This window comes from Chelonia mydas, chromosome 2 (genome assembly GCF_015237465.2).
Source record: "Chelonia mydas isolate rCheMyd1 chromosome 2, rCheMyd1.pri.v2, whole genome shotgun sequence".
Classification (NCBI taxonomy): Eukaryota; Metazoa; Chordata; order Testudines; family Cheloniidae; genus Chelonia; species Chelonia mydas.
Genome location: NC_057850.1, coordinates 52,335,146 through 52,479,324, shown reverse-complemented (window position 1 = coordinate 52,479,324; position 144,179 = coordinate 52,335,146). Strand labels below are relative to the sequence as shown.

General features: G+C 41.8%; 1 protein-coding gene across 1 annotated transcript; it reads left to right on the top strand.

Moving 5' to 3' along the window:
• Positions 1-73,019: 73,019 nt before the first annotated feature.
• PKIA (cAMP-dependent protein kinase inhibitor alpha) lies at positions 73,020-142,265 on the top strand. The gene is made up of 3 exons (XM_037892400.2): positions 73,020-73,347; positions 133,479-133,656; positions 140,463-142,265. Exons 2-3 carry the CDS (start codon positions 133,506-133,508, stop codon positions 140,540-140,542), a joined length of 231 nt encoding a protein of 76 aa, XP_037748328.1. The 5' UTR covers positions 73,020-73,347; positions 133,479-133,505; the 3' UTR covers positions 140,543-142,265.
• The last annotated feature ends 1,914 nt before the right edge of the window (positions 142,266-144,179 follow it).

Below are 144,179 nucleotides of genomic sequence, written 5' to 3'. Positions count from 1 at the left end.
GGTGATAGAGACTCCACCACATCTCTAGTTAAGTTGTTCCAATGATTGGTTACTCTCACTGTTAAAAAATTGCATCTGATTTCTAGTTCAAATTTGTCAAACTTCAGCTTCTAACTATTAGATCTCATTATGTTTTTTTCCTGCTAGATTAAAGAGATAACTATTCTCAGAAATTGCTTTCCCATGTAGGTACTTGATTAAGTCACTTCTTAACATCCCTTTGATAAACTAAATACCTTTTTAATTTTCTCACTATGAGGTATGTTTTCCTGTTCTCAAATTTTTGTTGTAGCTCTTTCCAATTTTTCAACATCCTTTTTGAAATGTGGACACCAGAACTGGACACAATATTCCAGGAATGATCTCGCTGATGTCATATACAGAGATAATACCATCCTCCCACCTCCTACTTGAGATCCCCTGGCTTATGCATCCAAAGATTGTGTTTACTCTCTTCGCTACACCATCACACTGGGAGCTCATGTTCAATTCCTTATCTACAATAACACCTAAGTCCTGTTCAGTGTCACTGCGTTCCAAGTTATAGTCCCTCATCTTATAAGTGTAACCTAAATTCTTTGTTCCTACATGTATGGCCTTGCATTTGGTTGTATTAAAATTAATTATGTCAAATGAATCCACCTTATCAAGAGATCCAGATTGGTCTATATAACAGACCTGTCTCCATCATGATTTATCACTCCATCAACTTTTGCATTACCTGCAAATTTCACCAGCAATGATTAAATATTTTCATCCAGATCACTGATCAAGATTTTGACAGTGTGGGAGTATGTCTGGGTCATACTATGAACTCCATTTTGTATTGTAACCATCACTTTGGATTAGGATATCCATCTTGTATTGAGAGCTGAACACATGTCTAACCCTGTCCTGGCCAGGTTATTCTATGTATTTCAGTCGGCTGTCCTACCCAGGATAGCTGCTTCACATCTCATAGAAGGACTATCCCTGGGGAGCCATTAAGACAACAATCAGAGCCACTGACTCCAAATTATGTTTCAACCACTGGCCTATCCCCATGCATTCAGGGACTGTACACAGAAACCTGACTGAGAGAAGGTTTCTAAAAGGGACTGAGACTGTTACTTTAAAAGTGCTTCTCTGTGAGCGGTGGCCATCCATTGCCACAGGCAAGAAGACTGGGCTAGAGAGAAGGCAGGAGGTACTCTGCCTAGCCTGAAACTCTGACAGGACCTTGGACTCACAGAACGGGTGAGATCAGACTTGGGACAGGGTAGTATCTACAGACTTTTGTTATTCCTCAAAATCTATAACTGTCTAGTACTTTTTAAGAGTAAAGTGACTGTGGCTCAAAAATTCCTTGGCTAAGGCTTTCCTGTCACATTGTCCCCAAAGGGGTTAAACTAGAAGCCAGAATACCCATAGCTAAGTAGAACTCTAAGGGAACATGTGAAAGCAAACAGGGGCTCAGGAGGTCTGAGCCACTGATTTCAGGGTCTAGGGAGGCTGGACTGTAGAGTCTTCCTTCCCAAGAAACGGTTCAGACAAAGGGTCTGAGCCTGAGTGTGTGTCTTACAGACCCAAAGCTAGGAACAGTGACCAGACTAAGTCACCCAAGTCTCAGCTGAGAAGCACGTGGGCATGAGAGCTGGAGAGTGGGTCCACTTACAATAGGCTGGTGACTGTTCAGAGGGGAACTGGACCAGACTGTAACAAAGATATTGAATACCCTTGGGCTAAAAACAGATCCCTGAAGGACCCACAAGATACACCTCCACAGGAAGATTATTCCCCACTTACAAATACTTTGAGATCTGTCAGTTAACTAGTTTTTAATCCATATTGAGACCAGGAGCTAGTGGAAACTGGCCAGTATGCTCTGGCTGCTTTGCGTTATTCCAAATTGGGGTGAAGCAGCCAGAGTGTACTGGAGAATCTAACGCTAAAGTTAAAATTAAAAAAATAAAAATAAAATTAAGACTGATGCACCTATCTTCAGAACATTAGGAATATCAGAGTAACATTCTTTTGGGGTTTCTTGTTTAGTATTCATGTAGGAAATTTGTAAATCCAACAACAAGGAAATTCCCACATGAAAGTTAGGTTAAAATGGAGTTATGGTTAAGAGTATATCAGAAATTCAGCATAAATGCGCTACAGAGATACTATAATTATCCCCAAAATACATATTATGGAGCCAAGAAATGTTGAGTTAAGGTAGGTTAGCTTTAAAAGAAATCCAGAGGTAGGAAAATACAGAATACACCACAACAACCTTAGTGATACTAGGCGGGGGCAGGGAAACAATGCATCCGATGAAGTGAGCTGTAGCTCACGAAAGCTTATGCTCAAATAAATTTGTTAGTCTCTAAGGTGCCACAAGTACTCCTTTTCTTTTTAATCAAACTCTAATGTGTTTTAACAATCCATTTAATCTAAAGTGGCACCTCAGTCTCTATTATACACTATCATAATTCTCTCGCTATTTCATGGTATTCCTATAGGGTGGAGTCAGTATTGTGTGAGTGCACTCACTGTGTATTTCCATGTTTGGATTTCATTTAATGTTAACCTTAGCTCAGAATTTCCTGGGCTTATAACGCTTGTTTTCAGGATGAAATCCCCACTGCCACCACCCAAGTTGAAATACTATTAAATACTATTAAATACACAGCTCTGGCTGCGCTAACTGAAAAACACATGTATTAAAACATTGTTTTGTCTGTTTAAAAAAAAAAAAAAGGGTCTGCTATGGAGGAGTAGCAAGCCATTGCTTAGATGTAATTGCAAATGCTGGAGCTGACCCATAAAACATTAAGGGAGGGAACATTATTTAAACCACTTTGTTAATAATCATTCACAAAAATATTTGAAGAAAAATAATACCTCTCTAATGACAGTGCTTTCTATTTACCCTAATAATAATGGAATATGAGATTTCACAGAGCTGGGTATCAGAGGAAAACTAAAAGAGCTTTCAGTGGTAATGCTGCATATGTGTGAGGTCAAAAGTTTTTCAAAAGGCTACCGAAATACTCTCTGTACAGAGGCAGAGTGGAAATGTGATCCCTCCTCTATGGGTGGTAAATAGGAGGTACAGGAAATTCTGGGGTGGGGGTGGGGGGGATATTTCTGTTTAGGCCCCAGCACAGCTTTCAGCAGCCAGAAGTCCAGAGCATACACTGAACACATATTGAAATTACTGTATGCACCCTCTATTTTTAATGACAAGGATGATATCAGTTACTTTGGTCTGAATAATGTTGATGGAAGAAATCCTGTCCTCGTTGAAGTCAGTGCGAGTTTTGCCATTCACTGCAATGGGACCAGTATATTACCCCATATTGATAAGGTGGAGTATTTTTTCCATTTAATAGGATATTAACATCTAGTAATAGTGGTGTACATCACAGATGGATAAATTATACTACAAAACATAGATAGACGTTCATAGAACTTGAAAACTACATTCACTTTTGTCCTGGACAATTTAAATTATTGACATTAACCCTTTGGTGTCACCTCAAATTGCTATGGCATAACTCCTGTATACCACCAGCATTTATTCCTTATGGCTTGTTCCTTCCTGTCTCTCTCTCCCCATTACATTTAAATTTTCTCTTCTAATTTTTTGTCTATACCAGTAATAAGTGCCACCTCCAATGATGGAGTTCTGGTTGAACCACACAAAAGGAATAAAAGGGACTTGTTTTGCCCAGACTGACTCCCAAATTTGTCTCAACCCTGAGCTGGAGAAATCACCTGTAACACTGAAAGGATGTCACATTCTCCATGCCATTTTGTGTGATGCAGACACATGTCCACTATGAAATGGCTCAAGACATCAGTTCTTCTCCTATGGATCCCCAAAAATTTCAGTCACTACAGATCTGCCCTATGGGTGCTCAGCATATTTGAAAATCAAGCCACTTTTATTTTAAGTTAACCTAAATATGAAATTAGGTTTCTAACTTATATTTAGGGATGGCAGCATGGTCCAGTGGCTAGCACCCTGGACTGGTAGGCAACTAGGGTTCTAATCCTAGTTCTACAACTCACTCATTGTTATACTTTGGACAAACATCCTCACTTCACCTCTCTATACCAATTTCCCCTCCCATGCTTTGTCTTGTCCATTTAGACTAGTGATTCTCAACCTGCAGCCCGTGGGCTGCTTGCCATTCAGTCAGCACACAGCTGCGGCCCATGTGACATCAGTATATCTATTGTATAGATGCGGCCCACAGAACACAGAGAGCTGCATATGTGCCCCACAATGGTAAATAGGTTGAGAACCACTGATTTAGACAAAGCTCTTCAGGGCAGGGCCTATCTCTCAGTGCGTGTTTGTACAGAGCCTAGCACAAGGTAGCCACAACAGGGCATCCCTATAGTACAAAGAACATCTTTATGCATCAACATTTGAAAATGTTACCCTAGTTTAAGAGATTTTGTACCGATTTTTCTAGAATAGTTTAATACTTTTGTATTGCCGCGATTCTTTTATAGTTTTCAAATCCAATTTCTTCTGTGAATGTTTTGATAAGGATTTTGAACAAGTATTTTTCCAAGAGCATTTCACACCACACACCACTGGAGGGCAGTGAAGCTTAAACAAACTTCTATTGCAGACCAGCTACAAAGTTACTGTAGACAACAGAATCATTTTAAAAGAGGATGCAACCTTTTGCAAAAAATTCTGAAACAAATTCCAGTGGTCAATTTCTATGACAAGGGTAAAAGAATTATATAGATAGGGCTACACCATGTAGCTGCTTACAAATCAGGCACTGCACAATCCACTAGCTGCTGAAAGACTGCAGTAACAATAGGGTTTTTTAGGATTCAGTGGACACGGAACCATTATCAACAGAATTTGTTTAATCTTTCCTGTATGCTAAGTATATGTGCAGAGAAATAAGGAAACATTAAAAAAAAAAAGGATTTTGTCCGAATGCAAAACCCACAAAATAGATGTTTCTGAACCAAACTGTGTCCAGAAAGAGTTTAAAAAGTACGATCAGCTCCATTTACAATGGAGGCAGCATTCGAAACTCAGAATGCCTGATTCCCTATTCCGTCTCTTTATATTATGCTGGGATTTGATGCCAGCATTGTAACCACACCGGTGCTGCCATTCCAGCAGAAAGTACGTCATTACAAAAGGAGGATGCTGTTTATTATAATCCCTTCAAGTAACGTTAAAATAGCACAGGTTATAGTTCTTAACCAGAATGCTACCCCAAGGAAGCAATATGAAGACGGGAGGCTTTCTTAGCAAATGCCTTCAAGCAAGCCAGTCAAAACAGAGGTGTGATGGCTGTATAACTGGCCTAAATGAAAGCTAGCTGGTACTTGTTTGGGTTAAATGGTCAACTCTCTTTTGTTTCTGTTTTGTTTCTGCTGTCTCAGCTTAAAGAAATATTTGAAATCTAAAACCAAGAAGCTCTACTATGGCTTTGAGGAACACAAAACCTTTTTATGCAAAATATTTCAAACAGCTTAACTGCAACATACCGCTGGGATAGCATAGGTTTCAGAGTAACAGCCATGTTAGTCTGTATTTGCAAAAAGAGAAGGAGTACTTGTGGCACCTTAGAGACTAACCAATTTATTTGAGCATAAGCTTTCGTGAGCTACATCCAATGAAGTGAGCTGTAGCTCACGAAAGCTTATGCTCAAATAAATTGGTTAGTCTCTAAGGTGCCACAAGTCCTCCTTTTCTTTTTGGGATAGCATAGTGATTAGCACCAGGGAGTGGGACATCACCAGAAGTCTGTTTGTGGCTCTTCACTGAAACATGCATGACATTGAGCAAATCACTAGCCCAAACATCATCCAATGTGGAGTCTAAAGTTAAACATACCAATCTATATTTAGATACCTACATTAAAAAAAATATATATGGGCCAAGATTTTCAAGTGACTACTGATTTTGCATGCCTCAATTTGTGTGCACTCAACAAACACAACTTAAAAAGGAGTCTGATTTTCAGAAACTGCTGAGCATTCTTCCTACTCTAGTTATTCTATTTACTTTAATCTATTTAAGTATTTTCATAAAGCTCCCACAGTGTGTCATCTGGGCAATACTCCAACAGTTAAAACAACATAAATGTGCTGTTGACATGACCTTACAGTTGAATACATGTCAGGCACATACTCTTTCTGCTGCTCCAGCTGGCATGAAAGTTCTGAGTTATTCATCTTTCAAGTGAATCATGTATAATAGATTCTGGCTGAATAGATCTAAAACCTGGTTCAATAATTGAGCTTTTTATACACATAATAGACATGATATCTTTGTAATCATATGATGGTTGATAGACTTGTGAGGGGGGGGAAATCTATAAACAAACACCAACAAGGTAGAGAAATATTGGTGGGTGTCAAAAGGGGGCTATAACTAATAGTGAAGTATAACCTGGTGTAGCAACCCTTTAAGGCTGGTGAGGGAAGCCTCTGTGGCTATCACTATCCCATTTGGTGGGTTTTACTTGGGGAACATAGCTGTGGGATATGGGACATGGCAGCTGAAAGAGAGGCAGATGTCTCAATGTGATAAATTGTGATTAGGGAGGAATCCAGACAACTACTCTGATTAGGGCCAGACACTAGAGTTCCAGGTATAGGGTAGAAATACGGAGGGATTTCTGCGGAATGTAGTTTGCTGTCAGCCAGCTGTAGACTTGGGTTAGAGCAAGGCATGTTAGTACACGAGGCTACATAAATCTGCCTTCTCCCAGAAGAGAGAACGAGACTAGGAAACAGCCTGAAGGGCTGAGAAGTCTCTCTTCAAAGAAACAGCAAGTAACTCACTGTTTTGTTTGATTTTTGCTCATTTGGATGCATGGAGGCTCATGGATTACTCTGGTAGGTAGAGTTTTATGGCCAGGTATTTCTGGAGCAGTGAGTTCTAATGCAGAAATACCAGCACACAGAGCATTGGTGAGGAAGATGGCTCTTGCCTGAGGAGAAAAGACATTAGCATCCATCAGTTAATTAGATAAGCCTGTTACACCATGGGCTTGACTTGAAGCCGGAGAGGTTAGGTATAGCTATTCATCGGGAAGGTGCCTTGGTGCCAAGTATAGTCAGAAAAAATTTAAAAGAGAAACAGATAATGGGCTGCCAGCAAAGCAGATGACTATTGATTTCCCTTAGCATAGGGACAATTCTTTTCAGTTTGATGCAATGAAAGGTGCTATAGAGTTTACTCTTGCTGCCATGGATGGTAATAGGGGAAAGAAGAGGTGGTGGAGGCTGCTCTGCCCTGTGGGGTCTAGGGTGGTGGAGGCATGAGGCCATGAAGGGCACAGGCCTGGCCCCAATGGACACTGTTGGTACAAAAGATTCTGTTGGAACACATATGATGCACAAGCCCACATATAGAACTGACATGGACAAAGACTTGAAGAACTGGTAGTTCACAGAGTCTATTTAGTACAGGTTATGTCAGTCACCAACTGGAGAAAAAAAGATATGTCCTACTTATTGTCATTGGTCTATTGGATGTATGATAATGTTGTACATTTTCTGACAAATTTATAAATGGGTAATGGTGAGAGCTCCTCGATTTCAGTATAGTCTTATAGTAGTCATGGCCTAAACTCCATTGATGTAGACTTTTAAAACTGGATAGGACAAAGCAGCAGATCGCATAGTGTAGGCAACAATCCTGTGTTGGCAGAGGAGTGGATCAGAATACTTAGAAAGGCTTTTTTATCTTTAAATTTGTAACTACAAAAACCTTTCTGAATTTACCTTCCACTCAAAAATAATTCCTCACAGCCTGGGATCTAAATGATCAAGTTAGCTAACACATAGACCATGATCCAGTAATGGACATAAAGCACGTGTAATTTTCAGCAAGTGACTCAATGGGGCTACTTGCATACTTTACATTTCACTCTTTTTTATGTGCTTTGCTGGATTGGGGCCTCTTAAACTTACTACATCAGAGACTAGAACAAACTACTTCAAAGCTATTGAAGGAGCAAAATAACTTCCAGTGGAAAAGGTCAAAACCTAGGCAACAGCAGCTAGGAAGCTAGCCATTATTATCATTAACACTGCTGGAAAAACTCATTCCAGACTGGTATCTGGATTTTTACTTACATGGGGAAAATGATCACATTAAATTGTTTCCTAATATTTTAGTCTTTGTCTAAATGAAATGCAATGTTAAAATGTCACCTATATGAAAAAAAATGTGTAAGTGTATGTTAGGGGAACACATTGACAGAATGATATTTCCTGTCTGAAATCCCATGGGAATTCTATTATAACTGAAAGAAAATAAATAGGCAATTGTATGTTGGAAAAAAGTCTTCAGTGTTTTTATTATTTTTTGTTGAGCTGTTTTAATGGATAAAAGCTTGTTAAAGGCTTTGATTGGCACAGAAAAGTGAGTCATTAGCTTATGTATAAGGTTGTTTCTAGATTAAGAAACAACCAACACTTAACACACATTCTGTACACACTGTATTTATTTGTTTAAGAATTTGAGTGGTTTTAGGAAGGTTAAAAAAATGGGGGTGCTCACCATGAAGTAATCTCCATTTTCCCATTGGGATTGGATGGTTTCCTTTGGATGCCCAGAGAAAAATTCCTAGCTCTGCCTACTACCAAAACTAGTTCTGCCTCACTTCCCAAGGTAAATTAAGTTCTCTACAATATGTCCATATAAAACAGATTGAGTCTACATAGCTTCTAGACCCCTCTAGTGCCAGCAGTCCTGCTTCCTGTGTTGTTCCCAGTCAGCAAATTCTGCCAAATTCTCCCCTGGGACAACTCCACTGACATTAATGAGATGAGTCACCAGAGATTAATTTGGCTCATTGCTCCTACAATCTATGTGCTGCTGGCAGTGAATAAATTGGTAGCAGAGTAAGGAAAGCCGACACAAGGCCAACTGGGAGTCGGAAAGGTTATAACTGCTGGAGTCTAGGGATGATGTGGTTCATGCCAGTGGAACACTGCCTAGTTCTATTTGTGTATGAAGTAGTGCCAAGTCATCTTGATGGTATAATAAGGTATTGCTGCCATTAACAGAATCTGCAGGTACTCCCAGCTCTAAAAGGCAGCAAACAGAACATGCTATTGTGAAACAAGTGCTTTTGACCAGAAATCTATGGCAGGCTTTTCAGGAAAGTTTGCTAAAGAGTTTGAATGGGCCACAGCTGAAATATAAGGCTGCTTTAGCTTCTGGGAGTTGGTGAGAGCTCCCCAGGGGTGAGGATGAGGAGCCCGGGTGGGAAAGACACAAGATTGGGAACAAGTTGAAGGGAACAGAGAAAGGTATGTGTCCAGTAGGGCATACTCCCCTCTAGAGCCTGAAATGGAACCCAAGATTCCCAAGTTTCACCATTTCTTCTTCTGCTGCCAGAAGATACCTGTGAAACCTACTGGCAAATTAACTTATCCCCCTCTAGTGCTGTCCACATACTGTCTGCTGCTCTTAGTTACTCCATTAGCTCAAATGGCAGATGTCTATGTGGTAGATCTGAAGGTTCCAACCCTGCTGATGACTCACAGGGGTTTCAATATAATGCCACATGATGGAATTTCTACTTTTTCAGCTTGCTTGTAAAAAGCCTAAGAAATTACACATAAAATAACTGCATTAAAAGAACTGGGTTGGACCTATTCTGGGGATGAATCAGGGTTGTGTAGTGAAGGAGGCTGTTGTCTTTAGCATCCCTGCCCCATTTACTAGAGAAGTTGGAAGGTATGTCATCAATGAGGCAGGGAATTGTAGGATGAGAAAGGAGGGTCTCATGGTTACGGTAGTTGAATGCTGCCCAGGAGAACTGGAATCTACCCTGCCTCAGCCACACAATCCTATGTGATGCTGGACAATTAATTTAACCCAAACTTTTCAAAGTGGTCACTATTTGCATGTTCATCATTTTCTGGGTGCCTAAATTGAGACTCTGGGATCTGATTTGCAGAAGTGGTGAGCACTGAACTGCAACTGAAAGTCAATGAGAGCTCAATCTCTTTGTCTCAGTTCCCCTTCTGTAGAATGGGGATAATACCCATTCATCTCACAGAGGTATTTTAAAATAAATTAATTAATTTTTATGAAACACCAAGTGTTACAGAGATGATCACCATAGAAAAGCCCATGAGGAAATTAATAATTCTGTATTCACAGCAGCGTTTGAATGCTGAGCAGACATTAAGGCATGGGGCTGCAGGCTGAACAATGAGAAGACAAAATACCAAATAACTGCTTGTTAAGTGAGCACTGTGGGAAAAATAGCATGAGATCATGTAATTATTGGTTGTTTAATAATAAATACACACAAAGCAGTGGAAGGGGGGGACAGAATCAAGTTTGCACAGGCAAACTTAATTCTGTTTTTTTCTAAATTTTGAGTGCTTGACTTTGCTACTGTAATGTTCTTTTCATGTAGTTTTTTCTGTGTGTAATATTATATATATATTATATAGGTTCACGAAGTGATAACAAAGGTGCGGAAACAATCAACAATCTACAAATAGTTGAAGGATGTTATCAGGAAGTGGGAACGGGAACAATCTATTGTAATACCTGGGGTGTAATGAGACTTAATGGAACAAAATAAAGAAAAAGAAAATTAGACTAAAGCTCTGCAGAACACCCTGAAATTGAAAATAGTCTCTTGAAGGATGTGGTAGAAATCATGTTGCTTGAGACTTTAAAAACTTAGTTGGATCAAATCACTAGAAAATATCATCTAAGTTCCTAAATCCCTACTGAAAATTAGATATAGGCTCCTAAATCAGTTAGGGACTGTAATGCTGAACACAGCAATGCCTACATACCTTTACCAATCTGAGCCTAGTAAATGCAAAGATAAAAGAGAATCAGTGTTGTACATAGCTCTCCACAAAGAAATGCAGAAAATTAAACACGTCCTAGTGAGACAACTGTTAAGATCTGCGGAAAGGTCTGAAGACTTTTCCCAGTTTTTAAACAGGATAAAAACAAAAGTCACCACTGTTACAAGAGTAGAAAGGTTTGTCTGAAAACATTCACACACCTAGGTAAGTTGTTTCCAGATCTCACTAGAAACCCAAAACTAACAGTGATCATATTTCCTGATGTGTGTCCAGAAGTTAGCTCAGAGAAGACCTCTCCTTTCTTAAAGGAACATTTAATTGTTTAGCAAGTAATCCACTGCAAGGTCATAGTCTTTTAAAAAAATAAATAAATAAATAAAAACCTTTTGCTTTTTTCCCCAATTAAAAGGAAAAAAGTTCAATGCAACTAAAGTGGTTGTTACAAGATCCCATTTCACACACACATCCTGGTAAGCAAAATATGTACATAAAAAAACCTAAACCACTACCCACCAGTACATAAACATACAACAGCTCTGATCTCCAGACATTAACAATCCATGCTGCCAAATGTATAGATGATATTGTCATTACATATAACCATGACCACCTAGTCCAGTTTGGAAAGTGATTAATGTGCATACCTCATCATACTCCCTCCCCCCATCCAAATTAGGGTGTTCAATTCTGTATTATTTCTTCTGCCCCATCACAGTTTGATTTTTTTTTAATAATGGCGGTGGGTGGGGTGAGCAGGAGGGGAGAAGAGATGAAAGAGCAGGTAGAAAAAAAATTAAGCCTGCAAGACAGTTTCTCTTTTAACATCTGGCTCTGTGGTTGTCCTTGAGAGGTGTCACTTCAGGATTCAATATGGAGCCAAGTGGCTCCAAGGCTCAGAGTTTCAGGGATCTCCAGTGCTTAATTTGTGCTTGGGCTGAGCCCTGGCACCTCTAGGCTTGGCATTCATAGCCCCAGCACCTCTGGGCTCCTGGCCAGTAGCAATGCTGATGCTGGAGGTGGCATTGACATCAGAGCTGGGTGGCTGGAGAGCAGTGACTCCTGGCTGGGCGTCCTGCTCTGAAGGCAGCAGCACAAAAGCAAGGGTGTCACCTTGCACATACAGCGTGTGAGTGGTCACGCTGTGTGAGCCCCGGCACTCTTTCTTTACAAATTAAGCACTGAGGATTTCTAAGAAGGCGGCATAAACATATTAGATGGTATCCCAGCCAGTTTGCTTGTGGGCAAGTAAGATAATATTGTGGATACCTGCAACCTCTCAGTCAAGTTGGATTTCAGGCCTGGCTTTTTTTTTTTTTTTTTCCAAACACTAAAAAACGTGATTTGTAGGGAACAAACATCTAAGTTCTCCTCTCATTTACATTTTTTGAGCCAATGTCCTTACACTGGTGTAAATCTGCCCCCGGCACTTAAAACTGAGGTTTCAAGCTTCGGTAGCTGTGCGATAAACTTAAAATATTGCAAATATGTTACTGCAGAAACAGAAAGTGATGCCTGTCTTTGGATCAATTGCTATTTTTGGATTTTAACCAAGCAAGATCCTTCATTTTGGAATTTAAATTACTAGAGAAAAGAAAAAAAACCCAAAACTTTCCTTATATACACTGGGCTTAATTCTGTGTCATTTTCACCCATGCAACTTGTGTTGAAGTCAGTGGGGTTGAATAGGTATCAGTCAGCAGAAGTTGGCCCTGAGGGCTAATTAGCAGGCTAGCTAGTTTAAAAGAACATCAGTTTTCTTTATTTCCACCTTCAGTCCTCAAAACTGGAAGCAATGAGGGGCTGGTTGGCACCATCCCAGAGTACATTATGATTGGTTTCCTCAATATGGAAATGTGTGGCTAACTTTGCATTTTGTTTTTGCTTTTCAACATTGTCTTATTGTTCTCTCCCCTTACACTGAAGCACATTTTGTTCAAACAAAATACATACCGTTTCCCTGAAGAAATAAACCTAAGCACACTCATGAAGAGAGCTATTCATAGTATAGGCTTAGAAGTAATCAAAAAAACGTCCATATGTGTAACAGCAATGACCCCTGAGTCATGAAATTACTGAAGGCTGATACTCCTTTCTTAAAGAATTTTACAGCACCATGGTTTAGACAATTAATTTCCCCCTTAAATATTGACATGGATTCGATTAAGGGAGCGCCAAGACAATCCACCGGGTTACTCTCAGCTGATAAAAGAGGTCCGAAAGGAGGAAGAGAGGCAGGCAGCTGGTGAGGTTTGGGAGGTTCAGCCACACCAGGCAACTGCCACAACATCCATACGAACTCCCAAGGCGCTGATGGTGAATCCTCAAGAGGAACTTACCCAACGAGTGCAGGTCCTGACACAGAAAGTGGCTGAACTAGAGAATACCATCGATTCAGCAAAGACTTCAGGGTACAAGGAACCCCCTGTTACCACGATCCAGAAGACTACATTTAGAACCTCTGCCCCACCCTGGCAACACAAGAAAGGGCAATCCTTCTTCTGCTACCGGTGTGGCCAGGATGGGCACATTGCTGCCAGGTGTCAGAATGCAGAGAATCCCCCGTTAGTATACCAAAAGCTGAGGACCAGCTGGGGAAAGTCGGGAAACGGCCCCAGGGCCTGGGAAGGGAGCCGCCTAGGCCTGCAGGGTTTGGAGGCTCCCCTGCGAAGAACCATGCCTCCCGAATCCCACCAGGATTGATAGGACCTCGAGCAGAGGTCACTGTAAAGGTTGAAGGGACAGAATGTAGAGCAGTGCTTGACATGGGATCCCCAGTGACTATCATATTCCAGTCTTTCTACCAGCAGATGCTTACGCATCTGCCTATACAGCCCTTGACAGGGCTTGGCCTGTGTGGTCTCAGCATGGATGAATACCCATATCAGGGGTATGTCATTGTACACCTGGAATTCCCAGAAGAGATCGCTGGGGTAAGACAGGAGGTGGACACTGCAGCTTTAATATGCCCTGACCCTAAAGGTGTCTCTGATGTGTCCGTGCTAATAGGGACCAACTCCAGCCTCTTTAAGGTACTTGCAGATTACTGCAGACAGCGAGCAGGGGACCAATACCTGAATACCTTGGTGATACACACACATTGTGCCTCAGCCTACAGAAAAATTGAGGACACAAAAAGAGTGATGCCTGATTTGCCAGTGGGAGCATTGAGGTACGCAGGCCCGGTCCCCTTAGTGGTGACAGAAAAGGAGGTGATTGTCATGAGTACCTGCCTGAAAGGCAGTAAGAGAACATTAGCAGTGGTAGAGCAGCCGACCGAGGGAGGGCTCCCTGAAGGGGTGCTGGTTCTTAGTGGAGTCATAACGCTACCTGCTGAAGCCCAGGCAGAGGTGACTATACTGATTGCTAATGAAACGAGTCGTGATATTTTTGTGAAGCAAGGACAAAAGATAGCAGACCTCTTTGAGCCCGAGTCAATTGTAACACCCCAGTGTGAAACTCAAGTTCCGACAATAGACCCAGCAAAGTTTGACTTTGGAGATTCACCAGTGTCCGAGGAATGGAAAGATCGCCTGAGGAAGAAACTTTGTGAAAGATCCAAGGTGTTCTTACTGCATGAGTGGGATGTGGGATGTGCAAAAGGAGTAGAACACAATATCAGACTACATGACTCTCGACCTTTCCGGGAGAGATCTAGGAAGATTGCTCTCTGAGATGGAAGATGTGCGACATCATCTTCAGGAGCTGGCTGCGAATGGCATCATTACAGAGTCCCGCAGCCCATACACCTCACCCATTGTGGTAGTCCGTAAAAAGAATGGGAAAATCCGGATGTGTATTGACTACCGCACCCTAAACAGCTGTACTGTGGTCGACCAGTACACTATGGCTCGAGTGCAAGATGCCTTAGACTGTTTGCTGGGAAGCCAGTGGTTCTGTTTTGGATCTTCGAAGTGGATACTACCAGATCCCTCTGGGAGAAGAAGATATGGAGAAGACAGCCTTCATCTGCCCATTAGGGTTTTATCAGTTCGAACGCATGCCCCAAGGGATTTCTGGAGCACCTGCCACCTTTCAGCGTCTCATGGAGAAAGTTGTGGGAGACATGAATTTACTGCAAGTGTTAGTTTATTTGGATGACCTGATTGTGTTTGGAAGAACCTTAGAGGAGCATGAAGAAAGACTTCTTAAAGTGCTTGATAGGTTGGAGGATTATGATCTGAAGCTTTCAATTGACAAATGCCAGTTCTGCAGAACCTCAGTGAAGTATGTGGGTCACATCGTGTCCCAAGAGGGTGTGAGTACTGATCCTGATAAAACAGAAGCACTGACTACATGGCCACGTCCAAGTAACTACAGAGAACTCAAGACCTTTCTTGGATTTAGTGGCTATTACCGCAGGTTTGTGAAAAACTATGCTACGACTGTAAAGCCTCTGAATGATCTTACCAGGGGACATCAGTCCAGCAAGAACAAATCTAAGACCAAGAATAAGGGGAGGTCCCCAAAGCCTCCTGTGAGGAGACACTATGGCCCCTTTGAACCATTTGGGCCACGGTGGGATGAGAGATGTGAAAGGGCTTTTCGAGAAATCATTACTTGCCTAATTCATGCTCCAGTCCTAGTTTTTGCTGACCCAAGCAAACCATTTATCCTGCATACTGATGCCAGTTTGGAGGGTCTGGGAGCAGTCCTGTACCGGGAAGTGGAAGGCAAACATAAACCTGTAGCCTTTGCCAGCCGAGGATTGTCCGATAGTGAAACTCGCTATCCCACTCACAAGCTGGAATTCTTGGCCTTGAAATGGGCCATCACTGAGAAATTTCGAGACTACTTGTATGGTGCTCAGTTCCAGGTGTGGACAGACAACAATCCACTGACTTATGTGTTAACAAGTGCTAAGCTCGATGCTACAGGGCAGAGATGGGTGGCCGTCTTGGCTAGCTATGAGTTCAGCATTCAGTACTGATCAGGGAGAAGCAATGTAGATGCAGATGCATTGTCCAGGCGTCCGCAGGCTCCAGAAGTTGCTGTGATACCCACAGATGGAGTGAGAGCTATTTGCAGTGTGAGTCGCCGAGAGCCAGAGGCCCATGAGAGCCTTCAGGGATGTGTTGCAGAAGCTTTGGGCCTGCCCCCTGAATGCATGCCTTCTGTTTCAGTGAACTATATTGCATTGGACCAATCTCCTTTGCCCATGCTCAATGCGGCTGACTGGCAAGAAGCCCAGCGGCAAGATATTGACATTTGTGATACACTACTTGCCAAAAGGGAGGGGCGAAGCCCAGCTGCGGTTGTCCCACCTAACCCGGAGGGTAAACTACTATTGAGAGAATGGACCAAACTAAAACTGATTCAGGGAGTGCTACACCGAATGACCACCGACTCTTTACAAAAACAACGAGCACAACTAGTACTGCCAAAAAAATACAGAGCCCTGGCCATGAGGGCCCTGCATGATGACTTTGGGCATTTAGGGATGGAGAGGACCCTGGAACTTATTCGTAGTAGGTTCTATTGGCCCCGAATGGCTGAAGATGTTCGCAGGAAATGTGAGACTTGCGCTCGATGCGTTCAAAGAAAAACTCTGCCCACGAGGGCTGCATATCTCAAGAACATCACCAGCAACAAACCTTTGGAATTGGTATGCATTGATTTCTTGTCTGTAGAGGTAGACAAGAGGAATGTTGGGAACATTCTAGTAGTGACTGACCATTTTACACGGTATGCATAGGCATATCCCACATGTGATCAGAGGGCCACCACCGTCGCTCAAGTATTGTGGGACAAATATTTCTCAGTCTATGGATTCCCGGCTCGGATACACTCTGATCAGGGGCGGGATTTTGAGAGTCACCTTCTAAAGGAGGTGCTGAAGATAGCAGGAATTAAAAAGTCTAGGACAACGCCTTATCACCCCAAGGTGATCCTCAGCCAGAGAGGTTCAACCGAACCCTATTAGATATGTTGGGAACTTTGCGACCAGAGCAGAAGGCAACCTGGAGCCAGCATGTCGCATTTCTGGTGCATGCCTACAATGCCACAAAGAACGATGCTACGGGAGTCACCCCATATCTCTTGATGTTTGGGCGAGAACCAAGATTACCCATAGACTTGTGCTTTGGTGTATCAGAGGATGGAGATAGCTATGAAACTCATCAGCAATATGTATCCCGACTAAGAGAAAAGCTGCGGGATGCTTATCACTTAGCTACCGCTGCGGCTCGGAAGAACGCAGACCGCAACAAACATCGATATGATGCTAGAGTGCGTTCGCAGGAGCTCCAGCCGGGGGACAGAGTCCTGCTGTGAAATTTGGGTATTGCTGGCAAACACAAGATAGCTGACAGAGGAAGGCAATACCTTACCTCGTGATGGAAAAGCTGGGAGATCTGCCGGTCTACAAAATCAAACCTGAAGACGGTCCAGGACAAATAAAGACGGTGCACAGAAACTTTTGCTCCCTGTGGGGGAATTGGTAAGCACCCCTTATGAGATGGGCCATGACAGGGCAGCCGGGCAGAACAGAAGTGCTAGACCAAAGCCGCCATCCAACACAGACAGTGGGCCCCCTGCAGCTAACTTACCCCTATTCTGCACATCTGAGAGTGAGTATGAGGAGGAAGACACAACCCTGTTGATGGAGACAAGATTTCAGTCTTGATCAGCTAAGCCAAATGAGAGTTCTCCCTCTTCCGCCCTAAACCCCATGGCGGAATTATTTAGGCCCATTTCTGACACCCGTGTGCTGCTGATGAGACCCCCATGTGATGACACACACAGGTTATTGGACAGTGGAGACACACAGGTAGAGGATGTCCTGGGCACCTTGGACCCTCCCGCATTAGAACTAGGAGTGCAGGGGCCTACGCCAGTAGCCAAGGGACCCTCAAAGGAAGCCTCTCCATCCGTCAATCAAGAGGATGTTCCCCCTACCTCGGCAACAGAGATTCTCAATAGACGAGACAGGGTGATAAGACCAGTAAAACGGTTAACTTATGATGCACCTGGGGTGACTAGTGAGGAGCCAATACATTTAGTACACAGGATTGTGGAAGCTAAAGTGGGCTTTCTGAGGCCCTTTGGAGGAAACCAATGAGTTGGTATAAAGGGAGTATGATTTGTCGGGACGCCAAATTCTCGGCTGGGGGGAGGATGTAAGCAGAGTCAGGATGAGCTCCACCCTGACATCTGGTGGTGAGGTGTGGCAAGTTGTGGAAAAGAACTTCAGGGGCTGATCTCATTTGCATAGGCACACCCACCCCGCCTAGAATGAGGCCATAACTGCCCAAATGGTCACTTTGGCTGTTGTGGGATCCCCAGTGTCTCTGTTATTGGGGCGGGAAGAATACATTGTTATTACCCTGATTATGGGAACTGTGCTTGGAACTGTACTTGGCCTTTTGTTATGATGGAGGGACTCACCATCAACTAAGTAGCACTCGCTAGGCAAGGGACATGGGTTCCAAAACTCTGAATTGAGAGAGGCTTGAGACAGGTATTAGTACCTGGTGGTGTGGGCCTGAAACACCAATTGCACCTCTGTCTCTCTCCACTGTGGAATGTCAGAGCTAGTTTTGGGTCTCTTAAGAGTCTTGCTACAGGTACTGTGCTGAATTCACTTTGGCCTTATGGTGCACCAGCACTAAGGCTCCCACTACTATGAGCTGGAATCACTGAGCAGTGTGTCAAGTAGTGGGGAGCCGGAAGATCTAGAGTGCAGGGGTGCTATTCATGGATAGGCTGGTGGAGTGTTTGTGAGATGGCGAGGCAAGCTGTGCAGAGCAGAGCCGTTTGTGAAACGGCGGAGCAGAGCGGAGCCCTGTGGGGCAGTCAGCTTCAGGACACGTAAGGTGCCCCTTACCTCTTTCCCCCACACACAGGCACATTTTAGCCAGACTGGGGAGTAACACTATGCAGATGAATTTTTGAACTCTGGGGCTGGACTTTTTGGACTTTGGGTGATTTGTGCATTGCTGGACTCAAGAGACGTTTGGGTTCTGGGACTCAAGAACCCGAGGGAAAGGATGTGGCCCAATTTGCTGGGGTGGGTCTTTGCTCATGGTTTGGTTAATGAACACTAGTTGTGGTGTTTCCCCAATTTAATGCTGATGTCGTTTACCTCATGTTATTAAAGATTCTCTGCTACACCGAGACTCTGTGCTTGCGAGAGGGGAAGTATTGCCTCTTTGAGGCACCCAGGGGGTGTGTAAGATTTTCCCAGGTCACTGGGTGGGGGCTCGAGCCAGTTTTGCATTTGCTTTGATGAGAGGGAACCCCTGTGTACTGAACCCGGCCCTTGCTGCTATCAACTTGGCCTGGCAGAAGGGTTACATTGGTGAGGAACTTAAAACAAAAAATATCTGACTTATCTAAAACCTCAGACTGGGTTGTCTGACACCCCCCACCCCCCCAAAATGGGGCAACTATATATTTCAGTCAAATAATTAGCCCTGTGTACAATTCCCAAACTGATTTCTCCTAATGGCTGAATGTAGGCTATGGAGCCAAAGAAGGCATTTATCTAAATAGCAGTCAAGGCATACGATCTATTCATTTCTGCTGCCATATAGGGGCAGTTCTCATTTTCAACCACAGTTCAGACATTCTGGTCAAAAGGATTTTTAAAGGGGAAGTCATCAGCTTGTTGCAGGGGGTAACAAGTAATTCAAGTTTACCCTTCTGGACTGGATTTGATTGTGTGAGGCTTCCAAACAAAAGTATATTTCTGCCCAGATATCATTTCCAGCTGGCCACCCCATATGATTAAAGTAGCATGGCACTTGATAAAGAGGGCACATTTAGAAGAACTGATGCAAAGATCACAATAATATGGCCAAAAATGTGCCAGAACAGCAGGTGGGTAGTGCAGAATGAAGTGTGAGATGGTAACAGCAGCTACGCAGCATGAGATCATTCAAACACATGCTGTGAAAGTGTGGAATTTGTGTTGGGCCGGATATCAGTGTTGAATTGAGAGACATCTGCAATAACCTCCTTAAGAAATTTAGAAGCTCATTCTCAGACACTGATAAAGCCCAGGTAGTATCATTCTGAAAAAGCGGCTCAAGGAGATCTCAGAAATCTGAAAAATCACGACTCAATCACCTGAAACCAACATGCCTCACTAGTGGGAGATACAGCAGATTCCAGAGTCACTCGCTCCACACTTAGCTGTGGGCGTACTTTGCCCTGCAGCTAGAAATGTACTTCGGTTTTGCCAGAAACAATTGTATGATGGAATTAGTTCCAAAAATTGCTACTACAGCTGCATGAAGAACAGTGACATTTTTCCATGAAATATATACATTTATAAATAGTGCTGAGGCATTATGGTGATGGGCAATATCCTAGATCATTATACAGACATATTCCAAATTTCAGGGAAACATGTTCATGAATAATTGGCATTTTGTGTGCATGAATGTTCAGGAACAAATATGACAAGCAATCTGAAATTCATTTCAGGTTAAACAAAATTATCTTTGGAATGAAAGCAGAATCCCACCAGAGTGCAAGTGATAGCAATCATATTATACAGTGATGGAATAATGAAAAAGTGAAACAACCAAAAGACTAAAAAATTTTGATTAGTTTCATAATTTTTTCTGGAAAACTTATGAAACTAACCTCTCCCCCCCAATCACAAACAGAATATTTTTCATGAACAGAAAAAGAGGTATTCTGAAAATTCTCCAAATCCTGATAGTTTAACTCCAGCTTAATCTACTGAGCTGTGTTTGATTTTCTCTTTCTCCAAGTGGCTGTGGCAGAGAGAAAAGGATTTGGTGGTGGTACTAATAAGAGACCAGAAGTAAGAATGTGGACTAAATTCACCTCCATTATCTTCAGTGGAATTACACAAGAAATGAATTTGACCTTAGTATGTTTTCAATCAGTGTGTACCAACAACAAATTTCTCAGCTGGAAAACATCAACTGACTAGTGAGAAGTGTTTGGGGTTTTTTTTGTCTTTCAGACTACTGGGAAGAGTAAAATTGGTTGGTTTTCTTTGAGAAAAAGTAGGATACTAAAATAATGCAGGTAGAATTTCTTTAATTATTTTCTATATGATGTATTAAATGGGGCATCTTCGGCTGCTGTAGCAACAACTAGCATAGCTTTAAAAAAAAAAAAAAAGATGATCAGACAAGTATTTACAGGAAACACTCTTTCAAGGTGCAGGCATTTACTCAAAAAAATGAATCAGTCTAGACAGGTTTCTGTGCCTCCTTCCACCAATAGGTTGGATTCCAGTGCCTCTTTTCTACAGCAAGAATGAATCTAAGACAACAAATTTCTATAGTTTTCTTTTGAACTGAATGTGTGGGGAAATAGCGCATATGGACAAAAGTCTAAGATTAAAGCATGAATCTCATTCCACTTCAGTTGTGACTACGAGCAGGGGCTGAAATGAGCTGAAGTCTCTAGACCACAGTGCCTTAATGCAATCATCCATATAGCAAATTACCTGGAATGATTAGATTGCTGAAGTGTACCCATGGGTCCCAACCATTATGCATGGAGTCTCTGTTTCAGATCAGGATGAAAAGAGGAGTTAAAATTAGATAGAATATTACTATTGTGAAGAAAGCACCATGAACACTGCAGTATCTAATCCGTGCTCTGCAGTTCCTCTATTCCTTTTTTTTTTTTTTTAAGTGCTATGTGTCTGAAAGCCTTTTACTCATTCCTTGCACTGAAAGTAAACACAGCTGTAAGATTTTTTATGGCCTAGAGATAAGTGCACATTTTTGTTGTTTTGGTATCACAGACTGTTGACTGAATTTCAAAGAGAGCAACAACAGCAAAACAATGAGCAATTGTTCTGACGCAGGATGTATACTAATACCCAGACCATTTTAATATGTTGCCAGTATGTTTGCTAAAGGGTACAATCTTCTGATAATAAATTTATCACAATTATTTTTAACTGTCTATATACCACACATTCCTGTAGGCAGATGGCAATACCTAAAATAAATGACCAAGGGCATAGGCACAGATTATACACATGCTTCGGGCCTTGAATATCTATTTACCAAATCAGATGTTGCAGCCAGGTATAAAATGATTAGAGTAGCAATAGCCTCCGTTAAAGCTATATAAATTAATGTAATCATGACATACTTATGCATGTGATTTTAGAGAGCACACACTATGTACTTGGCATTAATAGTATGCTGTGTGTTGTAGAATGTTAACAATAGAAGGATAGAGAGACCAGGTAGAGTTTGGACCTATGCAACCAAACTATTGAAGAGATGGTCATGTTGGTCCAGCTGCAGTACTTCTCTGCCATTGGTCATCAGCTATGTATAAAATGCAGGTCTAATTTCTGCACCGAATTACTGACAAGTTGTACATAGAACTGGGGAATTGTTCCTAGGATATATTTGTGTGCATAATTACTGGCTTAAGTGAGCTCAAAGTAGATGCACAGTTGTCCAGGCATTTCATACCAGTAATTGCACAACTAACTTGTTTGAAATTCAGGCCCATATAACAAATAAAAGTTTAACACATCAAACCAGAAAGGAAAAAGAGAACAGTTTGAACATATGAACACACCTTCCTGGGTCTGGGATTTAGTACAACCAAGCCTAGAATATTTTGTTAAGGAATACTGTAAATCTCTCACCATGGATATTATTTGGCTCACACTCCCTATGATATGTTTACGAAAAAGGTTAAAAAAACCTGAAGACTCAAATTTATATTCCAACCTATTTTTAAACAAATAGTTCACAATTCACCTTTATACTACAAATATCTAACAAATTAGAGTTCCTTCAAAACTAAATCCTTAAATTTTGGGCTTTATCATTCTCAAAAGATTAGCACGTAGCAATTCATTGTTCTGTGAAATTGAAAAGCCTGAATCAGCCTTAATTATGCTTTTACAACTGCGCCTCCATAATACAGAGGCCAATCCACCCAGAATAAACTGAAACAAGTCAGCTCTTGGTTGTGGTCTCTGTTTCTGCAGCCCTAGTTCAGATCTTCAGGTCCAGGCAGCTGCACTTACACGAAAACTTCTCTTTGATGACTGAGCCATTGTCTTGACATACTTTTCCCTCCAAAAGCTACCTCAAAGTTCTTTGAAACGAAAAATTCATTATTCAAATTAGTTGAATTGGATCAAATGAATGTAACTGTTTTCTTAATAGGTAATATTCAGACATTGTGTAATTCCATATACACAAATAATGCATTTCCAGTGTGATTCTTGATATGGATTTTAGCATTAGCCCCAGACAGGAGATTGTACATACAACAGAAATGAGATATGTCTGACTAGTAACTTAAACATGCCAAAACTTTGAGGGAATTTGGATCTACATCCAACCTAAGTATCTGGTCCCTGTCTCCATACTGGGCTCAGCCAAACCCTGACCTGACCATATCCTGAACTTTGGGGAAGTTCAGAACTGTGTCTGAAAGCCTCAGCTGTGGTCTCTCTCTAGATTAATCCATTTCCTTCCCATTGAAATGTAACATGGTGGTTGATAATTCACTGAATTTCAGGCCCAGCCAACATTGACTTTAGTGGGAATTATGTAGATGAAAAGTCTGCTGTCTCAGTCCAAGTCCATAGCCAGGAATACTACCTATCCTAGAGAAATGATTCCTGCGAGTTAATTTGTCTGAAGAAAATTAGAAAAACCAGATGCATTGACATCAATGCACAAACCACCTGAACGACAGCTAGAGAGACTAATAATAATCATGAGCATTTCCTTTGAAAACCCCTTCCATAACATCAAGAGGAAGTAATTAGTTAATACAGTTGTAATTTCCTATGAACAATTTGAATAAACCCCTTTTTGTTTTCCATGTTTAGAGTAACTAGAATCTGTTCTGAAGCATTTTTATGGATCTATAGAAGATTTTATAAAAAAGATTATTATACATTATAAGATTCTCATTCAAATATTAACGTGCACAGAATCTAGCTGAGTCCTATCTTACTTAGCAACTCTCCTACTGGAGGGGCAAACATAATAATAGCAATTCAAGTGGGCAAACAGCAGGAACACTGAGCACACCAATCTGATTACAATAGAATTCCTGCTGGCAGGACAAAAGGAACACAACAAACAAGGCAGCAAAAATAATGAGCTTTTAAATTATAAACAGACTGACAACGTTCTTCTTTAACCAGTGTAGAAAGGTGGATTTAGAAATTCAGTTATATAAAATCTGAAAAAAAGCTATGAATAAAAACACCTTAGACAAGTTATTATAAAATGAGAGCTGTTTGCTGCACGGTTGTCAATGAAAATGTATTGCTCTTATATTTTTTCCAAAATTAAAATGCTGCATCTGGGGACAGCTGTTGACTGATAAGGAGGGACTGCATAGATTTCAGTAACATTATTTCCTTGTAACAGCATGTAGAAATTAATTTGGTTAAAAGGAAAGACATCAACACAAAATGGAAATAGAATGAATTAAAAGATGTTTCTTCCAAAAACACAGGTTTTTCCATTGTTTTTTATCCTTTATTTCCCTGCAGTTTCTGAGGCTGAAATGTATATTTTTTAGACAATTCCCTCCTGTTGCAAATTCAGATAAATCAGATGTAATGACAGTCGGAGGCATTAGGAGAAATATTCTATATGCGTTTTGATAGAACATTTCACATTCTGCATCCTATCTTTAAAGGGTTTATACAAGTTGAGTGAATATCAGCCAATACCAGATTTGTCTGGCAATGGACCAATAGCCACACCTTTGCTGTCATTTGTGCACAATGCCTAGGGATTTAATGGAATGGAATACCTGCTGTATATAAAAATCTCATTTTACAACAAAATGAGATTTGGCTATTTTTGGTCACCTGGAATCAGAAAGCAAATCATAAACAAAACAATTTCCCTTATGTTACATCTGAGACAGCTCCTCAAATCTAGATTTGTTTTTTTCTGGGAAGAGTGTGTAGTTTTGTTTTGCTTTGCTTTAACTCACTGAAACTCAATAGCATTTATTTGAAATATTCTCCTCATTAAACATTGCCTAAAATTCTGTGAGAACAGGGATTCATTCCCACCATTCCCAGATGATATCATAATTATATGTTGCCATGACAAGTTGAACTATTAAGACACTCATCACTTTATAATTCTACAACTTTCTGACTTCAGTTATACTGAATATAAAAAGCTTTGAGATTTAGCAAAGATCTGAAAAAAATATCAGGCATTTAATAATTAACAAAAACACAATACGTTTCTTTCCCATTCATGAAGAGATCCCCAATTGTGATGGCTTTGATGAATTGTTACATTTGAGACTATCATACTCTAACTTGATCCAATTTCTAGACCTATGAAATGGCATTTATTATTAATTATAATTATTTTATCTATAAAGCTCACCCCTCCCCCCCCATGCATCAAAGGGCTCGGGGTCTACCCAAACTATTTCAAATGAGATTGTAACAATAAATAGGAGTTAAAACATTATGCAATCTTTCACAGAAAAACTACATTAAAAGGAACATTAAGGTAGAAAACTAAAGCATTCACAAAGAATGACTGGAAATGACAAAGTTACGACATGCCCATGCTACTGTGCTACACTTTAGGGCACTAGGTCTCTGAGACCTAGCTGGAACATGTCTACTTGAGCTGGGAATCAAAACCCTCAGCTTCAAGTGTAGACATAACCTAAGTGTGTATTTCAGTTTTGTTTTGTGTTTTTAAAGAAAAAAACACTAATGCTACCACATTTATGTGCTTTATGTGATGGTGCATAAAAGAGGTAGGATGGGTCCTGCCTTCTTATCTATTGTCATGTACACACGTATGTGCAGTTTCAGTAAAATGTTGCCAAATTGTGTAACTGTACAACAAAAACCAGTATGTGTGCGCGTGTGTTTTAAACCACTAACTCAGACAAATCAAAATAGATTTTCATCAGACCACTAAAAAACCCACATCTATGATGTAAAACGTAGGCCCAAATTTCAATAAAATCTCGTCTAAGAAGTTGCAAAAAAATTTATTTCAGCAAAAAAAGACATTTTTCCCTCTCTTTTTGCAGCTGAAAGCAACTTAACCATTTTTGGTAAAGCTTTCAGAATAAAACTGGCTCTCCAACCGACAGCAATCATGCCAAAACTCTGAGAAAGTTATAAGCAAGTGAAAGTGACACATTAGAAAGGAAAAGTGAAAAAGCTTGAGCAATCTGAACTAGAACATAAGAACGGCCATTCTGGCTCAGACCAATGGTCCATGTAGCCGAGTATCCTGTCTTTGACAGTGGTCAATGCCAGGTGCTTCAAAGGGAATGAACAGAACAAGGCAATCATCAAGTGATCCATCCCCTGTCATTCAGTCCTTGCATGTGGCAGTCAGAGGTTTAGGGACACCCAGATCCTGGTGTTGCATCCCTGACCATCTTGGCTAATAGACATTGATGGACATATCCTCCATGAATTTATCTAATTTTTTTTTAATCCAGTTACAGTTTTGGCCTTCACAACATCCCCTGGCAATGAGTTCCACAGGTTGACTGTGCATTGTGTAAAGAAGTACTTCCTTTTGTTTGTTTTAACCCCGCTGCCTATTAATTTAACTGGGTGACCCCTGGTTCTTGTGTTTCATGAAAGAGTAAATAATACTTCTTTATTCACGTTCTCCACACCATTCATGATTTTATACACCTCTATCATATTCCCCCCCTTAGTCACCTCTTTTCCAAGCTGAATAGTCCCAGTCTTTTAAATCTCTCCTCATATGGAAGCTTTTTCCATATCCTTAATAATTTTTGTTGCCCTTCTCTGTACTTTTTCAATTTCTAATATATCTCTTTTGAGATGGGCAACCAGAATGCACATGGTATTCAAGATGTGGGTGTACTATGGATTTATATAGTGGCATTATATTTCCTGTTTTATTACTTATCCCTTTCCTAATGGTTCTTAACATTCAGTTTGAACCCCGCTGACGTGGAGTGGATGTTTTTAGAGAATTATTCACAAATGATGCCAAGATCTTTCTTGAGTGGTAACTAATTTAGATCCAGTCATTTTGTATGTACAGTTGGGATTACGTATTCCAATATACATTACTTTGCATTTATCAACATTGAATTTCATCTGCCATTTTGTTGCCCAATCACTTAGTTTTGTGAGATCCCTTTGTAACTCTTCACAGTCAGATTTGGACTTAATATATTAATTATTTTAGTATTGTCTGCAAACTTTGCCACCTCATTGTTCACCCCCCTTTTCCAGATCATTTATGAATATGTTGAACAAGACTGGTCCTAGTACAGATCCCTGGGGAACACCACTATTTACTTCTCTTCATTGTGAAAACTGACCATATATTCCTATCCTTTGTTTCCTTTCTTTTAACCAGTTACTGATCCATGAGAGGACCTTCCTTCTTATATTCCATGACTCCTGAGTTTGCTCAAGAGCCTTTGGTGAGGGACCTTGTCAAGGCTCTCTAGAAGTTCAAGTCGGCTATAGGCATCACTGTACATTCTGCCTGTAACGGAAAACATAACATGTCAAATGCTAAGATATTCACTGAAGGCCTGATTCCACACATCGTGGAAGTATAAGTTCCCTTATATGTTTAAGAGTTTTTGGACAGTAGGGCTCTAGTCATGCAAAGGAATCTGCAAAGTGGATCACCATACCCTCTGAAGTCAGTGGAGGTAGCTCACGTAAATCCCTTTTAAGATTTGAACCTCAGTTTTACTCAACCCATGGAAACTTGCATCAGCATCAATGGGAGTCTATCTGGGTCCAGGCTGAGTAAAAACCATCCTTTGGCCCCACAAAGAGTAAAAACCCAACTCTACTAGCATCACTGAGCAAAGCCAGAGAATCCTATAGGGCCAGATCCAAAGTCTACTGAAGTCTACCATATTAGCTTTGATTAAAAAAAACAAAAAACACTTTCAAATAGGTGATGCAGGTGTTATTTGGGATTGGGTAGGTGTGATGGGATGTTCACGCCATGCTAGCCCATAAAGGGTTAATATAGTCTAAGGAGGGTTAAGTAACCTCATAGAACACACCTGAGAGAAAAAGAGAATTAGGCTTGATGACCAAGCACTGATTGAGGATGGAGCCCGGCAAAGCAAGAGCAGGCAGGACTAGTATAAAGCCAGGAAGTTTGCAGCAGGAAGTGGGGCTGCAGTCAGAAGCCTGTAGTCACTATGGGTTGAGAGAAGGAAAGGAGGAAATTCCGGAGGAGAGCAGAAGCCCTGGGATTCTGGCCCTGAGGGAAGGTTTTATCCAGAGGGGTGGTGGAGCAGAAGCCTGAAAGAGGAGGAATAGGAAAAGGCTCAGAGAAACGGCAGCAAAGGGCAGACCTTGGCCACTATTTCAATGGTCCCTGAACTGGAACCCAGATAGTGGGCTGGCCTGGGTTCTCCTACCAGCATTTGGGGAAGTGGCATTGCCTTGGACTGGAGGACTGCTGGGAATGATACATGGTCACCTGAATGAGACTTGGTCCACCGGAAGGGAAAACTACAGTAATCTGGCCAGAGGGCCAAGCCATGAAGATGGAGCTCCTTGGGTAACAAAGTGGAAGCACTGCAGCTCCTGGAGCATGAGAGGGATCTCAAGTGCAAATGAGACAGAAGTGGGCACCAGGCTGGGTGGAGCTACTCCTCAGACATAGCTACAAGGAGGTGCCCCAACGGTGAGCACAGAGCCCTGAGAGACAAGGGATTGCCCGAGGCAGATGCCCAGAAGGATTGCATTCCACAGCATATATAACAAAGTTTAGGCCATATCTTTGTCCCATAAAGGCAATGAGGGCTTTGCCTTTGACTGCAATGGGACAGGGACTTTTCTCTTGCTTTTTATGGGCAGGCTCAAAGTATAGTTTCTAGCCAAAACTGAAACACCAGAACTGCTATGAAGTGGCAATGAGCTAATAGAGCTTTTGGGGCAATAACTAGCATATCAAGCATCCTGCATGTCCATTACTTCCGAATCCCTACACACAAAAAAGCAGCTTTGGTTTTACATACTGCCTCAAAATATTAGCTTCTTCATAGTTATTTCCGACCAAAATGTCAGTCAGCCCCTTCTTCACACATTGTCCTTGCAGAAATCTGTGCAGTAGAAGTACAGCTAGAGGGTTGGTTTGTTTGTTCTTTTTTCTTTTTTTTTCCCCCCCTTCAGTACTGCAGCTCCTCTCTACAACCATCTCAAAACACAAATATTTAAATGCTGGGACATTTTCCTTTCTGCACAGAGAACAAAGTTAGCAAGGTTACATATTCCATGACATACTCCCTACATACCAATATTGAAACACAGGAAAAGAAAGAGGACTTCAGGACTTGAGTGATTTCTTAACCTACTGTGCCACCGTGAGGCCAGGCAGCAAAAATACAGCTATAAAACACTAATTTTTGAGGCAGTGTTCTCTGGGGAAAAATATATATATATTTGGAAGTATGAAATTGTAAAAGTGCTTAAATTTTCCAGAAAATTGTGTCTCAAATTCAAATATTTATGAAACAGAAGGAAAGAAATACTGTGGCTAAAATCTCCCAATCAGCAGATTTCTGTGAAAAACACAATGTACATTTCAAACTGATTGCAAACATTGGCACATTACATAAAGTTGTAGTGACTTACAAATCTGCAAGAAAATGCAGCTAAGGAATGCCATAGAACTATATGTAAGTTAGACCCAGCACTAATTTAGACTCCCTTCAATTTACTTACACCCATTTACTGATCGTAAGGGAGCCTAAGTACCTACACACTGAGAAAAGGTAAAGGAATAAATTAATGGAATGGGGCCATATTAACTTACAGCTTCTTCTAGTTTCTCTGGGTACACATTACACAAAAACAGACTCCTTTGCACGTACAGCCTAAATAGGTCTCAACAAGTCATCTAAGACAATCCACATCGGAGCACTCATCTGATTCACAAAAACCTCCAAAAACAGTGATTAGTGTTCCTCATATGCCCATTAATTCTCAGATTCAGATGAAAATGAGACCCTTTTCATTTCTTCTTTAAAGCGAAGCATCAATACTGCATGTGATTGTTAACCTGTGATCCACCACTCTGTTAATTTATAATGTCGCAGCCACAGTAGAACTGATAACATTAAAGAGATTGAAGCATTTGTAGGACTCAGAGACATACACATGCCAATATTATGTGACAAACTGCCAGAGATAAGAAAAGCTGCAGGAGTGGCAGGTTTTTATTTGTACTACAATATGTCAGAGGTACATGGTCACAATATGAAAAAGATGTCCCTCAAAATTTTGGAGTATTCTATGCAAAGAGACACTACTTAAAAGTGTTAAAGGTCTGCCATTCTGTGGTATTCCTTAAACATTGAGAAAGAAAACTTTGAAAAGAATACATAATCATTAGTAAATGCAGAGAATGAGCAAAGTGATCGTCAGGAACAAGAAAATATATACCGAGAGTGCTGACAACCAGAATGTACTGTTAGGCTAATAGATGAACAGAAAGGAAAGAACCTTTGATGATACCACCTTACCTGTCAGGGCCTGATCATCTCAGCTAGATAATAAAATATATCTAGGTGCCATGGACTGTAAATTAAGATATTTGGATGTTGCATGTTGGCCAGAAGTATGAACTAGTTGTTCTGTTACTCATCATGGAAGTCCAGAGTAACTATGTTTTACATGACAAGACTCAAACTTCAAAGAAAGATATGGCCCAGATCCTAAAAGAGAATATTTATATATATAGACATCAATGGGATTATACCAGTTTACACCAGCTGAGGACCTGGTCCACAGTTTCCATCATATCAATATTAGCCCTCAATATACTCCAAAATGGAGAAGCTGGAAGAGCTGTGTAGACAGGAATCATATATCAGGAAGATCCATTTTTAATAGGGCTGGTTGGAAATTTTCCATTGAAACGGTGTTCATCAAAAAAAAAAAAAAGCCTCAAACAAAAATATTTTTATTTTGAAATTATGCAGCATGGCCTCATAAGTTGGTGGTTGCTTCATCAGATACTATGGTGATAAGTGCAGCATAAGAATTTATACATAATTTAATTGTATGTTTTTAGAAGACATTTCTCTCTCTCTTTCCTCTTATGCTTATTTGCAGTACATCACTCACAGCCAATAGATGTCTCACTGGGCTGTTTTGAGTTCCAGAGTGTAGTCCCTTGTAAACAAAGGAAAGAAAGCTGGAATTCAAGCTGTGTGGTAGTCTATTTGTTTATGTCTGTAGTTGCAGCTGCTTTCTTTAAATGCCTCCAGTTTCTGATGGACTCTAATTCCTCGTATTATGACAACTACACTTCAAGGTGTAGCGTGAACTGTGAAGGGAGATGCCTTCCTCTGGAAACGTTAAGACCTATGTAGTATTCCTCCTCCCAGCAACGAAATGGCCTTTGAGAAAGAAGCCAAAGGGGCCACTTGCCAAGTCTGCTTACAATAAGCAGAAATTGGCTTTGTTTTAAGTGGAGTTGGTTTGTATTTGCTGTTGGTTGCTTGTTGGCTTGTTTTGGGCTTGTCCCGGTTTTAAGGTAGCTTGTTGCCGCTTTTTTATGAATTTCCCACCGGAGAGCATGATTGGCTCCTGGGCCCCGAGCCCGGCAATCAGATCAAAGAAACGCTTGAACAGTGATTGACTCCTAGTTGCACAATCAGTTTAAAAAAAAAAAGAGCTTTATAAGCTGCTGCCGCAGACATCAGACTGATTTCTGCAGTTTTCACAATGAACGCTCTCCCCCCTGTGCTGACTAGCTGATTCTTCCAAGCCTCCTGCCTCTTCCTCACTTATTTCAACTCCATCCTGCCCCTCCATGCTTTTGGTTCTCCATTTCCCTAGTCCCTGGCTAATGTAACTCCAGTGAAAGGATTTAAATAGAAAAATCAAAAGCCTGTGGAATTAACATGATCTTTACTGCCATTATTCATCTTTCCCCTACCCCGTGTCTGTCTTGCCTATTTAAACTGTAATCTCTTTGGGGCAGGGACAGTCTCATTCTGCGTTTGTACAGTGCCTAGCACAATAGGGTCCCATTCTCAGGTGGACCATAAGCATCATTGTCATAAGCATAACTACCATAATAAACAACAAGGAATAGTCTCAGACCAAGGCTGATCCCAAATTATTTTATAGAAACAAACTTATAAAACATACAGCCATATATTTCATCTTTCCCACCCATTCTAACAAAAACAGTCTTTAAAAAAAAACAAAACAAAAAAACATTTCTTTCCACGGTTTGTAAGCCTTGCAGCATTGTGCTACTTCATGATCACCTGAAAGTGGGATTGACTATAAACCAAAAGTGAAAGTGACCCACTTATTTTCATTGTTCAAACTGATGGAATGCAAAAAGTAAACAGCAAAACAGTAAATTGATATTGTAAAAATACTTTTAGTTTTAATAATCTCTGGTGCTACTAACAAAGGTAAAGGGATTTATTTTAACTACCTAGAGCCAAATGCAGCCCTAATATTTCTCCATTAACTGAAGTGAAATAACACTAGGAATGCCTTTGGTCCAGATTTATTTATTTTTATTTAAAGTGACCGTGTCTTTTAAGGAGGTTGTAATTATTTTAAATTTTGTTCAAATACAGTGCTAATTTCATTTTTTAATATTGGCTTAATAGTTCTTTTTCCCTTGAGTTTTAGGAGCTACAAAAGAATCCTTGGCAAGTCAGCTTTAAAATAAAGAACGAATATCTTAAAGCTGGAGATCGATTTATATTTTCTTGGATGTCAGGAATTAGTGACACCAACATTTTTATGGCCTGTTATAATGAAACAGTCTTCATTAACAGGTCTTTTTTCTTTACTACAAAATTAAACATCCCTTTCCTCCTCCCCCCAAATATAGGTTCTCCCCTTTAAAACTGAGTTGTTGTGAAAAGTACAACGATATTAATTGCCGGTTTTAAACACACTAGTGGTAACAGGAATAAGAACACATATTACAGTTACTGAAAGTAATTTCCAATTATTCTGATGAAAAGGACAGTAAAAGTAGGGCTTTATGCTAGAATCACAAGCGATCATAACATTTTTACGGTTAATGACTAAATCCAGAATTTCTTGTGCCCCTGAAACTACCTTTGAAGTTAACGACAGCCTGAGTAAACAGTGCAGAATCTGTCTCCCACGCTTTTACTTTAATTGAATATTTGTTTCTTTAAATTGCTATATTTAATAATAAAGTAATTCTTTATGCAATAATTCATACATTACATCACAATTCTTGAATTACTAAATACTATACAGTAATTTGCTTGGCCGCAGTATAACTCTAATTAGATGCTTTCATACCATATGGTGACATTAGACCTTCCAAATTTAGCAAACTCAGGTGGGTCAGTACTTGTGATGCAAGCATCTAGAACAGCTGCGGCAGACACCGTGCTGTTGATTCAGCATTCTGTTTCACCACATGAGGGCAGTCTTTCAGTGGCTACAAATTAAAACACTGACGTTTAGAAGTCATTTTGTACAGTTGCTCTTAGTTACACTGAGTCATTCAATGTCATACATAAATAGAATAATTAAACAAATACAAAATAGTAGTCCTGGAGGGAGCCTGATTCAAAGCCCATCAAAATCAACTTTAGGAGTCTGTCCATTGACTAATGAATTTAGATCAGGCCCAGAATCAAGATTAATATTCCTGACTTGCATTTTTTTCTGAGCAGCAGTAGTTTTCATTATTGAGCTGAAATAAAGAATATAAACATATTACTCAAGCTCTAGAACATTATGCATCCTTACTTGAAGGTAGGCAAGCCAATATGAAATTTAAAAAAAAAAAAAAAAACAGATAAAGCCAGGATTATGAGTGTCCTGTGTGGGGCTGACAAATGAAATCCACTCCATCTCCAGTTTGCTGCAGGCATTTCCTCTTGGCATTCCCAATAAAAATGTTCTTTTTGAAAGATTTGTATCTCTCAGTCAAACTCCTTCAAGGCACCATATTAATCTGCCCCTTCCTACTTATCCTTCCTTGTCAAGTTTCACATTGTCCCTACCGCCTCTGTTCTCCTTAAGTTCCTACCTTCACTGCCCATTCAATTATCTCCAGCAGTGGCCTCCAAGACTTCATAGCTTGCACAGAGACCATCTGGATGATCTCCCTGAACTCACCTCAAGATCTCTATCCTCTCCACTGTTAAGTTCTTCTTAAAAATCTCATGTCCACCCCTCTGCCTAGAGTGAATCTATTTGTTGTTCCCTTTCCCCGTTGATCCTTAGATTGTGAGCACCTTGTTAGGGGGCTTATTCCTTCACCCACTTACTTCCCTGGTCCTTCTCGCATGAACAGAGAGCAACAATACCCGAAGTCCAAAGGTGTAAACAATTCGATGTTTATTGGGGTGAACTTCCAGCAAGAATGATTCCAGTTTCCTTCCTTAGTGTCCCCCTTCCCAGCTCTGACACAACAGAGCCTTACCTGTGTCCCTGTTCCCATTCCCTCTCCCTTAGGAAAACATGATTCCAATTCCCCCCCCCCCCCCCACACACACACACTTCCTGACTGACTGACTGCAGACTACATAGTAAAACTTGAGTTCTGCTTAGCTATACCTTAACCAATTATTTTACTGAAATTTAACTAACCAATCCTAACATGATTATTTAACCAATTATATCCCACCACCTTAATTAGTTTACACCCAGCAAAATTAATTATACAGCAGACAGGAACAATCACAAAACCAGACAGAGATTATGCAGACAAACAATAGGGAAATGGGGACTACAGTGATAGAACAAAACACAGAAATGAGGATTTCACATCCCAGCTATTGATAAGTGAGTTCTTGCCAGACAGGATGCTATCAAACTAAGTTTCCTTTTACATCTTCTAGGCACTTCCCTTTCTCTGGAGGCGATAAGCATTATCAGGACAGGATTGTATTCCTAACAGCCCAATAGCACCTTATTTCAATGTGACTAGTTTGGAATAGGAGGAGATGACCGTTCGCTTCCCAGCTTATGGCTGCCTCTGTTGCTTAGCCAAAGGCCTTAGCTTAAGAACAGGGCCTCAGACTGTCACAGTAAGAGAAGGCTCTTACACTGGCAGACAGTGACTTTGATTCTTTCTTTTATACCTCTATAACTAGCTAAGTGAGAAGAATACACCTCATTTCTTAGAGTATAGGCCTTTACAGACAGGCCTGAATATCTATATCCTAACACACCTTTGGGCACAGATCATCCCTTCTTGTATGTCTGGATAGTGCCTAGCTAATTGCAGGTGCTACTGTAACAAACAGTTAATTATAATTAAATATTGGTTTGGCCCCAGTTTTGGCATTAAGTTCTCAACCTGGGAGTGCTTCTACCCCATGACTTTTCTTAAGAAAAATTAAATCTTATCTCAAGTACCCATTTGTACTTTTACATGGGAAACTGTACAAGTATTTTTTCAGCTTATCCTTGTTTTATTCATAATTTGGTGACATACTGCCACAGTTGCAGCAGGTGGGGTCATGGATGTTAGGCATCTCCTCATTATATCAAGAGGGATCTGGCAGCTTGTTCTCCATATGGGCCCCAGGGCTCTGGAATGCCTGCCTGCCCCTTGTCTAAAATAACCCAGACTTGACAATACTATAGGCCTACTTTTTTCTTCCCTCCTGGCCTTTGAGGAGAATTTTGGAGGCTGAAGTACTGGCCAGTGTGCCAGGTTTTATTTGTATTTAGAGCTACTGCTTAGTAGGATATGGTGAGATGATTAAAATTTGCATTTGGATTTGCTATTTTAAGTACTTGGCAGGGTGCCCAGAACCTCTGTACAAGGGATTTTTGTTGCCCTGAATCAAAATAAAATGTAAAAATACTTTAAGGTTATCTAGTCCAAAGGCTAAGTGATAAATTAGGATAAATTAGGGCTCTTCAGCCATTGCCATGATAGGAGGCCAAGGAGGTCAATCATCCCAAAAAGCTCTCTTGCACCAGCCAGCAAAGTTTCTGCCAGCATGTTTTGAAAGAGCAGAGTGTACCCCCCTCTCTATATTGATCCAGCTGTCCAGGCTATTGCAAACAGAATATATGGCCATAGTCCCACTCTTTGGTTGGACCTAGCTTCCAGCATTCCTTGTGACTGGGGAAGTGAGAGATGCAATTTTGACTGGCCCCCGTGCAAGCACTCAACAGAGGGAAGGCTTTTTGAACATAGCTATGTAGACTAGTCACAATCTAGCCAGTATTCCTCAGACTGTCCCAATTTAATGATACAGTTGAGTAATGCAGCAGTGATGTGTCCTTACATATGTTTGTGCAACACTGAGCACAATGGATGAGTTCCATGAACAATATAAACAAGTAATATTTGCCAATAATTATTCTAACAGTATCTTACATTAAACATAGCATCTTTTATCCCAAAAATATTCCCAGTCATGTTACAGTCTGATCCTTTAGCTCTTTGCACCGACACATTTTTTCACATCTCCTTTCGCCCTAGTATGCATATCCATACAAATTTCACTTGCCACTGAGGTGGAACATGTTGACTGTCTACTGCAAGCCTAATAACAAGTGATAAGAGCCTTCTTACCCTGAAAAGAGGGGGAAATGGATGTGATGGGACCTTAGAACTATTGACTATTTTGAAAGAAGATGCACACACATCACAGTATTTTGGGGAATACAATGTGGTTGATTCAAATTCCCAGCTGATGTAAGTTTACCCCAACTGATGATCTGGCCCACTAATTCTCTGAGGTATGCATGAATGATTTCAATATTAAACAAACCCAGCTACTGAATTCTAAATTGCTTAAAGAAGGTTCTAGCTTTTGCTGTGGGAACATGATTATATGTTTCTTTATAAAAGGCAAGCAAAAACACTGATTTCAACAAGAATAATAATGCTTATAACAATAAACCTAATGGTTCACAAATGAAGAGCCTACTATGAAAAGAAGAACAAGAAAGGAAATAATTTATAACATTTATTATGTTGAGGTGAAGGGAAAATTACAGATTATATACTGTAAAAGACTAATCAGTTTCTAAGTTTAAATCCCACTCCAAAAGTAGAATTTGAAGTTGGGACACACACACAAAAAACAACAACAACAAAAAAAACCAACCCCAACTGCAAGGTTCTGTATCATATTTCATACATTTATCAGTCATCCTACTAGTTTTAGCAAAGCCTAGCTATTTAATGGGAATAACGGCCATATTTAAAAGTGAATTTGCATTGTATAAAGGAAATTAATTGATTTTGAACACATGCTATTGGTGTTAAGTCCATAGTTCTTTTGTCCGGGATTAGGTGGTTGAAATCACAAGTATTTAATCTTTCCAATTTTTAAACCAATTTTCATAATTCACACAATTTACTAGAGATCTATAATCAGTTCTGGGGACAAAAAGAAACAGAGCAAACAGAAAAGAAAGGGAAAGAAATTAAATCAACTCAGTCTCAAGAAGGTGAATGAACAACATCTGTCCTTCTCCTCTTGGGTTTCTGATGACTAGACAGCAGCTTTTGCAGCTATGACCAGCAGCCAGATTCCTGTTAGGCTTTAGCAACACTGAAAAATCTACCATGTTGTTGGCTCTTGCTACAACATGATGTGCTGTGTGCAGCTTGGTTAAGACATTTCACACTCACCAAGTAGAAAGACAACTATATTATCACAAGAGTTCCTGGAATATGCTTCAGCCTTTCATCTTTGATGGAACTATGTGAGAAGCTGGACTGGATAAGTAGAAGGGACATAAGCCATGCAAAGACCTAAAGGGAAAGACAAGAAGCTTGAAACTGGGGCTGTTGATTAATCACAGTTAACTCACACAATTAACTCAAAAAATTAATTTTGAGTAATTGCAGTTCTAATCGCACTGTTAAACAATAGAATACCAATTGAAATTTATTAAATATTTTTGGATGTTTTTCTACATTTTCAGATATATTGATTTCAATTACAACACAGAATATAAAGTATACACTGCTCACATTATTTTTATTACAAATATTTGCACTGTAAAAATGATAAAAAGAAACAGTATTTTTCAATTCACCTCATACAAGTACTGTAGTTCAATCACTTTATCATCAAAGTGCCACTCACAAATGTAAATTTGTTTTGTTACATAACTGCACTCAAAAACAAAACAATGCAAAACTTGAGAACCTACAAGTCCACTCAGTCCTATTTCTTATTCAGCCAATCACTCAGACAAACAAGTTTGTTTACATTTACGGGCGATAATGCTACTGGCTTCTTATTTACAATGTCACCAGAAAGAGAACAGACATTCACATGGTGACTTTTGTAGCTGGCATTACAAGGTACCTACTAGCTACATTTAGCTAGGTATGTTAAACATTTGTATGCCCCTTCATGCTTCGGCCACCATTCTGAGGACATGCTTCCATGCTGATGACGCTCATTAAAAAAATGTGTTAATTAAATTTGTGACTGAACCCCTTGGGGCAGAATTGCATGTCTCCTGCTCTATTTTATGCTCATTCTGCCATATATTTCATGTTATAGCAGTCTCAGATGATGACTCAGCACATGTTGTTCGTTCTAAGAACACTTTCACTGCAGATTTGACAAAACACAAAGAAGGTACCAATGGGAGATTTCTAAAGATAGCTACAGCACTCGACCCAAGGTTTAAAAATCTGAAGTGCCTTCCAATATCTGAGAGGGATGAGGTATGGAGCATGCTTTCAGAAGTCTTAAAAGAGCAACACTCCGATGCGGAAACTAGAGAACCAGACCCCCCCCCCCCCAAATTAAATTTAAAAAAAAAAAAAAAAAAAGTCAACCTTCTGTTGGTTGCATTTGACTCAGATGATGAAAATGAACATGTGTCGGTCCGCACTGGATTGTTATTGAGCAGAACCCATCGTCACCATGGACGCATGTCCTCTGGAATGGTGGATGAAGCATGAAGGGACATATGAATCTTTAGTGTATCTGGCATGTAAATATCTTGTGACACCAGCTCAACAGTGCCATGCGAACTCCTGTTCTCACTTTCAGGTGACATTGTGAACAAGAAGCAGGCAACATTATCTCCTGCAAACGTAAACAAACTTGTTTGCCTGAGCGATTGGCTGAATAAGAAATAGGACTGAGTGGACTTATAGGCTTTGTTATTTGCACTTTTTGTACATAATTCTACATTTGTAAGTTCAACTTTAATGATAAAGAGATTGTATTACAGTACTTGTATGAGGTGAATTGAAAAATACAATTTCTTTTGTTTTTTTACAGCACAACTATTTGTAATCAAAAATAAATATAAAGTGAGCACTGGACACTTTGTATTCTGTGTTATAATTGAAATCAATATATTTAAATATTTTTGGAAGTTTTCAAATGAATGATATTCTATTATTGTTTAGCAGTGCGATTAATTGCACAATTAATTTTGTTAATTGCTTGACAGCCGTACTTGAAACTGATGCAGTGTAAGAGGAATTTAAAGCACCATGAGAGCATGACATGGTCAGGATGGTAAAAACATGATCATGCAATCTGTGCGTTGTATGAACTGGAAGGGGCACCATCAGGTAAGTCAGAAAGGAGGACATTGAAATGATCCGGGCCTGAAGAAGACTTTTAGCTGAAGGGATAGAGAGAAAAGTGTGGAGCTTAGATGTTGAGGAGAAAGTCTGGATAGAGCCAGTACATGTGAGGGATATGGAGGAGTCAAAGATAACTCCCAAGTTATAGTACTTGTGGTCATCATGTGTAATCAGCAGTGATGGGAAATGGAGGGTTTCAGAAGAATCAGAAGTTGACTTTTGGCCACGTTAAAATAAATTGTGGCAAACCATCCAGATCTTGTGGGTATATCATACATTTTACCTTTCCTTAGACTAAAGGAAAATATTGTCTGAAATTTTAAGTGACTTTGGCACTTGTGGAAGATTTCTGATAGACTAGGCTCTAGAGCCTAGTCTTTTTCGCTAGAAAAGAAATTCAGTTTTAGCAGCAAAGATGCAGACTTGCCCTTCCAGTTCAGCATTGGAGCTTGTCTAGGTGTCAAAGACTAGCTCAGGCTTCGTATCCATTTAGAACTTTTTGCTGAGATGGCCAACAGGAATATCATTTATTTCCATTTACTGTTTGAATGGTCTTGTGGTTAAAGTGCTGGGTGGAGATTTAGCAGATCTGGGTTCAGATCTCAACTCTACCACAGACTTTCTATGTGAACTTGGGCAAGACACTTATTCTCTCTAACTCAACTGCCCATCGATAAAATGCGATAATACTTCCGTTACCTAACCATTGCTTGTCTTATCTATTTAGACTGTAACCTCTGAGTCAGGAACTCTCCCTTGCTATGTGTTTATAGCATGTTCATGTTCAATCTTTGTTGGGGCCTTTAGATACTACTGTAACATGTATAGAATTACAGCCCTAAGTAATTTACAATATTGCAGAAATTATGGATCCTGCAACATTAGGCTTCTACAGCAGTTTTGATATTAGCTTACTTTGCACAGTCCACAATTTTGCATACATTTTGAGGTTTGCAACATACTTTTTCCCCCCCATTAGTATAGTAGAATCCCATTTATCCAAGCTGATAATGGCTGGGGCTCAGACCACGCACGGCACGGCTCTCGCTGTCAGCCCCATGCATGAATGACTAATATAGTTGCAGCAAAATGTCTGGTTATCAAAAAAGTTAGCATGCATAACATAGTACTTGTGTTTATATTGTTCCAGTGTTTTTTTCTTAAACAATTAGGTCTTCTCTGGCTTTTCCAAATTATTTCAATTAATAAAGATCCATTATTACTTTTCCACAATTTTCCATGTCTTGTCCACAACTCAGATGCAATTATTTGACAATCATTCTGCAATTCAAGTAGGGCCTTTATATATAATAAAATCTTAACAGGCAGCAGTACCAGCTCTGCCTAGAATATTAGTTTGTGATGGTGGTTTTATGATGTAGACGTCTATCCACTAGGAAATGGCCTGAGACCACCAAGTCATTTCACACAGGTCATGGAATAGACCTGAAATATTGAAGCTAATGCTTTGATGTAACTTTCTTATGACCAATTACATTTCACGCAGTATTATGACAGTCAAAAGTTCTGACATTCCTTTAAATAGAGAAAGAAGGTGGATCACCAACTTCTGTTGGCACAAGAGAAAAGCTTTCAAGCTTCCACATAGCTCTTCAGTTGATCGAATAAAATTTATTTCCTCACCCACCCTGTCTCTTATATTGTCTTGACTAACATAGCATTGCTTTAAATAGTAATACAAAAAACCTCATGTATTTTTCCATTTTTTTTTCATACAGAAAACATTTTTCATAGCCTACTACTAGGCCAGCCACATCAATCTTAGTTATCCCATAACTAGTAGGCAGTAAATAGGATAGGATTACTGCTGTGTATTATACAAAACATGATCTCACAGTTACCTTGTTCTTCCCTTATTTGTTTATTGCATCTAATTGTGGTCTCATCATGTGAGATTGTAAGGGGGGTATTAGAGCTCAGTAGAACTGGGGGTGGAGTGGTTGGTCATGAAATGTTTGGTTTTCAGCTTATTCAAAAAAAAAAAATCCCCCCCAAAAATGATTTTTTAAAAAATTTGGTTTGAATTTCAGGATTTGTCATCCTTTCCCACCATTAATCCTCCCCCCTCCCCAGAGTGAAAAAACAGATTAAGAAGTGAGAGAGTTTACTTTCTCTAGTTTCATAGAAATATAGGTGGGAAACTAAAAACAATTAAGAATGTTTTCCCCCTCCAATAGCACCTTTTAATTACCCCGCCCAAAAAAAATTCCAGTGGGTAAAAAAAAAAAAAATGTTTTTCCCCCTCATTTTCTTTATTTTTGCCTTCCCCACCCACTTCTCAAGGAGACAAAGGGTGAGGGGACAGAAGGAGGGGTGGGAAAAAGAGAATGTGGAATTTCCCCATAATTTCAAAACAAAAAAGTTGCTTTGTCTCCCATGAATAATTTTGTTTTCAACAAAGCCCTGTTTTTGCCTAAAAAGATTTCTACCAGAACTATCAAGAACTGTTTATTACATGTTTGTACAGAACACAGCACAATAGGACCTTGATGAAGGCCTCCAGCTGCTATTGCAACACCAGTACGTAATACTCATAATTTTCTCTGCTTGATTATATGAGCAGATTATTACAAAAGACTGTATTGCAAATCAGCCCTTTAATTTTATTTTCCCCACATACATGTGCAATAATGCTATCTGAGTTGCTCGGGTATTTGGATTCTACAAAGTAGAGATTTCATTTAATTTTGGCTACACCCATTCTTAATTACTATTATAATTAATAGCACTTTGATTCATGGATACGTTGTAATCCCAAAGGAGAGAGAAAATGTTGGTTGGAGAAGATACACCAGTTTGGTAAAGCCCACCCTTCTAGCATTGGTTTTAAATGTGAAAGGAGGTCCAGAAAGGTTGACATCTACCTCATTTCTCTGCTGTTCACATAGCAGGAGATTGGGAAACAGACACTGTGAAATGAGTTAATACAATTTCAAGGTATATTTAATAGTGACATTGGTAAGGAGGAGATAGAAAGACAGCAACAGAAAACCAGGCATAAATCAGAAGTTTATCCAGTGGACTTCATCGTTTAGAAAGAATTACTATTTCCCATTTACTTTACACAGAGATCTTGCTTACGGTCCATGGCCCTGGTCATGTACATCTGGAGGCATTTCTTCAGCAGAGAATTACTGTCTTGATTAGGCAAAGCTGTCTTCCAGTTAAGGATAGTCAAACTTACATAGCTGGATTTTCAAGCACATTCTAAAATCTTGGGTTTGAAACTAGGAACAGAATTCATAGAATCATAGAATCATAGAATATCAGGGTTGGAAGGGACCCCAGAAGGTCATCTAGTCCAACCCCCTGCTCGAAGCAGGACCAATTCCCAGTTAAATCATCCCAGCCAGGGCTTTGTCAAGCCTGACCTTAAAAACCTCTAAGGAAGGAGATTCTACCACCTCCCTACGTAACGCATTCCAGTGTTTCACCACCCTCTTAGTGAAAAAGTTTTTCCTAATATCCAATCTAAACCTCCCCCATTGCAACTTGAGACCATTACTCCTCGTTCTGTCATCTGCTACCATTGAGAACAGTCTAGAGCCATCCTCTTTGGAACCCCCTTTCAGGTAGTTGAAAGCAGCTATCAAATCCCCCCTCATTCTTCTCTTCTGCAGACTAAACAATCCCAGCTCCCTCAGCCTCTCCTCATAAGTCATGTGCTCTAGACCCCTAATCATTTTTGTTGCCCTTCGCTGGACTCTTTCCAATTTATCCACATCCTTCTTGTAGTGTGGGGCCCAAAACTGGACACAGTACTCCAGATGAGGCCTCACCAGTGTCGAATAGAGGGGAACGATCACGTCCCTCGATCTGCTCGCTATGCCCCTACTTATACATCCCAAAATGCCATTGGCCTTCTTGGCAACAAGGGCACACTGCTGACTCATATCCAGCTTCTCGTCCACTGTCACCCCTAGGTCCTTTTCCGCAGAACTGCTGCCTAGCCATTCGGTCCCTAGTCTGTAGCGGTGCATTGGATTCTTCCATCCTAAGTGCAGGACCCTGCACTTATCCTTATTGAACCTCATCAGATTTCTTTTGGCCCAATCCTCCAATTTGTCTAGGTCCTTCTGTATCCTATCCCTCCCCTCCAGCGTATCTACCACTCCTCCCAGTTTAGTATCATCCGCAAATTTGCTCAGAGTGCAATCCACACCATCCTCCAGATCATTTATGAAGATATTGAACAAAACGGGCCCCAGGACCGACCCCTGGGGCACTCCACTTGACACCGGCTGCCAACTAGACATGGAGCCATTGATCACTACCCGTTGTGCCCGACAATCTAGCCAGCTTTCTACCCACCTTATAGTGCATTCATCCAGCCCATACGTCCTTAACTTGCTGACAAGAATGCTGTGGGAGACCGTGTCAAAAGCTTTGCTAAAGTCAAGAAACAATACATCCACTGCTTTCCCTTCATCCACAGAACCAGTAATCTCATCATAAAAGGCGATTAGATTAGTCAGGCATGACCTTCCCTTGGTGAATCCATGCTGACTGTTCCTGATCACTTTCCTCTCCTCTAAGTGCTTCAGGATTGATTCTTTGAGGACCTGCTCCATGATTTTTCCAGGGACTGAGGTGAGGCTGACTGGCCTGTAGTTCCCAGGATCCTCCTTCTTCCCTTTTTTAAAGATGGGCACTACATTAGCCTTTTTCCAGTCATCCGGGACTTCCCCCGTTCGCCACGAGTTTTCAAAGATAATGGCCAAGGGCTCTGCAATCACAGCCGCCAATTCCTTCAGCACTCTCGGATGCAATTCGTCCGGCCCCATGGACTTGTGCACGTCCAGCTTTTCTAAATAGTCCCTAACCACCTCTATCTCTACAGAGGGCTGGCCATCTCTTCCCCATTTTGTGATGCCCAGCACAGCAGTCTGGGAGCTGACCTTGTTAGTGAAAACAGAGGCAAAAAAAGCATTGAGTACATTAGCTTTTTCCACATCCTCTGTCACTAGGTTGCCTCCCTCATTCAGTAAGGGGCCCACACTTTCCTTGGCTTTCTTCTTGTTGCCAACATACCTGAAGAAACCCTTCTTGTTACTCTTGACATCTCTTGCTAGCTGCAGCTCCAGGTGCGATTTGGCCCTCCTGATATCTTTCCTACATGCCCGAGCAATATTTTTATACTCTTCCCTGGTCATATGTCCAACCTTCCACTCCTTGTAAGCTTCTTTTTTATGTTTAAGATCCGCTAGGATTTCACCATTAAGCCAAGCTGGTCGCCTGCCATATTTACTATTCTTTCGACTCATCGGGATGGTTTGTCCCTGTAACCTCAACAGGGATTCCTTGAAATACAGCCAGCTCTCCTGGACTCCCTTCCCCTTCATGTTGGTCCCCCAGGGGATCCTGGCCATCTGTTCCCTGAGGGAGTCAAAGTCTGCTTTCCTGAAGTCCAGGGTCCGTATCCTGCTGCTTACCTTTCTTCCCTGCGTCAGGATCCTGAACTCAACCAACTCATGGTCACTGCCTCCCAGATTCCCATCCACTTTTGCTTCCCCCACTAATTCTACCCGGTTTGTGAGCAGCAGGTCAAGAAAAGCGCCCCCCCTAGTTGGCTCCCCTATCACTTGCACCAGGAAATTGTCCCCTACGCTTTCCAAAAACTTCCTGGATTGTCTATGCACCGCTGTATTGCTCTCCCAGCAGATATCAGGAAAATTAAAGTCACCCATGAGAATCAGGGCATGCGATCTAGTAGCTTCCGTGAGTTGCCGGAAGAAAGCCTCATCCACCTCATCCCCCTGGTCCGGTGGTCTATAGCAGACTCCCACCACTACATCACTCTTGTTGCACACACTTCTAAACTTAATCCAGAGACACTCAGGTTTTTCCACAGTTTCGTACCGGAGCTCTGAGCAGTCATACTGCTCCCTTACATACAGTGCTACTCCCCCACCTTTTCTGCCCTGCCTGTCCTTCCTGAACAGTTTATAACCATCCATGACTGTACTCCAGTCATGTGAGTTATCCCACCAAGTCTCTGTTATTCCAATCACGTCATAGTTCCTTGACATCACCAGGACCTCCAGTTCTCCCTGCTTGTTTCCAAGGCTTTGTGCATTTGTATATAAGCACTTGAGATAACCTGTTGATCGCCCCTCATTCCCAGTATGAGGCAGGAGCCCTCCCCTCACAGACATTCCTGCCTGTGCTTCCTCCCGGTATCCCGCTTTCCCACTTACCTCAGGGCTTTGGTCTCCTTCCCCCGGTGAACCTAGTTTAAAGCCCTCCTCACTAGGTTAGCCAGCCTGCTGGCAAAGATGCTCTTCCCTCTCTTCGTAAGATGGAGCCCGTCTCTCCCCAGCACTCCTCCTTCATGGAACACCATCCCATGGTCAAAGAATCCAAAGCCTTCTCTCCGACACCACCTGCGTAGCCATTCGTTGACTTCCACGATTCGACGGTCCCTACCCAGGCCTTTTCCTTCCACGGGGAGGATGGACGAGAACACCACTTGCGCCTCCAACTCCTTTATCCTTCTTCCCAGAGCCACGTAGTCCGCAGTGATCCGCTCAAGGTCATTCTTGGCAGTATCGTTGGTGCCCACGTGGAGAAGCAGGAAGGAACATTTTGATGTGCCAATCCCATATGGAGCTAGCAAAATACCAGCTGCCGCTATGTGTGCCTGCCAGTGCTCTCTGCACCTGCACTTAGCAAGTAAAGGCAGCATTTAGGTTCCTCCATTAGCAGTGTTTTATTTAATATTTATTTTAGAGGAAAAAGCAGCTTGAACAGTTGGGGAAGAGCTGACTTGAAATATTGTAGCAGGTCTTGCACTCCTCACTCACTCCCACTATCTCTATTCCATTCTTTACTCTTAATTCCTCCCTTATGCTGCCTTTTCTCATTGCAGGCCTCTCAGAATAATCTTAAGCAATGGATCTTCTCCCTCTATCACAGCTGACAAGGTAGGAAGTTGAGTCTGCAGAAGCAGATCATCTTGCCAGGACTTGGAGGAATTGTCAAGTGTGGATTTTATTCTACATGCTTCCAGAGAGAAAAGAAGGCTCTGCAGTGCTCCATCACTTACATTACACCTTTTAAAAAACCTTCTTGGTTGCTCAGGCCCCAATTCTGTTACTGCATTGAAAAAACAATGGATAAACATATTAGCTGGATGGTTTTGCTACAGTGATCAGCAGCAGCCATATCATTTTAGCTTCTTTTCATAGGTCTCAGGAAAGCGTTCCAGAAGAAATGACAATTACTCCCAGCTAGGAAAAATCACACTCAGTTAACACTGCCTGGTAATTAACTACCCTCTTTTGAAGCTTAGATGATACACAGGACTTCCTCCCACGGAACTTCAGCAATGGAGTTCAGACTATTGAGACATCTGGTAGGCAGGAAAAACTACAAGAGCATCTGGAATTGGGTGTGAATAGAAATATTCACATCCCTTTTCAGGGACTTTGCTGGATCCAAAATCCTCTCCTCTATTGGAAGACCGCTCTGCCATTGTGCTTTGTGTGAAGGATGTACTGAAATAACGGACCTTCCTTAAAGCAGAAGGAAAGAAAGTACAAGGAGATTCATTAGTTCCTGGAAATTTATTTTATGAGGGTTTTGGTTATTTTTTTAAGCCATCTGGTTTATTTTGTGTAAAGTTGGGGAATCCCCCCCCCCCCCCCCGCCAACTCGTTTTCATTTAAAACTTTTAAAAAGCATGTTCTCAAAATGTGTCCCAGATTTGTTCTCATATTGCATATTATTTTGGGATATGTCACTTTGACATTTTCTTGTTTTATTGCTGAAATTACTGAGTGAGCTTCCAGCTTAAACAACTGACAGACCAGCATTTTTCCCGATTTATCCTTCTTGCTCTTCCTGCATCACATAACTCCCCCCCACCCCAGAACACTTCCATGCTGTACAGCTCACAAGACAACTTTGGAGTAAGCAGTCCATCTTCCAGTCTGAAGTGAAATGTAAAGCAAGGTTCCTTAAAGACAATTAATGACATCAGTAAGTTAGCCACTACTCAAGTACAATGTCTGAATATGGTTGATTTCTCAGAAACAACTACATAACAAAAAAACTTTATGTAACATGATTATTGTGCTGCTTCTGATCTCATTCTTATTTTAAAATCTTGGTGCTCCAGAAAAAAAGATAAATTCCTTCCCAAAATATGTCTTCTAACCTGCCTATTGGTAGAGACTCTACAAATGGGATTTGATTTCAAAATATAATCTGCTCATTTTAATGAACTATTTTTTTATAATGAACCGGTAACAAAAAATATAGACGGTGGTACAAGTCAGTCCTTTACAACGGTAAACATTGGATCTACAGAGCTCAAGACAATAGGTGTATTGTAAGGACATTTGTGCAGTTTCTTGACAATATACACATTGTAAAGAAAACAAAGGAGAAAAGAAATAGAGCTCTTCAGCCCACTTTAAAAAGGAAACAAACTGAAAGCTGTTGGGTTTATATAGCATTGCTGAGACAAGGAATGCTGAGTACGTAATAAACTTAGTCTTGGAGTAACTAAGTGCTTCAGCTATATGCCCAAATTTATAGTCATTGGCTGATTTTCAGTACCTTTTAATGAAATATTTGCCCTAATTGCTGTTTTCCCACATGGTGACGATTCAAATATCTGAAGATAACAGTTGTCTAACCTATAACGAGTGTTTTTTTCAAATCACACCAAATACGTGAGAGAACATGAGTCACCAAAATGTTAGTGACAACACAACACAAACCATCCATAAAAGATACAAGTGCTCTCCATGTCCTGTTATTATTTGTTTCTGGAAATGCCCACAGTGTTCTGGAACTTACCAGACATAAAAAGGAGATAAAAGCCCCTGAAATGACAAACAAAACAAAAACAGATAAATGGTAGGAGAAAGGGATGGGAAAAATTCCACACACTAGACGAGTAACAGGATTCTTAGCCAAATGTTTAGGTCAAAATGTGTTCATATATATAAAAATAAATATATATATTAAAAATACACAGTATCATCATACTTATATACAGAATTCTATCAAGATGGGTGTCAATCTAAATATAAGCACACAATTCCAGATGACCCTATGACCATGCCATTATTATTTCTTGCAAACACTGTGATAATGGGTCTTCAGAAGAGATCTCAGTGGGGACCAGCTCAACAAGAGGGTCCATGTGTAAGGAGGGCATAGAAGGAGTTTCAGAGTAGCAGCCGTGTTAGTCTGTATTCGCAAAAAGAAAAAAGAAGTACTCCTTTTCTTTTTATAGAAGGAGTTGTGAGTATGTTTGATGGGGAAAAAAAAAATCAGACAAATCAGGCTAGCATCACTAGCAGAACAAAAGGAAGACAAAAAAATGAGAGAAAAGTGGACAAGAAGGCAGGAGCAGAATTACGTAGGGTCTTAAAGACACACAAAAAGCTTGAACTTCATAACTGAGTAGGAGGAGACAGTGAAGGGATTCAAGGAGGGTGGTAAGACAGTCGGAGTGAGAGGCAAGGTTTAAGTTAGTCAAGATGCTCATTTACCTGGGCATTTGCCAGTGCTGATTCAAGAGACATCTTTCACCCATCCAAATTCTACACAGAAGCATAGACTTCTGTTGGCTTTTGTGAAGAAAGTTCATCAGGTCACTGTGCAATTTTTCGGTTATCCCCAATCAAAATATATACACATCTAAAATACTTCATGGGCTACCACTTCCTGCATTCCCTCAGGGATTTTGAAGGACCACTTCTCTTATTGTGATTTTGTTGGCGACGCTTAAGGTTTTTGCTGCAAAAAAGAGACATCCTCCAGAGCTTTCTACTGGATTACAGGCTTGCTATGTTTGATAAAAATAAAATCCCCTTCCAGGGGAATATATACCACAACCATACTACTTTGGGAAACTGAGGACTTAAATCCTCTGGTTCATGTACAGGATCAACAGAGACCCTTCCATTGTCTCTTTAAGGCATCAGTAAATATTTGATAGATATTTCATTCACTGAGACTGCCTTCAGAGTTACAACTTGAACAGGTAAGAGTCAGTAAAGGCTTTAGGAACTTCCCTCACTGTGATGAGCAGATGGGGACAAGGTTTTCCCCTATTTTTATCCTCAGGTTCAATTAACTTTTGTAACAGGGTTTTAACGGTTCCCTTAGTGTCAAACCAGTCTGTTGGAGGTGGTAGGCTGAAGAATGTATGGACTTCATTTTCAGCAGGTCTCAAATTAGGAGGCGATGGGTCCAATTCAAAAACAGCGAATTGGTCAGAAGGGCTAGTCTCTTGGACTCCAAAGAGGACCGATTCAGGCTTGTCTCTGCCTCCCTGGAAATTTTAAACATTTATCCTGATGTTAAAGAGTAAAGGAAACAGTGAACCGCAGCCACTGGGAGCTGCGAGCGGCCTTATCTGAGGACGCTCAGATAAACGAAGCGTCTCACAGCCCCCCAGGGCTTACCCTGAACAAGCCATGAACCAAGTTTGGGAACCCCTGATTTAGAGGAAAGCAAAGTAAATAGAAGCACTAGACCAGCCCCCAGAATGGCTAGGTTCAACTCCCAGTTCCATCTCATACTTCTAGGGTGATCTTGGCCTAATCTCCCTGTGCCTCAGTTGCCCATCTGTAAAACAGATATAAATAATCCCCTTTGTCTATATTGCAATTTAGATTGTAAACTCTTTGAGGCAGCGACTGTATCTGACTGCGTACGTACAGCACTTAGCCCAACAGGGCCCAAAGCTTTGTTGGGACTTCTCAGCGTTACCATAATACCGAAAGTCAATTGTAATGCTTAAACAATTATTTAAAGGAGTTTGCTGGTGCATATTTTACTTGAGTCCAAAAATAAATGGTTTTTCTGCATTATGTTGAGCTCCTATATTAAGTCATTTTCACTCAGCTGATCACTGGATTTAAAAAACGTGCAGCTTCCCAGCTCATTACTAATATTTCATATGAAATCAAGGCCGGAATGCCTCGCTGTAACCGAAACATTCTCTCTAATCTTTCCTCTGACACTGCTATTAATTATGCCAGATTTCCATCTAATATTCTTATAACTTTACATGAAAAGATCTGTCAAGATCTTTTAGAATATGCTAATATTAGAAAAAAGTAATAACTTGGTAACTCCTTCAAAGAAATGATACATCACTACATAGTTAATTACAAACAGATGTACAACACCTTTTAAAAATGTCATATCTTACAGCAATTTGAGACCATTGAATAATGAACCACTGAATATCAACTCCTAAACAGAAGCTATAGCCAAAATGAAGGGAAGTATGATAATAGTAACAAACATGATTAAGGAGATGGAGTGATACTGACTAATGAGGAAGACTGGAGACAAAAATTATAACTTTCTATAAGTATTTGAAAGGTGTAAGCACTGAGAAAGGAGAGAAGTTGGGTAGAGTATTCCAAAGGGTGGAACTAGCAGTAACAGGATGAAATTAAGAACAGTGGAAAGTTGGTTGAATAAAAAGAGAAGTTTCTAAAATTTCCTTCTGAATTTGGCTCCCTTTAGAGTCAGCCTTGTAATTTTCGGGAGCATTTTAAGAAGATTTGGTCTCTAAGATCTTTCCCAGAAATCAATAAATACTCATGTTGCTTAGGAAACAAATGGTTATTTTGACTTATTTTCAAACCTCCACCATGTTAAAAGCACTCATTCTAGTCTCATATTTTGGTAAATTTGTGAAGATAAGCAAGCAGACCTTTTGAATCTAAGAATTCATCATAGCCTGTCCTCTCTAGAATATTTTTATGGGACTGTGGCCGAGTTGTCAAAGAAACCCTTTGTTTGGTGATCGGGTTTAAATCTGCAACTCTAAATGTTGTTTGGGCATTATGGGCCAAGTTTTCAAGAAAGTGGCCTGCGTTGTATATACGTAGTTAATTGGAAGAATGGATCATTGCCATGCTCCAATTATACAGTTTACAGGTGCAAAACCTGAAATGACTAAAGTTCTATCAACTATACATGCAGTTGTTTATGCCATATGGAGACCAGGACAAGTCCCTTTACAATACAATTTTGGCCTTATATATTTATTGCAGAAGTTTCATACTTTGTGTTTAGAAGATTCTTATAAATATCTTCCTCCAAATTTGTCAACTAGGGAGTATCTGGGAGCGACCTGCAACTCTCCTGTCTGGACTATTAGGTCTTCTCTCTTGCAAGAGTATTAGCCAGTAATTTTTATACATAGTACATTCTATAGACATGAGTACTAAGAGGTTTGAAACTCAAGGTCTCCATGGCTATTATGCCTATGCTTTGAACTAAAGCTCAGTCCAGGCAAGATGGATCAGAAGAAATGAATAAGGGTGATGGGCTTAATCAATAAGTGTCTTATAGCTTTCATACATCTTGTTATAATTCAGGACTGTTCACTTCCGCCCTAGAATTGTCTTTGTTTTGTTGAGGCAGTGGTTTGAGGATATAGGGTGTATACAGACTGAATTATGATTATATTTAAGCAAATACTGCTACTTTGGATCACTTCAAAACAGATTGTTAGTGTTCAGCAAAGAGGACACAGGCATCTTTTTGAGACTACCAGCCTTACTTGGAACTTTATGTTTACCGATATCAAAAATATTGAATCAATGCCAATGGTAAGCTGTTGCTTAAGTATGTTCACAGGACCAAAGCTCTAGGACAGCAGTAATGGTCATTACACATGTCAAATTAACAAAATATATTAACTGTGCAAAATTTGCATTGATAGCAGGGGCTGAGCTCAAGTTTTGTTAACTATTTAAAAGTTGCAAAACTTTTTTTAGAAGGAGATTGCCTTGAAACTCATCTTTTTAATATGTGCTATTGTGCAGGGTAGCAGGTAAGAACCCATATGTAATAAATTGGCCTTGTGTTCTGAAATAAAAAGCTGCATGAAACCAAAGTGTGTGATATTTTTGGTGTAGTTTCAAGTGAAAGGGAATACATTTGTCTAACATCCTGGAGGAAGCAAGGGGGCAATAACCCAAAGTAGTAGTAGTTGTTTGAAAAGTTTGCTAATATATGTAAATATTGAGAGTTTACCTTCTATCCAAGGATGGGGTTTAGGTAAAGAGCCCTGCAGAAGACATGCAGAGCTCCTCTGATAAGCCACCCCATGATCAGAAGCTAGATCACTGCATAAATATGAACTCCAACCAGGACTGGAAGATTTGAAGGGCCTAAGGAGGACACCATGACCAGAGTCTCAGGGGAGCCAACAGAAGTCACTCAATTAGGGTGAACTGCAAAGAATGGGGCAGACAATCCCCAAAGCTAGTGGATATTCCAATACTTTGATTTACCAAACCAGCACAAAACAGCTTCTATTATACCTCACTGGTTACCCAGCAGCCAACAACACAGTTCCCTTAAAGTAACCCAGCCTCAGGCCTCTACCTAGACACACAAGTCAAATATGAGGAGGATTACAGAAAATCTTATTTATCATATTAAAAAAAAAATCCTACCAATCCCAAAGGATTGGACACGTTACCTCCCAGGTTAATGAATATTTCAGATCTTACACTTATAGCCAATTCTTATTAACTAAACTAAAATTTATTAAAAAAGAAAAAAAAAAAAGAGAGAGAATTGGTTAAAAGATCAGTACACATACAGACATGAGCATAAATTCTTGAAGTTCGGATTCATTGCAGAAATGGTGAGCTTTGTAGTTGCAAAGAATTCTTTCAGAAATAGTTCATAGGTTATAGTCCAATTTTTATATTCAGGGTGGTCCAGTCAGGACTGGGATCTCAATCCTTATGACTTAGGCTTCCCCTGCATGAAGCCTCAACCAGGTCTGAGATGACAGGATCAGGATCCCAGGGTCCTTTATACAGTTTTCTAGCAGACACTTGACCATACCGTCCTGGGTGAACAATAGGCTTTTGATGTAACCGTCTGTTTCCTAAACCTCACTAGTAATTAACTACATTGATTAACATAATGTAATTTATCCACTAAGCAGTTTATCACAAACTTTAAAGAGACATATAGACAATGAGATCATTCCATTCAAGATTCATCTAAATCAGCGGTTCCCAAACTTGGTTCACGGCTTGTTCAGGGTAAGCCCCTGGTGGGCCGCAAGATGCTTTGTTTACCCCCAGGGTTTTACGAACCCCAGTTTGGAACCAATGATGTAGAGCAATAATTTAAGTGTTTAAGTATTTCCTGCAGAGGAAATAAAAGCATGGATCCAAACTTCTGCATCAGAAAAAGATCAAGATGAACTGTGAAATGTTTCACAAGACATCTAGAAGGTTGACTTTCCACCGAAGAAACAATCCTAAAAAAAACCTAGGAACCCCATTAGAATTGTAATGGCTTGGTTCTGCCCTCACTTGCTCAGGTATAACATCCACTGACTTCAATAGGGGTTGAACCTTTATAACTAGGCTTGGAAGGATTCGATTTTTAATCTGTAAAACTCAGTGAACACTGATTTCACCACACACAAACACACACACACAGTATTTCTATAGACGATAATCATAATTATATAGGCAAAGTGAGAAAACTGTTACTTGAGAACTTAAAGCTTGATTTAAGGATACTTGCTTTGTACATTTTGATGTGATTTTGACAATTTGTATTTTAACAGCTATAAAGCTTTAACTTTTTGAATCTTAAATCTGTGATTTAAATAATTATTTTTGGACCTGGCTCCCCATAATTTCCTGCAACTGTGAAAATTTAAAGATAAAGACAAAAAATAAACAGATATTATCTAAAATAAAAAAATCAAATTCTGCCAAGCTTATTTATAAAAGAGAGGGGAGGACTTGTTCCTATACCAGAGTATTTCTGTATGATTTTTAAATTTTATATAGTTTAAACATCCCAAAGTAATATTAATTAGAACGCCAAACTGCTCAGCACATCCTGGGACAGAGAGTCTGTCCTCAGAAGAGATAAGACTTTGCAAAAGCAACTTTTCCTCTGAGCAGCACACAGAGACTCCCACCCTTCTCACGTTCTTTATCTTGCTTGTTATGTTTGTTATATGGTAAAGGGGTTAAGCAGTTTCACTACACACTAAGAGTTGTTAGAGTCAGAAGAGATATAGGTTGAAACAAAGCCTGAAAATGCATGTGAATGGATGCTGTGTGTAAATAGAAGATGAATGGTTAGGAGTGCCAACCTAAGGGTTACCACTTCAGTATCAATTGGCCGAAGAATGTGCTAAGTGGAGATAACCAGATGACCCCCAGAGGGCACACTGGAATCTACCCAACAGCCTCAAGGATGGGAGAACCGAAGAACAACATAACATCTGGCAGCACGGAGCTGTCAGGGATGTACCATTTGCTGATTGATTCAGCAACAGCATGATGAAGCCACCTCCACAGACTGGCATAGGAATAAACTCCTATAAAAACAGACTCTAAAGACTAAGAACTTTGAGTCTGGTTCTACAGCCACCCTACAGGAGCACTGGATGCGCATCTGACAAAGACTCGGCTCCACCCTCATGCCCAGGTTACCTGGCTAGTAACTTGGCATGAGCAACCTCTAGGCTGGTAGCTATAACAACTTTGCAGAACCTGTATGTGTGTGGGATAGTAAATATGACTGTTTACTTGCTTTGCCTCTGTTGGTATTTTGTGTGAGTACATGGGATAGAAGGTTTATGATTACTTGCTTACTGTACCTCTTTTTGTATTCACAATAAACGTGGCCTTGTCTTACCCCCCTTTTAAAAGATCCTGTTGGGTTTTATTTTATTGGTATAACATTTTGGTGGAGAACTGCAAAAGGGGGAATATTGGCATGTGTCCTGAATACTGTGAATAGAAATAGAAGAATTGGTGTGCACACCACCAGCTTTAGCAAGCTTGGCTTTTTTTTTTTTTTTTTTTAAACTTTACCTTGGTTAACCAAACCTGCTGGGCTCCAGAAAGGTAGTAAGAAAATAAGGAGCTCATAATATAATATCAAGCTACAAATTACCAAATCATGTCCTATAGTTCACTGAAATATCAGGGGTAACAAGAAGGCCTAAGGGCCAGGCAGTGCTACTCGCTGAAATTCGGGGTAGCAGGATCAGGGAGTCGAGGCTGTGTCACTCACTGAGCAATACCAGGAGTGACAGGGAAATTAGAACAAACTTCCCAGAATGTTTAAATGGAGACAAGGCAAGCCAGTACCAGAGGGAGGAATGGAGTTGGATGGAGCTCCAACCTCACCTTTTGTTAAAGAAACAACACCTTTCAAACAAGTCCTTCAGAGGTATGGACACAGTCCTTGGACTGAGCAGGCCATTGCAGATGTCTGCACCATTTCGGATTTAGAGGCTAGATTGGCACAATATATCTTCGTGTATAAACCTTCGAGTGCTGCAAAACGAGATGCGGCGGCAATTTGGCTATTATGGGAGGTGTGTAATGACAGCTACCTCCGCTTAGCTACCTGCAAAGAAAAGAAAACCTCTCTGCAGGAAAAGCTAACCCAATTAGAAAAAGGGAGTCGAAAACTGGAAAGTTATGGCAATGAACACCCAAAATCATATGGAAATGATAAAAGAAGCATTACAGGAATGCAAAGGTAGAGAAAGATTCCTGAGCAGGAAGCTGCTTTGACCACTTTGAAACAAAAGGCCTTAACGGCTCCAGCTTTACGGATGAATCTAAACCATTCGTTATCCGGTTGACAGCTAATAGAGTAGCCGTGGCAGCCACTCTCCTACAGGAGAATGAGGACCAGAAACTGGTGCCTGTGGCATACGAATCCAAAAAACCATAGGAGCCCAAACTGAATTTTGACGCATGCGAGCATGAATGTCTAACAGCAGTATGGGCAGTCCAGTCCTTTGAATCACTCACCGGCAGCGCCCCATTTACGATACAGAGTGCACACTCACACACACACACCCACCCACCCACCCCTAAAGGATATACTGTCCAGAAAACTAATAGGGGGCAGAGTGCCTAACACCCAGATGGCACAATGGACAGAGACAGTATCTAAATCCAACATGTTAATGCATGCCCTCACTGAAAGGGGGACCAGACACAAATGCCCCGAAGTTACACTAGAGCAACGAATTGCACAGGCACCCCCACTAGAAGAATTGGATACCGTGGGCCAGGAAAAGCATATCTCGTTCACAGATGGCAGCTCCATGGTGGTGCATGGAAAGAAAAGGATTAAATATGCTGCCATAAACCTAGAAGAGGTACTTAAAGGATACTTAGACCATGGCTCAGCGCAACAGTCCGAGCTGCATGCAGTATATCAGGTCCTGAAACAGTACGAGAAAGAGAGCTGGCCCAGAACAGTGTACATTTACACTGACAGCAATTACTGTGTGAATGGGGTACAATACTTGATGTTTGACTGGCAGCGAAATGATTGTAAAGCTGCGGATGGAAAGGAAATAGTGTATGTGGATGCGTGGAAATGGATTGATGCTTGGGTTACAGCTCACCCCAACCAATTGAAAATTAGGCATGTAAAGGCACATGGGAAAGGCTCAGAGGCCAAAACCACATGGAATAACCGTGCCAATGCCATAGCCAGAGACTATGAGGGGATAGCAGCAGTAACCCGGAGACAGGAACAGAAGGCATTGGAGTCAGTTCGTGTCCCCGGAAGAATCGAGAGGCAAGAACTGATGAATATAACCCACCAGTTCATGCATGAAGGAGTGGAAGGGATGCTGGGAAGGTTAAAGCAAGTAGCAGAATGGAGAGGAATGAGAGATGATGTAGAAACATGGGTAAGGAATTGCGTGCTATGCACTAAAGATAAGGCTAGACCCCCACATCAGCCTCAGACGTTGCACCAGCGAAGACTGGGTCCTTGGCGTAGGATCCAAATTGATTTCATTGACAAATTGCCTAGAAGTAAGGCGGGATTTCAGTATCTGCTTGTGATTATAGATTCATTTTCAGGATGGGCTGAAGCTTTCCCCACCTGAAATAATAACACTCGCACATTGGGTAAAAAGCTGTTCTCTGAAGAGGTTTGCAGATACGGAACTCCTGAAGTTATAGACTCGGACAACAGAGGGTCATTTGTGGGAGGCAGTGGAGGCAAAAGACCTATCTGGCTTTAAGATTAAACTCGATAAGTTTATGGAGGAGATGGTAGAATGCGATAACATGATTTTAGCAATTAATTGATCTTTAAATATTCATGGTAAATAGGCCCAATGGCCTGTGATGGGATGTTAGATGGGGTGGGATCTGAGTTACTACAGAGAATTCTTTCCTGGGTATCTGGCTGGTGAATCTTGCCCATATGCTCAGGGTTTAGCTGATCGCTATATTTGGGGTCAGGAAGGAATTTTCCTCCAGGGCAGATTGGAAGAGGCCCTGGAGGATTTTTGCCTTCCTCTGTAGCATGGGGCACGGGTCACTTGCTGGAGGATTCTCTGCTCCTTGAAGTCTTTAAACCACGATTTGAGGACTTCAATAGCTCAGACATAGGTGAGAGGTTTATTGCAGGAGTGGGTGGGTGAGATTCTGTGGCCTGCGTTGTGCAGGAGGTCAGACTAAATGATCATAATAGGTCAGAAGGGACCAAATATCTGTGAATCTATATTCACCTCAATGCTTAAAGCCTTGGGAATCACCCACAGACTCCAGTCCTCAGGACAAGTGGAAAGAATGAACCGCACCATTAAAGAGGCCCTCAGGAAAGTTGTAAATCACACTGGCACAGATTGGCCCAAAAAGTTGCCACTGATACTGGCTGCTATTTGCAGCAGCAATAGGCTGAGAGCTAAAATGCAACCGTACCAGATCCTCTTCGGACTGGCAATGAGACTAGTCTTTGACCCCTAACAAACCACAAACACCATGGCGGACAGTCCACCTGGGACTCATGAACACTGGCAATGGCTGAAGCAACAAGAGGATAAAGCTACCCTACAGTACAGGGTGAACCAAGCCATTAAACTCATGAATAAGAGAATGGATGAGCAAAAAGCTGGGGACTCCCACTTATGGGAGCCAGGGGATCAGTAATGTATTTGAAATTGGGCAAAATGGATCACACACTGGAGTCAAAGTGGATAGGTCCCTACTCCATAGTTGATTGCCTCAGTCCTCTCATTTACCGTATAAACAAAAATGGTAAACTGAAGTGGGTTCACGTTTCACAAATCAAGCTGTTTGCATGAACTAATTCTGTTACAACTGTATTTTCAGACACAATGCCCTGTTGTCAATCGAGCACCAGGACCCGTGGACATGGTGTGTTTTTATTGTCATTTTCACAGGAATATTGGGTGTGGGGTTGTGTTGCTGCTGTTCCCCTTGCTGTGGGTGCTTCCTGCTTAACAAGCCCTGTCTACAACTTCAGTTTTTTTTGTCAAAGGGCAGTAAGGGAAGAGCTGGATGATGACCCGAGTGGACTGGAGAATGAGGTGGATTAAGATATGCACTCATCGTTGCAGTGAGAACGCAGCCTATCCCCAAGGAGATGATGGACAATAACACTAATGCTCTGGGATATCTGAGACAAGGTAGAGCAATCCTCACCGCCTTACTGATACACGATAACTTAGGAGCAGACAGCACTCCATGGACCTTGCTACAAGAGCCAAATATTCGCCTAAAATGGGTTGATTTAAGTACTAATCTCACACTGTCACCTTTAGGGGAGACTCATATATATGTCAGGGAGGGGGAGTTGGGATTGCAGGTAGATATTCCCGTCCCTGAAAAATGGGAGAAACATTGGATGGTGGGAGTACGAACAGAAGGGTATGTGGGGGACACCACCATGATCTCAGATTACCCGTCGTTCCCATACATATGGGAGGGATTCGTGAAATCAGGGACCCTTGTGACAGTAATTGTCGTATACTGCCCAGGACACACACCAGCCCTGACATTCCCCGATGGGTGTGGCTGGCAATGGGAAAACATGTATTTATGAGGAATACCCAGACAACATATGACAAAACCTGCCTTGTTTAAAATCCATACTACCCCAGTAAAAATTTTGGTAAGCCCCCTTCTGGTAGAAGTGAAAATTGCTATGGATTGGACACAATTGAATGTTTTGAAAGTAGAGCCCAAGTATACACCTTTTTCACTCCCAATATTGACAGCCTAGATGAGGACGCACAAATTGTGCCTCCTGAATATACCTCATCCCAGAACCAAAAGGGATATTATGGATATCATACTTGGTAAGTTTGGAGCAGGGGCAGGACTGGCCAACTCGGTAGACTTGGAAACTATTAAGCTGGTTGGCATGGCTTCAGGACAGCCTGATACAAAAACAAATGCATGCTAAGGTAGACTTGGTCCAAATTGGTCTTGGTAACCTGAGAGCCAGATGGAACCTTTGGCAGTGGCTCAACACCACCACCTGGCTAATGCATAAGAAACATTTAGAGATAGGGAATTACACGGCTATAGCTATGGGATGCATGGAAATGCAGGTACTTGCTTTGTCCACTTTGGAACATGAAATGTTCTGGGTAATATCAGGGAATATTAAGGTTTTAATGCACTTGTTAAAGCAAAGGAAAAGATTACTGTTTGATACCTATCCATATGAATGGATGCAGTATGTCTCCAGTACGGTAAGACCAGACCTTTTGAGTGGAGAAATTATTGTTAAAATTGCACACCAGCGAGTCCTGGAGGCAAAGGTATGGAAGGTTAGCCCACTCCCCATATTGCACATGGGATCATTCTGGCTGCCCCGGACCTCGAGCCAGTGGGCTGGGGAGGGAGGAAACTTATTGGACACTGGAGGTTGTACCGAATGGACTCCTCAGAAGTGGGTGTGCCTAACCTTACTTGTTGCCCCAGAGCCCTGTAGAAGAGATACTTCATTAGGATCATGTATGTGGGATGGAATGGACAATGACACCAAAGTATTGTAAAATCGACAATGTGTATTCATTAACTCGTGGGAGGAAGTATTCTGGGAAGATGGGAGCATTAGTAGTTCCCCAGTAGACAAATATAGGTGTAATGTAAGTACTGTGTTTACTAGATACCTCAACCAAAGAAGTCCCAGCTCTCCTTAAATACCGAGCTGACTGAGTTTTCTGTCAATCTTGGGGTCGAATGGCAGGAACTCACAGACAGCCTGATAAAAAGCAGGGCAGTAACACAGTTCTTAGAGCAAACAACCAACCAGGTGGGAAATCGGACTATTCATATTGTACATGCACATGGCGACATGTTAAGAATTGCAACTGCAGAAAAACAAGTAACAACGTACCACTGGTATGATATCTTTTCTGGATGGTCCCCAACCACCACTGGCGTACTGTCGGTAATGCTGCATCCCTTGTTAGTTGTTTTGGTATTGAATTGCATTTGTTTAATTGGAATGTGTGGTATGTGTTGCTGGATGAAAAGAATGTATGCTAAATTGGAGTCACAAACTCAAATTGCCTCCCAGAATCTTCTCCTAAATCAACTGCATAGAAAGTGACACTGACGATTACAAATCTTAGTTTCAAAAGGGGGATTATGTTACTATACCAGAGGATTTCTGTATGATTTTTAATTTTATATAGTTTAAAGATCCCAAAGTAATGTTAAATAGAAGGCCAAACTGCTCAGCACATCCTGGAACAGAGAGTCTGTCCTCAGAAGAGATAAGACTTTGCAAAAACAACTGTTCCTCGGAGCAGCACACAGAGACTCCCACCCTTCTCACGTTCTTTATCTTACTTAAGCTGCAGAGAGTCCTGTGGCACCTTATAGACTAACAGACGTACACCCATGAAAGCTTATGCTCCAATACGTCTGTCAGTTGATAAGGTACCACAGGACTCTTTGCTGCTTTTACAGATCCAGATTAACATGGCTACCCCTCTGATACTTTATCTTGCTTGTTATGTACATTATATGGTAAAGGGGTTACGCAGTTTAATTACACCCTAAGAGTTGTTAAAGTCAGAAGAGATATATGTTGAAATAAAGCTCGAAAATGCATGTGAATGGATGATGTGTGTAAATAGAAGAATGGTTAGGAGTGCCAGCCTAAGAGTTACCACTTCAGTATCAATTGGACAAAGAATGTGCTAAGTGGAGATAACCGGATGACCCCCGGAGGGCAGACTGGAATCCACCCAACAGCCTCAAGGATGGGAGAACCGAAGAACAACATAACATCTGGCAGCACGGAGCTGTCAGGGATGTGCCATTTGCTGACTGATTCAGCAACAGCATGATGAAGCCACCTCCACAGACTGGCATAGGAATAAACTCCTATAAAAACAGACCCTAAAGACTAAGAACTAAGAAACTTAGTTTAAGAACTAAGAGTCTGGTTCTACAGCCATCTGCGCATCTGACAAAGACTTGGCTCCACCCTCATGCCCAGGTTACCTGGCCAGTAACTTGGCATGAGCAACCTCTAGGCTGGTAACTATAACAACTTTGCAGAACCTGTATGTGTATGTGTGTGGGATAGTAAATATGACTGTTTACTTGCTTTGCCTCTGTTGGTATTTTGTGTGAGTACATGGGATAGAAGGTTTATGATTACTTGCTCACTGTGCCTCTTTTTGTACTCACAATAAACGCGGCCTTTTGTCTTACCCCCCTTTTAAAAGATCCTGTTGGGTTTTATTTTATTGGTATAACAGACTGAGTACGGAGGACTGAGGCCAAAATACTCAGTTGGGTGCCCAAAGGGTGCACTTAGAGGTGCCACAAGTACTCCTTTTCTTTTTGCCAATACAGACTAACACGGCTGTTACTCTGTAACTCTATATTTGGAGTCGGACACCAAAATAAGTCTTTTGAAAGTCAAAGAATCCACCAATACCAGTGAAATCAGTTGGAGCTGCTCATGCTCAGTACTTTTAAAAAAGCCATATTTATTTAGAAACCTAACTTAAATGACCACTCCTGCTTGAAAGTTTTGGCCTTTGAATCTTTACTATAGTAGATTTATTGTTCTGGAATACATGACAAAAGAAAAAAGGGTGCAAAGGTAACATCTAGAACCAAATATTTAAATAAAGTATATCATCCACTCCTCAGCATTAAGACAAGCAGAGAGAAAAAAGACAAGGACTAAACTTAAAATAAATCTGTGCTATCTGCATAAGAATAGAAATCAAATCTCAAGAACAATGTACAGTAAATGCTGACTAATCACAGAGCTCTAGGGAATACCAGAGAGCATGACAGAAAGGGAACATTTAAAGAGCAAAAGAAACTACCTGCACACAAATGTATTTTAAGGTAGGCTGGGAAGGTTTTCCCATTAAAACACTCATTTTTCAATTTCTTGCAACTTTGCCAACTTCAACCCTTTGGGCTGAGACTTTCCATCCTGGGTATCTGCCTCAGACTGAATATTTTGGGAAAAATTAATTCAAAATGGTCTGCCCGTTTCTGAGAATGAGGGGGAAATATGTTGCTTACTCGTGTTAAAATAATTCTAGTGTGGCCTTATCGTTAGCATTTTGGAGCAGGGACTTGAAATTTGGCAGAGGAGACCTTTATATCAAGGATGTGCCTTTCACAGTCTCAGTGAAAGTTTAGCCCTGTTATGGACCTTTTCAAAAAAAAAAAAAAAAAGTTTGCACATGCTTCATAGAGACTGATTTTAAACAACTAAATTCCCCGAAGATGCCATCTGCACTGGGCATGCTGAAGCCAGGGCTGAACTATGAGCAGGGAGACTCTTCCCCGTGCTCTCAATAACATCCTGCTGGGAGATTCAAGCAACTGGGAGAAGGAAGCTGCCTGATTTGAGTGCAGGGAAGCCAAGAGGCTGCTGGGGGCAAAAATGGGTTGCGGGTGAGGAGGGGAACTGATTCTGGCATTAATTCTGGCATTTCCCACCTTTCAGTGCTTGACTTCGCAACCTCCATAATGTCCTTTTAATGCAGAGTGTGTGTGTGTGTGTGTGTGTGTGTGTGTGTGTGTGTGTGTGTGTGTGTGTGTGTGTGTGTGTGTGTGTGTGTGTGTGTGTTTAATACAAGGAATACAGGTCCTGTAAAGCTGAGTGTGTACCACTCTGTGATGAAGCAAGCAGCTGCTGGAAATGAGACAGCCCAAGGAGTATAGCCATTAAAGGGTTAATAACCAAGAGTCTGATTTTTATTAAAATTGAACAAGTTATAAAGTCTCCAGGAGAAAAAAAAGAGGAGGGGACCCAACTGCAGATCAGCTTCCTACTTCCATTTGCCCTGACAGTACCAGAAGTAGAGACAAGGGCATCTTACCTTAGACTAGTATCTTCTTATCTGGACTGAGTTTTCTCTGGCCTCAGAAAAGGCCAGAATCATTTATTGGTGGACACCATTTTGGGTCACATGAGGAGTGTTTGAGAGTATAACCTAACACAGCTCAACCTACTGCTAGGGCTGCAAGTTAACACAACAACTTCCCACTGAGGAATAGGAAACTGCCAAATAGTTGTTGACTTTGGTTCTAATTCAAGTTTGTTATTTTGAGAGTTTATGGGCTGGCAACTGGTATCCAGACTTCTTATTGTCCTGTCCAGAGGAAGCAAGAGTAGCAAGCTGTTTTAGTGGTTAAAAGAGCAACAACAACATACACACCTTTTGTAGTTGTTACGAAGTGTATGTGTATGAAAGCTGTGGAGAAGAGAAGGGATGACAGTGTAGAAAGGTGGAGGGGATTGATTTGGTGACAGGCAAGGAGATGAATCAAAAGGAAGGCAAAGCCCATGGTCTACATGCTCTACACCTGGTCTCTAAGCTTTAGGACAGTGGTTTTCAAACTGTGGGTCGTGACCCAGTACTGGGTTGCGGAATGTAAAGCACTGCGTTGCAGTGGCTCTGGTCAGCATTGCTGACCGGGCTGTCAAAAGTCCCATCAGCGGTGCTGCCTGGCTAAGGCAGGCTACTCCCTACCTGTTCCGACACCGTGCTGCACCCTGGAAGTGGCTAGCAATAGGTCTGGCTCCTAGGCACTCCGCACGCTGCCCCTGCCCCGAGCATGGGCTCTGCACTCCCCTTGGCCAGGAACCGGCCAAAGGAAGCTGGGAGGGGCAGTGTCTGTGGACCAGAGCTGCGCGGAGCTACTTGCGTGCCTCCACCTAGGAGCTGGACCTGCTGCTGGCCGCTTCCAGGGTGCGGCACCGTCTGCAGTGCCAGGACAGGCAGGAAGCCCGCCTTAGCACCCCCGCTGAGCCACTGATCGGGAGCCCATGCCCCAACCCTGCACCCCAATCCCCTGCCCTGAGACCCCCAAACCCAGAGCCCCTTCCTGAACCCCTCATTCCCAGCCCCACCCCAGAGCATGCACCCCCAGCCCAGAGCCCTGACCCCCTCCTGCACCCCAACCCTCTACCCCAGTCCTGAGCCCCCCCAAACCCAGAGCCCCCCACAACCCAAACCCCTCATCCCCAGCTCTGTTGGGTTGTGGGCATCAACAATTTTTTTCAACTGGGTCACCAGAAAAAAAAAGTTTTAAAACCACTGCTCTAGAAGTTCAGCTTGGGTCAGGATTCAGTGTTGGTTGAGCTCAGTTTTGGAGTAGAGCTGTCTTATACTGTGACACTGGGTGTCTTAAGAAGGGATAACTATCAAGATATCTGTATTTTATTACTGGAACTTTACAAGTTAACAGTTAACTTTTTCGGGGGCTGGGGGAGGTGAAGTTAAAATACCTAAAATAGTGTACCTACAATAAATTCCTAATTTCTTTCTGTCCTTCCTCCTGTCACTGGTTCAGAATCTGACCCACATCTCCAAACAAAAATTAAATTAAGAGAGATTCAATACTTCCATGCTTGACTGCCCATCTGGTTCAATGGATAGGGCACCAGGCTGGGACTCAAGAGACCTGGGACCTTTGCCACTGATCTGGTGTCTGAAATTGAGTAAGTCACTTCAGCAGCTCATCTTTTAGATTTTAAGCTCTTCTAAACACCAACATTCCACACAAAAATGGACTACAGGCCGTCAGGAACAGTATCCCCAATAATGTCATGGCAAACCTGGTGGCTGAACTTTGTGACTTTGTCCTCACCCATAACTATTTCACATTTGGGGACAATGTATGCCTTCAAATCAGCAGCACTGCTATGGGTACCCACATGGCCCCACAGTATGCCAACATTTTTATGGCTGACTTAGAACAACGCTTCCTCAGCTCTTGTCTCCTAATGCCCCCATTCTACTTGCGCTACACTGATGACATCTTCATCATCTGGACCCATGGAAAAGAAGCCCTTGAGGGAATTCCACCATGATTTCAACAATTTCCATCCCACCATCAACCTCAGCCTGGACCAGTCCACACAAGAGATCAACTTCCTGGACACTACGGTGCTAATAAGCGATGGTCACATAAACACCACCCTATACCGGAAACCTACTGACCGCTATGCCTACCTCCAGCTTTCATCCAGACCACACCACACGATCCATTATCTACAGCCAAGCTCTACGATACAACCGCATTTGCTCCAACCCCTCAGACAGAGACAAACACCTACAAGATCTCTATCAAGCATTCTTATAACTACAATACCCACCTGCTGAAGTGAAGAAACAGATTGACAGAGCCAGAAGAGTACCCAGAAGTTACCTACTACAGGACAGGCCCAACAAAGAAAATAACAGAACGCCACTAGCCATCACTTTCAGCCCCCAACTAAAACCTCTCCAGCACATCATCAAGGATCTACAACCTATCTGGAAGGACGACCATCACTCTCACAGATCTCGGGAAATAGGCCAGTCCTTGCTTACAGACAGCCCCCCCACCAGCAACCACACACCACACAACAGAACCACTAACCCAGGAACCTATCCTTGCCACAAAGCTTGTTGCCAACTGTGTCCACATATCTATTTAGGGGACACCATCGTAGGGCCTAATCACATCAGCCACACTATCAGAGGCTCGTTCACCTGCACATCTACCAATGTGATATATGCCATCATGTGCCAGCAATGCCCCTCTGCCATGTACATTGGCCAAACTGGACAGTCTCTGCATAAAAGAATAAATGTACACAAATCAGATGTCAAGAATTATAACATTCAAAAACCAGTCAGAGAACATTTCAATCTCTCTGGTCACTCGATTACAGACCTAAAAGTGGCAATTCTTCAACAAAAAAAACTTCAGAAACAGACTCCAATGAGAGACTGCTGAATTGGAATTAATTTGCAAACTGGGTACAATTAACTTAGGCTTGAATAAAAGACTGGGAGTGGATGTGTCATTACACAAAGTAAAACTATTTCCCCATGTTTATTTCCCCCCCACACACACTGTTCCTCACACGTTCTTGTCAACTGCTAGAAATGGCCCACCTTGATTATCACTACAAAAAGTTTTTTTTTTCTCTCCTACTGGTAATAGCTCACCTTACCTGATCACTCTTGTTACAGTGTGTATGGTAACACCCATTGTTTCATGTTCTCTGTGTATATAAATCTCCCCACTGTATTTTCCACGGCATGCATCCGATGAAGTGAGCTGTAGCTCACAAAAGCTTATGCTCAAATAAATTTGTTACTCATTAAAGTGCCACAAGTCCTCCTTTTCTTCAAACAGCAACAGTCTCTCACATTGTTAAGAGTTTGTACAGTGCCCACCACTCCTTGCTGCCTCTGTTTTGGTTCCTCTGCACTATGGAAGAATTAGGACATGTGTTTCAGTTGAGGAAAAAATGGTTTGCCAAATTAGTGAGGGGGAGATTAGTGAGATGGGAGTAGAAGGAAAGGTTTTCTGAGCCTGTGTGTGGGGAAAGTGGGGAACTTTGAGGATTAGGTGGGTTTGAGAGAAAGACAGTCATGACAGAGAAACAAAGAGGGACTTATTTATAGCTAGGGTTGACCAGGACCCCATGACACATTTTTAAAGATGTTAAACATGGTGTACACTAGGTGCTAAGTGGTGTTTAAAGTGTATTAGAACAGTTTTTAAAACCCACCACCACCTATTTTCCTCTCCAGACACAACCCCTGTGTCTGCTTTCAGCCCATCACTAGCCCCAAAGGCAGACCTCCCAGCAGGGAGGGGAAGCCTATCACACCTGCTGCCTATCTACCTTTGTTCCTGTTGACATTAGGAGAATAAATTATATTCTTATTCATGTGCAACTTCTAGTAGGTCACATGTTGCTCCAGCTGAAGTTAAGAGAAGAATCTGGCCTTATGGAAAGAGGCAGGACACCATATGAGAGACCCGAGCCATTATTGTTGTGTCATGGTAGTGCCTAACAGCGCTGTACAAACCCAGAAGATGACATGGTCCTGCCCTGAAGATCTTACATCCTAGTTTAGGACAAGATGCAATGAATGGATTTGACAAACCCTAAGGAGGAGGATAAGGGAAATAGTAATGCATTCATGCAGTGCCGTAGGCTAGTTATGTGCAGAACCTGATGGTTCCATTTGGTTCTATTGTGATATTACTTGGAAGTTCTTGTTCTTGAAGATTAGATCTTGATGTGACCTACGTTAAGCAAGTGTAGTGTGTCCTTATTTTTTTTTTTTTTGGTAGTTTGAGTGCTGCACAGACTGGATAAGCAACAGGGGTAATGCTGCAGCAAATTCCTACCAGCCCCAGTTGTAAGTTAAAGTTTATAATTAAAAAGAAGAAGAAGAAGAAGAAAAATCCACCTTTGTCTAAAAGATCTGTTTGAAAGGCATATTAGGACACTTATTTTCTGTGGATTGAGGGATTTCATGTAGTAGGGTTTGTTCTGTAGATTAAAAAAACCTTTTTCAAATAACTGAATGCAATCTGCTGAGACTTTCAAGATGAACTTCTGTTTACTTTGACACTTTACCTGGGTTTAGGTATCAAAAAGTTAAGTGTGTGTGTATATAGAGAGAAAGTCATTTTTTTCTCTTGATTTGCCACCTTATGTAATTACACTATATTGTACTAATACAGAACACTAATCAAAACAAACATAGAATTTATTTGCGCGTTCTAAACAACTAACAGTAATAATTGTACTGACTATTGCCTGTGCTTTTATGATTACATTTGCCCCACAACTCGTTTGAAATCTAATACAGATGTATTTTTTCCTGAATATAAAAGACAGTGTTAAAATATTGTCATCATTTTGGCCATTTCAGGAAAGTCTGTACCTTGCATTCAGACTTTATTATACTTCCTCATCATTGTCCCTTTTAATAGGGAGCTTACATAGATTCTGTATACACTGAGGGGTCATAATTTAACTCAGGGGCTGATTTTTTCATCCTATTCAAGATAAGTCTACATTTAACAATGGTAAAGAAGGGATTTAACTTTGAGGTATTAAAAAATACTTTTAATTAAGTGGCCATGAAACAGAGCTGTGTATAGTTTGCTTAAAAAACAAACCCAGCAGTCATGATGCTTCTAACAATAAACAACTATTTGAAGTCACTTGCACTATTAACAGTATTCTTTTGTGAGAGTTTGTCTTTGAGACTTTCATTTTCTTTGGTGGAGGCTGAAATAATTATAGAAGTTATTTTGCCTAAAAGGTATCAAAAGGATAAAATAAGTTTGAGTCCACTTGAACACTTTCTGCTTCCATCATAAGCAGACACTCTGTATCGTGCAATGTCTGCATAGGCCAAAGGCAGGAGGAGAAAGAGTTCCAGGGAGAGAGGACACAAGGGGATGCTTCTCATCAGTCTGACCACACTGAGCCCTTTAGCAAGCGATGGCAATTTGGCATTGAGTGAAAGTCTGCTCATTTGGATTATGATGAATTTTCTATGGGTGCTGCTAAAACCCACCTCTTGACATTATTCTGCAAGCTGTTCAAGCACCTGAATCAGAGACTGTCTGAAATTTTCAGAGTAGAGAAGAACTAGCTACAGAGTCAAAACAACAATGAACACTCTCTGTTCGACAAGCTGAAATTGATAGTGCCGCATAGCGTTAATAAGAGTTCTTTAAAAAGGCAATGTACTCTTGCACAGCACTTCAAAATATAACTGTGACAGTGTCTTGCTGTCCAGCATGAATTGTACTTGCTATATAAACCTTGGGTGTATTCCATGCCTTATAGAGTACTGTAGATAACTGTAGAAGAGTCACTCACCAGTCAGTGCACCTTGTCATGGCCAAGCTGGGTGTAGCAGCCTCTTCAGCTCTGGCGTCCCATGATAATGGTCACCCCGAGTGTGGGACAGCTTACCCCTTTTCTCAACTCCATCCTCCAGCTAGATCACTTATAGTTCTACCCATTCCAGAGTAATAAAGAGTCCAACAAAAGCAGAACTCTAACAAATCTGTCCCAGGCCTTCAGCCTCACGATAGGCTCAACAGCCCTTATCCTGCTTTGTGTCAGGGTTTATTTTACCTCTCTTTCTTTGGGATGCAGTAGGAGAACCCAGGACCTCCCTCTGCTCTGGATTCCAGCCAAGGACCCTATATTAAATAGCCAGGGTCTGCTTCCATAGACTTACTGCTGCTTCTCTAGTCTAGACTACTTCTACCTTCAGGCTGATGCTGAGTCCCCTAAGGCTCCCTAGCAGCATATAACCCCATCCAGGCAAGACTTCCTCCAACTCTCTGGAAAGTCTCTCCATAAGTACCTCTTCCTGAGAGCTCTTCTTCTGGGGAAGGGATGAAGAGGGAGGAGGGGCCTCTCTCTCTAATGCTTCTCTCAGCTGTTGTGGGTCAGCCACTTTCTCACAGATGGGGATGTAACTGTCTGCCCATTAACCTCTTTGTGCCTGCTATAGTTTCCTGCTTGCTCTATATGCATTTGATGTACTGGTTCTCTGTTTTGTGGACTTCATAGAAAGTATTCTGACAATGCATTTGCCTGTGGCCTCTCTGCTTGTATTTCTGTTATCATGTTTGTTTCTTTGTTTTTATGTTTGTATTTAATATACATTTATGAAATACCACATAAAATTGGCTTAAAAAAGAATTTGGTAAAACCCAGAACTAAGTGGTCTGGCTGAGAGATCAAGGTTTCCTCAGCAGATGATCTTAGATCAGGTTTGGAACTGACCAAAGCCAGGATTTCCCACACTTTCAAATTCCTTTGAGGTGGACATGATGTATCCTGACCTTTTAATGCAGAAAAGGTATTACCCTTCAAGGACTGACCTAGACAAGACTTCCAATATCCCTGATAGAGCTTTCCTAAACATGAAGGCAGATGTACTTTCTCTGGCCTGGACAGGCCAAAACAATAACAAATAGACAAAATAAATAACCCACAAAGCAAATAACAATGCAAGTGTAGAGAACCTAAGCAAACGTCACACACATAGAGCATTTCTGGAGAGAAAAATTTGAATCAGGACACCTACACCTGAATAAACATGTCAGAGAAGGCCCAGTATGAAGTGAAGCAGTGCAAAAAGCGAAGCAAAAATAATAGGTGGGACTGAGAGCTTGTTCTAGGTGTTTGTAGGTCACTGATAACTCCAGGGCAAAAACAGACTCAATCCAGACCACTACCGGTTAATAGGTGCTTATATACTGCCAGGACAAGCTCATTGCAAATGCCTTAGGTAAACTAGACTATAAAGATCATTTACGCCTGTATAATATATTTATTTTTTAAAAACCATATATTTTCTAAAATTCTGTACTGCTGTCTCAGCACCTGATTCCGTCACCCTTCCTCACAGTACTACTGCAACCATCTCCATGCAGGTGGACCCCAATGCTCATTGCAGGATCAGGGCCCTACTTCAAAAGTAGTTCAATTGAAATCAACAAGGCTACTTGCAAAGGTACTTCTTATTCAATGTGAGCAAGAGTGACAGAGTCTGACGCTTAGCTATTTTGTGTGTGTAGATCAGGTTTTCTCAGCTATTTACTAATCCAGCAGTTCATATGTCATTTATCGTTTTAAAATTTGTAGTGTACCATGCGCATGCAAGTTGGGAGGTAAATGCTCAGCACCTATGACAGGCCAGATTTTCAAAAGGGCTCAGCAACCAGCAGCTCCCATTGTGACACTTGTGGCCAGATTTTCCAAAGAACGGTGTGCCCAGCGTACTGAGATCCTTCATGCAGAAATCTGACCACTTATTTCGGAGCCCAGTGGAAGCTGAGCTCTTTGGAAAGTCAAGCCGTGAACGTGGTGGTTGAGCTCTTTTAAAGGGCTCGTCTGGCCCTTAGTTGCTACACTGACTGGATCTCTGAATATCTTTAAATGATATCAATAAAGCCATTCTTCCTGTAAATGACTTAAATTAGGCAGGTCTCCCCCTTTTTTTCTTCTTCTTCTTCTTTTCTTTTTTTTTTTTTGTAATGGTGTATTTAATATTAACATTTTTGGGCCAGGAACTTTTTCTTTTTTTCTGTTTGGAAAGAGCCTAGTATTTCCAAGTGAATAGAAAAATAACAATAATACGTTACATTTCAATAGCCCCTCTCACTTATAATGTTCCAAAGCACTCAGTGAATCATTAATTGAAATGCAGCCACTTCTAAGGTGTGGCAGGCATTCTGCTCTGCACCGGAAATAGTTCACAACAGTCTTCAGGCCAGGACTGAAGAATAACTGCCCCCAAAGGAAACATCAGTGGGAATTTCTAGGAATGCAGAATGTAATTACACTCAATGCCAACCAGCATAACACCAGCACTTGCAGTACTTGTGTTTTCCTGGGACCTCTCCCAGCAAAATCTTGACCAGATATGTTGCTGCTTAGCTTGTGAAATCTGAAGAGCTCACATACCAAGATGATATGGCCACACACTTTTGAATAGGGCAGCCTGTTGTAATTTTTATAGCACCCTAGTGGTGCATGTTGAACTGTTACTCTGCATATGGGATCGGTTCATCTGATCCTAAGCTCTCTATGGCAGGAACCAGGTCTTTTTTATGAGTTTGTCATTTGCCATGTAATGATATGGTGCTCTATAAATAACAAAAATAGAAGCCCCACCTGCTTGTGGATCATAAAATTCCCAAGCCACTTTTATGAAAAGAGGTTTGTCCCGGTAACCATGGCCACAGTGCCTCTTCAACACTCCACGCCCACACTGTGCAAGGAAAGGAATGTTGGTAAAACAGCTGCCTTCCACCCCAGAAACAGCTGCATTTCTAGCTAGAATGCTTTATACACATGACAGGTTTCAGAGTAGCAGCCGTGTTAGTCTGTATTCGCAAAAAGAAAAGGAGGACTTGTGGCACCTTAGAGACTAACCAATTTATTTGAGCATAAGCGAAGTGAGCTGTAGCTCATGAAAGCTTATCCTCAAATAAATTGGTTAGCCTCTAAGGTGCCACTAGCACTCCTTTTCTTTTTATTCACATGGTTTATTTAAATGCTTGGGCATCCTTTTGGATGAATAGTGTTGCACAAGAAGCAACACAGATGATGTTCCTTCAACACAAAATTCCCTTCCTGGGAGACAGGTGGAGGCTTTCCATGGGGCTGGAGGCACAAACTGTGAAACAGTGGCACACAAAGCAATGCTGTGCCCCACTCCCAGTTCTTGCCTAGTAGTGAAAGCTTGCAGCTGGATAGCAGGCCACAAGGACTTCTCCAGTATAGGGGAGAAGAGTGCTGTTTAGCAGGAGGGCAGGTGCGGCCCCCCCCTGGATCCGCACTATTGAAACCCAGCTGGCAGGAACCTCCCCCGGCAATCCCCAGCTCCACGGCCGCTCCAGGGCCAGGCGAGGGGAATTCAGGAGGGGAGTGTTCTCGCTGCACGGAACAGCCCATCCAGCAGCACAAGCCGGGGTGGGGGCTCGCAACTGCTAGGCACAGCCGCCAGCCCCCGCGAGCCTGCACCCCCCCCCACCGCCGGCTCCCGGGGCGTTCGCGGCGCGCGCGCGCGGCACCGCAGCCCCCCGGGTAGGGGGAGGAGCGAGCCCCAGACCCTTTTTGTGGCGGCAGAGCCAGCCCCTCGCCCCTCCCCGCGGCTGGCTGCGGAGTGCAGCGATCCGGGGGAGGGGGGGGAGGAGGATGACTTCATGCCGCCGGAGCGCGCTGTGAATTTGGGAGCTTCAGCTGGTGCTGGGATGCGGGGAGCGGAGTGACAGCGTGAGCCGCGGACACAGACCCCCTCACTCCCGCACTGAGCTGCGGCCGCCGGGGGCCAGGCCGGAGGGTCCCCAACACAGCAGCAGGGCGCGGTGGAGGACGATGCACTGAGTCGGTCGCTGGGCAGGTGGGTCGCGTAGCTCGTGTCCGCCGCAGCGGAGCGTCAAGCCGCCGGGAGCCGGGGGGGACGGAGCCTTTCCGCAAGCAGCGAGCGCGCAAGCCGGGGGGAGCCCGCGGCGTGTGCTTGTGGCTCGCCGGGAGAGTCTCCAGCCGCATGGCCCGGCCGGGGAGGGGGGGCTCATTTCAGATCAGCAGCGGTCCAAGCCCGGGCTCCCTCTTCCGTGGTGCGTGACCCGGAGCGCGGGAGGCTCGGCTGAGCCCAGCCGTCCAGTGCCTCCGGAGGCTGCCGCCCTGAGGCTCTCTGATGCGCGCGGAGGGGCGGCCCCAGCGGCCCCCGGCCGAACGCTCGGAGCCGCTGCGACGTGCCGAGCCTGGGGGCTTCCCTGGGAGGCGGCCGAAGAAGCCTCCTCGCCGCCCCAGAGAAGCTGCCAGGCGTCAGCCCCCGGATTCCCTGCAGTGCCTCCAACGCTGGGAGGGTTTGGCTGGAGAGACGCAGGCTGGCAAGTGTCTGGAGCTGTGTTTGGTTAATTTGTCACTTCCCTCCAGCGAGAGAAAATCCCTCCAACTGAAACATGGATTCTTTTGCGCCAGAATGTGGGATGTTTGATGCCAATTCTCTGCTTCACAGCAGGGCTGCTTCCCTTCAGCTTGTCACAAGCCAAAGGCTCTTGAGTAAACAATGGGAATTTTATTTACCGTTTATCGAACAAAGAAACTAAAAGTGGAAAGACCTATTGGATCAATAGTCTATGGCTGCCACAGGTGCAGAACTGTTCCCTGTAGCTGTTTTATTTTCTAGTGCTTTCTCCAGGCTGCTTTTAAAATTTCCCCAGTGATAGGAAACAACATCTTAAGGTAGAAGGGTTTGACTGAAAAGGAACCATATTAGATAGAAGTTTGTCTCTTGGTTTGAATCCCTAATTTTGGAAAGCATCCATAACCAAAAGCCAATGTAGTAGAAGTTACAGGAGTAGAAGTAGTGCCTAAAATGGATTCTGCTGCTCCTTCCTGTTCTTTTATCTTATGTTTTGATCCAGAGCATCAAGGTAAAATGTCGGATACCACTAACAGTTCCTAGGTTCAGTAGAACAGAAGGCTTGGTGAACCGCTAGTTGATCGTATATCTTTGGAAGAGTGAGAGGAGATAGTCCTGTTACCATTAGTACAGCCATATTACAGCTTGGCTATTGACGCTGTATCTTGCTTATGGAATACGCCGAGGAGTTCATGTATCATTGATGAGAGAGATTTTTAAGAGTTGAGCCAAGGGAGGAAATCCACCTGGCATGTGTGTGTATATATATAATTTGTTCTGTTCTAATACCCCAAACAGGCTTCGCTGTACAAGAAAGAGAGTAAGACTGGCATGCAGAGACAGATCATTAAACCGGGAACTGACTATAGGAGCTACTGATTAGCAACTCTACATGGGTTGAAAGAGAAAATAAAAGATACTTGTGGGAAGACGGGGGGGGGGGGGGGGGCATGAGTTTATATTGAAGGAAAGAGGCACTACTGAGAAGAGGATAGTAGAAGTTTAAAATAGCTGTTTTATTTATATTTTCAAGTGAAAGGGCTCTGACTTGGCCTGTCTCCTTTTATGTGTTGGTCAAATGATTGGCATGACTGAGGCCTCTAGGAGCTATTGTAATTAGATGAAATGCAGATAAGAAATGTAGGAAGTAACTTGGGTTGTTTCTGCTCTTTTTGGGAAGATGTGGCTTAGCACGGTTGTGGAGGTTAGAGCAGAAAGCAGAGGAGATGATGTCACTAGAAGCAGGAGGGAGTTATAGGACACCCTAGTATGTTCACTGGTTTGGAAAAATACTAACAAAGAATGATTGGTTAATGACCGTATTAAAAATGAATTCAACTGACATAAGTATTGGCTCTGAAGAACCTCCATTAAACATGACCCATTCGTTTTAGTTTCTAACGTATCCCTTTTGGAACTCTCATAATAGTAGAGCACTGGTCTATGTCTCTATTTCAAGCCAATGAAGTTGTATTATTTTTTCAATCAAACTTTGGCTTTTAAAAATGCATTAAAAGTCTTGGAAGTCTATTATGACCTTTTTACATGGTATTCTGGTTAACAAAGATCATTCTTGATCTTTGCTAATTCCAAAGGCGCACCTGCTGGGGTCATATGTGCTGGTTTCTTCCACAGTTGTCCCTGAGTGGCAAAGGGAAGTATAAAGAGAACGAGGAGTACTTGTGGCACCTTAGAGACTAACAGATTTATTTATTTATCTCTAAGGTGCCACAAGTACTCCTCGTTCTTTTTGCTGATACAGACTAACACGGCTACCACTCTGAAAAGGGAAGTGTGTAGCTAAGCTCACGCTCTTGTTGTGTCAGGCCGTGTAGTCTATATTCTAGAGTTCATCTGTCTGATGAGGAGAACACGTGATATTTTTCCATTTTATGTTAAATTATATGGTGTCAAATGGCATAAGTAGTCCCTTATGTTGACACAGCATTAGTGCAGTAAATGGAGCTATTTCTGTTTCCTAGGAAAAAAAAGTAATGCTTCTAACCAGTGTGTTAACTAACAGCTAATAAAGCAGGGATGGTGGAGGTGGGGAGCTAGTGAGACTCTAGCATTATTGCATTACAGACCTAATAAGTACATTCACATCCATGAGGATGTTGATATTATTAGTTTAGTTTAAAAGTGAAAACTTCATTTGCTTTTATTTGGGTCCTTGGTGCACCTTGCAGATATATGCACAGTGTAATTAAATAACGTGCACAGAGAGGTAATATTTGAATATTAAAAAGAACTCTAATGCACTTGAAACTGCAGAGATCCAATTTCATTTGTGTTAGTGCCCTACGGTTGAATTTAAGCAACCTCAATCAGTCTATTCCATTATCTTAGATTTAAAGAGATTGCAATGAATATTGTTTCATGTTTCCAAATGTTTGCTTGAACTGACAGAAGTGCCACATTCAGAGTAAGCACATAATCTTTCAATTATGCTTTTATTTATGCTTTTGAATCTGCTCATTTTCCTAAATTAAGCAGTCTTCCAATCCTCATGTCCTGTCATGTCAAAGAAAGGCCTGAGCTAGGTATAAATCAGCATTTCTCAAATGTGGCCACCAAGGGCTTTTCTTGCGGCCACAGCCTCCTGGGCTGTGATTGGTGGGGAGAGGGAAGGGGGGGGCGGCAAAATAGTGGCCCCTCCCTGTTGCGCCTGGATGCACCACCTTGGTGTTGGCTGCTGGGACTGCCAGCAGGGATTGGGTTCTGCCCCCCGCTGGAGACATCAGGGGCACAATGCGGGAGGAGCAGGCAGCCAGTGAATTCTCCACCTTCCCGGGGCAGTGGGGCTCAGGCTTTGAGGTGGTGGGGTGGCAAATTCTGGTCGAGGGGCTTCGGGCTCCAATCCAGGCTCTGGCTGTGCGGTGGCAGGCTTTAGGCTCTGGCCGTGGGGGCTTCAGGCTCCAGCTCTCTGCTGCGTCCCCCAGCCCCCACCTACCAACCCCCATTGCCCTGGCCCCTGCTGCCTCCCCCGACTCCTCATCCAGGGCTTAATTTGTCCCCATGCTTGGCAGGGCTGAGTAAGGCTGCTGTGAAAAGTGATACTTGTATGTTAATATCACTTTTCACAACAGGCTTACTAGCTAAGAATAAATAAATTGCAGTGATTTGCTGTGTATATGTGCATATTTATTTGTTTTTCCTAAAGCTAATTAAGTATTTTAGGGACAAGTGTGAGAGCAGCCACCAGCAAGGGTTGGTGGCCTCACTCCAAAGCCACCTAAAAATTTGTCCTGAGAACACCTGGTATAAATGGAGAAGAAGAAAGAGCTAGTGCTTTTTAAGATCTATACAAGTAGCTGCTTCAGCACCTGTAAAAATGTTTTTCAATTATATTAAAATATTTACAGTTCAGTTAAAAGCATTACTTCAGAATGATGCTAACCTTGATTAGTTACATACTCTAAAGATTGCATTATTGTACTTTCTACACCAAAAAAAGTTAGCATAACATTTCTCAGACACCTAATTTTATAAGAAATACTTAGTATTTGCAAACATAAGGGGAAAATTTCCTTCTGCAATTCACATGGCACCTGTCAACTTTAATATCTCCCTCTTTCTGTGTAAGTAGATCTCTTTCCAAAGTCTGTTTTTAGTAATTATTGTCAGTGGAAGAGCTGTGTGTGCACAGATAGCAGAGTATCAAAGTTGATTACTGCAGTACATTTCATACCCACAGCCAATTAAGTATGTCAATACATTTTGCACTTCAAAAATTGGATGCTCAGACCCTGAAACTAACACATAATTAGGCTAGGCAGAATACATATTTTTGTAATTTGGTAAATAGTATAAATTAAAAAATGTTTAAAATAAATATTGATATATTTTTAAAATGTTATGGTTGCAGGAAATTATGGGGGAAGTAAGCAATGGGGGATCGAACAATAATTATTAAATGATGGTAGAAGTTGAGATTTTCCTGACCTGCTTATTTGAAGCTCCAATAAAGGATATACATTTTAAACAGAATGACAAATTCATCTTTTTTTACTGTTAGCAGCATGATTTTGTATTGCACTTTAGTGGGAGAAATGTGACTTCTCCTATGGAACTATGGTATAGTAAAATATGGACTGTCCTTGTAATGGAAAAACTTTCACATCAAGTACATACACAGCAGAAATGACAAAAAGAGGATAGGTTTCAGAGTAACAGCTGTGTTAGTCTGTATTCACAAAAAGAAAAGGAGGACTTGTGGCACCTTAGAGACTAACCAATTTATTTGAGCATAAGCTTTCGTGAGCTACAGCTCACTTCAACAGATGCATACTGTGGAAATTGTAGAAGATCTTTTTATACACACAAAGCATGAAAAAATACCTCCCCCCACCCCACTCTCCTGCTGGTAATAGCTTATCTAAAGTGATCACTCTCCTTACAATGTGTATGATAATCAAGGTGGGCCATTTCCAGCACAAATCCAGGGTTTAACAAGAACGTCTGGGGACGGGCGGGGTTGGAAAAAACAAGGGGAAATAGGTTACCTTGCATGATGACTTAGTCACTCCCAGTCTCTATTCAAGCCTAAGTTAATTGTATCCAATTTGCAAATGAATTCCAATTCAACCGTTTCTCGGTGGAGTCTGGATTTGAAGTTTTTTTGTTGTAATATCGCAACTTTCATGTCTGTAATCGTGTGACCAGAGAGATTGAAGTGTTCTCCAGCTGGTTTATGAATGTTATAATTCTTGACATCTGATTTGTGTCCATTTATTCTTTTACGTAGAGACTGTCCAGTTTGACCAATGTACATGGCAGAGGGGCATTGCTGGCACATGATGGCATATATCACATTGGTGGATGTGCAGGTGAACGAGCCTCTAATAGTGTGGCTGATGTTATTAGGCCCTGTGATGGTGTCCCCTGAATAGATATGTGGGCACAGTTGGCAATGGGCTTTGTTGCAAGGATAGGTTCCTGGGTTAGTGGTTCTGTTGTGTGGTATGTGGTTGCTGGTGAGTATTTTCTTCAGGTTGGGGGGCTGTCTGTAGGCAAGGACTGGCCTGTCTCCCAAGATTTATGAGAGTGTTGGGTCATCCTTCAGGATAGGTTGTAGATCCTTAATAATGTGTTGGAGGGGTTTTAGTTGGGGGCTGAAGGTGACGGCTAGTGGCGTTCTGTTATTTTCTTTGTTAGGCCTGTCCTGTAGTAGGTGACTTCTGGGAACTCTTCTGGCTCTATCAATCTGTTTCTTCACTTCCGCAGGTGGGTATTGTAGTTGTAAGAATGCTTGATAGAGATCTTGTAGGTGTTTGTCTCTGTCTGAGGGGTTGGAGCAAATGCGGTTGTATCGCAGAGCTTGGCTGTAGACGATGGATCGTGTGGTGTGGTCAGGGTGAAAGCTGGAGGCATGTAGGTAGGAATAGTGGTCAGTAGGTTTCCGGTATAGGGTGGTGTTTATGTGACCATCGCTTATTAGCACCGTAGTGTCCAGGAAGTAGATCTCTTGTGTGGACTGGTCCAGGCTGAGGTTGATGGTGGGATGGAAATTGTTGAAATCATGGTGGAATTCCTCAAGGGTTTCTTTTCCATGGGTCCAGATGATGAAGATGTCATCAATGTAGCGCAAGTAGAGTAGGGGCGTTAAGGGACGAGAGCTGAGGAAGCGTTGTTCTAAGTCAGCCATAAAAATGTTGGCATACTGTGGGGCCATGCGGGTACCCATAGCAGTGCCGCTGATCTGAAGGCATACATTGTCCCCAAATGTAAAATAGTTATGGGTAAGGACAAAGTCACAAAGTTCAGCCACCAGGTTAGCCGTGACATTATCGGGGATAGTGTTCTTGAGGGCTTGTAGTCCATCTTTGTGTGGAATGTTGGTGTAGAGGGCTTCTACATCCATAGTGGCCAGGATGGTGTTATCAGGAAGATCACCGATGGACTGTAGTTTCCTCAGGAAGTCAGTGGTATCTCAAAGGTAGCTGGGAGTGCTGGTAGCGTAGGGCCTGAGGAGGGAGTCTACATAGCCAGACAATCCTGCTGTCAGGGTGCCAATGCCTGAGATGATGGGGCGCCCAGGATTTCCAGGTTTATGGATCTTGGGTAGTAGATAGAATATCCCAGGTCGGGGTTCCAGGGGTGTGTCTGTGCGGATTTGATCTTGTGCTTTTTCAGGGAGTTTCTTGAGCAAATGCTGTAGATTCTTTTGGTAACTCTCAGTGGGATCAGAGGGTAATGGCTTGTAGAAAGTGGTGTTGGAGAGCTGCCGAGCAGCCTCTTGTTCATATTCCGACCTATTCATGATGACAACACCACCTCCTTTGTCAGCCTTTTTGATTATGATGTCAGAATTGTTTCTGAGGCTGTGGATGACATTGTGTTCCGCATGGCTGAGGTTATGGGGCAAGTGATGCTGCTTTTCCACAATTTCAGCCCGTGCACATTGGCGGAAGCACTCTATGTAGAAGTCCAGTCTGCTGTTTCGACCTTCAGGAGGAGTCCACCTAGAATCCTTCTTTTTGTAGTGTTGGTAGGGAGGTCTCTGTGGATTAGTATGTTGTTCAGAGGTATGTTGGAAATATTCCTTGAGTCGGAGACGTCGAAAATAGGATTCTAGGTCACCACAGAACTGTATCATGTTCGTGGGGGTGGAGGGGCAGAAGGAGAGGCCCCGAGATAGGACAGCTGCTTCTGCTGGGCTCAGAGTATGGCTTGAATAGAGACTGGGAGTGGCTAAGTCATTATGCAAGATAACCTATTTCCCCTTGTTTTTTCCTCCTCCTCCCCCCTCCCCCCAGATGTTCTTGTTAAACCCTGGATTTGTGCTGGAAATGGCCCACCTTGATTATCATACACATTATAAGGAGAGTGATCACTTTAGATAAGCTATTACCAGCAGGAGAGTGGGGTGGGGGGAGGTATTTTTTCATGCTTTGTGTGTATAAAAAGATCTTCTACACTTTCCACAGTATGCATCCGATGAAGTGAGCTGTAGCTCACGAAAGCTTATGCTCAAATAAATTGGTTAGTCTCTAAGGTGCCACAAGTACTCCTTTTCTTTTTAAAAAGAGGATAGGTATTTAGAAATGTGGTCACCCTATTTAGCATACTTAGAGCAGAAGCGTTCCTCAACCAGCAAGCCAGAATCTTTAGCCAGACTCTTTGAATATTAACCTGATCCTTAGTAAGTAACGTATGATGTAGTATGTTAATGTTTTAGTGTAACTTTGTCTTCATAAAAAAGTTTTTAAAAAATGTAAATATCTTTAAATCACACTCTGATAGGTTATGAAGCAACAGTTTTCTTACTTTGCCTATCTGTAAATGTAGATGATTATCCTTTGTGTTTGTGCAGTGAAATTAACGTTTACTGATTATGCATAGGCTTGGAAGGATTAGATTTTTAATGTGCAGAGAAATGGACAAACAAGGCTAGATCTACAAAAGAAATTTAGGCTTAGTATTGCAGTGTCTAGGGGCTGGTCTACACTACAAAATCGGGTCAGCTTAAGTACGTCGCTTAGGGTTGTGAAAAATTTGAGGCACTGTGCAGTGTAATTAAGCTGACCTAAACCCCACATGTAAACACTGCTAGGTCGACAGTTCTTCTGTCAACCTAGCTACTGCCTCTCAGAGAGGTGGATTTACTACAGTGACTGAAGAATCCCTTCCTTTGCTGTAGTAAGTGTCTACGCTTCAGCAGCACCTTGCAGCATTTCTAGTGTAGACATACCCCAAATTTAGGCATCCTGCCATCTAGTGGAATTTACAGTCCTGAGTTAGGCACTCGGGCGCACTATACAAAGTATGGGAAGAGTTAGGCACCTAAGAATGGGATCCACAAAAGCCAGCACGTTGAATGGGGGGAGCTGCCCAATAGGAAATGCCTAGGAAAGGGTTAGATCCTAAGCCCTGCCCCTCAAAGGGACTTAGGCACCTAAGTTTGGGACAGAGTGAGGTGCCTCCCTCTGCTTGGGATTCACAGATGTGAACCTTCGAGTTAAGTGCCTAAGCGTTTTCTTTCAAAAATTGGTGGTGGTGCTACCCCCCTTATTCTTCAGCCCAGAGGTTAGAGCACTCACCCAGGATGAGGGAGACTTGGGTTTCAAATCCTCAATCTACCTGGTATGGAGCAGGATTTGAAGGCAAGTCTTCCATCTCCCAGGTAAGTGCCCTAACCACTAGGCTACAGGGCATGCTGGAGTAGATCTCTCTGTCTCTCCTGTTGAAGTTATTCCACTCCGTATAAAATACTTAAGTCACTGAGCAAGAAGAAGGGTGGGATTGTCTCCACAGCCCAGTGGTTAGTAGAGTCACCTGTGAGGGGGGAGATCCATGTTCAGGTCCCTGTTCCAGTGACTATTTATACACAGTGGAACAGCTTCAAGAGGAGACTTTAAGACATACCACACAGGTTAGTGGTTAGAGCACTCACCAACACTGTGGGAGACCTGAGTTGAAATTCCTGCTCCATATTGGGCAGAGGGGCTGACTTTGTACCTGAAGCTCCCACATGCTGAGTGGATGCTCTAAGAAATATAAGAGGGGTGGCAGAATTCCTCCTCCAGCTATGGTTTCTGTGTGGCCCAATCCAGTAGTCATGCTCTGAGTAGACCTATAGGATCAGGATCTGCAGGTAAGACAGGCAGGGCAATGCCTAGTTTGAGGGTCCCTCTGAGGCTAAGGCATGAGCTAGGCAGAATTTAGGCAGCTGTGCGCGTGCCTGCTGGTAGATTTGCAGATTTTAGGTGCTACGGAACTTTATCAGCAGAAATATAGGCACTTGTGGGTTTAGGCAGCAACTGAGTAGGGGTTTTGAAGATCTAAATTTTAGATTTAGGTGCCTAAAGTCACAGTTAGGCCCCTAAATCCTCTTGTGGATCTAACCCAGTGTCACAGACATTTCTCCCAAGTGCAAAATCAATTTGTAACTTTTTTTAAAAAAAGAGGATTGTTTGTTATGCTGCTGCCACATCTGCTGTGTTTCAGTGCAGGAGCATGTGCAGATCAGCTCAGTCCTCTTTATTTGTCATGTCATAGCGTGATTAGAGGAAAGACCGGTTCTGGCAAATTATCCTTTTCATGTCCTCTCTATGAAACAAGTCAACTAAGGTAACACAACATAAAAAAAGAAAACCTGTATATACAGGAACTTCCTTTATTAAAAAACAAAACCAAAAAGCTTACAAAACTGTTTATATAAAGATAGCAGGAACAATAGAGCAATAATTAAACTAATAAATATCTCAGTTAGGGATGTTTAATCCTAGTGTCTTGGCCTCCAGTAATTGCATTCTGCATCCTTAAATTCTTCTTGTGGTTTCAATAAGATACAGTATTCTTCACATTATCCCCTAGATTAATGTAGTTGCTGCATTATGCTACATTTCTGAGGAGGCTAAAATGGTTCCCGCATGTCCCTAATATACTTCCTGGGTTAAACTGAGTTTTCTAAAACTGTTCTCCACAAACTCTCTCGAATAATTGCAGACGAGAAATAAAGTCCCACCCCACTTTCTGTATGCATTTCAGTGTGTCACAGGTACTCTGGTCCTTCCCGTAGTTCCTTTCCTTTCAAATCTTCCCTAAAAGAAATCTTTAGAGATGTTGCCTCTATGATGCTGGCAGACCAGGTGCCTCACTGAACACTTACAAATGCATTTTGAAATTATGAATATGAGAAATCACTGAACACCAATTTAACCAAAAATTTCTTTATTAAATCCAAAGGCCAAGTGGTACTTTATGCAGTTGCTCTAAACGTGCCTAAAAAGCCTAAATAATAAGCAATTTACTACATCCAAACAGTAACAAAATATTTATAAGAATTTGATCAATATACTTACAAACGGGCTAAATCCAGGGGTGCTTAGACTCATATCGGTCAGCTCCAACGATGGACCCTTGAACCCTTTTATACCCTTTAACAAACATATGTCTCGGCCAGTTACTGACTTCAGCTAAAAACCTACTTGGAGACAGTTCACCCTTATTTCCAGTCTTAATCCAGATAAGATTTATAATCTCTTTTCCTCCCCTCCTTCTTGCTGCCCAATAGTTTCCCCATTGCACCTGGGTTCACGCAGGCTTTCACACTGGTGTGTGGAGGTTGGGGAACGGCCGTGTTGGCTTGTTTTAAAACAGATTCTGTTCTCTTTAAAACCATCTGCAGTCACCCCTGTCTGTCAGAGGCCTTCTTTTTGGAAACCTATCTCATTAGTTATTCTTTGAACCTCCCTACTTCATTCCTTTTGGCCTTATAACTCATTATTTCCAAGGCCTTCCTTCTACTTGCTATTCAGAGCCTTTCTTTACAACGCATATATCTATTTCCTTAACCAAACTTAAGCTAACTGTAATTCTGGAATTTTATACTTATCCTACAGTTGGAAACCAGTCTTGCTCAACTATGTGTTAAGCAATTTATCAAAATAGATATCTAGATGTTAAGTTTGATAAAATTGTGTTAAGTGTTTAGACTTTATAGAATGCTTGTAGGATGCTGCGTGTATTGATCTCTCTTGCCATCTCTATAGCCTGTGGTGTACTGAGTGTTTGCATTGTAAACCTCGGTGGTTGTGTAACTCCCCAAACAGGAAAAGAAGCATTAATTAAGGGAAAGAGCTTGTTCTACATGGAAGGTAAATAAGGTATTGCATAGCATCAAAGCAGAGAGGCCCTGTTGATGCATTCCTAATTCCCTTCAGGAAGAAGAGATCTGTGCATGAATTAATTCCATCAGTTTGGACTCTGGAGTGGAGGGGATAAAAATCCCTGAAAAGTCTCTCTAATGCTGTTTGGACTTTGAGGGGCAAAAATTCCTAAACATAAGCAAAGAGATCCCCATGCTGCTTGTCATGTGTTAGCCCTGAAAGACATTTTGAACTGACAGTTTTCTACAACTCTATCACCTTTTAGAATACAGACAGAAACTCATTTGCGTATATATGTTTGTCTGTTTTAACCTGTAAATAATTATAATTTCTTTTTCCTAGTTAATAAACGTTTAGTTAGTTTATTACAGAAGTGGCTACAAGCATTATCTTTTGTGCGAGATCTAAGGTGCAAATTGACCTGGGATAAGTGTCTGGTCTCCTGGGACTGGGAGCAACCTGAATATTTTCTCATCTTTGGTGTAAGTGACCATTTATTACTAAGTCCAGCTTGCTTGGGTGGCAAGATAGCTGGAGTCAGCGATTAATTTGTGCCAGAGCTTGCCAGGACTGAGCCCTGGCACCTCTAGTGTTGATAGCCCTGCCACCTCTGGGCTTGCTGCATCAGTTATGAATGTAAAAAAACATTGCTTGCAGCCTGGCACCTCTTTTATTACAGATTAAGCATTAACTGAAGTGCCTAAGGCGACTGTCTGTGACTCCATGGTAAAACTGTCAGAGTGCTCCAGGATTTCCCCAACCCAGTAACGAATGTGAAATCTAATTATAGAACATACCACCAGTTTGGGGTGTCTGCCTTGCTTTTCGACCGTCTGCCCGGAGGTTGGCACACACGGTCATGAACCACTCCAGACATTGTGACAGCATCTCTGGTTTTGCAGGGTTATAGGCTGATAAATCTTCACTCTTTCTGTGGAGTGCTTTAAACTAAGTAGCAGGTTCTAAACAAAACTATGGGAGGTGAGATGCAATTGCATCTCAAGCTGTAAGCAAGCATGCCCTCTTCTAGCAGTGTTCTCTCTTTGGCTGTCTTAACCTTGATGGCTCTTTCCTGTTGGCTCTTGTTCTAAAGCCTATTCCAAAAGATTCCTGACTGCATCTGTCTAAGTTACCATGGCAACCCCTAGATATCCTGTAGAAGAATGTCTCAAAGCTACAGTTCCTTATATGGTTATACATACTCTTTTTTTTTTTTTTTTAATTTTATATTTATTTTAAACAGGTGCTTATCTATTTAGTATACCCCTACAGGAATCACCTTGGGGTGAGCACATACCCATTGGGAAAAGAGCTCACCACATGCTGTTTTAAAATCACACAAATGCTTGTTAACTCTCCTCCCCCACATTCCTCCTTCCTTCTTCTTTGATTCTCTTTATAGCACTTGTTCAACCTCATTTGAACTATTATGTATCCTATTGGTCAGAGCTTCCAAGAGAGGATGGATGCTGCAGAGGTAAAGCCTTAAGTACAGCCCAGGTTCAAGAATTCCATTTATCTGTTGGTCATTTGGAAGAAACTTCTTAGGCAAATCTTGGCTTTTCTAGGCCCTGATCCTGCAATGAGTTCCACATGGCAATTGAAGCCAGTGGAGCTCCATGTGGCTGTAAAGAGATCTGCCCATCTGAGTTCACTGCAAAATCAGGGCCATATTGTTTTATTTCTTAAAAAAATTATGATGCAGCATGGCTGACAGTGGAAGAATGCCACGAACACAAAGCAGTAAAGTTGATTCTGTGCTTTCAAAAAGCTGCATCTTGCAAATGTATGAAAGCACCAGATATGACCATATATGGACTGGGAGACCAACAGGAAAGTTCTGTCTTAAATCCTTTTCATAGTTTTGTATCTCTTCAGATGTAGTACAATTAGTGGATGATGGCATTCTTACCGAGCTGTTAGTGTTTGTGGGCTGAAATGTGGTGAGAGGAAATACAAAATGGAGCAAGACTGGTTAATTCATAGATTCCAAGGCCAGAAGATCACCTCTGTGATCATCTAGTCTGACCTCTTGTCTAACACAGACCATAGAACTATTTACGAAGTAATTATTAGCACATACACGTATCTTTTAGAAAAACATCCAATCTTGATTTAAAAATTTCTGGTGATGGAGAATCCAACACAAGCCTTGTTAATTTGTTCCATAATTAATTAAATGACTGTTTAAAATGTACACCTTATTTCCAGTCTGAATTTGTCTAGCTTCAGCATCCAGCCATTGGATCATATTACACCTTTCTCTGCTAGATTGAAGAACCCATTATCAAATATTTGTTTCCCCATGTAGGTATTTATATACTGTAACCAACTCACCCCTTATCCTTCTCTTTGTTATGCTACGTAGACTGAGCTCCTTGAGTCTATTGCTCCATGTGAGAAATGGAGCATGTGAAAATTTCTGACTTTTAAGGGGCTGACTTAGTGTGTAACACTAAAAAGAAAGCATCACGTCTAAATATAGAATACTGAATTTTAAGTAACCTTTATTTGTGAAGCTTTGTGGAGCCAAAGTCTGACATGAGATGTGTATGGATAATATGTGATCTGAGGAGGCGGCCTGGCTTGAGAAATGGGCATGATTTCTCTAAAAATAGAGATGGCATGCATTGGAAGCATAAGGGCACCACAGTTCATCACCTAGGTAGTTTAATTGTATACAGTAACACAGTAGTGCCCAAACTTTTCCTGTTGTACCCCCCACCCTTACCAGTAATGGAATCTGTCTGCTTCACCCCCCTGCACAGTTGGCTGCACAGTTGGCTCAGCAGAGGATTGTGGGATGGGGGTGGAGCTGGGGCTGGGGGCAGGGGTGGAGCTGCAGCTGGGGCCGGAGCTAGGCGCTCGCTCCTCACCCCCTGTGGGGGTTGGCCCTGCCGTGTCCCCCCCGAACATTCCTCTGTGCCCCCCTGCTGTAACATATCAATCACTTTATATAATAAGTATGGTGTAGGTTAAGAATTAAACTACTAAAAACAAAACCTCAAACCCCAAGCAAAGGGTTTTTTTGTTTTGTTTTTGTTTTTTAACCTCAAATTGGAAGAAGTTCCAGAGACTTGATGAAGCCCATTGGAGACTGCACTGTTGGTATCGATTTTATATGCAAGGTGCTCTGATGCTGTGGTGTTGGGGAGCTGTATAACAACATCAGATAAAATAGATAAGAGCCACAGGATGCTGGTGTTATCTAAGAGTAAATGGTGATGTGTGTAAGAAATATGAAACTTCCTAGCACACAGATCTCATGGCTGTACTAAGTGTGGTGGTACCAGAGCATGCTCTGAGGCAATGCCGTGGTTCAGCTGTCATGGTGAAACACAGTAAGGCAAAAACCAATAACTGGAGACTAGGATATGCAGATCCTCCATCAGAAATGCTGCACGCCCTGTCATCTCCATATCAAGCCACTATATGCATGAGAAATATGAATGCCCAGAGTACTGCCATGTTTACTTGATAGATATGTAGCAGCAAACTGTGGAACCCAGATATTATTATGTAAACGGGAACATACATGTGACACCTGCCACACTGTGCTACAGACACTCTGGCAGCCTTTGCATACTAACAGACTAGTAGGGTTTATACAGACGACTCTCCACACATCATAAGCCTTCAGTATTGGGAATCTGATTATGTGGGTACAGGATATGAGAATGGGGTTTAATGGAGATGTTATACACCGTGCCATGCGCTAACTGATTGATTGATTGCTACTCTGTGCCTCGGAGGTGGATGCATTTCAGTTGTACTCTGAATGTGTGTTTGTTTATGTAATTATTGTAAAGACTGCAGATCAAGGACACACATTTCTGTTAGCTTCCAGTTTACAATTTGGGGAATTTAATATTTATATAACACGTTTCATCTTGGAAGATCTGAAAACAATTTCCAGCACTTTGTTTAATGCACAGCATTTTTCATATCTGTGTTGAAAGGTGTCATGTAGATATATTCTCACGGTTGTACAGTTAGTAGCACTGTCCTTTGATCTGTAGCCCGAATCTCAAGTGGAAGATATGGGTTTCTAAATATGCTACAGAACGTTGACCCACGCTATTCAGAAAAGTCTCTCATCCATGACTGCCGTGCCTCATAAAGGCTACACTTTAAGGCCATTAATTTATTGTAGAATGCAGCTGTCTGCCTCTGATGCTAGATTCCAATGGGGAGCATGCTATATGTGTGCCCTTCCTGGCTAGTAGTTCATTTCCAGATTAAGTCTGAAGTGTTAGCTCTAAATGGGTCCCTCTCTGCCTACTTTAGAGGCTGGCTCATTCCTTTTGTGATTCCACAGTACTTCTGTTCAGCCAAGATGCTTGAGATAATGGTACCAGGTTTAACAAGAGATGCAGCTGATAGCAGGTTGTTCTCATTGGCTTTAGAATTTATTTCCCCGGTGCTCACTTGGTCTGCCAGAGCCTGACTTTGATGATCCTGCTGAAAGATCCTTTTATTTTCCCAGGCTTTTCTGGAGGGAGGTATTAAGCAGGGATCTCAAGTGGGTAGTCAGGAGAGTCTTTTGTTGGCAATAAACCATTTTATAAATCAGGTTCTTTTAAATTAGTGTCTCAAAATTGTGTACATTTGCTTACGGGGTATTGATTAGCGTACTTGAAACAAATCTAAAATAAATGTCTGGTAATTTATGGAAGAAACTTAAACTCAGCATCGAAGCTACTTAAGTGTACTATAACTGAATCACAGAAGATGCGGATATTCCTAAATGAAAAGGAAGGCATGAATAAAACCATTCCTGGCAAGACTTTATTCAAGTAGTTCAAAGTAAGCCAACAGAAAAGGACATTGACTATGGATGCTCAAATGCAAGATGGAAATTAGGAAGGCTAAGAGGGAATTGGAATAGTAAACTACTGAAAACATAAAATGAGAGGGCTTTAATGTCAGTAGGAACACACAAAATTGCAAGAGTTGGTAACGCTGGATGAAACCCACTTCCACATCCATCAGGCACCACAGGCTAGAGGCACTCAAGCAGCAAGGTAGGCACTGATGCAAACAGATGCAGAAACACTGCAGAAGTGCAGAGGCACCCAAGGGAAAAGCCTTAAAAACTCAACAACCATATGAGAGGCAGAGTAATACCAGGGGAAAAAAAGGCACCTGACAAGGTATAGTTGGGATCCAATGGAGAGCAGGAGTAATGGCCCACAAAGTGCAGTCTCCTGCAGAGCTCTTTTGTTGACTGGAATCAAAAAGCAACTGACATGTAGAGGGCAGCATTTTTACTTTGCAGGGATGGTGCATGGCAATCAGTAGGTTTACATCCTACCTTTCTACCACTGTCCTGAAGGGTCCAAACTAACCAAATCCCCCAAAACAAAAAAAAAAAAAACCACCCTTAAGAGCTCACACTAAGAAGCTAAGACTCAGTAATGAGAATCCTATTTATTAGAAAATAAAGGTTCTCTGGGCCACATTATGCCCTAAATGACATCTGCAGTATTGCCACCCCCCAAGCATTCAAAAGTCAGGATCGCTCAAAAAGAAAAAATTGCTTAAAAGCATGATTTTTTAAAAAAGTAAATATGTTCTTAGTTTTTTATCTCGCTTTTCAGTTCTTAGGGTACATGCTCTCATTTTCAAGGTTTTCTGTGCAGCCACATTAGCTACAAATTTACCTTTCCTTTTGAAAAAGGGAGATTTTTAGAAATCATATGACTCCAGGACATGGGACTTAAAGAAAAAACACCAAATGTCATAAGAATCTTGATAAAAATTCCAGGAGGTAGCAACACTGGTTCCATCTCATGAGATGTTTCTGTCATCATGTATCTCTAGTGGAAGGATAAAGTGGCTGCAGACATGCAATCCAGGAATTGTGATAGATCCTCACAAGTGGCCGCTGGATTGGGGGATGGCAGACCAAATCTTCTTTCCACCAGCAATGCATCACTTTACCACTTACCTGAACAATAAGCCTGCTCGTGACACTGGGAAATGATTTTGTTAGCAAGGGACGCCATCTCTGTCCACTTGGGAGGGAGCTTCTCTACCAATCGCACTGGTAGCAAAAGTCTGGAGAGACCAAGGTTTTTGAGCTTAACAGCCCCACAGTGGCCAAGACAGATGTGGGTCTTCACTCTGTTTCACACAACCAAGGCAGGTTCCATGGTACTGAGACACTGGCTTCAGACTGTTGCTGAAAACCAGGGTACATCGCTCTATCCCAACTCAGTAGTCTTCATGGGCCATTTTACACAACCCCATGCTCTGGTTAACCCTAAACCTCCAACTACCAGAAGCTGGAACTGGACAACAGGAGATAGGTCACTTGATAATTGCTTTGTTCTGTTGATTCCCTGTGAAGCGTTTGGTACCGGCCACTGTCAGACAGGATACTGGGTTGGATGGACCGTTGGTCTGACCCAGTTTGACCGTTCTTATGTCTTGCTTGCCTCCCACAAAAAAAAAAGCTACTTTATCTGGGTCAAACTAGAAAACTAGCTCCTTCCAAGTACATCTGTCAGCTGTTGTGGCAAGTTAGGCAAAGATCTCTGCAGCTTCTTGTCATAATCAGGTTTATGTGGGGCTTCTGAAACCCCCACGTTAATATGGACCCGACAAAACAGCTGAAAACTCATTTTGAACCACTCGTTTCCGGTCATTTCCTGTCTGAAGTGACTTCAGCTTACGTAGCAAGTGAGCTTTAGAGACTGATTCACTTTATAGCAAGCTTTTCAAGGATAAGTTAGCTCTAAGAACTTCTCTGAGATTGATTTTTGAAGGTGGGATCAAAGTTCGGCCTTCATGACCCTATTTATGGCTCCTCGGTGGGACACTTTTTGAACATTTACAGTGTGTCTTCAGATATAAACACCAAAAGCACCACTCTTTTACCTACTTCTTGTTATTACCGATGAAAGTTGTTGAAATAGCAGAACTGTGTAGTTCCATGCATTTTTGTTTGGCTTGTCATATGACTTACCACTTTTCTCACCTTACTTAAACCCTTTACACGTTATTAAATCTTGTTGTTATATTTTTGTGTCTTGGTTCTTCCAACTGTTCCAGTTTTCTGTGCGGGACAATAACAACTTTGGTTTTTTTTTACTGTCTGCACTGAACTTCAGTACAAATTTGTCTATTCTAAGTTCAGAGTATTTAGCAAATTCTTGGTCAGAGACCCCACATTACTATAATGACCTTTGAACATTTGTCCATATGTCCCCTGAAATTCAAGGATGATTAAAGTTGCACTATCTACCCAATTTTTCTTAAGACTAGAATTTCACTATTCTGACATCTGTCTAGGATCAGAACAGCTCAGTTTGGTTGCTGTCTGGTAATGTGAAGAGATAATATACACTTAAATAGGATACAGTCAGAGAATGATTACTGTCTTTTTATTTATTAAATCTCAAATCATAGAGCATGAGAGACACAAAATGGAAGTGGAACAAACAGCAACAATTATAATTTGATGCTTAAAAAAGGCTCTTGGGGGAAAAAAACAGCTTTCCACAATAAGAAGCTGTAGATACCCATTTTGTTAAAAATTATGGGTAAACTGCTATTCTTTGACGTCATGGCCTGAATTCTGTCTCAGGGACTGACTAGCATGTTTTATCCTTCAGTGAGAGGAGCTTTTACATCCCTATCTTTTTCAGTATTTAGCATCTCTGGCTCAGACTTCTCCACCCCTTTTTTTCAAAGGCCTGAGAAGAAAGTCAGGCTCACATCATGTGTAGAGGGGGTGCATGTGCGTGTGTGCGTGCTACGTATTCATATCTATGGCTTATCTTTGTGATTCCTTTCAAAACTATGTTAAACTAAGGAGCAAAGGCTTTGCAATATCCTATAAAGAGGATCCCAATGTGAAAACATGGGTTTTATTTAGCTTCCTCCCACTTAGGCAGTTGTTGTCTTTTCTTCTCATTTCTTCTCCTATCTTGATGAAATTTCTGCACTGTTTTTTACGACCTGGATGTCTTTTTTTTTTTTAATTTGGATCATTGTTCATTTTGTGTGCCTTTTATGTAGGAAGGCTTTGATTAAATACATAAAAAATAGGCTCTCAGACCAATGTGCACTTGCCATGTGTATGTTTTAAAGCCATCTCCTAACCTCATTTACACTGGCACACATCACCCTGTGTCTCAAGATCGACTCAGGTTATGGACTCCGTGTGTGCATCAAGATGCACAGCCATGTCTCTCAATCTCTTAAGGCCAAAGTTTTTCTTGTGAAATTAGCAGTTAAAAAAGCAAGCTCCTCTCCCAGAACGTGAGTATGTGGTTAGAGGCTAATGAGAATTTAGATCCTGGACTTTATGCATTGAAGGTGATGTCCTGAGAGACAGCCAAAAGCCTTGGTGTGGTTTATTTCATGTGAGACCGATATCTGTTATCCTTTGGTGGCCTTAATTTATCAAATATTAGTGATCGCTAAAATGTGAGGTCTTGCTTTTTTGGCTCAAAGCAATTTATTAAAAATGTGTCCAGTACATGCACAATATTAAAAAAACAATAAATCTGATTCTGGTCTTCTACACCAGAATAAATCCAAAATTAACTACATTAACTTCAGTGTAGTTACATGAGTATAAAACTAGTATGAGATCAAAATCAGTATGTAGTCAAGTGAATAATATAAAGGCAGTCCTTGGACTTATGACACAATTGGTTCCTGAAAATTGCATCGTAAGTCGAAACGTCGTAACTCGGAACCGCAATCCACTCCTTTGCGGGACCGAGCGTCGTAAAGTCGAAACCAGTTGTCGTAGTCAAATCAGGGTGTTGATTTAGAAACAAAGTAAGTGCCATTCATCGTAAGTGGAACGTCATAAAATCGAGGACTGCCTGTATTTATTTAAAAAAAAAAAAATAGATACCTCACAAGTATCCCAGTGGAAGATGTGAGGTTTTACTCTGTGCCTAGAGGGCCAGCAAACTCTGACTTTCAGGTTAGTGGAGACAGCAAATTGTAGAGTTAGGAGCTCTTCTTTGGGGTATCCATGAAAACAAAATACATGTTCAAATCTAAGGACTTATAGCAGATGCTACATTGCTGAACTGGGCATCTGGATTGGCATGCTAAGTAGAGAGGCAGTCCATCAGATAATTAGAACCTTAACCATATATATGTATACGTGCATAATTACCTGCAGCAATCCAGGTAAGATAGAAGAGAGACCAATTTTGGGATATCTTTTAAGAATGCCCAATGATAGGCTACCGAAGCATTTCTTTGGCAACTGCAGGGCAAGAGACAGAGAGGCTGATCTAGAGGCACACTCAATAGCACAGTAATGGCTGAAGTGGCATTATTGCATTTGAATATAAAAGACCTGGAAAAACAAGCCCAGGATAGGGATGGTTAGTTCAGTTTGACTTCTGCCTTTTGTACCTCGTGGTGTCAGAAGAATGACGATGAACTAACTAGGGCTAAATTTTTGAATTCCGCCAGCACGCAAATGAGAGTCTGGTTCAGTCTTAAGCCCTGCTATGATCTCTCAGACAAGGCGAACACAACAAAATCTGGTCTTGGAAGTTCTGTGTAAATAACATCACCTTCCTGAGCTGCTCTCATGTTGCACGAGTACCTGTCCAGAGCAAGCCTAGCTAAAGCAGAGCCAGCTGAACTAGCTGAATCATCCTACCAGGACTCCGACAGACAGGCAAAATTGAAGGCTGTATCTATGACTTGGTGTAGATGATGATAACCTCATTCACCATCAACCGTGGGTTAAACAACATAAACTAAAGAGGAGTGTCCCTGTCAGCCAATGCCCTTTGCATTGGCAATGTTTCTACAAGACTCTGTATCTTACATCTGAGTATGAAATATTATTGTTCAATTTCCCATCCCTGACTTTAAGACAAATACAGTGTCCCTTTCCCAATACAGAAGGCAAACTGCAAAAGTCCAGCAGAAGGTGAAGGCACCATTAAGAACCTTGCATCCTCAAGGACACCTACACTCGAAATAAAATGCTGGAAAACAATAATCTTCTCCTCCTCAGCCTTTAAAACCTGGCCATGGTAAGGACTCTTGCTTTTAAGGCTGCCCCCATTTCCCCACTCCAATGGATAGTGTGAGCCGATGTCAGGGAGCAGCCTCTGCTTGACAGTATCAGTAAGTTCCCTTATTTGCGATGTTCTGATCTTATACCTAGCTATAACAACAACGGAAACGTTTCAAAACCTAACCCACTTACAAGGTATCAGTAAGTGAAGGCTCCATGCCATGCTTATATCAAAAGTTAGACTGATCTGTATACCAGAGGAATCTATATATATCTACAAAAAGAAAAGGAGGACTTGTGGCACCTTAGAGACTAACAAATTTATTTGAGCATAAGCTTTCGTGAGCTACAGCTCACTTCATTGGATGCATTCCTTAAATGGCTTGTCTAGTTTTTGTAAAGTCCAGCCACGAGGAAGTTTGTGTGGAAGGTTGTTTTTTTATGAGAGTATCCAGTTTTGAGAGATCATTCTTAATCTTTCCCTGTTTGCTGTAGAGGATGTTGATCAGGTGGTTCCGCAGTTTCTTTGAGAGTGTGAGAATGCATCCGATGAAGTGAGCTGTAGCTCACGAAAGTTTATGCTCAAATAAATTTGTTCATCTCTAAGGTGCCACAAGTACTCCTTTTCTTTTTGCAGATACGTCTCAGACTAACACGGCTGCTACTCTGAAACCTATATATATCTAGAGTCTGTTCATCACCTATCATCCCATTCCTCCCCTCCCCCCCCCCCCCCCAAAATAAAACACCCCGCAGATTGAGAGAGCGCGAAAGTTAATGCCAATAGATGGCTTCTTGAGTAAGAGTCTTGTGCCCAGTTGTTTTAGGGCAATGGGCAGCTAGCTTTTCTGAAGGCTGATAACAAGTCTCTTCAGTAATGGTCCCAAGCTTTGTACGCTGTCTTGTCCGTGAGAACTGATATAAATGTCTGTTTCACTTAAAAACAACGAGCATAAGCCAAATAAATTTGTTTTTCTGTGGTGCCACAAGGACTCCTCGTTGTTTTTGCTGATACAGACTAACACGGCTACCACTCCGAAAAATGTTTCACTTAAGTCCATCAATAAGAACCAGAAGAGAAGGCATGTTTGCCCACACTCTTCTACTTTCACACTATGTCCCCAGTGCTACATTACCCTGCAATTGCTTTATATTAAGAACTTTTTCAAATAGGTGTAACGTTCATTCTGATCTTGATGTGCTTCTGTACCCAAGGACTTTTTCACTAAACTGAAGTTCTTTTTAATCTTACAGCAAATGCTATAAAATTACTACGCAGAGTGTTTTTGTGTGGCTTTCTCGTGAGGAAATCAATCCAGGATTATAACAACTAACTCCTATTGTTGTTAAACATTTACCCTGTTACCTATAAATTACATTAAATATATATAATTTTTTAAAGACTTTTCTTGTTCCTAGGAAATGCAAGATGTCACTAGTTCAGGATTCTTGTAACAGATTGGCGTTTTTTGTTAAAGGGAAAAGATGCATTACAGAGGTGGATGAAATGTTATTCAAAGCACTTCTTTTGATATATAGACTGTGAATTATATTTAAATATTACTTTTTACTTTCAAATATATCTTACCAGGCTTTTGCAACACTGATTGAAAACTCTTTGGGGCAAGGATCATCTTTGTACTGTGCCTAGCACGGTGGCGTCCTGGTCCATGATTGGTATTCCCGTGTGCTCTGACGATACAAATAAAAAATAAATACACAAGACCAACAGGTGTTAAGTAAAGAAGGATAAGCATGAAATATAATCAGAAGCTTAGTAGAGAATGGCATTTCTGAACCAATTGCAGTAGTGATCAGGGGTCTGAGAGGGATCGTATGCTATCCTGGCTGCATGGAAACTCAGTGTAAAAATAGAAAATGATTTCCAACCTGTTCTTCTAATACTTATTTAACAGTCAGACTTTAACAATTTTCCCTCTGATTTGAATAAATCAGGATGGTGATTAGTTTCTCAATGGTGGCAGTCATCTTGGGGTTTGTTTTTTATATGGCTCCTGTCAAGGTTCCTTCCCCACTCTGAACTCTAGGGTACAGATGTGGGGACCTGCATGAAAACCTCCTAAGCTTACTTTTACCAGCTTAGGTTAAAACTTCCCCAAGGTACAAACTATTTTACCTTTGCCCTTGGACTTCCACTGCCACCACCAAACATTTATCTGGGTTTATTTTTATTAGGAAAGCGTTGTTTGGAAACGTCTTTCCCCCCAAAATCCTCCTAACCCTTGCACCCCACTTCCTGCGGAAGGTTTGGTAAAAATCCTCACCAATTTGCCTGGGTGACCACAGACCCAAACCCTTGGATCTTAAGAACAATGAAAAAAGCGTTCAGTTTCTGAAAAGAAGGATTTTAAGAGAAGAAGTAAAAGGTAAAAAAGAATCACCTCTGTAAAATCAGGATGGTAAATACCTTACAGGGTAATTAGATTCAAAACATAGAGAATCCCTCTAGGCAAAACCTTAAGTTACAAAAAGACACACAGACAGGAATATCCATTCTATTCAGCACAGCTTAATTTCTCAGCCATTTAAAGAAATCATAATCTAATGCATATCTAGCTAGATTACTTACTAAGTTCTAAGACTCCATTCCTGTTCTGTACCCAGCAAAAGCATCACACAGACCCTTTGTTTTTCTTCCTCCTCCCAGCTTTTGAAAGTATCTTGTCTCCTCATTGGTCATTTTGGTCAGGTGCCAGCGAGGTTATCCAAGCTTCTTAACCCTTTACAGGTGAAAGGATTTTTCCTATGGCCAGGAGGGATTTTAAAGGGGTTTACCCTTCCCTTTTTATTTATGACAGCTCCAAAAAGCTAACCATAACTGAAAAATGTTACCATGAAAAATGTTCAGAACAAGTTCTTGTTTGTTTGGTTTTTTTAAACCTTTTGTACTCTGATTGCTAGGCTGAACTCAATGACTGACTGTTTCATTGAAATTATTGAGGTTATCATGAAGAGGGCATTCTTTTTAGGATTTCACCCATGCTTCCAAAGAACTCCCTCATTGCATTGTCAAGTTTGTCAGGACTGAAAGTTTGTACACACCCAGCTACCGCTTTTGTCTTCAGATTGCAAAAGATAACCACCATCTTTGTGTTTGTGGTGAATCTGAGTCAAGCTGTACATATTGCTTCTTTCTTTTACTTAGGCTATGTGTACACTTGCAGAGTTTTTGCACTGTCAGTTGCAACAGTGATCATGAACCGGTGAAAGAAAAGCACTGGTTTGTGTACTCACTCACTTCCACAGGTGTCAGAGAATGTTTACATTTGCAGCACTTCCATCACTGATGACAGCAGCGCACTGCGGGCAGCTATCCCACAGTGTAGCTCTCTCCATTTTGACAATGGGCCTTGTGGGGAGGGGGGTGCAGGTACTGGAACTGATCAGTGTTTGAGGAGAGGAGGCTGTGCAGGGACCCGGGGCATCCTGGGTGCCTGCACAGCCTCCTCTCCCCAAACACTGATCAGCTCCAGTAGCTCAGCATTGCTCCAAGTAGGGGATCGGGAGCAGGAATTGTCACCTGGCCAGATAAGTAAGCACTTGCCAAGAAAACAGGAAGGGGAGTTTCAAAGTTCTTGGGGCTTTACAGGGGGAGGGGTGGATGTCTGTTTACCTGGCATCAGAGCAGCAGAGCTACTGGCCAGAGTGCTCACCTAGGCACTGTGGGATATCCTCAGGAGGCTAAAAGCTGTGTAAACAAGAAGAACATGTCTTCACTTGCACATCATTGCAAAAGCATCACCTGTAAGAGCTGTATGCCTCTTGTGGAGGTGGTTTTCTTTTTACGGTGAAACTTCTGAGTTTCACCGCAAAAAGTCATTGGCAAGTATAGACGCTCCCATGGTTTTTGTGCAAAAAAGGGACTTTTTCTGCTTTAAATGGCAAGTGTAGACATGCTCTTAGTCTGTAAGTTTGGGCATCAGAGTTGAAATAGTATACTCCAGACAAAGGAGCTGTTTCCTTTACCTAAAGATCTATAAATGAGTACATGAATGACTGAAATTCTACATTATGTACATAGGGTGAAATACTGTCCCCTACTAATGGTAAAACTCCCATTGACTTAAAAGGGCTTAATATTTCCTTCTTAAAGTAGAAGAAGATAATTGAAGTTTTCAAAACATTGTCATGCAAGTTGTTTAAAAAACAACAAACTGGTATTATTTGCCATTTGCTGTACGTACTGCATCATTCCATCAATACTGGCTGTTTCTTTTGTACAGGCTTTTTTTGGGGGGGGGGGGGTGTTAAGTGCATATGTCAAGAGACGTGTGTTCAGCTATGCATGAAGTAGAATAATTGGTGAAATGTGCAGTGTTGTGTGAATCTTCACCCAAATGTCAGTTCAAGAAACCAAGTTTTCCACTTCATATAACCTTTCTGGGCACTCCTTTTTATTTTATTTTATTTTTTATTTTGTTTAATGCAATGTGCTGGCTTTTGGGGAGGGGAGAGAATGGCAGAATACAGGAGAAAGAAGGGGTTGCTAAATGCTGACGGTCAAATTAAATATTTCTCTAATGTGAAATAAATTAATAGGTATTGTGTGCAAATTGCCTGCTCGTCTCAAAAAGGAAGAATTACAAAAGACATGAATGTGAAGCTGATCAGACTAAACTTCAAGAACACTGTTTTCTGAGCTCTGTTTCACCCACATTGTCCTCAGATACCTTTCCAGGTGTTCAGAGACTCTAGGGGTGAATTTTAGTTGTGGCTTAACCATGAGCTATGTTGGTGTCTATAGTTGAGGAGTAAACAAATGATATTCCATATGTCATCAAAGTACCAGTACCTCCTTTTTGTCACTGTTTTTCATTGAAAAAAACAGGTAACTTCAATGTACATTTGGAAGAGACTTTGAAATACAGCAACAACCTTGTAAAATTCTGTCTGCTGCACAATTGTTTGGGAGGAGGGGCAGTGTGCTTACGGTTTAATTTTGTAGACTGGTCACTATTGTGGTAGGAATTAGTGGAAGAATAGATGTTGTGCCTGTTATGGTAAGTTTTAATTGCAGCTATGACTGCAAAACACATGTACACACTGTGTAGACAATCAGTTCCATGCTGGGCTCCACACTTTAAGAAAGAGACAAATTGGAGAGAGTGCAGAGGAGAGCAACAAAAATGATTAAAGGCTTAGAAAACTTGACCTATGAGGAGAGGTTTAAAAAAAACTGGGCATATTTAGTCTTGAGAAAACAAGACTGAGAAGGGACCTGATAACAGTCTTCAAATATGTTAAGGGCTGTTATATAGAGGACAGTTATCAATTGTTCTCAGTGTCCACTGATGGTAGGATAAGAAGTAATTGGCTTAATCTGCAGCCAGGGAGATTCTGGTTAGATATTAGAAAGTTTTTCCTAACTGTAAGGATAGTAAAACTCTGGAGTAGACTTCCCAGGGAGGTTTTGGAATTTGATCATTGGAGGTTTTTAAGAACAGGTGGGACATACACCTGTCAGGGATGGTCTAGGTTGACTTGGTCCTGCCTCAGCACAGAGGGCTGGGCTTGTTGGCCTCCTGAGGTCCCTTGCAGCCTTACATTCGGAAACTTGGCCTGTCTCTTTCTAGTAGCAGAGAGAGAAAAACGGATTAAGTCTTTTCCTTCTCCCACACCGTGCAGTGTTGTTTCTTCAGAGTGAATGAAATCCTGGCTCCTAATCTGCTATGTTACGAAAGATGTTATAACTTCTTTACTATAGTGTAAAGTACTTCAGAAGTAGCCTGTGAGGCCTGCAAAATTGGCAGGTATCCCCTCCAACTTTTTCAGATGTGAGGAACCTAGAAATGTCAAGGCTAATCTCAGCTTTCAGATAAACAACAACAAAAAATGGTTTCTAATTCTTTGCCATGTAAAGGTATAATTGAAATGTTTTTGTTTGTTTTTTTTTAAAAAGGCTTGAGTTGCAAGTCTGAACACCCTCAGTGTTTTTTGCCAGCTATGGAAACCATGGCTGTAGGTCCCTTGCTCTTCAAGAGAACCCAGATCAGTTTAAAGAAAAGGAGTACTTGTGGCAGCTTAGAGACTAACAAATTTATTTGAGCATAAGCTTTCGTGAGCTACAGCTCACTTCATCGGATGCATGCAGTGGAAAATACAGTGGGGAGATTTTATATGCACGGAGAACATGGAACAGTGGGTGTTACCATACACACTGTAACGAGAGTGATCAAGTAAGGTGAGCTATTACCAGCAGGAGAGGGAAAAAAACAGACCTTTTGTAGTGATAATCAAGGTGGGCCATTTCCAGCAGTTGACAAGAACATCTTAGGAACAGTGGGGTGGGGGAGGGCATAAACATGGGGAAATAGTTTTACTTTGTGTAATGACACATCCACTCCCAGTCTTTATTCAAGCCTAATTTAAGGGGGCCCAGTTTGCAAATTAATTCCAATTCAGCAGTCTCTCGTTGGAGTCTGTTTTTGAAGTTTTTTTTGTTGAAGAATTGCCACTTTTAGCTCTGTAATTGAGTGACCAGAGAGGTTGAAGTGTTCTCCTCCGACTGGTTTTTGAATGTTTTATAATTCTTGACGTCATGAAAAAATGGGTGTTTATCACTTCAAAAGGTTTTCTCTCCCCCCACCCCACTCTCCTGCTGGTAATAGCTTATCTAAAGTGATCACTCTTCTTACAATGTGTATGATAATCAAGGTGGGCCATTTCCACCATAAATCCAGGCTTTAACAAGAACGTCTTGGGGGGGCAGGGGGGTTGGAAAAAACAAGGGGAAATAGGCTTGAATAGAGACTGTGAGTGGCTAAGTCATTATGCAAGGTAACCTAAGTTAATTGTATCCAATTTGCAAATGAATTCCAATTCAACAGTTTCTCGCTGGAGTCTGGTTTTGAAGTTTTTCTGTTGTAATATCGCAACTTTCCTGTCTGTAATCGCGTGACTAGAGAGATTGAAGTGTTCTCCGACTGGTTTATGAATGTTATAATTCTTGACATCTGATTTGTGTCCATTTATTCTTTTACGTAGAGACTGTCCAGTTTGACCAATGTACATGGCAGAGGGGCATTGCTTGCACATGATGGCATATATCACATTGGTAGATGTGCAGGTGAACGACCCTCTGATAGTGTGACTGATGTTATTAGGCCCTGTGATGGTGTCCCCTGAATAGATACGTGGGCACAGTTGGCAACGGGCTTTGTTGCAAGGATAGGTTCCTGGGTTAGTGGTTCTGTTGTGTGGTGTGTGGTTGCTGGTGAGTATTTGCTTCAGGTTGGGGGGCTGTCTGTAAGCAAGGACTGGCCTGTCTCCCAAGATCTGTGAGAGTGATGGGTCGTCCTTCAGGATAGGTTGTAGATCCTTGATGATGCGTTGGAGAGGTTTTAGTTGGGGGCTGAAGGTGATGGCTAGTGGCGTTCTGTTATTTTCTTTGTTGGGCCTGTCCTGTAGTAGGTGACTTCTGGGTACTCTTGTGGTTCTGTCAGTCTGTTTCTTCACTTCAGCAGGTGGGTATTGTAGTTGTAAGAATGCTTGATAGAGATCTTGTGGGTGTTTGTCTCTATCTGAGGGGTTGGAGCAAATGCAGTTGTATCATAGAGCTTGGCTGTAGACAATGGATCGTGTGGTGTGGTGTGGATGAAAGCTGGAGGTATGTAGGTAAGCATTAGCAGTCAGTAGGTTTCCGGTATAGGGTGGTGTTTATGTGACCATTGCTTATTAGCACTGTAGTGTCCAGAAAGTGGATCTCTTGTGTGGACTGGTCCAGGCTGAGGTTGATGGTGGGATGGAAATTGTTGAAATCATGGTGGAATTCCCTCAAGGGCTTCTTTTCCATGGGTCCAGATGATGAAGATGTCATCAGTGTAGCACAAGTAGAGTAGGGGCATTAGGGAATGAGAGCTGAGGAAGCATTGTTCTAAGTTAGTCAAAAAAATGTTGGCATACTGTGGGGTCATGCGGGTACCCATAGCAGTGCCGCTGATTTGAAGGTATACATTGTCCCCAAATGTGGAATAGTTATGGGTAAGGACAAAGTCACAAAGTTCAGCCACGAGGTTTGCCGTGACATTATCGGGGATAGTGTTCCTGATGGCTTGTAGTCCATCTTTGTGTGGAATGTTGGTGTAGAGGGCTTCTACATCCATAGTGGCTAGGATGGTGTTTTCGGGAAGATCACCGATGGATTATAGTTTCCTCTGGGAAATGGAGAGAATACTTGCCTGTCTCACAGGTAGAGTAAAGAGCTTTTGGATCCTCTACTGCAGGGGTCAGCAACCTTTCAGAAGTGGTGTGCCGAGTCTTCATTTATTCACTCTAATTTAAGGTTTTGCATGCCAGTAACAAATTTTAACATTTTTAGAAGGTCTCTTTCTATAAGTCTTAAATATATAACTAAACTATTGTTGTATGTAAAGTAAATAAGGTTTTTAAAATGTTTAAGCAGCTTCATTTAAAATTAAATTTAAAATGCAGAGCCCCCGGACCGGTGGCCAGGACCTGGGCAGTGTGAGCGCCACTGAAAATCCGCTCGTGTGCTGCCTTTGGCACGTGTGCCATAGTTTGCCTACCCCGCTCTACTGGAATGTTTTATATGAGCACTTGCATATCAGGGACTTAAACAATAGTAGCAGGTGTGGGGGAGCACATTTCCCCCTTCTTCTGCTAAAAGCATAAGGAGAGCTCGCCTTCTTCTCCTTGGCTTGGGTAAGCAGTGCCCCCCGCCCCACAGCTCCCCATCCTACTGGCTTGAAAGCTCATCTTCCTTTTTCAATCTCCCTTTAGCCTCTGTATGTTATATAGGGGGAAGGAGGTGGAATCAGAAAGATACTGCTCACGTCACTCACCTCAGTGAAAAATGTCCCTGGGAGTGGTACTTGGAACTCAGCCGCTATGCAGTAGGGCCATCTCAGCCTCCCTGCTGGCTGCCTGCGGCTGAGACATTTCTTCTGTTGAACAATCAATGTGATCTCTAGCTGGGATGGAAACAGCTTATTGGTATAATAGGCAATGTTGTCTAGAGAACTGAGCATGGAACTGTGACAAGGACTCCAGCATTGTAACAGCATTTCTCATCTTGACTAATTTGGTGGCCGTATTCAAATCCATTAATCTGAGTTTTTTAGGGCCTGATTATCCACTTTCTTTCACTTTCTGTAGTCACTGATGCCCGTGCAAAGTCACTGTAAGAAATGGTAGCATTTTACTCTCACTTTCCCTTTATGTAAATGATTCACAAGATGCAAGGCAGTAAAGAATCAGGTCTATTGACTGTAAAATAGGACAAGGAAGATGGATGATTGATTAGTGTGTTTGGCTTAAAAAACAAAAGTTGCAGAATTAAAATTCATCAGAATGTATATGCTGCCCTTTAGCCTGGCTGTCTCCCCTCAACTTTGCTTTGACTTTACAACATAAATAACTTTCTTTTTAACTGCAATTTTTTCTGGTATGTCATTTCCTAGATGTTTTTAAGTAAAAAATGATACAAGTGTACATAACGCTATTTGTTTTTAATAACCCCTCCTCTTGCCCCTCCAGGACTTGAACCCTGAACTTTCAGCACTATACAGACTTTTCTTACTGAGGCTACAGGACTTACTATATTAGCTGGCAATTAATAGGAGAAGGCTGTTATCCTAGAGGGGGGAGTGAGGCTGTGGGAGGCTGGTCCTATGATCTGGGTTGAGGGGATTGTTGAGGGAAGCCTGGTTCTCTTTTGATAAGGGGAGTTGGAGGCGCTCCTTTCCCATAAGGTGCCTCAGGGGGTGAGGAGTGGATATTGAGTCTGGAGGAGTGAAGTTGCAGGGGATTACAGAGCCAAGGTCTCAAAACCGAAGAAATGCCTGATTTATGGTTGCCTGGGCAACCTTAATTCTACTGCCTTGTGGTTATGTTATGATAAAGTCTTTTTAGTTATGTGCTCTCACACAGTTTTTTTCCACAGTTTCCCTGTTTTATTCAGTGTTCAGGATGGATACACAATGAGGCAAAATTAAAGATGTATGGGGAACTGTACATTTCCTAACTTTCATATGCTTAATTGTGCATCCTGAATAACTAGATTTTTTTTAACATAAAATGAGGGAAGGTTATTGTGTGTCATCTTGTGGTGTTTTCAGCTTTAAACTCTTCTTAACTTTCTAAGGTGAAGATAATCCATTGATGGCATGATCCTTGATAATAAGAGGGAGCTGTTACAAGGAATTTCTTGCTACTGCTTAAGGGATCGTTCTGCAATTCATTAAGCTAATCCGTGAACAATCAGTATTCCCCTCAGCACTCTGAAGGCTACTGATGAGAAAGGAGGTTGGTGGAGGATTGGAGATGAGCCCAGAACTCTGTTGGGGATGGTGGGGTGCTGAGATAGGGGGCAGAGGTTCAGCCAGGAGGAGAGAGATTACAAGATTAATTGTGCATGGCTTTGTGTCTGAAAATTTGCTCGCAGGGCCATTTCTATGATGGAACTGGGATGGCAGCTGCCTAGAGCAGTAAGCTCTACAAAGCTAATGTTAGACCTATCTATGTGAAAAACTGGAGCCTTTGGACCAATTTGAACCCTGATCAACTCCTACTGAAATCAATATAAATTGCACTCCCTTAGTTCAGGGCTGAATTTGTCACAGGGCTGAATTTTGTCTTTTTCAAAAAAGATCTGTTCTTAGCTATAGTTTATGGTGCAGGATAAATTCTGCTTATCCCCAACAACCTTTATTCTTTGAAATGGGAAACATCTAATTAGGGTTGGTCAAACAGTTTGCGCCAAGCTTGAAACCCCATGTGATTTGGGTGTATTTGAGCCTTCTGAACCATAGCCATAATTTACGAGTTCAGGTTCAGCAGTATCCTAGAGAGCTAGTGCTATTGTCTAAGTCAGGGGTGGGCAAACTTTTTGGCCCAAGGGCCACATCAGCGTTGCGAAACTGTATGGAGGGCCGGGTAGGGAAGGCTGTGCCTCCCCAAACAGCCTGGCCCCTGCCCCCTATCTACCCCCTCCCACTTCTTGCCCCCTGATCGCTTCTAATTGCCCCCCCCCGGGACCCTACCCCCATCCAACCCTCCTGCTGCCTGTCCCTTGACACCTATCCACACCCTCGCTCCCTGACAGCCCCCACGGGACTCCCACGCCGATCCAACTTCCCCATCCCCTGACCGCCCTCCGCCCCATCCAACAGCTCCCTGTCTCCTGACTGCCCCCTGGGACTCCCTGCCCCTTATTCAACCCCGCACCCCCTTACCATGCTGCTCAGAGCAGCAGGAGCTCGCAGTCCAGGCTGGAGCCAGTCACGCTGCCCGCGCTGTCTGGCAGGAGCGGCGGGCCAGAGCGCTGGCAGCGTGGCACGTTGAGGCTGTGGGAGAGGGGGAACAACGGGGGAGGGGCTGGGGGCTAGCCTCCCTGGCTGAGAGCTCAGGGGCCGGGCAGGATGGTCCTGTGGGCCGTAGTTTGCCCACCTCTGTTCTAAGTAAATCCATCCAGAAGAGAGAATCTCAAAGTGAGACAGCTCAGAAGGATTCTTCAAGCCCTGTTTGACTGGAAAAGAGCCCTAAAGGAGCCACACTGACTTTAAAAAACCAAAATACTATAAGTTGCTTTTTTAATTTGTTCATCTGATGGGTGCACTACACCCTCAAATCCAGCTGCCAGTATCCTCTGGTGAGTCAGGTAGCCAGCTTCTTATGCAGCAGTGGGGCCCAGAAATTCTCTGCTGTAACGCTTCCACTTGGTAGGGCTCTGACTCTGAAACCCCAGAGTGCAGAGTGTATTAGGGAATCTTCCTCCCACAAACACGCTTTTGGACCAAAAGTAGCATCTTTCTTACCACTCTGAAAGATTATGGAGAGGAGGGATAGGCTGCTAACCCTTCCTGTCCATATCCTGCAGTAGGTCGGAGAAGGAAGGACTGTGGTAGTTTAGATAAGCTTTTTGATAAATTGGTGCAAGCAATTAACCACAAAGCCTAACCACATTAATCCTCTTATTTAGGAACGGTAAATCTAAGTCCTAGTCTCTATGGGCCACATTTTCAAAGGCTCCTTAACCCATTCTCCATTTGCACATGTGCAGTTGCTTGTGGGGGGGGACAGCCATCATCTGTGTGCACAAGTTATTGCATATGCTATTTCATACATACAGATAATGACTGAATTTTCAAAATCTGACTCTCTGAGACTGCCTAGCAAAAAATCAGCGCACAAAGTTTCTTCAGCTAATTCTTGTTGTTGTAATGCACCTTTGAAAGGAAGCTTCAGAGGCCAGGATGGAGAGCGTGACGTGGTCTGTATAAAGATTTTGGGTAACTGTTTCTTGGCATGAATACAAAAAGCCAATTGTGCACAGATGCTGTTTTAGATAGCCCATCTTTTAAAATGATAAGTTATATAATGCTTGTCAGAGACCAGGGTGCTATGTGAGAATCAAGGTAGTTTTGCCCAGTTGGGGTTGTGTTGTGTTTTTTTTTTTTGGTTTTTTTTTTCCTTCCTTGCACCCTATGTCCCTGCTTCCTGTCCACCCTCCTCTTGTCTTCTAAATGAAACATTACAAAAACTATTCTGTTTAACAAAATATGTATATAGGCTCTGAATTTTGCTGAAAAGTGGGACAGTAGCCATACTTGAAACTCAGTCTTCAAAGCACAGAACTAGCACTGATTCTCTGATAAGTCTCTCTCTCGCTCTCTCTCTGTTTTGTCATTCCTTTTAATATGTTTCACTTCTGGTATCAGACCTTCCTATATTGTTCCTGGCCCTAGCGGGCATTGTGGGATTTGAACCTCCGGCTTCAATTTTCAGGTTGTCTGACCTGGAACAACAATGAGATCAGTCAGCAGCGGAGCCTTGTATTTCTGTATCTGCCATGTATTACAGCATTGAATTAACTTAAACAGACCAAGAAAAAACACATATATGCACACCCCTGCCCTCCCAGACAGTGGCACTAAAAGTTCGTGGTGAACAAAGCGCCATGGGGGGGGGAGAAATGAGCAATTGACAGGGCAGTGCTTCTCAAGAGCTATATGAAGGAGGTTGCCTCAAAAAGCAAACACAGCTGGGACAGGAGGGAGTAGTAGTTCATGACACTTGAACTGGTGCTTTGCAATGAAAGGAGGAGATCAAATATGTCAAGCTCTATGTCCCAGATCACTGAAACCAGCATATTCCATACTGAGTCGCAGCATGGGATAGTTGCAGAAAGAATTGGTCTGCACTTTAGTTGTGATTATTTTATTTTATTTTGATCTTCAACCAGGGATCTTTTCTGATGGTGGTATGATTCTCTGCTAGGCAGTGCTTAGGAGAACGACAGACTATAATAAAAAGACTCCACCCCCTCTTTTTCTTTTCATATAGAAATATGTGGTGCTCCTACTTACACTTGCCAGTTTTCCTCTAAAGAGACGTGGTTATCGGGGGTTATGTACTTCTCAGAGCTTACCGTAGAAGGAATGCCATGAATTTTGCAAATACTGGGATCATTATTTTGTTATCTAGGATAACTGGAAAGATTTTCAGAGTGACTACTGCCTACTATTCTAGTGCGAGCCTTAGTGTTCCATTAAGTGGTAAAATATTCTTGCTAGAAATGGATCTAAAAACCAGGCATGTTCTAGACAATTATTATTTCTCAGGAAGTCCTAACTAGGCTAAACTGTTGCTTAGCAACAGAACCAGGCAGACTTGAGAATTTAAAGCAGCCAGTGAACACAGGGGAACAAAAGACAAAAATGATTGAAACCTTGCAGATGTAAGCCTCGGACTAACAGGGAAGTCTGAGTTAGAATGTGCACAGTGTGTGTGTGTGTGTGTATATATATATATATTATATTTATCATCATAGGATCCTGGATTGAAGAGATGTTACTAGGTGACATAAAAGCTAAAATACTGTCAAAATTGTATAGTTTTTGTTCTAAATATTCTTCAGAAATTATAAATCAGATTATTTAGTGACTTAGTGACTGGGGAAACTAATGCAAATGTGAAGTAGAAGTTAAATGCCTGCCACAGAAAAATTGCATAAGAAACTTCTTACCAACACTACAAAAAGAAAGATTCTAGGGGGACTCTTCCTGAAGGCCGAGACAGTAGACTGGAATTCTACATAGAGTGCTTCTGCCGACGTGCACAGGCTGAAATTGTGGAAAAGCAGCATCACTTACCCCACAACCTCAGCTGTGCAGAACACAATGCCATCCACAGCCTCAGAAACAACTCTGACATCATAATCAAAAAGGCTGACAAAGGAGGTGCTGTTGTCATCATGAATAGTCGGAATATGAACAAGAGGCTGCTCGGCAGCTCTCCAACACCACTTTCTACAAGCCATTACCCTCTGATCCCGCTGAGGGTTACCAAAAGAAACTACAGCATTTGCTCAAGAAACTCCCTGAAAAAGCACAAGATCAAATCCGCACAGACACAACCCTGGAACCCAGACCTGGGATATTCTATCTACTACCCAAGATCCATAAACCTGGAAATCCTGGGTGCCCCATCATCTCAGCATTGGCATCCTGACAGCAGGATTGTCTGGCTATGTAGACTCCCTCCTCAGGCCCTACACTACCAGGACTCCCAGCTACCTTCGAGACACCACTGACTTCCTAAGGAAACTACAGTCCATCGGTGATCTTCCTGAAAATACCATCCTGGCCACTATGGATGTAGAAGCCCTCTACACCAACATTACACACAAAAATGGACTACAAGCCATCAGGAACACTATCCCCGATAATGTCACGGCAAACCTGGTGGCTGAACTTTGTGACTTTGTCCTCACCCATAACTATTTCACATTTGGAGACAATGTATACCTTCAAATCAGCGGCACTGCTATGGGTACCCGCATGGCCCCACAGTATGCCAACATTTTTATGGCTGACTTAGAACAACGCTTCCTCAGCTCTCGTCCCTTAACGCCCCCCTACTCTACTTGCGCTATATTGATGACATCTTCATCATCTGGACCCATGGAAAAGAAGCCCTTGAGGGAATTCCACCATGATTTCAACAATTTCCATCCCACCATCAACCTCAGCCTGGACCAGTCCACACAAGAGATCCACTTCCTGGACACTACGGTGCTAATAAGCGATGGTCACATAAACACCACCCTATACCAGAAACGTACTGACCGCTATTCCTACCTACATGCCTCCAGCTTTCACGCAGACCACATCACACGGTCCATTGTCTACAGCCAAGCTCTACGATACAACCGCATTTGCTCCAACCCCTCAGACAGAGACAACCATCTACAAGATCTCTATCAAGCATTCTTACAACTACAATACCCACCTGTGGAAGTGAAGAAACAGGTTGACAGAGCCAGAAGAGTACCCAGAAGTCACCTACTACAGGACAGGCCTAACAAAGAAAATAACAGAACGCCACTAGCCATCACCTTCAGCCCCCAACTAAAACCTCTCCAACGCATTATCAAGGATCTACAACTTATCCTGAAGGATGACCCATCACTCTCACAAATCTTGGGAGACAGGCCAGTCCTTGCCTACAGACAGCTCCCCAACCTGAAGCAAATACTCACCAGCAACCACATACCACACAACAGAACCACTAACCCAGGAACCTATCCTTGCAACAAAGCCCGTTGCCAACTGTGCCCACGTATCTATTCAGGGGACACCATCACAGGGCCTAATAACATCAGTCACACTATCAGAGGGTCGTTCACCTGCACATCTACCAATGTGATATATGCCATCATGTGCAAGCAATGCCCCTCTGCCATGTACATTGGTCAAACTGGACAGTCTCTACGTAAAAGAATAAATGGACACAAATCAGATGTCAAGAATTATAACATTCATAAACCAGTCGGAGAACACTTCAATCTCTCTAGTCACGCGATTACAGACAGGAAAGTTGCGATATTACAACAGAAAAACTTCAAAACCAGACTCCAGCGAGAAACTGTTGAATTGGAATTCATTTGCAAATTGGGTACAATTAACTTAGGTTACCTTGCATAATGACTTAGCCACTCACAGTCTCTATTCAAGCCTATTTCCCCTTGTTTTTTCCAACCCCCCCGCCCCCCCAAGACGTTCTTGTTAAAGCCTGGATTTATGGTGGAAATGGCCCACCTTGATTATCATACACATTGTAAGAAGAGTGATCACTTTAGATAAGCTATTACCAGCAGGAGAGTGGGGTGGGGGGAGAGAAAACCTTTTGAAGTGATAAACACCCATTTTTTCATGGTCTGTGTGTATAAAAATATTCTCAGTGCATCTTCCACTTTTATGCATCCGATGAAGTGAGCTGTAGCTCCCGAAAGCTTATGCCCAAATAAATTGGTTAGTCTCTAAGGTGCCACAAGTACTCCTTTTCTTTTTGCGAATACAGACTAACACGGCTGCTACTCTGAAACCTGAGTTATTATTGATGATCTGAACATTCACCAAATAATTCACAAATGAAACATTTTATGAATGTATATGAAAGGGTTGTGGTTTAGTGACTGAAGTATAGTCTCCTCATTCTTTAATTTTGGTTTTAAAAACTGCATGGCTCCACTGACCAAAATTATACTTGTAGAGAAATACCTTAATTTTATGGATTTCCAAGAAGCATTTCTCTTTGTAAATGCTGTAAATATACAGGTCCTCTTGAATGTATTCTTGGGGAAACTCCTTATTAGCATGCCAAATTTCAACTATGAACATAAGAAACATCTTATGTCTGCATAAAGTGATGGAGAATTTCCTTGCCCAAGTTGTAATTTATTTTATTCAAAGGGGTTTGAGGAAGCAAATGAAATGCCTCCTCCTTGGAACCCACAGCAGCTGATTATTTTGCTGGCAAACAAGCCCGCTGTCTCCGATCCTAGTAGTTTTTGCCATTGTTCCTTTCACTGCCCCAGATGAAACAGCTCTTCTGCTCTGGGTATTGCTACACATACTTGAATGATGAATCAAAGGGCTGATCTGTGTTTTTAAAAGGTCACCAAATGCTATCAGTTGCTTTATGGCACTGGAGTGTTAAGGGGGAACCTGTCCCAAAGACATTTGGTATGGAACAAATCCTGTGCTTCTGTAATAGCCCAGTATATAGTTAGGCATGAAGGAAAATGTAAAAACACCAAGAAACTGGAGTGTTCTTCGCATTTCACATTGGGTCAATAAATGTATCCAAGAGGCCATGCTTTAATAATGCAGAACCATTGCAGCTGACAGTTTAGGATATCTGCAGAATATATGTCAGTTTCAAAATTAGTTCCTGCACACAATGGGGTTGAAACTGTGCTAGATAGCAGACTGTGGCCAGCATGGCTTCCCTGACCACTAGGGACAGGTCTGTATGTCTGAAAATCAACTATAATTATAGAAGTTCTAGATAAGCTTCCTATGGTGCATTTAAGGTATCCGGGAGGGAGAGTGGAATTCTGTAGCATGGTTTTCACTTTAGACAAAAAGAAAAGGAGTACTTGTGGCACCTTAAAGACTAACAAATTTATTTGAGCATGAGCTACAGCTCACTTCATTGGATGCATCAGAAGTGAGCTGTAGCTCACGAAAGCTTATGCTCAAATAAATTTGTTAGTCTCTAAGGTACCACAAGTACTCCTTTTCTTTTTGCAAATACAGACTAACACAGCTGCTACTCTGAAACTCTAGACAAAGAAACTGCAGGAACCTTGCTAGTCACAAGTCACAAACATGGTTATGGTGCTATAATTTCAACCCTGCAAATTACAAACCTGAATTGTTGTGGTTGACTGTTCTAACTTGCACATTTCCCCCCTCTTAAAATCCTTGTCAATTTCTTCATGAATTGACCTTTTAGATACTGCACGCCTACAGCCCCTTTGTCAATCTTTGCACCATTTTTTGGCTCATGCCCCCCTATTGACTTTGCCACTTTTCTGATACACTGTAGGCCAATTTCACAGCATGAAGGCATCTGGCTTTGTTCTCCTCCTTATACTGGTGTAATTTGTGAGTAACTCCACTGAATTTAACAAAGAGTCCGGTGGCACCTTAAAGACTAACAGATTTATTTAAGCATAAGCTTTCGTGGGTAAAAACCCTGTGCCACCAGACTCCTTGTTGTTTTTGTGGATACAGACTAACACGGCTACCCCCTGATACTTGTCTCCACTGAATTTAATGCACTTGTGAGAGTTGCTTAGAAATAACACCAGTGCAGGTATGAAAGAGTCAGGCCCATTATGTCTTACAGAAAATATGCATTTGGTTACTTTAATATTCTTTGTGCATAGCTGGAAAGAAAACTGAGTGAAAGCAAAATATATGCTATTAGTGCCATATCTCAGTCCCATGACCCTCAGTGGAAAACTTCCTTTATGACTTCAGTGGAAACAAGATTTGCCTCTAAGGACTAGATTGTGTCTTCTAAGCAAAGGCCCTCTTAAGGGCCAGGCAGAATCTGATTTTTAATAAATAAGGTCCAGGATGTTGATGCAACCTTTTAATATAATTATAATTTGTAAACTTAGTGATGTGTAACCTTAAAATGATTTTCTATGGTATTAGACTTCTAAGTGAGTCCTCTACACAGATTACCTCCTCTGGCTGGCATGATACATAGTTAAGAAACGAAGAGTCTCAGCAGTATTGTCTAATTTCTTTTCATTAGCTGTTAGCTTTATTGACATTTTAAGCCAATGGAAAACATTAGCAAGACTATCTCATATTGATTAAAATAAGCTCAAACAATTAATGCATGCTAAATCTCTAATAAGGTATCTGTAACTGGATTTTACAGAAGTGAAAGAATGAAAGAGATGGTGTACGTTCCTTGGGTTGTCAGCAGCTTAAAGAACCTGAATTAGAACTCTTCATACAAGGTGCATTTCTTTGTTAGAAACTACAGCAGCTATAATGAAGCAATTAGAGATGTTGAGCCAGCATATCCCTTAATTCTGCTGAACAGAGGTTGTCCTGCACCATGGAGCTATTTCTTTAACTACCCTCTCCTCCCCCCCCCCCCCAAAAAAAAAATGCAGTACAAAATGTACTATCTATCTTTCATGTGCTATCTCTGTTTTAATTATTCTGTCACCTGTTAGCTCATAAAAATAAAACTCTTTCTCCTGTTGTCTAAAGCAATGGTTCCAACCTCTCTAGACTACTGTACTCCTTTCAGGAGTCTGATTTGTCTTGTGCACCTCAAGAGTCACCTCACTTAAAAACTACTTGCTTACAAAATCAGACATAAAAATACTAAAGTGTCACAGCACATATTACTGAGAAATTGCTTACATTCTCATTTTTACAATATAATTATAAAATAAATCAATTGGAATATAAATATTGTACTTACATTTCAATGTGATACTTGAGCCTGTTTTTTCACTTGTGAGCCTTGTCTGAAGCCCGAGCCCCAGACAGTGGGGCTGAAGCATGCTTTGTCTTTGCCCAAGCCTTGTCTGAAGCAGCGCCCCCTGTGGTGTGGGGCTCTGGGCAGTTGTCCTGCTTGCCACTCCCTAATGCTGGCCCTGCACTTGTGATCCCTCTAAACATATCCTGTGACCCCTGGGGGCTTGAAGCCCCAGGTTGAGAAACACTGATCTAGATGAGTTGAATACCTGCTGGAAGACCTTTGCATACCCCCAGGGGTACATGTATCCCAGTTGAGAACCGCTGGCCTAAAGTACTAACACCTGTGCATTATATATCAGAGAAATATGCATCTACAATTACAAAGATGTAGACCACATAGAAAAGGTTTATTATAGGTAAGTATCGATTTGCAGAATAGTGGAAATCCAAGATGAGAGACAGGAGTAAGATCTATTTGGTTATCTAGTCCCTGCCGGTGCAGAATGCCTCCACGGAAGGAATGGAAAATTCAGATGGCAGCAGTTGATCTAGGCAGCTGTTTCATTGCTGTTCTAAGATTTCCTTTGGTAAAAGGCATTTAGAAACTGTTATGCATGGTAGTGGCTCGAGATGATTTGGTTGTCTGCTGCAAGTTGGCAATTGGGGGAGGTCCTGGATGATTGGAAAAAGGCAAATATAGTGCCCCTATTTAAAAAAGTGAAGAAAGGGAACTACAGACGGGTCAGCCTCACTTCAATCCCTGACAAAATCATGGAGCAAGTCCTCAAGGAATCCATTTTGAAGCACTTGGAGGACAGGAAGGTGATCAGGAACAGTGAACATGGATTCACCAAGGGCAAGCCATGCCCGACCAACCTGATTGCCTTCTATGATGAGATAACTGGCTCTGTGAATATGGGGAAAGCAGTGGATGTGATATATCTTGACTTTAGCAAAGCTTTTGATACTGTCTCCCACAGTATTCTTGCCAGCAAGTTAAAAAAGTATGGACTGGATGAATGGACTATAAGGTGGATAGAAAGCTGGCTAGATTGTCAGGCTCAAGGGATAGTGATCAACAGGTCGATGTCTAGTTGGCAGCCGGTATCAAGTGGAGCGCCCCAGGGGTTGGTCCAGGGGCCGGTTTTGTTCAACATCTTTATTAATCTGGATGATGGGATGAATTGCACCCTCAGCACACTACACTGTGGGGAGAGGTAGATATGCAGGAGGGTAGGGATAGGGGCCAAAAGAAATCGGATGAGGTTCAACAAGGACAAGTACAGAGTCCTGCACTTAGGAAGGAAGAATGCTATGCACCGCTAGAGGCTGGGGACCAACTGACTAAGCAGCAGTTCTGCAGAAAAGGACCTGGGGATTACAGTGGATGAGAAGCTGGATATGAGTCAGCAGTGTGCCCTTGTTGCCAAGAAGGCTAACGGAATATTGGGCTGCATTAATAGGAGCATTGCCAGCAGATTGAGGGATGTGATTATTCGCCTCTGTTCGGCACTGGTGAGGCCACACCTGCAGTAGTGTGTCCAGTTTTGGTCCCCCCACTACAGAAGGGATAAATTGGAGAGAGTCCAGTGGAGGGCAACGACAATGATCAGGGGGCTGGGGCACATGACTGACAAGGAGAGGCTGAGGGAACTGGGGTTAATTAGTCTGCAGAAGAGAAGAGTGAGGGAGGATTTGATAGCAGCCTTCAATTACCTGGTGACAAAACAAGGAGCAATGGTCTCAAGTTGCAGTGGGGGAGGTCTAGATTGTACATTAGGAAATACTGTTTCACTAGGAGGGTGATGAAGCACTGGAATGGGTTACCTAGGGAGGCGGTGGAATCTCCATCCTTAGAGGTTTTTAAGGCCCGGCTTGACAAAGCCCTGGCTGGGATGATTTAGTTGGCGTTGGTCCTGCTTTGAGCAGGGAATTGGACTAGATGTCCTCCTGAGGTCTCTTCCAACCCTAATATTCTATGATTCTGAGTTACAAAAATATTTATTGTAATGTTCTTACAACCCTTAAAAAGACTCCAGAACCTTGGTTAGGTTTTGTACCACAGAACTTGCCTTGGTCTAGTTCCTAGAGGGTAGGTAGTGTCAATACCCATTATGACACTCCCCAAGGTTGTGAGTTACTGCTCTTAGTATGGGGGAGCCTTGTCTGTGCCTGCCGTGTCTCAGCTCCCTGACTTCACCAGCCATGGGCAACACAAGCACTCCCCTCTTAGCCTGCACTGGTTCTGCTGTTCCCCTGCACGTTCGTGATAGGCACACTCCAACCCCTGAGCCCTCCGAGTATCTCCCTGGAGTGTCCGGCCCCCTGTCCACTGGACATTCACAGAATCATTGCTCCCAAAGGAATAGTACCCCCATAGCTTACCAGTTCCACCGTAGATCACAGCTCTGCTTAACACGCAGCGCTTAGATAGGTTTATAGTGAAAACAAGCAAATCTTTTATTTAAGAAAGAGCAGAGATTCAAAGGATGGCAAGTAGAAATACTGGTAACAAAATGGTTACATATAAAATAAAAACATAACTCACATTCTAAAACCTAGACTTGCTTAACTAGTTCCTATCATGTTTTATAGAGCCAAAGCTCAGCCAAAATCCTTCTGGAATATTACAGCCAAGCCTGGCTGTAATCTTCTGTTCGTAAGACAAGTCACGCTGTCCTCTTGCCTCCTCAGTGGAAAGATGCAATGGTGGTATACTGGTCTCCCAGATATACTCCAACCATCCACTGTTTTTATTTTAAAACAGGATCTCCTCCTGCTGTTTTATTTATTTCTGTACATTTCCTTTCTTGAAGATTTCACAGTCTCTTGATTAGCATTCAGCTCAGTCTGTAGATAAGCTGCCATTGTGAAGTGGACAATACACACTTGACCAGCCAGAGAGATAAGTGTCTCTTCCTGTCTACCTGACAGGAACATTTTTTCATCTATCTTAACTTACATATCTAAAGAGCCTAATTTTTCAGTATAGACACACAGTTCCTTAAATATTATCCATACATACATTTTGCAAAGATTATGATGACCAGTGGGCTAGGCTATTAACTCTCTGCAGAGACCTGGCGAATTATTGTTCATATATTTGACTTGGGGAATCCCTGTTACAGTATATGGAGACCAAAAACTGATTATAACTGAAAAAAGGAGACTTTTTTGATTCCGGTACAGGCTCATGTAGATAACTAAGTAGCATCCCTTTCCGCCCGCTCCCCACCCACTGGAGCATCCTCAATAATGGCCTTAGGGCTTCTAACAGTAAATAGCTATTCTCACATTGGGCACCAGGTGGCAATATGCATAACAAATACCTACAACATTACACTCCTCCTCCTTTAAATTATTAGTAATAATAAACTTAAAACATTAACATTAGGGCTGTCAAGCTATTAAAAAAATTAATCATGGTTAATTGCGCAATTAAAAAAATTAATTGCACTGTTAAATAATAGAATACTAGTTGTATTTAAATATTTTTGGATTTTTTTTTACATTTTCAAATATATTGATTTCAATTAAAGCACAGAATACAAAGTGTACAGTGCTCACTTTATATTTATTCATGATTACAAATATTTTAACTGTAAAAAAAAAAGAAATAGTATTTTTCAATTCACCTAATATAAGTACTGTAGAGCAATCTCTTTATCATGAAAGTTGAACTTACAAATGTAGAATTATGTACAAAATAACTTCATTCAAAAATAAAACAATGTAAAACTTTAGATCCTACAAGTCCACTCAGTCCTATTTCTTGTTCAGCCAATAACTCAAACAAACAGATTTGTTTACATTTGCAGGAGATAATGCTGCCTTTTTGTTCACAATGTCACCTGAAAATGATAGCAGGCGTTCTCATGGCACTGTTGTAGCCAACGTCACGAGATATTTACATGCCAGATGCGCTAAAGATTCATGTGCCCCTTCATGCTTCAACCACCATTCCAGAGGACATGTGTCCATGCTGATGACAGGTTCTGCTTGATAACAATCGAAAGCAGTGCGGACTGATGTATGTTCATTTTCATCATCTCAGACAGATGCCACCAGCAGAAGGCTGATTTTTCTTTTTTGGTGGTTCGGGTTCTGTAGTTTCCCCATTGTAGTGTTGCTCTTTTAAGACTTCTGAAAGTATGCTCCACACCTCATCCCTTTCAGATTCTGGAAGGCACTTTAGATTCTTAAACCTCGGGTCTAGTGCTGTAGCTATCGTTAGAAATATCACATTGGTACCTTCTTTGTTTTGTCAGATCTGCAGCGAAAGTGTTCTTAAAATGAACAACATTTGCTGAGTCATCATCCGAGACTACTATAACATGAAATAATATATGGCAGAATGTGGGTAAAACAGAGTCGGAGATGTACAATTCTCCCGAAAGGAGTTCAGTCACAAATTTAATTAACGTATTATTTTTTTAATGAGCGTCATCAGCATGGAAGCATGTCCTCTGGAATGGTGGCCAAAGGATGAAGAGGCATATGAATGTTTACCATATCTGGCACGTAAATACCTTGCAATGCCGTCTACAAAAGTCCCATGCGAACGCCTGTTCTCGCTTTCTCGTGACATTGTAAATAAGAAGTGGGCAGCATTATCTCTTGTAAATGTAAACAAACTTGTTTGTCTTGTCTTGGTGATTGGTTGAACAAGAAGTAGGACTGAGTGGACTTGTAGGATCTAAAGTTTTACATTGTTTTGTTTTTGAGTGCAGTTACATAACAAAAAAAATCTACATTTGTAAGTTGCACTTTCACAATAAAGAGATTGCACTACAGTCCTTGTATGAGATGAATTGAAAAATACTATTTCTTTTATCACTTTTACAGTGCACATATTTGTAATAAAAAAATATAAAGTGAGCAGTGTACACTTTGTATTCTGTGTTGTACTTGAAATCAATAAATTTGAAAATGTAGAAAAACATCCAAAAATCATTAATAAATTTCAATTGGTATTCTGTTTAACAATGTGATTAAAACTGTGATTAATCATGATTAATTTTTTAATCTCAATTTTTTTGAGTTTATTGCGTGCGTTAACTGTGATTAATCGACAGCCCTAATTAACATTATAACAACAAAACATCCTAACTAAGAGGTTGGGATGGACTACCTAATCTTCAGGCAGTTGCAAGGGATTTTTCTGCCCTTTCTAGCATAATTATCTTATTACTACAAGTCTAGTCTGTCTCTAAGTTTGGGAGATCTTCTGGAATGGTACAGTGCAAACACCTGTGGTCTGTGATAAGTTGCAGGTGCAGAAGAGTTTTCTGATAATAAAACGGTCTCTGCAGGCTTAACTTCCAAGTCCACTGTAGTGGTTGGTACAGAGTCCTCAGCAATCTCACTATTTCTGGATGCAGCAGTTGGATAGTCTGACTCCATAACACCTGGTACGTCAACCTGTCTGAATGAGAATTCCCAACTCCTCATGGTGCAGGAGGCAACCCTTATTGTGATGTCTCCCATCTGGTAAATCAGTCACCCAAGAAAGTGGTCCTGCCTGTGCTATGATGTGACCTGATAATTTTTGCAGTGACCCTCACTGGTTAAGAGTATGTACTGCATTACCTACACCTCATACATCATCATCCTAACTCTTGTGCTGCCTGCTTTTCCCTCGTGTTAGAAGCTTGATCTGAGTGAAGAGAGTCCAGATTGTATTCTTAGTTTCCTTCCTTCTGAAGGTGACTTTTCTGTTGTGGTTTGTGGTGTCATGCAATACTGGAAAAGAAGCCTGGCCAGCTTGGCTTCTATGCTATCATACGTCATCATCTTCATTCTCTCTTCTGTGATTTGCACAGCCTGCTCTGCTAAGCCAGAGGTTCTCAGACTGTGGGCCCAGACCCCAAAGTGGGTGGTGACCCCATTTTAATGGGTCGCCAGGGCTGGCTTAGACTTGCTGGGGCCCGGGGCCAAAGCTAAAACCCGAGGCCCAGGGCCAAAGCCCGAGAGCTTCAGCCTGAGGCAGCAGGACTCAGGTTATAGGACCCCTCTGCACTAGTTAATAACAAGTTTAGCACCACCAGTCTACTTACTGGAGATATGATTATCTGGGACCCTAATAAGTACGCATCCTGGACATTTAAAGACTCCTTTTGAGTGTAATAAGGTTGGATTTCTGTGCTTACTCTCTCTATCCAGTGATTTCTTACCATTCTCTGCACTCAAGATAATAATGAGTCTTTTTCTTTTTATCTGTGCTGTGTTGATTAGAGAAGTGGACAGTAGTTCAGTAAAGAGGATGGTTTCTGTAGGTTGAGGTACTTTCGATGGGCTATCTGACAAAGGAAGTCTGCTCAGAGTATGTGCATTACCCAATGCTTTTCCAGGTTTATAATCAAACTTCTAGCCATAAACTGATAAGGTGAGAGACCATCTCTGAATTCTGGCAGATGCCATAGGTAAGGCTACGTTTTAGTCACGGGTATTCTTAGTAAAAGTCATGGACACTAAACAAAAATTCATGACCCGTGACTTGTCCATGACTTGTACTATATACCCCTGAATAATCTTGGACGGGGGTGGCCCGGGCTGCAAGTGCTCGAGGGGGCCTTATGGGGCCTCTAGGGTGACCAGGTGTCCAGTTTTTGATCAGAACACCCAGTCGAAAAGGGATCCTGGCGGCTCCGGTCAGCACCACTGATGGGGCCGTTAAAGCTCTGGTCGGCGGTGCTGCGGCGCTAAGGCAGGCTAGTCCCTACCTGTCCTGGCACTGCGCTGCATCGTGGAAGCGGCCAGCAGGTCCAGCTCCTAGGCGGGGGGGCCATGGGGCTCTGTGCATTGCCCCTGCACCAAGTACTGGCTCCGCACTCCCATTGTCTGGGAAGTGGCCAATGGGAGCTGGGGAAGCGGTGCCTGCGGGCAAGAACAGCGTGCAGAGCCTCCTTAGTCCCTCCTCTTTCCACCCACCCCGCCTACTAGCGCCAGACCTGTCTTATAGGTAAGAGTGGGAACTTCTTTAGCCCAAAAACCACAGCTAGCCATTCTCATTCTAAATGGGAATACTTTTTTTTTTTTTTTTTTTTGCTGGAACTAGTGATCTTGATATAATTGGTAGGACACTCAGATCCATCTGATGTTCAGTGAGCTAATACCACTTCTTGCTTCCACCCCTGCGACATGATGAGAAGTCACAAAACAGTACTACTTCTAATAAATTCAACAGTTTTGATGACATTAGCGATTTCTTTGCTTCTGCAAAAGCTATTTTTTTGTTTTTGAGCCCATTGGAATTTTCTCCTTTTCTGTAACAGTTTGTGTAATGGAGCCAATACAGATGCTAAGTTGGATAAAATTTAACCATAATAATTTAGCAGGCCTAGAAAGGATTTCAGTTCAGACGTTGACTTTGGTGGTGACCTTGGTAATGGCCTGTACCTTCTCCTCTACTGGGTGTAAGCCAGTTGCATTAATTTTGTGTCCCAGGTAAATGATTTAGGCAGCCTGACAAATATACTTTTCCTCCTTAAGATGCATACCTGTGTCAGCCAATTTTTGCAGTACCCAGTCGAAGTTCCTACATATCACAACTCCCTATCTACTTCTGATCAGGTCCCCTTGTCCTCTACATGTCATGGGCCATGAGTTGGTTGTCCCTTTTGAGACTCTTTTCCAAGTCTCCATAGTGCACCCTTTTCAAATGAAAGGCTTGTGCCTCCATTTCTCTTTGAGGTAGGATCCAACTGCTTTTCAAGTGGATCTCCCAGGTTACATCAAGCAGTCCCAGTAGGCTTGACAAATGCAAGAGTTTCCCTTTGGGAACCTGTGGACAGTAACCGTTTGCAGTGACACAGAAGCAGTTGCTTCAAAACAAAGTATGATTTATTTGCCACAAGGTGCATAGCACTCTGAGAAATGGATTTAAAACAACAGAGGTACCTCTGACAACCCATTTTGCTCTAGCTCCATAGCAAGTAACCCTTCATCAGTGCTATTTAACATTTTTATCAATGATGGAAGAGAACGTAAAATCATCACTGATAAAGTTTTCAGATAACACACAAATTGCAGGAGTGGTCAATAATGAAGAGGACGGGTCACTGATTCAGAGTGATTTGGATTGCCTGGTAAGCTCGGTGCAAGCAAACAATATGTGTTGTAACATGAGTAAATATAAATGTATACATCTGGGAACAAAGAATGTAGGCCATTCTTAGAGAATGAAGAGATTCCATTCTGGAAAGGGGTGACCCCGAAAAAGATTTGGGAGTTATGGGAGAAATCAGCTGAACATGTGCTCCCAGTGTGATGTTGTGGCCAAAAGAGCTAATGTGATCCTGGAATACATAAACAGGGGAATCTTCAGTAGGAATAGAGAGGTTATTTTATGTCTGTATTTGGCACTGGTGTGACTGCTGCTGGAATATAGTGTCCAGCTCTGGTGCCCACAGTTCAGGAAGGGTGTTGATAAATAAGAGAGGGCTCAGAAGAGAGCCATGAAAATGATTAAAGGATTTGAAAAAAAGTCTTATAGTGATAGACTCAAAGAACTCAATCTTTTTAGCTTAACAAAGAGAAGGTTATGGGGTGACTTGGTTACAGTCTATAAGCACTAATTGGGAAAACAAATATTTAATAATGAGTCCTTCAATCTAACTGAGAAAGATATAACACAATCCAATGGCTGGAAGTTGAAGCTAGACAAATTCAGATGGGAAATAAGGCATAAATTGTTAATGGTGAGAGTAATTAACCATTGGAACAAATTACAAAGGTTTGTGGTGGATTCTCCATCACTGACCATTTTAAAATAAAGATTGGATAATTTTCTAAAAGCTCTGCTCTAGAAATTATTTTGAGGAAGTTCTATGGCCTGAGCTATATATGGGAGGACAGACTAGATGATCACAGGGATCCTGTCTAGCCTTAGAATCTATTAGTTCATGTGGGAAATATAGTCACAGAGGCTTCCTGTTGACTGGAAAAAGCTTACAGGGAGGCTGAATCTTCACTGAATTTTATTTTTAAAACATAATTGTACAACTCCTCTGTTTCTTGCATAGTATTAAGGATAGGGTCTTATGTTCCTATATGAAAGCTGACTATAGATCATTATTTTTCAGTGATGTTCAAATCATGACACAATGTTTACCCGCCAAACCCTGAGAATTTTTTTTTTAATAAAGCTGAAAAATCCACTCTTAATTCTCAGCTCTGTGTGTGGAGGGGGAGAGCAGGGAGGATTGTGTCTTGTGAGGTTTTATATTCCAGTAATTTTTAGTGCAAACAAAATTACCTCTTCCTGCTACTGGTAACACATGCCAAATCCTACACTGAAGACACTCTTCACAGACTTGTTGGATTTTTGTCTTCATTTTGTTTCTTTTCTTTGTGATTAGTAATGGAAACGCTGACAAAACATGGATGTGATGCAATGGCAGGTTAAACAATAGACTTTCCAACAGAGGGGCCTGTCCCTGAAATAGATTTAATTCAAGAACCAGGGGTGTACTACTGGTCTGGGTAACTTCTGGGCATTGATTTTTAATGTGCATTGAAAAGTTGTCTGTGTTATGTGGCATAATTTTTATGCTTTCACTTCCAGATTCTTGAGAACAGCAGTAAAGTCACTGGGTAAAATACTGCCCCTTTAAAGTCAATGGAAGGTTTTGTCATTGACTTCAGTGGAGTCAGGATTTTACACTGCGGTCCAACTAAGTGCCAGGCTGTGTTCCAGTTTTCCCAGTAGAACCAGATTGTATTGGAGAAAGAAATGTTCATGGAAATGTAACACACATTGCTAGGAAAGCTTGGGGATACAATAAACTGTATATAAAAGGGTGATGAATATTAACCCATAATTTGGGCTAGTGAGATCAAAGGATAGAAGCAGAGAGACTTGTCAAAAATGTATTTGAAGGAACAGCAGAGGAGCACCTATTCTGTGCACCTGCGAAGGTGTGTTGTAGAGGAGTTCCTCTTCTGTTCCCCCGGCAGATCTTAGCAAGTCTCCCCTTCTGCCAGAATTCCTGGGGGTCTGATTCTGCTCCCTGTGACATTCAGTTGCTCCCGTCAGTTTCAGTAGGAGCAGGCCGGGGGGCGGGAGGGGAGAAGCTGTTTCCAGAATTTCAGGTGACAGTATGTGAGCATTCTGTGGTTGTAGTTTTTTTTTATCTCCATCATATTCAGTAGACTTGTGCAGTAGTCTTAATTTAATGAGCTTTAGTTCCCCACCCCAATAACACAACTAACCTATAAACCGTACAATTAGATATATTATGCCCCATCAAATCTTGAGCTTTAACTTGATCATACTGTGGAGAAAAATGGAAGAAAGATCACAAAATCTGAGCTTGGTTCAGAGAGGTCATCTTTAAATTAAACGTTTTATAACTGTTAGTAGTTTTAGGAAGTATGGGGTGAGGAGGCGGGGAATGAATTAAAATATTTCACTGTAAGAGTTAACCTGGAAGACTTTAAATCATGAAAATCTGAATTTGAAATGTTTTTTGAATGACCCCCTTGTTGCAACTGTAATGATAAAGTTATTACCAGTCTTTCCATGCTAAAGATTAGTGTTGTAAAATACTTTAATTATATTTTTATTATGTTTTCAATATTCTGTTAGTAATTGTTGTTGAATTGAGTCCAGCAGAAAACGTTACTGAAAAACATCAGGAAATTCCTCAATAACACTTGGTAGCTGGTTATTCATAAACATTTCATCTTTTTTTAAAGAACTTTTAAAGTTAAGGGATGAAATTTTGGCCCTATTGAAGGCAATGGGAGCAGAATGAGGATTTTATCCAAGGAGACCGGGTTAATGCAGTTAATTAAGAAATTAAAATCCTGTTTCATGAAATAGTTTATATACTAAAAGCCAGATTCCAGTCGTCCCAAAGAGAATGAAAAAAAGGGGTTTTAAGAAGGAATGGTAATTGCTTGGTGGTGGTTGCACTAAATAAATCGGGTTTCTGGGCATCAAGCCATCACAGTGAGAGAGGATTTCTTTGGTGACGTCAATGAAATTCCATATTTAAGGAATAATGTCTCATGATTCTGCCTAAAATGCCAACACAAAACAAAATTGTGTTTCAGTGACATTAAGGAGATTATACAGGCACAAAAATTAGAAGTTGTCAATAAATATTGCAGCATATGTGTTAGGAAACCAAGCCCATTTCTGTGGGTTTTTAAAAAAGAATCTTCCCAGGAGTACTTTTATTACTGTTATGGCTAGTTTATATGTAAGAAATATATTTTCAATATAATACAGTAACTCCTCACTTAACATCATCCCGTTGTTTCGTTGTTGATCAATTAGGGAACATGCTCGTTTAAAGTTCCGCAATGCTCCCTTTTAACAGTGTTTGGCAGCTGCCTGCTTTGTCCACTGCTTGCAGAAAGAGCAGCCCGTTGGAGCTAGCTGGTGGGGGCTTGGCACCAGGATGGACCGGCAGCCATCCTATCAGCTCCCCTAAGTTCCCTGTACAGCAGCCACCCAGCAGGCTGTCAGTTGCCGGCAGTTCAGCTGTCCCTCCCCACACGGCCCTTTGCAGCTCCTGCCCTCTGCCTTGGAGCTGCTCCCGGGAGCCTCCTGCTTGCTGTGCAGGGGGTGGGGGAAGAGGGGTGCTAACGTCAGGGTGTCCTCTGCTCCCCGCTCCTTTACCCCATCTCCACGGAGCAGGGAGGGGACACGACAGGGCTCAGGGAAATTGGATTCGCTTAACATCATTTCGCTTAAAGTAGCATTTTTTAGGAACATAACTACAACCTTAAGCAAAGAATTACTGTATGTGTACATTTTAAAATGCGAATTCAGAAGTGTTCATGTTATATGCCTTGTGAGATATTCCTGATGAGATACTCCAAATGGAGTTCATATTCTTTGTTAGATACCCTAGAATAACATGGAAAACACTCCTGAATTCTCTGTAATATAGTATATATTTATTTTATTTATATGGATATATAAAAAAGAATATGATGCAGTCATTACTCAAAGGTTCGCTAGGAAGGCTTTGAGCAGCCCACTACTGTTCTGCGTCCCAATAGCACGCAACATTCCCCTACATACCAGGGGATTTTTTTTAATTTCACTTGCTCCCAAACCCCATTAATATCTGAACTTGTGAAATGACCCAATACCTGCCATCAGAAAAGAAGTCTTGTCACTGTGTGAGCTGAGCATGTAATGGTAAATAGGCCCAATGGCTTGTGATGGGATATTAGATGGGGTGGGATCTGAGTTACCCAGGAAAGAATTTTCTGTAGTATCTGGCTGGTGAGTCTTGCCCATATGCTCAGGGTTTAGCTGATCGCCATATTTGGGGTCGGGAGGGAATTTTCCTCCAGGGCAGATTGGAAGAGGCCCTGGAGGTTTTTCGCCTTCCTCTGTAGCATGGGGCACGGGTCACTTGCTGGAGGATTCTCTGCTCCTTGAAGTCTTTAAACCATGATTTGAGGACTTCAATAGCTCAGACATAGGTGAGAGGTTTTTTGCAGGAGTGGTGGGTGAAATTCTGTGGCCTGCGTTGTGCAGGAGGTCAGACTAGATGATCATAATGGTCCATTCTGACCTAAATATCTATGAATCTAAGGGGTTGAAGCCACAAGCGCTCACCAGCACCTGAGTCAGGGGTCACCTGAATACCACCTGGAGGCAGTGCCTCCTAGAAGATGGGCTGCTTGCTCACACCTGGGAGAGACCTGCTGAGAACAGAAGGGCTCTCTGGCAGTACAGCCAGGATGGTGGCAGACTAGAGAAGCTTGCCAGACTTTAGGCAAAGTCCCTCAAAAGAGGGAAGGAAAGAACCCTCTACCAAGGGGAGCTGTGCTGCAGCCCCTGGAACAAAGGCTGTAGGAACCCCGGTAACGAGGGGAGAAAAAGATCTAAGCCTGGCAGGGTAGAGGAGGATTATTTATGATACCCCACTGATCAGGGAAGGAACCTTAGTATCTGGGAACACAACCAAACTTAGACTATGGAACTAGACTGACTTAATAAAACAGATCTAAGAAGGGAAACATAAAATAAACTGTTGGGTTCATGTGAATTGATGGAGAACCAGGAGAAGAAACTGAGGTTAGGGTGACAGTTGCCATGATGTGGGAGTGGCCTGTTCTAACCATACTCTGCCACAGGCCTGGTGTTTCAGGGTTACTGAATGCTTTCCGCTCCCATTGGGTTTAGGAGTGCTGAGTACCCGCAGCCCCTACTGAATAACTATTTTATGGTTAATATGTAAATAAGGACCCTGTAGTCAAAGCCAATCCAAGGCCTGGTGTAACTCAGTCATTCTGGGGAGAGGGATGTACTCTAGTTACGGAGGTGAAATAAAAACTGTGTCTATGTATCTCCTGACACCTAATTCCTGGAGTGGTATGGGTGTTCACATTGGAGGAAACCACCTCCCTATTTGTTGTCATCTAGTAGATCTGGTGGATAAAGGCCCTCAGAAGGAAGGAAATAGGAGATCCTTGGATTCTGCCAGTATGAGCTGTAGATCAGTAAATCTGGCAAAGCAGGAGGCTCTAGAGTAGTACCACTGTGAAAGATAGCCACTTGTCACTAATTTCTTCCCCTGACAGACAAATCATCCTGATTTCTAAACTCTGAGGGAAAGTTAAGGGTAGCCCTTTAAAACTATGAGCCATGTTGGCTCTAGAAATTGCCATAACTGGTGTGGGGGGTGAGGGTATTGCAAACACCTGGGGTGAAACACAGTTGAAAACGTTCTAAATGAAATTGAGCAATAGTACGTGCTTCATCAATTTGTGAGCAAATCCACTGTAATCAGCAAAGCAGTGTACAGCTTTCTGCAGAACGAAAGAATGCTCCTTCTGGCAGTGTGATGCTGCTGCACTTAACAGATTAAAGCAGCATCCTGGCAAAAGTAATCGTCCGGTTTTTAACTGTGATGATGAAGCATGGTTACATTGGTGAATTTGAGATCATTGACGATCACGGAGCTGGGAAAATTGTTGTTAATCTCACAGGCAGACTGAACAAGTGTGGTGTGACCAGTCCCAGATTTGATGTTCAGTTGAAGGAGCTGGAAAAGTGGGAGAACAACCTTTTGCCTTCACGTCAGTTTGGGTACATAGTGCTAACCACTTCCGCTGGCATCATGGACCATGAGGAAGCAAGGCGAAAATACACAGGAGGCAAAATCCTGGGATTCTTTTTCTAAAACTTGTAAAACCGGCATACTAATTGTTCAAATGCGGCGGGGTGGGGGGAGGGAAACAATTGCTGTGTAGACTTGGAACTGATGCTGTATTAGCATCAAAATTCAAGCTATTTGTTTTTAAGGAGTAGCTCCTGTGGCTAGACACTTACTCATTGGATTTGCACTTAGTCTTCTAGAAACCTGTCCTAAATAAAAGGACCAAACAATTATTACTTGAGTAAGTTGCATTAAAATCAAGTAGTAAATCTGTCTTCTGGTCATGTCAAGTTTGACATGTTTTGGAGGAAAGCACAGGCAAGTTTGAAGTCGTGTTGGTTTTTAACCTGACCTGTGACTGCTAATGACACCATTATCCTCATCCTCTCATCCCCACTCTATATACTTTTAATCCATTTATTTATTTTGTTTTTAAAAAACATATTGGCAGGTTGGGGTTGAACTAAGTAGTAAATTCAGTAAGTTAATTAACTGCTTCAGTGTTTTGCATTGTTATGAGAAGACAACATATTACAGGAATCAGTACATATATCCTGGCATGGATTATTATGAAGCCCAAGAAAGCTTTGGTTAACTGAAAGGCACAGCACCATTTTGCATATATCAGACAAGCCTGTGGACACACTGACCTCTTTTAATTCCCTCTTTCTTCACAGCAGGTTTCTTGTTTCATGGGTCTCATTCCCAGGAGTGAAATTATGTCAGCCATTCAGCATTTGGCGTGTGACACAGTGTCAGTAGTTCATTCTCAGAAGTTTCATAGTCTTGAAATTCTTTGTGGATAAGTCACTCTTACAATGATATTCAATATGGCTATATTTAGCTGGATAGAATATTGTACCTCACCCCCTTTCCCTGGCTTCTCAAAGAGCTTGTCAGTAGATTCAAATATGGCACACTAGGCTGATTAACTGACTCTGGCTGTGCGAAGATGGAGGGAGCTAAGGGATTAAAACAAAAGCAGGGCGGGAGTGGACAAGATTTGTGAGGATAGTGTTTGTTTTTAAAATGAATGGGCATTTATAAGACCATGAAAATACAGGGTTTGTTAGAGGAAAAGAAGTTGAATCTCTTTTTATATTCTAAAGGATTGCATAAATATTGGTTTTGGCTTTTAGGAAATACTTCATAGTATGCAGTAGTAACAGATGCTTTAGGTTAAGAGTAATATGTCAATGAAGATTTTATACGTACTTGGGAGCCTTTGGCATCAGCTGCTGTAACTTCAGCTACTGATAGAGTTAAATCTTAACACTGTATGTGAATGTTTTTACAGAGACGGAGCATACGCTGTTTCCTTTTTGACAGTGTCATTTTTCTGTAATATACTAACCCAGTGAAGCTCAGCTCATACTTATCATCTGTTCTTCATAGCTTCTTCGGCACAAGGCAGTCAAGTGAAATGCCTGTGGACCCAAAGAGTCAGTTGCATTTAAGATCTTCCTGGTATACGATTTTTGTGCAACCACTGAACTACACCACCTGATTCAATCTGCGTGTTTTCTTTTAAGTCTATTGCAGCCAGGGAGGTGGCAGTAAAAGGAAACATCTACAGTTACGCTGTTACCTGCACACTCTAGGGCAGCAGTTCTCAAACTTTAGCAACCCGAGGACACCCATTTTGATTTAAAATTTTTCAGGGACCCCAAACCCCCCTGCTCAGCCCTTGCCCTGCCCCTTCTCTGAGGCCCCGCCCCTGCTCACTCCATCCCCCACTCCCTCCCTCGCTCTCCCCCACCCTCGCTCACTTTCACCAGGCTGGGGCAGGGGGGTTGGGGTGCAGGCTCTGGGAGGGAGTGTGGGTGCAGGAAGGGGTGAGGTGCGGGTTCTGGGAGGGAATTTAGATGTGGGAGGGGGTGAGGGGTGTGGGCTCCGGGAGGGAGTTGGGGTGTGGGCTCTGGGCTGGGGTGAGGGAGGTAGCGCTTACCTCGGGCGGCTCCCAACTGGCACATCCTTCTGGCAGAGGCTTCTAGGCAGGGGAGGGCAGGGGGTCTCCTCGCACTGCCCCAGCCTGCGGGCACCGCCCCCGTAGCTCCCAGTGGCTGCAATTCCTGGCCAATGGGACCTGCGGAGTCAGCACTCGGGGCGGGGGCAGCACGGGGAGACCCCTTTGCCCCACCCCCTGGGGCCGCAGAGACATTGCCTAGCCTGGAAGCAGCTGGCACGGAGCCAAGTGCCCTGCTCCTACCCCTCCCTCCCAGCACCTCCTTCACAGCAGTTCCCCAGCATGAAGGAGGCACTGGGAGGGAAGGGGAGGAGTTTCTCAGTGGGATCCGCGGACCCCCTGAAGTACCCTTGGGGACCCCCAAGGGTCCATTGACCTCAGTTTGAGAAATGCTGCTCTAGGGCATCAACCATTACCCTTCCATAGGCTCAAGACATAGCCTTACACTCTGTGGGTTTGCAGGGTCTTTTACCAGTGAAAGAGCCTTACACAGTGATATCCTAAATCTCTATTAACGAACACCAAAACAGAATGCACACGCTAAACATACAATGCTCACCACTCCCAATAACTTTTCTTACTGGCCAGTCAGGATCAGGTCATCTGGGGACTTCAGCTTCTGCACAATATAGTTGTCAGGGTGTTGAGATCTGGCAGCTCTGATCTTGAGCTGAGTTGGTTCCAAAGAACTTTCTTTTGGACCCCAGTTTATATAGTGAAACTTGAGTCCTGCTTAGGTATACCTTAACCAATCATTTTACTAAAGTATTACAAAATAATTCCTTGACTAATCCTAGCATATTGCGAAACAATTCTTCAACCAATCTTCAACCACCTTAGTTGATTTATACCTTGAAAAATTAGTTACATAACAAACAGAAACAATCAAAGAACCAGGCAGAAGCCATAGAGATAAACAATAGAAAAGTAGGGACCATAAAGGCAAAAGAATAAAGTAGTAGAGATTTCACACCCACAACTGTTAAGTGATTCCTTGCCAGACAGAATGCTATCAAACAAAGTTTTCTTTAAACATTTTAAGATTTGTTTCTTTATCTGGTGATTGGTGGGTGCTATTAGGGCAGGATCTCCTTCTTAGCAGCCCAGTATTACATTATTTTACTGTAATTTAGAAGGAATGTGAGGATGTGACTTCCTGCTTCTTGGCTCCTGGCTGCTGCTCTCCTAATATGGCTGCAGAAGAAGGCCTCAGACCTTACAGTGCAGAAAAGGAACAACCATGTATGCTGTGACAGTCGAGTTCAGCCCTATGCAAGACACAGAAGGTAGTCCCTAACATATAATCGAAATAGACAACATAAACACATTATGATATCCAGAGGAGGGTCTATCTTTAGGTCATTGTTTACCCCCCGAAAAAAGTCTTGGTAATGGATGAAAGTGGTTTTTGCTGTATACATTTTCAGTAAGTAACCCTTCACTCATTCCTGTGGAATTGTTGACATACTTTCACCAACTTAACAAGGTTTAAATTGGCATCAGGGACCCAATTCTTCCTTTGCTGGTTTCACTGGAATAGCACTCATGTAAATGAGGGCAGAATTTGGCCCCATGAGTGCTACCTTTGGTCAAAGCATGCTCTACTCCTGAGAGCATTCTGTGCCAAAAAATTAAAAATTCTGCTAATTTTATTTGTCAAATAAATGTAGAGGCTCCAGCATGGCGTTGGGGAGCACAGGCCACTGGCTGCACAGAGGTGGGAGATCACAGTGCAGCGTCCATCCCCCCGCCCCAGGACACGGACTCAGCGGTGAGGCTGCGCCCAACCCTGGTACAGCACAAGGACCGGCCCTGCCCCAGAAACACCCCATGGCCCTACCCCTCAATGCCAGGTTCACCAGGTGTGGGCAGGCAGGCTCAGCAGGGCAGGATCCAAGTGTGGAGGGGCTTAATGTGGGGGGATCCAGGTATGGGTTGAAAAGGTTCTGTGGGGAGCAATCTGGATGCTGGTGGCTCAGTGGGGGATCCGGGGCCAGGGGGGAAATCTGGATGCTTGTTGGATTGTTGGATTGTTCTGGATGCAATGGTAATGGGACTCTGCGGGGAAGTCCAGGTGAAGATGGTTGGGGCTCAGTGGAGGGGGATCTGGGTGCGGGTAGCTCGGGGGGGTGGTCCAGGTGCAGGGAGAGTGGGGCTTGGGGAGGGAGGGGATTCTGGGTGTGTGGAGGGGATGAGGCTCAGTGGGAAGGTTTGGGTATGAGGGGGTCTGGATGCATGGGGGTTGGGCGGATGGGGGAGCAGCTCCCTGTACAGTGATCCTTCCCCCTGCAGCTGAGGAGCAAGGGGTGCAGGAAGCATAGGGGGAGGTGGGGAAGTTTGCAGCACTTCCTACAGCCAGGGAAGAAATCTAGGGGTGGGTCTGACATGGTCCTGAAAGTCATGCAGGGGAAGAGGAAGTCCCGTCTTCCCCAGCCCAGCCGGGACTAGCAGCCCGGTGCAGGGTAAGAGCCACCAATCTGGTCTTCCCCATTCCCGCCCCTTGCCCCAGAGTGATTTACCTCTCTGCTGGCTGCCCTGGGCACCTGAAACATACTGCTTGGGGAGGGTCGCATGATGGTTCTTGTGGCTTCCCTTTGCATCCCTGTCAGAAAGTCATTTTTCTGCAGGGAAGCAATCAAATCTGTGGGGGACGTAAATTCTGCACATGTACAGTGGTGCAGAATTCCCTCAGGAGTAATGCTACCCTCTTCTTTGTGGATCTTGGTGCTCCCTTTTCTATCAAGTACTGGTGTAGTAGACATGACTTTTCTGAAATTTCATTAATGAAACCTACCTGTCTAGATCTCTGCAGGAAACTTTAGGTGAGCATGCTAATGGAGTTTGGGCACATAAAAGAAATATGATTGTCAAAAGGAAGCCTACAAATGTAATGGTTTTTCAAGAACATTTGTAATAAAAGTCTCCTGCAAAGGGAGAGGAGAGGAGAGGTATTGAACCACCAGGAGATGGTGCAGATCAGATCCTCAGTAGGTGTAAATCAACATAGCTCCACCGACATCAGTGGCTTTATTGCAATGCATTCACTTTGGAGCTGATACCACAGCAAAGCAAATTTACTTATGAAGCCCTAGTGGTATATACAGTACCAGTATTATCAAACCACAATCTCTCCACTGCCGAGAAGAACATTAAACATGCAGAAACAAAGCAGAACTTCACTAATTCAAACTCTGTTAATCCGTGTACTTCGTATTTCACGCAGAAAAGAACTCTTTCCAATTCCCACTTCCCAGCAAACACTATATAGCAGAGTTCTTATGTTACTAAATTTATCATTAAAAAAATGCACTTATGACTGTATTATGAAATATTCTTTCACATATTGAAACTACAGTTGTAAAAGTAGTTTAATAAAGAACATTTGTTGGACAACATCCTTGCACTTTTTATTTTTATTCATTTTATTCTCTTAATTTGCCAACTTCAGTAGTTTGAGGGGTCTCTGTGTTACTACTGTAAATCCAGCACATTTTAAAGGTTTCATTTTTCATGATCGGAGGCATCTAGCTGTTCTCTTCTGCCTCCCTGTCCTTTTTGCCTTTCCCATGTTTTAAATATGGACCTTTTTTTCTGTTCCGTATTTAGGTACTGCTATGTGGATATTTGTTAGCAATGACTGATGTGGAATCTACATATGCAGATTTTATTGCTTCAGGAAGAACAGGTAGAAGAAATGCACTACATGATATCCTGGTGTCCTCTACAAGTGGGAACTCTAGTGAACTATCCCTAAAGTTATCAGAACTTGATATAAACAAAAGAGGTAAGCACTTGTATTCTTTTATTTCATCTGTTTACAAAAAAGAAAAACAGAAGAAATGAGTACTTTAGTAAATCTGGTTGGCGCACACACACACTGCTCCCCATGGGTGAATGATAAACTCCAACCCTTCATCTGATGTTGCAGAATCAGTGGGTTTTGCTACTCATACAGAAGCTCAGATTTAAAAATGGCTTCTCTTCCCAAACTCGACACACAACAGAAATAAGTAGTGATTTTCTACAGTGCGTTGGAGCTGGTGACCTATATAAGGGTTTTGCTTACAGAAGATGAAATATTCTTTCCATTGTGAAAAAATAAGAAGGTTAAAAGTCAGTTCAGAAGGTAATTGTAAATGCCTTTATGGTTGGTTTTTAATGTGGGGTTTTGTGTTTTTGTTTTTGCGGGGAGGCTTAGTCTCCAATGTTCGGTTATACACACACTCTTGCCTCATTGGAGGCTATGGGGTAGGCTAGTGGACACAGCCTAGGAGCCAGGCATGCCTGAGTTGTTCAGTTGTGTATGTTCGTCTTTGTGTTTTTTAATCTTGGCTCTGCCATTAGTACACTGTGCGGGCTTGCACCGATTCATTTACGCTTTCTCTCTGCTTTTCCAACTGTATAATGGGAATAAGACATTCCTATCTAAATTACTGTGAGCAGTAATTACTATTTGTACATCAGTTAAAAGACAGTGATACTCATGTGATTATTCTCGTTTTGTTTTATTTGAAACTTCTTTTCCTATTCTCTCTCTCTCTCTCTCTCTCACACACGCACACACACACGCATGCACACACGCACACACCCACCCCCCCCCTGTAGTAAATACTGACATTTCCTTCCTTTGATTCTAATAGCCCTGACATAAACCTATACTTGCTCCATCTGCAGCAGATTGTAAAGGACACGCCAGTGGCAAGCAGTAGCTTGAAGGGCCCCACATGCTGTTTCAGTGGGGACAGAGAGAGATTTGACAGCTTCTCTCTCCACTGAACAGATCGGCATAGAGATTGTGGAGTTTGTTTGTTTGTCTTCCTGGACTTGTGTAACAAGCCATCTTGTATCCTTAGTAGATCCACCTCCAATGCAATCGCCATATACAGCCTTCTGGGGCTGTATACTCAAAATTCCTACAGCTAAGATTCAACTTCTCCCTTTAAACTTTCTTCCTACCATAAATTTACATTTTACAAACTGCAATTACACAGTCAAACTTCAGTGTTTTGACTATGTTCAGTATCTCTTAATGATGAAGGAGCAATTACTAGCTAGAATGACTTTTGTGATCATTCAAAGGAATTTGATTTAATTCGTGTTAGCATATTTATCACATAGATACAGTAGGCTTTGCTGTGATGAGAAGGAGACTTAAGATCCTGAATCTTCATAAACCCTGGGAATGGTTAAATAATGATTAGCTTAAATTTGATACATGTTTCAAGATTATATTTAATTTGTTTGAGACCTCTCTTGCAGCTTATGTAAATGCTAATAATTTCAGACAAGTTTTCAGAGCAGCCCATAAAATCTTATAAGGTTAACAAGGTACATGGAAATGCCATCCTACCTCCTCTTAACAATATATCCAACTATGTAGTTAAACCTTCCGGATTGGGAATGGTCTGGATTTTTTTGGAGCATTGTTCTCCTCCCCCCGCCCCCCCCAACTGATTTTACAAAGTGAATGTAGTTCTTTTAAAGGTGCCAAATCAACAGTCTCAAACTGAGGTCTTCTGCAGTGTCCCTAGCACTATTACACCAATGGCCGAAAAGGATGCCCCACCAAACCTGTGTCAGGGTAAGAGAGTAGATCACTCTCCAGGCCTGTCCTGTACCTGGTGCTGCTTGCCAGTTTTGGCAGCTTTCTGATGTAGACACCTGTTTGTGAGGAACAGACTGACGTTGCCAATGTACATGCTGCCAAAAAGGTGTCAGACTATTTGTGCTGAACAGTGCTCTTATTAGTTAAATTACACCAATATAGTGACAAACTCAACTAAGTTGGTAGTTCCAATATTTGACTCTCATCTTCTACTTCATATTTGTTTGCAAAAGTGCACATAATTATGTATAAGGCTATTCCTTCAAAACAAGTACTCCAGTACTCTCTAGTCAAAATAAATCAGCTGTAATGAGCAACTTCCTAGTGGGCACATTTAATGAACAGTGTATTTAAAATAAATACATACTGTCATTTTTTGCAGCAATGTGACTTTTATTCCTGTGGGAGAATTGCTTTTCAGATTGGATAAGTATGGAAACCACAACAGGAAACTTGAGATATCTGTGCCCTCTGTAATGGCTGACAACAGAGAGCAGGGTTTTATACTTGTGTGCTCTTAGAGAAGTTGTTAGCTCAGTGAGCTGAGCTTTCACCTTGTCAAAATAGATGATGAAACCCAATTTGAAGCATTTGTTTAATTCAGAATTCAGTACAGACTAGCCCAGCGCCTGATTTAGCAAAAGTGACCCAGATACCAAGGTTAAAAAGTAGAGTGAGGGATGTTGGTTTATGAGATTAGATGGATACAAATTGCTCAAGGGGAAAAAAGTTACAGGTACAGTATATGCAGTTTTGTCATAGAGAGTAGGGAACAGAATTGGCAGGTGAGAAGTTGAGAGGGATGCCTCCTTGTGAAAACTGAGAGGGTCCAGGCATCTCAGAGTAAAGCAAGACTGTTGATTTAGGCAGAGCAATACAGAATTGGAATGATAGCTTAAGTTTGGATCAGTAAAAATGAGTAGAGGAGAAGATAAATTTTGATAGGATTAAGTCAGTGACACAACCTCTGGGAGAGTTAATGGACCATAAAAGACCAAGAATATCTGGAAGGGAAAATAAATTAGAGATTGATCAGAGAGGTCATTGGCAGTAATATTTAAAGTATTTCTAGTGTGGCCAACTCTCACAATTTTATGGCAAGTCTTGTGATATTTCATTTCTTAAAACCCACCTGCTGGAATCAAAACATTGCATGAGACTCCCTGCAAATGTGTTTTGTTTTTTTTGTTTTTTTTTTCAAATAAGATTCTAGCCCTTATGGTTTCAGGAAAAAAGCTTGAAAACGTGGCCCAAGAGCACCGTGGAACCTCAGGTTGTTTCTATTTACTTTCTGGTTTTTAACATTTATTTTTTAAGCCAATCGTGATTTTTGGATGTAATACCATATTTCACTCAATGAGTCTCAAAGAGCAAATGTCAGTGGCGGCAAATGCAAGACAACTGATGTTATAGATTGGTCAGTGGTGGAATGACTTGAGAAGAATCCTTAAAGGAAAATTCACTTCTGGAGCCTTAACATTGCACTTGTGCTCCGGAATCATGTGCAGGAAGTTATTCCTCACCACAATTCTCCCTGCAGGTCAAGAGAAATATTAAAGCTCCAGAACTGTTCACTGTGTGTGGAGTGGGATGAGCCAGAGCGGGCACTGAAAATCAGATTTTACAGCCACTTTTGTCAATATATATCCTAGAGTGTTCAAAAAGATAAACAGGGGAGGCTTTGAGACAAGGAAAAAGTTCAGAGCTTTCAGCTGGGAAAAGGAGACTTGCTTTATCTTCAAGTAGGAGGTGTCCATATGCCAATGGATCCCTATTAATTGTTTGGTCATTGATAATGGTGGGTTAGGGAAGAGGGGACTGCAGGATCTGAGGAATTGGTGCAATGCAGATACTGGCAGGTGTTCGGAGAAAAAGGATGGCAACAAAAAGTATTTTTTTAAAAAGTATTATCTATAAGTCAGCCCGTAATTAATAGAATAAGCATCAGGGTTAGTGAATGCATCCAAATAGCAACATCCCATGCTTACCTTTGGTCAGGTTGGTAATTATCATTATTGTAAATTTTCTTATCAACAGGAAGTTATGAAAAGTTCACCCTTAATAGCTGATGCTCTGCATGAACTTAGTATTTTATTTATTTGTGCTGTGCCACTGCATATTCGTAGAGAAGTGAATGGTTTCATGTGTGGGTGTGTGCATGAAGATACAGTTGCAGATATTCAGTGTCACTTGAATTAGTAAAAGATTATGCATAGATGGTTAAACAACAATATTTTTTTTACCTTACTATGTTCAAATAGTGGAACGGCCTACAAAATAGTCACAGGGTGTACTGTAATGTAATGCCCTGCAGGCACTCCCTTCCTCAGTTTCCTCCCCGCTAGAGTTTGTGGCTCAGCCCTCGGGCTGGATCACTCTGAGTTCAATCCCCTTTTGAAGTGATAAGTCCAAACAAAAGTCCCAAAGAAACAAAAGGATTCTTCTGGCCTTCAGGGCTTCTCCAATGCCCCGCCTCTGGGCCTTGTTCCCAGTCCCTTCTGCGTTTGTGTGTCTGTCTGTCTGTCTCTCTCTCTCTCTGGGATAGATCCCCAACTTCCAGGCTCCTTCTCTGGAAGTCCCCTCAGTCTCCTGCAGACCCTCACTTTGGGCCTTCCGTAGAAGTCCGTCTACTATCTGTTGTTCCTCTTTACTCCGGTATAGAGCCCTGCAGTACCCAGCCTCCTGCAGACCCTGGCTCTCTGCCTCCCACAGAAGGCTTCCCGCCCACTATGTTTAACTCCCTAAACAGAGCTTTGTCAGCCTTCTAATAAGGGCCAGGTGTCCATAAACTACCACCTGACCCTCCTTAGCCCCCAGGCTGGAAAGCACCTAATTAATTATGGCACAGATGTTACTGGCCCATTTCCCCTTAAAGGGGCCATCACCCTGTGATAAATGAAGGGCGGCGGGGGTCACTCCCTTTTATGGACACCCAGCCAGCCAGTTAGCTATAAAGTCCCTCTTGGTGGCTGTTCTCTTCTCGCTTTACCTCTAAAGGGTTAAAAACTCTCCCTGGCTAGGTAAAAGAAAAGGAGTGGGCACCTGACCAAAAGAGCCAATGGAAAGGCTAGAACTTTTTAAAATTGGGGGGGAAAAGCTTTCCCTTTGTGTGCTGTCGTTGTTCTTCAGGAAAGAGGGGAACAGGGAGCAGTTATGCTATAAGCAGCTTTAAGCCAGGTATGATCATAGATCATCAGATCATACCTAGAACTACTTATTTGGAACCCCCAAATGTGTAAGTAGATCAGGAATGTTTAGAAAGATGCAATTACGTTTATTTCTATTTATTTCTTAGGGCTAGTGGACTCTTCTGTGCTAAACCCAAATGCTTTTGTTTTGCTGTAACCTTTAAGCTGGACCTCAAGAAAGTTATTGTTGATGTTTAATTTTTGTAAGTGGGTTTTTTAAATCTAGCAAAAGCCTAAGTTCCAGATGTGTATTCTTTCTTTTTGTTTTTAATAAAATTTACCTTTTTAAAAACAGGATTGGATTTTTGGTGTTCCAAGAGGTTTGTGCATGTTTTTTTTAATTAGCTGGTGGCAACAGCTGATTTCTTTGTTTTCCTTTCTCTGCTCTTCTCCGGGGGGGGGGGGGGGGGTGTGAAAGGGCTTGAGGGTACCCCACAGGAAGGAATTCCCAAGTGCGCCTTCCTGGGTTTCAAAGGGGTTTTGCATTTGAGTGGTGACAATGTTTACCAAGCCAAGGTCAGAGAAAAGCTGTAACCTTGGGAGTTTAATACAAGCCTGGAGTGGCATGTATTAATTTTTAAAATCCTTGTGTGCCCCCACCTTTGGTCTCGAAGTGCCAGAGTGAGGCATCAGCCTTGACACACCCTGTGACAATGTTTAGATGTTTGAGGCTATAAGGCCTTATGATCCTCTAATCTGACCTAAGCATGACTTGGGCTATAGAATTTCACCCAGTAATTCATGCATCAAGCCCTATAATTTATGCTGTAATTCAATCTTTAGAGTACAAGTGACAAATAATCCACCACTTTGCTTGGTAAATTGTTTCAGTGGTTAACTACCTTCTTATTCCAAACTGAATTTGTCTAGCTTCAACTTCCAACCATTGGATCTTGTTATCTAGCGGCTAAAAGAGCCCTTTCCTATCAGATGTGTTTTGCTCTTGTAGGTACTTATAGGCCATTATGAAGTCACCTCTTAACCTTCTTTTAGATTAACTAAATTGACTGAACTCCTTAAGTCTATCACTGTAAGACATATTTTCCAGTCTGCAAATCATTCGTGTGGCTTATAATGAAACAGCAGAAGTAGTGGCATATGTGGAGTGTGGTCCGTGGAGAAAGTACTACACATAGTGAATTAATTTAAAAAATAATTTTACCTCTATTGTTTAATGTGGTACTTGTCTACCATAATTGTATAGCCCACCAGAGAGCTGTATTTAGGCACAATACAAACAATGATTTTCTTATATAGTCAAATTAACATGGTAAAGAAACCTGGAAAACTGTTAACATCTTTGTTTTAGTAATCTTAATGTTACTTGCAATGATAGACGATAACTGTTCAGCCAGAAACAGGTTTGTCAAGGTGTCTTTAAATATGCAGTGTTGATATTTCATCAATATAGGGTATCGTTAAAGCGTATTTGAATTAAATGCACCATTATTTTGTCAGCATCGTAGTTCTCCTTTTGGCTTTATTTCTCAGATATCTTCTGACACCTCTTAAATTTTGAGAGACCATGGGGGTGAGGCAGTATCTTTTATTGGACCAGCTTCTGAAAGCTTGTCTCTTTTACCAACAGAAGTTGGAGCAATAAAAGATATTACCACACCTATCTTATCTCTCCAATATCCTGAGACCAACACAGCTACAATAACACTGCAAAATTCTTAAATTTGGCAAAGGATAAAATTTTATTCCAGGAGCAAAATACAGATCTAGAATGGATCAGTCTGAAAACCGGTTAGTTTTTTTCCCCAATCATTCCCCTCCTTTGTTTGTTCCTTGCAGAAGGCGAAGGAGATGCACAAAGAAACCCAACTGAACAAGCAGGGGAGGCCCAGGGGGAAGCAGCGAAACAAGAAAGCTGACATCCAACTTTGACCGACAGGAGCAGCTGCTGGATGTTTGCAGACTGCAGGAGTTTACTGGAACAAATTTGTTTCCATGAGCAAGCTGGTGGAAAAGAAAATGGATGTGTTTCACTGCTGGAACCTGCTCAGCATAATGCTAAAAATGGGGACGCAGGCTGTGACAGCAGACAGAATTTGTTCTACCTCTGTCATTAGCAATGGTTGAAACGTTATTAATCGTGGGACATTGTCATCGGATGGATCTTTTCATAACAACCACTTGATGGGAATGCTTGTAGAAAGTAGAACAAAATAGATAATTCTTGTAGCAAATGGTCTTTGAACCATCAGAGGATTTAATTGTGTTCTGTGGCAAAGGTTTGAGTGATCCTCAGAGTTTAAAATTCTCTGGCCAAAGTGATCACCTAGTAAAAGAACTGTAGAAAGCACTGGTTTTAGAACTCTGCATCTGTGATTTACAGCTCTGTTATTTACAATGTTTTGTATTGTACTACTTAGACGCTCCACCCTGCCCTGTCTCAAATGCTTATGAAGAATATTTCTGTTACTGTGAATTTTTCTATCACTTGTTTGAAAGGGCTGTTTTTTTGCATAATGTGGTGGTGTGCACATGACAAATTAAAATGTCAACTGCTAAATTGATTATGCCTAAAACTATTGACTCATCAGCACTCCAGTTTATTACTAGATGAGCCTTCAGAGTGATTCACTAATGTGAATATTCCCTCAGTTCGGTATGTCTTGTGTCTGTGGTACAGTTCAGCCACTTGACTGTAGTTCGTTGCAGATCTGGGATTCGAACTGAATCTTTACATTTTGTTTTTTCCCCTATATTTTTTTCTTGGATTTATAAATCTTTCTCTGGGCTTTTTTTAAAAAAGAAGAGAAAGTCCAGTCATTTTATTATTGTTGTTTTAGAGTAAACGTATAACCTGTATGGTTTGAAAAACATTGATTTGAAAATAATGAAGCCCATGGTGCTGGTGAAGCTGTGGTTCCTGCTGTTAAACCTAGCTGTTGTCTACATGAGAGAAATTGACCAGCCTGACTATTCCAGAACAACTGTTCCGATATAATTGAAGCTATTCTGGAATAACTCCCCTCTGTGGACTTTCAATTCTGGAATGAAAGTCATTTTATTCCAAAATAACTCCTCTGCTTTTGTGAGAAGATTAATTATTTATTTTGGAAGAAAGTCACTCTGACTCCAGAATAATGTGTCCACCTGGGTAAATAACTTTGGAATAACTATTCTAGAATAAGATATTCTGCAGTAGCTATGATGGTCAATTTCCCTTGGGCAAAAAAGGCCAGAGATTTACACTAGTGCTTAGTCTTGGGGCAATCCCGTGTCTCCCTGACCTAGGTGAGTGAGAAGAATGACTACTACTGTGGCACTTGCATTCGCACCAATCACAGGGTAAAAAGAGAAGCTTTTTTTTTTTTTTTTAATTAACAGGTGGTGATGTCACATTTTTTCCTTTGGTTTCTAATGTTATGCACTTTTTAATGTTTGTAAATTCTTACAGATTACTAGTGTGATTGCTTTCTGGTATATTACTCATCAGTTAATGAAACATTATTTACTGTTATGGCCACGGCTGTTGTTTCTACAATATGTATCATGATACTTGTCACATGGAATTTTTTGTGAGATGTGTAAACTCTCTGATCGGTATTATGAGCTCATTTATTAGTGTTAATAAATAACAAACCAGCAGTTTGCCTGTGGTTCATTAGCACAGTCTGGCCCCTTTTACCTCCTGTTGTCTGGAAGTTGGATATCTGGCTGTCAAACTCGTAGCATTTCTGGTGCCTGCAGGAGTAGCCTGTTTCCTTTCAAGCTAACTGCTGATAAACTCATACTAATTGTGCCTTGATTGGTTTCCCTTGGCGTTCCTTTGAAGAAAACTAAGTTGTCGTTCAAAGGTTTCCCCTCACTTCTGCATCAAGGCTTGAAATTCAGTGGGGGGTACGGGGGGGAGCATGATTTTCCACTGTGGCATGAAACAGTTAACGTCATCCCAGCACTAACAGTGCAAAGAAGTAAGACTCTTTAGTACCCAACAAAACATCATTTTGCTATTCCCTTCCTCCAGATTTACAGCTGTGTTGGATATTTGCTAGGAAAATGACATCAAGGAATACCAGCAGGATAAATAAATATAATGCGTTAGCCCAAGTGTTTGTCCTTGCTTATTTTCTCCATTTTTTTTCCCCCATCTCAGTATGTTTTCCTTCTTCAGTCTCCTATTTCATGGACTAGAATTCCATTTTCTCCTTCCATCTCTAACTTGTATTTGTTCTTTCCCCTTTATTTATTCCCATCTTGCTGTGCTTCCTATGCTCATCTTTTTTAAGGGAAAAATGGTACCTTTCTTGTTTTTCTAAGAACCCAGTTCTGCTGCTTCTACACTGAGATGGCACTGTACTCTGTTTTATCGCAAGAACTCTACATATAAGTTGCTTCTCTCTCTAGCATCAGAGTGCCTCAGTTCAAGTTACCACTTAACTTGAGGAAGGGTGGCAGAATTGGGCCCTAAATATGCAATTCCATCACTTCTTGGCTGTCTCTAAATCCCCACTGCCCTATCCTCTGTCCTTTACCTTTCCCCATGCCTTATTGTCTCATCTCTTGTGGGAAAAGTCCTAGCGAGTTTGGGAATTTTAATCCAATATGATTCTATAGAAATTACTCTAAAAACCTAAAGGATGTAACCAACATGGACTTAATAGGGTGACTTAAAAATTCTGTAGAAAGGCTACAACCGTTAAGGTGGGTTATTCCAGGGGCTCTTTTTTCATAGTGTTCCCTTCCCTTATCCCCTCACATTTCTGTCCTTCACACTCTTCCCCATATTGTCTTTGTTGGTCCTATTAATAAATGGAAAACTACATTTAGTGGTGGCTGAAGTTGCAGCAGGACATGATGTAGCTACCAAAACCATTAAAAGCATGGAAATCAGAAATTAAGGGAAACACTTATGCATTCCTTTCCACCTTCGTCTTGCCTATGCTATTGATAACACACTCTATAAGGCTTTCACTTCCATCTGCAACAGATACCAGAAAAACAGTAAGAACCCTTACTACATCAAACTTGCACTCTAATGTCAAATCTTAGTAATGATCCTTGAATGCTTTTAAATCAACAGATCAGCACATCTGACTTGCACACATTCCATGCATCTGAGTAGTCATACCATAAGTATGCTAGGGGCACTGTTGCAGGCAATGGGAAGGTGGAAAGGAATGAATAAGTCTTTCCTCTAACTTATTTCTATGCTTTTAAGTTTCTGTGTGGATGGAGGATGTTCTGCCACAAAGGACGCATCCCACGGTGTTTTAGATTTCTTGCAAAAGAAGAACAAACGAAAGTGAGACAATCCAGCAGGAATAAAATGCCCAAAAGGGGTGATTTTAAAACTCTTCAATATTCTCATGGTATCCATTCCTTTTTCATCAAACCAGCATGAAAATACTTCTCAAAGTTTCTATTCTATATTTTGGTGTTTGCCATTTCAGTGAGACTGTGACAAAATAAAGACTTAAAGCTCTTGTTAAAAGTGAACTCTGTAACACCGCAGTAACTATGGTGCAGCCACTGTTTCACCTTAACATTGGCCCCATGTGT

What these genes read in the sequence shown, in the direction of transcription:
- PKIA (XM_037892400.2), top strand. Translation starts at nt 133,506, where the DNA reads ATGACTGATGTGGAATCTACATATGCAGATTTTATTGCTTCAGGAAGA. An exon ending in ACTTGATATAAACAAAAGAG is followed by an intron (nt 133,657 to 140,462) that starts GTAAGCACTTGT and finishes TGTTCCTTGCAG; the next exon opens with AAGGCGAAGGAGATGCACAA.